At 53.6% G+C, this 125,659-nt stretch overlaps 4 protein-coding genes across 6 annotated transcripts; 1 reads left to right on the top strand and 3 right to left on the bottom strand.

The window, feature by feature from the left end:
• The first annotated feature begins 4,537 nt into the window (after positions 1-4,537).
• LOC135988880 (zinc finger protein 569-like) lies at positions 4,538-8,473 on the top strand. Its single transcript, XM_065635194.1, has 4 exons — positions 4,538-4,818; positions 5,410-5,536; positions 6,027-6,134; positions 6,315-8,473. The coding sequence occupies exons 2-4, from the start codon at positions 5,410-5,412 to the stop codon at positions 7,217-7,219; spliced, it is 1,140 nt and encodes a 379-aa protein (XP_065491266.1). The 5' UTR covers positions 4,538-4,818; the 3' UTR covers positions 7,220-8,473.
• Positions 8,474-15,071: 6,598 nt separating this feature from the next.
• On the bottom strand, positions 15,072-19,124 carry LOC135988851 (gastrula zinc finger protein XlCGF64.1-like). 2 transcript variants are annotated; one of them, XM_065635128.1, is made up of 5 exons: positions 18,503-19,124; positions 18,241-18,391; positions 17,508-17,634; positions 16,719-16,826; positions 15,072-16,542 (listed from the first exon to the last, which is right to left on the bottom strand). In XM_065635128.1, the coding sequence occupies exons 3-5, from the start codon at positions 17,632-17,634 to the stop codon at positions 15,566-15,568; spliced, it is 1,212 nt and encodes a 403-aa protein (XP_065491200.1). In that variant the 5' UTR covers positions 18,241-18,391; positions 18,503-19,124; the 3' UTR covers positions 15,072-15,565. The 2 variants fall into 2 exon arrangements, with proteins under 2 accessions (XP_065491200.1, XP_065491210.1); XM_065635138.1 differs by having other exon boundaries at positions 15,072-16,362.
• Positions 19,125-28,424: 9,300 nt separating this feature from the next.
• Positions 28,425-34,013, bottom strand: PHOX2A (paired like homeobox 2A). Of its 2 annotated transcripts, none has more exons than XM_065658303.1 (3): positions 33,794-34,013; positions 31,306-31,493; positions 28,425-28,859 (listed from the first exon to the last, which is right to left on the bottom strand). In XM_065658303.1, exons 1-3 carry the CDS (start codon positions 34,011-34,013, stop codon positions 28,425-28,427), a joined length of 843 nt encoding a protein of 280 aa, XP_065514375.1. The 2 variants fall into 2 exon arrangements, with proteins under 2 accessions (XP_065514375.1, XP_065514374.1); XM_065658302.1 differs by having other exon boundaries at positions 31,264-31,493; positions 33,794-34,004.
• Positions 34,014-41,132: 7,119 nt separating this feature from the next.
• On the bottom strand, positions 41,133-122,615 carry CLPB (ClpB family mitochondrial disaggregase). The gene is made up of 16 exons (XM_065658552.1): positions 121,961-122,615; positions 117,982-118,033; positions 107,515-107,601; positions 98,541-98,644; positions 93,886-94,014; positions 75,821-75,918; positions 69,284-69,398; positions 58,672-58,749; positions 56,695-56,750; positions 54,455-54,499; positions 50,692-50,853; positions 47,557-47,713; positions 43,912-43,985; positions 43,119-43,238; positions 42,604-42,708; positions 41,133-41,441 (listed from the first exon to the last, which is right to left on the bottom strand). Exons 1-16 carry the CDS (start codon positions 122,556-122,558, stop codon positions 41,190-41,192), a joined length of 2,232 nt encoding a protein of 743 aa, XP_065514624.1. The 5' UTR covers positions 122,559-122,615; the 3' UTR covers positions 41,133-41,189.
• Between the last annotated feature and the right edge of the window lie 3,044 nt (positions 122,616-125,659).

Raw genomic sequence — 125,659 nt, 5'->3', positions numbered from 1 at the left:
TTTTTGTTGATGGGTCAGGAAAGTCTCATAAAGCTGTAGTGGTCTGGCATGAAGATAACGATTGGAATCATTCTGTTCAAATTATTGATGGCTCAACCCAATTAGTAGAACTTGGCGCAGCTTTACACTCCTTAGAGCTTTATAAGGAGGAACCTCTAAATTTGGTTGGTGATTCTGAGTACGTAGTCAAGGTCCTACAGTGCATCCCTTCTGCGTTTCTTAAAGAAATCTCGCAACCGCAGCTCTTTGAAATGCTTGTATCATTGCAGACTGCATTACAGCGTTGCAGACACCCACTGTTTGTTACTCATATACACTCTCATACAATTTTACCAGGTCCCGTAGCAGAAGGAAGTGCAGATGCCGACTCTTACACTGTAGCTACAGTCTGCTATCAGTCTGCCAGAGCTTCACAGGCTTTTTTCTATCAAAATGCTGCTGCTTTAGAAAAAATGTTTGATCTCACACTTGAACCATAGTTCACTCTTGCCTGGAATGTCAAGACATTATTACAAATTCACTCGCCCTTGGAGTTAACCCTCGCGGGCTCACAGCTAATGCCATTCAACAGACTGACGTTACACGTCTCATCTTTTGGCTGTTTGAAATATGTACACGTTTCTATAGATACTTTTTCGGGTATGCTTTGTGCATCTGTTTATACTAGTGACAAAAGCCAGGATGTTCAGTGCCACTGGACCTGCTGCTTCACTATGCTGGGTGTGCCACAACAGATTAAAACTGACAACGGTCCTGGCTAAACTGCTAGATCCACGCAATATTTTTTATAGCAACGGGTTGTTTCACATGTCACAAGTATTTCACATTCTCCCACTGGACATGCTATTATTGAACGGGCAATTCCACACTGAAACAAACATAGTTAAAACAAAAAAGGGGGAATATGATGCCTCAGGAACAATTAGACAATGCAACATATACTTTAAAGTTTTTGAATTGTGCTATGCCTCCCTCCTCTCTCATAGCAGTGGAAAAACACTTCTGTGCTCCAGATTCACTGTCTCAGAGACCAAAGCTTTTGTATCGGGATCCCCTGCGCAACAGTCAAGGGCCTGTAGAGTTAATAACCTGGGGAAGGGGATATGCTTGTGTTCTTCTTCCAACAGGACCAAAGTGGCTTCCTGCGAAATACGATAAACCTTTCTATGAGTTGGACAAACAAGGCACAGGACCCAGTGCCAGAGATGCAATGTCAGTCCCTGCAGCAGAGGGCAATGAAGAAACAGAAGAGACCAAAGGAAGAGGCCAGTGATGTTACTTGGGGGCAGCTGAAGAAGTTACAACAAAACGCAAGTACTATGATGGCAGCCCCAGGCGCCCCCTCATTCCAGTTAGCACCTTCTTAGCCTATTTGGCTATCATCTCCTGCAACAATGCAGTAAGGTTTTGTTTCGTGATGATCAGTTTTGGCGTGATTCCAACCGTAGAGGGAGAGCATGTATATTGGGCTTACATCGTGGATCCACCTCTTTTCAGACCTCTAACATGATGGGATCCTGAAGTTCCTGTCTCCAACAATGACACACACCGGATAGATGGTGCTCGGATACCACCAGCAGGTCGGTTGCTGGAAAACAAGGATTGCATTACATTTAATCAAACGCAACAGTATTTTGTTGAGACCCCTCCTGTATGTGTTTCTAACAAGCCAATTAACAATTGTTTAATGATGTCAGAGAAGTTTCACTTGTTTTATCAACAATGAGAGGATAGAGGGGTAGTTCAAGTTCAAGTAGTTCAAGGCAATTTAACTTTTATTTCCATTCTGGATCTAACTCTGCTCTGAAACCCCCTGCTGACATTCCCACATGCAAGGTATCTAAAGTAACCATGGGAGGCGTTTTGAGTTTGTACCGGGCCCCCTGTAAATTAGAGGCACCAGCATATCAGAATGGGACAGATTCACATTATTGGAACTGGGGACTAACTGGTGAAAACACTTTCATTGCATTTGTTTTCCTTATCAGAATGGCTAACCAGCCTCCTCCAGTATTTGATAATAACTGTAATTGTTGTAATTTGTACTATTCTATTCTATTGTTTATTAGTAGGTTGATTTGTAATGATAATGTATAACAGGAAAATGACACATAAGGTATGATGATCCACAGTGGGCATTACAATTCACCAGCAGATTGCCCCCTTTTGACTTTGGAGACAAGAGGTGACTGCACCACCACTCCAAAGTAGCCTGTCAGGTGGCTGTGGTCACGGGGTGGATTGCGTGACAGTTGCACATTCCCCTGAGATCTGGAGCCCTCAGTGGGGCAGCTGATGGCTCTTTAACACCTTTTGTGCCCCACGGTGCCTGTCCCCACATACACACCAGGGTGGTACCAAGGTACTGACAGTCACATCCTCCTCTGCCCCGGGCAGGGTGACTTCACCTCCCCCAGCTGGGGGGGCAGGAGGGGTGGGACCCTCGGTCAATCGACAGGGTCCTCAACAAAGGAGGTGCCCAGAGTAGCTGCAAAGCTTCTGGACCATGTTGTAATGCCCACAGCCACATCTGACCAGGCTATAAAACAGGGTCCCCACCGAAGACACCCTTTGAGTGGTCTTCTCGAAGCAGCGGGTCTGTGAACTGGAGCCCTTTCCTTAGACTGGAACACCACCTAAGGAGACTTCCCAGGATTGAGAGCACCTCACCTCTTTGTTCGGGTGAGTGGTTATTTACCGGATATACCCTTGAATGAGCCCTTGCCTAACCCAGGCGAGTGATTATTTCTTGTGAGTACCCTGAAGTGAGAGGCCTCTGGTTTTGTTTCTTGTGAGTGACTACCTGCACGTTGCGGATCCTCATTATTCTTATGTTGTTGTACCCCAATAATTTTCTCAACTGATATCTGAACCTGTATTTTATGTTGGTGGAGTGCTAAATAACTGTATAAACCCTGTTTCTAGTTGGTTTATTGGCTACACTTTTCCGGCTAGAATAAATTCTGGTTTAGAACTTGTTGTCCACCTAAACCTGACTTTGGGTGCCTCCGTGACACAGATAAAGAAGGAGTCAAAGTTCTTTCTGTAAAGACAGTCTCAGATGAGACTGGAGAGCAGTCATCTAAGGGGAAGAATAAAACGTGACAACTCTTCACACCTCTGCGATAAGTATATGTGAAGCAGCCCTGTTGCGGATAGGAGATGGACAGAACACTCTGGCTACCAGAATAAAACTGCACTGCGATTGGGAATATACTCAAAAGAATTTATGTGTAACACGGTTGAAATGGAATTATAATGTTTATGAGCAGACTCAAGTGAAACAACACGCCCAGAGAGCATTCTCAGCTAATGTGCAAGGCCTGGTTCAGGATTTAGCCAGTGCCCTGCAAAAACAACTGCATGATTTGCAAGAATTAACACTGCAAGACCTAATGGATGACATTTTCTAATAGCGTAAAGTGGTTAGACCCAAAAAGATGGTCTTCAGGCCTCAATCTGCACATGTGGGTTTTTGTGGGAACTGGATGTGCTTGTGCAAGATTTTTTCTTGTAGTTCTCTGAATCATCCGGAGAATGATACAGAATGTAAAGAAGAATGAAGCCAAGGTCCTTGCTGCGCTCATTGTGAACCCAATGTTCAAAACCAAAAAAGAGGCAGATGTGGGAACGGTAGGACGTGCGGTATGGAGGCCAATAGTTAAAACATAAGCATGGAGAAGCTTCCTAGCTTTATTATAATACACTTTGACAAACCTGCCAAGGTAAGTGCTGTATAGTATTGGTAGAAGTAGCACATCAATATTATTTTGTTATTAAACTGTGTTTATCTCAATCCATGAGTTTCTCCCTTCGCTTTCAATTCTCTGCCCTATTTGGAGGTGCGAGGGCGGGTGCATGAGCAGCTATCGTGGTTTTGAATTGCCGGCTCGGGTTAAACTGCAACAGTACCTTACAGAGCAAAACAGAATCCAAATAACACCTTCGAAGCCAACACGAAGAGGCTACGGACTAACAACAGAATCCTGGGGCCATAAACTGCTGTGATCCCTTCCCTGTTTTCCCTTCACCCTCAATGTCTGTTGGAGACGAACCGTTGATCAAGTCTGGGTCTGTTTGGCACCAGCAGCACCTGGACTCCTCTCTCAGAAGGAGTTTAGAGAGTGAGGGGTTCCATTCGGGGCCTGGTGACTCAACGGGAGGGGCTCCCTCTGCCCTTGCACACCTCCTGTCCCTCTATAAATCACTCTAAACAGCCCTCACCCGATTCTCCTTGGCCTGTTTCCCCCGTGCAGGAAGCACTAGGGTGAACGTTGCCATCCAGCTCTGTAAAGCGATCTCAACGCCGCCGGGCGACAGCAGGGCCCTGAGCCACCGGCGGACCCGACCCAGCAGCGCAGCGCCAGCGCGGCGCCCCGGCTGCCCCCGCGCGCCCCGCCCCGCGCGTCCCGCCGTGTGCCGGGACCCCGGTGCCGGGACTCCATTTCCCGGCATGCCCGGCGCCACCCCCCTCCCCCGCCGGGCGCTCCCCCGGGTCCCCCCGCCCGGTGACCCGCCGCCCGCAGGGCCCCCTCGTTCCGGGCCCGCCCGACCCCCCCGGCCTGCTGGGACCCGGCAGCGGCGCCGCGGCCCCGCAGCTCCGGGCAGGTGAGCGAACTTGTGCCCCTGATTTCTTCATGAAAATGTTGTGCTTGCCGGAACCATCTGTCCTGGCTGCGCCGGTGCGGCTGGTGACGGGCCAGGCATCTCCTGTGGAATCCGGAGCATCCCGCCTCCCTCTTCCCGGATCAATACCTGCACGGGCTCCATCTCCCGCCGAGAGCAGCGACGCGCCGGGCTCCAGGCTGCTGCGGCAAGGTGGGGTCAGGCACGGCCCCGGCCCGTCGGACTGGCCGAGTTGCGGGTCCGGTTGGTGCGGGGCGGTGCGGGAGAGCAGTGGTTTGAGACCCGGTGCGGTGCAGGGTGCTCCCGTTCCTGCCCGCTGAGCCGCAGCACGGGCAGGGGCAGGCAGGAGCGTGCCTGCTGCCAGGCCTCGGGCCAGGCCTTGTGTCACGGTGCTGTGCCCGGGCCTGGGGGGTGATCTGGTTTGTAATATGGGTGGGGGACACGGCATAGTCTCGGCTGCTCTGGCATGGGTCCCCAATCTGGCACGAGCAGGGGAAACCTGCCTCTAAACCTGCCAGCCCTGCCACTGTCTTGGCACAGGTGGTGGGCTGAGCAAGACCCTTGTGCCCCGGTGGCCCTGCTGTGCGACACGGCTGTGCCAAAACTGCTCCTCTGCCCTCGTCCTTCCCTGGCACAGGATGCTCCAAGATCTCCCAGCGCTACACTCAGGATGCCAGACTCCGTGGTGCCAGTGGGTCCCTGCCCGGCAGCAGCAGGATTTCAGCAGAGGTGTTTAGCAAACGTGCGGTGGGGCGTGCTGAGCCGGGTTGCTTCTTGCTGCAGATGTCGGTGACGTTTGAGGACGTGGCCCTCTACTTCTCCCCCGAGGAGTGGGCAAAGCTGTCGGGCTGGCAGCGGCAGCTCTACCAGGAGGTGATGCTGGAGAACTACCAGACGGTCGCCTCGCTGGGTGAGGACTCTCTCTGGTGATGTTGGGCTGGGGTCAAGCTGGAATTCACCTGTTTAACTGAGCTGGAGTTCTTGAACGGGAAAATCCAGCTGGTCTCCCCTGCTGCCAGAGTGGTTCCGACTGCAGGTTTGACCCTGCCAGGCAGCCTCCTGTGGAGAGCGGTCCTGGAAGAGAGGATGGGATGGGATGGGCTGGGATGGGATGAAACTTGTTCTGGGGGTTTGACCAACCTCCCAGTACTGAAATGCTTCCTCACGTCCAGTGTAAACCTCCCTGGTGGAGCTTTGAGCTGTTCCCAGGTATCATGTCTGCAGGAGAGTGGCTGAGGTGATGAGGGCGAGGCAAGAGGGGCTGCAGGTGCAGGGACGGGGGGGCTGAAGCCACAGCCTGGAAGGGGCAGGAGAAAGGAATGGAGTGGTGGGGAGTGTGGGGACCGGTGCTGCTGTCCCGGCAGTGCGGGAGAGGGGGCTTCTGTCTGTGCCCCGGACAGGCTGGGCCAAGGTTAAGCCAGAGGTCATCTGCAAGATAGAGCGAGAAGAGGCGCCGTGTCTGCCAGACCCCCCTGGGGAGCAGCAGAGGCACCAGACCCCTGTGCCAGGTGGGTACCAGGGTTCTGGCAAGAGGGGTGGGTGATTCAAGGAGCACCGTCCCCTTGCTGCAAGTTCTTCATGCACCTGAGAGGGTGGGGGACTGGCTGGGTGCTCATGCCACTCCCCATGGGGATGGGTGCCACTTGCCCTGGTCCCTGGCAGTGACCGCATTCTCTCCTCCCCAGCAGCCGTCTGCCCCGAGATGCAGAGGGAGGCCGAGGGGGTCCCCAAGGGCCTACCGGCACCCAGTGCCCTGCTCCTGGGGGTGCCAAGCCCTGGCGGTAGATGCCAAGAGGGCTCGGCCTGCAGCCCCCCAGGTGGGAGCCAGGGGACCCGGTTGGGGCTTCCCTGTCTCTCGTCCCTCCCAGTACCACAGCCATTAAAGGAGAGCCCTCCCACATGCTCTGAGTGCGACAGGAGCTTCAAGAGCCAGACAGCACTGGATGTCCACGTGCAGAGCCACATGCGGAGCAACATGCGTGAGCGTCCCTTCCACTGCACTGACTGTGGCAAAAGCTACATCTACAAGCAGAACCTGCTGAATCACCAGTGTGTGCACTGCAGTAGGAAGACCATTGCCTGTGGCGACTGCAGCAAGAGCTTCATGAAGAAGTCGACCCTCATCATCCACCAGCGCATCCATGCCGGGGAGAAGCCCTTTGCCTGTACCGACTGTGGCAAGAGCTTCAGGGAGAAGAGGAAGCTCATCATCCACCAGCGCATCCACAGTGGGGAGAAGCCCTTTGCCTGCACCAACTGTGGCAAGAGCTTCATGGAGAAGAGGAAGCTCATCGTCCACCAGCGCATCCACACTGGGGAGAGGCCCTTTGCATGCACCAACTGCAGCAAGAGCTTCAGGAAGAAGAAAGACCTAAAGAGACACCAGCAGGTGCACCAGCGCCTGACGGTTGTGCCCGAGGGTGGTGGGCAGGAGAGTCGGGGTCCGTCCCCAGCAGGGGGGCAGTCAGAGGCCAAGCCCTTCCAGTGCGGTGTCTGCGAGAAGCGGTTTTGCAAGGAGAGGCTCATGCTGGCTCACCAGCGCACCCACGGCACCCCCAGCCTGCAGCCGCCTCCGCAGCCCAGCACCCCCTGAATCTGCTGCTGAGGGGCCCGTGGGGCTCTGGGGGCTCCTGTGGGGTGGCTGTGGGGGGATGACTTAATTTTGTTTCGGAATAGAGTAAATTTTCTTCCTAGTAGCTGGTTTAGTACTGTGTTTTGGTTCTAGAATGAGAAGAATGTTTCTAACATACGGGTGTTTTGTTTGATGCTGAGCTGTCAAGGATTTTTCAGCTTGTCATGCCCTGCCAGCTGGGAGGGGGCACAGCCAGGACAGCTGCCCCAAAGTGGCCAAAGGGCTATTCCTTACCATCTGACATCATGCTCGGTATAGAAACTGGGGGGAGTCGGAAGGGGACACCACATCTCAGGTAGGGGCTGGACATGGGTGAGCAGATGGGGAGCAGTTGTGTTGTGCATCGCTTGTTTTGTATATTCTTACGTCACCATCATCATCATCATTATTCCCTTCCCTTTCTACTAAATCGTCGTCATCTCAACCCACTAGTTTTACACACATCACTGGATGACATCAACTGAACTTTTGTATCTATCATTTAGCTTTTAGAAATATGTTTTAAATAGAATGCTAAATAAGTGAGCTGTATGGCAATGGTTTTACTACTCACAGGTCTGTGGATGAGCTGAATTCAAGTTCAGTATTAATCATTTAGCTTAAGTAATTACACCCTAAATGTAATGCATTATTGAGAGATATAAGGTTTTATGATTTTTAATGTACTCTTTGCTACATGTTACTTGGTAAGCTGGATTTGCTAAAATTTTAAGCTGTAAAGTTCTCATATTTACCAAAAGTGACTACAAACTACACTGAACGCTTGCAAGATAAGGTCTAGCATTTTGCTGGGAAAAACAACGATCCAAGGCTAATGCAGAGACATTACAGACATCTGCAAAACGGGGCCTATTTCACACTTTGCTGAGAAGAAAGGATTTATTCAGACAAAACAGTACCTGCAAGGCTATGGATCATAAACAATGTCTACAGCTGAACAAAACAAGGTCCCACGTGGAGTCAGAGAAGAAGATTCAATGGGAAGCAAGAAGACCTCAAAGTGAAACATTTCTATTGTACTGAATCATGGTATGAATGGTTTGTAAAGATGTAAAGGTCTATGGTTTTCTATGCTCGGTTGGACCTCTGCGCAGGTACCCGGCTTGAGCCAGCCCTCCTGCTATTCTACTCCATTAAATTTTTTTTCCCAAGAACTTTGTTTCCTGAAAGTCTGTTTTGCATACGGTTATTAGGCCTCGCCTGAAATTTTGCCTCTGGAGCTTTCAGCACAGACCCCAGAGCAAACGGCTATCAGGAGGGAATGCCTGAAAGTTCGCTTTTGCGAACAGTACAGGCCTCCCATGAAAGTCTGCCTTTGGAGCTTTAAAATACAGACTCTGGAGCGAATGATTATCAGGGAGAGAAGAATCCTGAAAGTTTGCACCGCGACGGATACAGGCCTCGCCTGAGGGTTTGTGGAGCTCCAAGACACAGACTCCAGAGTGAACGGTTATCAGGGAGGGAAGGCACCTGAAGGTTTGCTTCATGAACTGATACAGGCTCCTGAGAAAAGGTAAGAAGCGTTTGGCTTGGCGTATTTCCCCATGCGGTAAATAACAGAGTGAACCTGCCACTGAACTCTTTCAAGTCACATTTCTCTTTAAGAAATCTAAACGTTCTGCAGTGAGCAGAACCCTAAATTACTCCCCTGTGACATCACCTGATTCTTTGTATCGCTTGGCTAGGATTTCAAAGTTTCATCATCCTGCATCTCATCCACTTTACTGAGGCGCGGAAATGACTTTGCAACCTGTAAGATTGTAAAGCAGGTATGTTTATTTCAGCGCTGGACACACGGGGGAATAATTTCCACCTAAGACGTGTGCAAATTTCCAGTAGCTGTGAGCTTAGTTAAATGCTGTAAAGTGTTACATATTCATGAAAGTTCTAGGAACGCCTATACACATTCATAACCTGTCCCCGAGAAGGCGGTTCTTATTACAATGAGTTCTGGGAAATCATTTTCACAGTCTCCACCTTCGGCCCCTCCTGGTTGCGCCTGCGCAGTGACTGTGAACTGGGGTCGTCTTCTCTGTACACGTTCACCTCTGGCCTGGTGTGCTGAGTTGGCTGGGACTCAGACTGCTGAGTTGGTTAGAACTGGCGTATCTCCTGTGCTGTGCCCAAGTTTCGGTTATCTAATTCACCCAAGGATGCACCCAAGATTTTGTCTCTCTGCAATGCCTGTAAAGTCCTCAGTGAACTTTTGTTTTTCTTACAAGAAGTTGCACAAAGCCAAGCAAAGATAGGCAATTGTAATGTGGGTTAAGGGTGTGGGTTAACGGTTTGCTCTCTAAGTGTTAGCTCTTAAAGTGTTAGTTCTCTAAGTATTAATTAGTTAAGTGTTAATTAGTTAATTCCCTGTATCATTACCTCCCCTCAAGGGGCCTGGTGCCAGGTCACTCCAAAGCCTGGATCCCAAGTCTCTTGAATCCAACTCTCAGGCACTGAAGCTCATAGAAATCAACAATTGAATGGAGTGGTCCAGCAGCAGGGTTGGCTCGAGCTGGGTGCCTTCACAGAGCTGCCAAGCCCAGCATAGAATTCTCTGGGTAATTACACCCTGACAGACTATTTACCTGCCTCTCATGTGATGATTCAATCCAATAGTTATGTTTGAGTCGGGTCTTCTTGTTTCTCATTGGATCCTTTCACTGTCTTCAGGCAGACCCTTATTTTCTTTTGCTGCAGACTTTGTTGGTAGTCCGTAGCTGCTTCATGCTGGCCTTGAAGCTGTTATTTGGCTCAAGTGGATCCTGTTTTGCTTTATATGGTACAATTCAGGCCTTATCGTGCAGGTTGACCTTTTGTAGCTGCTTTGTTTTGCTCAGGTAGACACAAGTTTGATGAATATGAGCAGAACTTTACAACATACAGTTGAAGATTTCAGCAAATATAGAATCATAGAATCATTTTGGTTGGAAGAGACACTTAAGATCATGGAATCCAAACATAACCTAAATGTAGCACTAAACCATGTCCCTAAGAGTCTCATCTATATGTCTGTTAAACACCTCCAGGAACGGCGACTCCACCACTTCTCTGAACTCGCTCCAGCAACTCAAGGTCTTTCTTGTAGTCAGGGGCCCAAAACTGAACACAGGATTCAAGGTCAGGCCACCAGTGCCCAGTCCAGGGGGATGATCACTTCCCTAGTCCTGCTGGCCACACCATTCTTGATGCACCCCAGGATGCTGTTAGCCGTTTTGGCCACCTGGGCACACTGCTGGCTCATGTAGCTACTGCATGCTGGTTCATATAGATACTAGTTAACACGAAGCGGACAGTATATGAAAAATCACATGACCTTATAATTCTAAGCGATTCATTCTATTTAAAATGTCCTTATTTAATCTAAATGATTAACATGAAATTAAATTGGGTTCATCCAGTAATCTGTGTAAAACTCGTGCACTGAAATGAAGACAGTTTAATGGGATAGAGGAGGAAAAGAATATACATGGAGGGTATCGTTGTCAGGTGGCAAGCAAATACTACTCAGTGAAAAAGAAGCCGAGAGATATTGGGAACCGGGGGTGTTCTTAGCTATGGGTGACCACTGTGCCCCTTGGTTCCTAACCCAAAGAACAGTTTATTGCGCAGGAGGTCTTAATCCTTTGGAATGGGGAAACCCTCTCACCATAACAGGGTCAATGGACCAATTGCTGGAAAATGTCCAAAAAGCAGCGTGTCTGCAAATGATGCATGATTGGGAGCCTAAAGTCAGGCAAGAGTCTCCTGTGATGATGCCTGTTGGCCCTGAACGGATAACCCCCTTGATAAGAGGTCTTCCTGAATCTCTAGAACCTACTGGCATACAACTACAAAGCACTATCAAGGCGGTACCTCTGATACCTAAAGTGACGCTTCAGGAGATGATGGATGGGTTACCACTCCCAACCTGGAAGTCCTGGTGAGAGGCTGGGCCAAAATACTGACGGCATGGAAAAAAAAATAAAACAGAAGACAAGGTGGACCTTAGGAGGGTGGAAGAAAATAGGAGGATAAAAGCTACACTCTTGCACAATCTTCAACCCTCTCTGGTGAGGCCGGCGCAACCTCCTGATAATAAAAGGTCTACAGGATGGACAGGGGTATCTCTTTTGTATGGTGACGGCTTCTATTTGCAGGCCCCAATTGATATATTGTCACCATGTTTTCTGAAACTTCATACTTAGCTGTACATGGACTTTTTTTGTTGGTGTTAATATTTTTAGGATGTTGTCCCATCCCAACAGATGGGATGAGGGATGAGTTAACTCAGAACGCGACACGCGCCCTGCCTCACCAGGTGACATCAGGTGTGAGTCAACTCTGAGTATTTCTGCACAGTAATGCGAAGTGAATGACAGACAAGCACTCCAGAGGTCCAATTCAGTTGTGAACTTACTAAAAACATATGTTGGAATACAAATTGCAGCAATTAGTGACTTGGAAAAGGTATGTTATAATATCACAAAACTTATCAATACATTGACAGAAAAACCCTTCTAAAAATGGTGGATTGGCAACAATTAGTAACTATAATGCAAAACTTAACAAGATGTTAGCAGCAGAACTTACAGTGATAGTGCTTTTATACGTTCAAAAAAAAGGAAGAGAGAGCAAGAGAAGGAAAACTAAGATACCAGAGAGAGACAGAGACAGTAAGATATCACCACTCCACAGGGCAATGGATCCCACAGCGTCCCTGGATGGAGGGTGGACACGTTGAAGATTTTGGTATATGCCTCCACCTCATCTACATGCAAGATAGGAGATGGCAGTTCATCTCCTCCCTCTGTTTGCTCTTCATGCTAATTAGGAAGACTCTTCTGGAAATGGGTCTGGGGTCTTCAAACTAGGGGAAAGTTCACAGTATTGACCAGAAGCGAGTTGTTTGGCCCGTCAGGGGTAGCTGTTTGTTTATGGTGTCTTCTGGTAATTGGTTGTCCGACAGATGGTTCATCTCTATCATCCCAATTAGGCCATGAGGCCTTCACAGCAGCACTGTTAATTGCCTATATATTACAAGGTATCTGCCTCCAGGGCCATCTATCTTTTCTGTCCAAAGTAGTAATCACAAAGCTTTGGGAAAGACAAGACGAGGTGTCTGCCTCCACAGCCATCTATCTTTTCCTCCCAAAGTAACAAAAACCAGATGTTTAATGCATAACATAGCCCTTTGTTCTGCTGAGGATGGGGGGAGTGCTTCAAGGTTGTCACAGATGTATAATGTAGTATCGCAGACGCTGCTTTGGGCGACCATTCTCTTTGCCCTTAATACCTCAGGAGACTCTCAGCTTGCCATCTCAGGTACTGGTATGATACAAGTGGAAACATAAAACGCTTTACACATTTTTTTGCCTTTCACAAATGTCACAACTAATGATGACTGGGGATGGCCTGGATACAGCTGCACGTGGAGTAACCAAGTTGGGGCCTGGAATTGTACCTACGGGGTAAAAAACTGTGCAGCAACAACAACAACACTAATGGCAGGAGCATTTGGAACCCGGTCAACCACCTATCATGAGAGCCCCAAAGGAGGTAAATGGAGTCCCTTTTCAAATGGTGCCTGCACCCTACAAGGCCATTATTGGATTTATGGGCAGTATGCCTACAGAAAATTGCTCCCCTATTGGACTGGAATATGTTATGCAGGATATATTAGGCCCTTTTTATTTTTCTCTTACCCCAAATTCAAGGAAATATGTTAGGCATTAGAGTATATGATCATCTAGTAAGAGAAAAACAATTGATTGATACCTCCCTTACTGGTGGAAGGACTCAAAAGTGGGTAAAATATCAATGGCCACCAGAACGAGTTATACAGCATTATGGGCCAGCCATTTCAAGCCTGAATGAATGGATCAATGGTGCTCAAGAACCTATCGATAACTTAAACCATATCACCCGCTAACAAGCGACCCTAGAAATTCTTACCAATGAGACCACCCATGCTCTTGATCTGTTCGCACATCAAGCCACACAGAGGCAAGCAGCGATTTTCCAACATTGTGTGGTTCTTGATTACTTGTTAGCCCAAGAAAAGTGATTCTGTGGTAAACTAAATGATTCTAATTGTTGTTTAAAGATGGATGACAATGGTCAAGTTGTTAAGCAAATCACCATGGGAATACGAAAGCTAGCCCATGTTCCTGTCCAAATCTGGAAGAATTGGGAAGTCGAACCCTCCTCTTGGCTTCCAGGTGCCCCATGGGTTAAATGCATTCTCTTTCATATGCAGTAGCGCTTGCAAACTGGAGACCCCCACCACGGACAGGTATTACGTGTGTAACTCTCAGGGATGTAAGGGGGGGTCATTTTGTGAGTGATGAACGAGCTGCCTTCCTGAGACACACCGCCCCACCTACTAGAGAGAAAACCCCGCTGGATCGATCCATGGTGGTAAGTGTCTCTTGCAAATCTATCCCCGCTGCTCACTAGGTTTCCTCCTTTCTCGTCTCCTCTCTGTCCTGTCGCTGTTTTCTTACCGTAACACACGGAAATCCATTTACAGAAGTATTTAATAAAGTTCCTCAATTAAGCAGCATTTGCCCTCATTTGCGTGTTAATCTCACTCTGGGTATAAGAATTTCTCCAGCTCAGGGCTTCCCTGACTGGGCTGTTACAGGATTACATGGCCAGAGATTATATGTGCACACTGTATGCGGGAATAGCGGAACACCGGCAAGGAGGTTGGTTAATTGTAAATACGCTCAAGCGGCTGCAGCTCTGGTGTAGAAAAAGCACATACATCACACTAATTGTTTTACTGACCTTGTGTGCTTGACAAGTAGAACCTCTCTGCTATATAACATAGGCCTGTGAGAAACTCTCAGGCACCTTATCAGTGTGCCTGAGATTCCTGCTTTGTTGTGAGAAAGAGCGCGAGGCTGTGCCTGCTTCAAGCCCTGAAATGTAGGTAAGCGCAGGCAGCCCAGTGATCTTCTACCAGGGCTGAACTCCGCAGCGCCTGTGTCCCCGCTTGTGTCACCTCTGCATGGGAGCTTAGGTGCTACTTCGGAGATCCCCCAGTAGAGAGGTAACTAAAATAAAACTTGCTCTTTGCAATGCATTTGTGGCCTCTGGCTCTTCTTGCGATGTGCCTGCGTTGGTTCAGACACACACACAATTCTTTACATTGCTTGATGTGCTGGCTTGACTGAAGTGAGTTCATTTTCTTCATGCAGCAAGAAACCTTTCTTTTTCGCAGCTAGCATGGTCATTACTTGCATTTTGTTTGAGAATGAGAAGATAGCACCCCAGGACAGAATTAGTGTTCTTAATTGCTGTTGTCTGAGAGCCAAGGTCTCTGAGCTCTGTACCCACAGGTGTGAGGCAGCTGGGAAGGGGCGTATAGATGGGACAGAGCTTGACTGACATCCAGACTGACCAATATGAATATTCCATGCCATTAGTGTCATGCTTCATACTTAAGGAGAGTTGTGATCTGGCAGCTGGCAACAGAGTCAGGACGTAGTTGGGGCAGAGTCGGGACACACAGGGATGGAGACTCATTCTGCTTCTGCTCCATTGCGGGGAAGTTCTGTTTGAGAGTTGCATCAGTTCAGCCCTTTGCCATCCTGCCGTGTTGCAGTGACCTCTGGACGTTTCTGCCTTTTGTGCATGTTGATGGGTTGTAGCTGCTTCATTTTGCTGCAGTAGACACAACTTCGGTGAATATGAGCATAACTTTACAAGACACAGTTTAAGATTTCAGCAAATTTAGCTACTAAGTAATGCAAAGTGGACAGTATACTAAAAATCACAAAATCTTATATTTCTAAGTGATACGTTCTATTTAAAATGTATTTATTTAAGCTCCAAATCTGATACAAGTCTTAAATTGGGCTGATCCAGTGTTTTGTGTAAAACAGGATAGAAGAGGAAAGGAATAATGACAATGATGATGATGATGTAAGAATATACAAAACAAGTGATGCACAACACAAACACTCACCACACGCTGACCCATGTCCAGCCCGTCCCTGAGGCGCGGTGCCCCCATTCCCTTCCCCCCACTTTCTAAACTGAGCACGACATCATACGGTAAGGAATAGCCCTTTGGCCACTTTGGGGCAGCTGTCCTGGCTGTGCCCCCTCCCAGCTGGCAGGGCATGACAAGCTGAAAAATCCTTGACTGCTCAGAAACAATTAACACATCCATGTATTACGAACATTGTTCTCACTCTCAACCCAAAACACAGCACTATACCAGCTACTAGGAAGAAAATGTACTCCAACCCAAACAAAACCAGGACATCCCCCCACAGCCACCCACACAGCAGCCCCCAGAGCCCCACGGGCCCCTCAGCAGCAGATTCAGGGGGTGCTGGGCTGTGGAGGCGGCTGCAGGCTGGGGGTGCCGTGGGTGCGCTGGTGAGCCAGCATGAGCCTCTCTTTCCAAAACCGCTTCTCGCAGACACCGCACTGGAAGGGCTTGGCCTCTGCCTGCCCCCCTGCTGGGGCCAGAACCCCCGTCTCCTGCTGGACACCCTCCAGCACAAGCTCCAGGCCCTGGTGAACACACTGGTGTCTCTTCAGGTGCTTCTTATACCTAAAGCTCTTGCCACAGTCTTTGCAGGTGAAGGGCTTCTCCCCAGTGTGGATGCGCTGGTGGATGATGAGTTGCTTCTTCTCCCTGAAGCTCTTGCCACAGTCGGTGCAGGTGAAGGGCTTCTCCCCTGTATGGATGCGCTGGTGGATCAGCAGGCTGTCCCTGCGGACAAAACTCTTGCCACAGTCAGTGCAGGCAAATGGCTTCTCCCCAGTGTGGATGCGTTGGTGGATGATGAGCTTCCTCTTTTCCCTGAAGCTCTTGCCACAGTCGGTGCAGGTGAAGGGCTTCTCCCCTGTATGGATGCGCTGGTGGACGATGAGGTTTGACTTCGTTGTAAAGCTCTTGCTGCAGTCACCACAGGCAAAGGGCTTCCCACCACTGTGCACACGCTGGTGATTCAGCAGGTTCTGCTTGTACATGAAGTTCTTTCCACAGTCAGTGCAGTGGAAGGGACGCTCACACGTGTGTTTCCACACATGGACATCCAGTAACAACTGGTTCTTGAAGCTCTTGTCACACTCAGGGCACGTGGGATGGCTCTTCTTTAATGGCTGGGGGTCTGGAAGGGAGGAGAGAGGGGGGACTCCCAACCTGACCCCCTGGCTCCCGCCTGGCTGGCTGCAGGCTGAGCCCCCCTGACACCTCGTGCCAGGGTTTGGCATCCCCGGGAGCAGGGCGGTGGGTTCTGGCAGCCCCTCTGGGACCCGCTCGGTCTCCCTCTGCGTCCCAGGGCTGACGGCTGCTGGGGAGGAGAGACCACGGTCAGGGACAGGATGGTCAGCTGGGACCCCTCCCCATGGGGAGCAGCATGGGCACCCTGCCAGCCCCACACTCTTCCTGGTGCATGGGGCAACTGCAGCAAGAGGACGGTGCAAATTGAACCCCCCACCAGCCCCACGACCCCCCAGTACCCACCTGGCACAGGGCTCTGGTGCCTATGCTGCTCACCAGGGGCATCTGGCACACACGGTGTCTCTTCCTGCTCTATCTTGCAGATGATCTCTGGCTTGTCAGTGGCCCAGCCTGTCCAGGGCACAGACAGAAGCCCCCTCTCCTGCACTGCCGGGACAGCAGCACCGGCCCCCGCACCCACAGCCCCAGCATCCCCCCCACCCCGCTCCTCTCTCCTGCCCCTGCCAGGCTGCGGCTTCAGCCCCCCCGTCCCTGCACCTGCAGCCCCTCTCGCCTCGCCCTCGTCACCTCGGCCACTCTCCTGCAGACGGGACCCCTGGGAACAGCTCCAAGCTGCATCAGCGAGGTTTAGACTGGACATGAGGAAGCATTACTGTACCGAGAGGGTGGTCAAACCCTGGAACAGGCTTCCTGGAGAGGCAGTCGATGCCCCAAGCCTGTTCCTATTTGAGAGACATTTGGAAAACACCCATAACAACATGCTGCAATTTGTGCTCAGCTCTGAAGTGGTCGTGCAGTTGGACTAGATAGATATTGAAGGTCCCTTCCAACTGAAATGGGCAGTTCCATCCCTTTCCTTCCCACCCCATCCCTTCCCACCCCACCTCATCCCAACCCATCCCATCTTCTCTCCCCCAGGACCGCTCTCCACAGGAGGCTGCCTGGCAAGGTAAAACCTGCAATTGCAACCGCTACGTCAGCGCTTGGGCAGCCCTTTCAACGGCTCCAGCTCAGTTAAAGAGGTGAATTCCAGCTCAACCCCAGCCCAACATCACCAGAGAGAGTCCTCACCCAGCGAGGCGACCATCTGGTAGTTCTCCAGCATCACCTCCCGGTAGAGCTGCCGCTGCCAGCCCGACAGCTTTGCCCACTCCTCGGGGGAGAAGTAGAGGGCCACGTCCTCAAACGTCACCGACATCTGCAGCAAGAAGCAACCCGGCTCAGCACGCCCCACTACACGTTTGCTGAACACCTCTGCTGAAATCCTGCTGCTGCCGGGCAGGGACCCACTGGTACCGGCGGCTCTGGCATCCTAAGGGCAGTGCCAGGAGAGTTCGGAGCGTGCCAAGAAAGGGAAGGGCAAAGGCAGAGTGGCAGTCTTGCCACAGCCGTGTGGCACAGCAGGGTCTCCGGGGGGCTTGCTCGGTATGTCCCTGGGCAGGGGGACACTCCACCAGCTGTGCTGGAAGAAGACAGGGCTGGCAGGCTTAGAGGCAGGTGTCCCCTGCTCATGCCAGATTAGGAACCCATGCTACAGCACGGGGGACTCTGCCCTGTCCCCCACCCATGCCACAGGCCAGATCACCCCCCAGGCCCGGGCACAGCACCGTGACACAAGGCCTGGCCCGAGGCCTGGCAGCAGGCACGCTCCTGCCTGCCCCTGCCCGTGCTGCGGCTCAGCAGGCAGGAACGGGAGCACCCTGCACCGCACCGGGTCTCAAACCACTGCTCTCCCGCACCGCCCCGCACCAACCGGACCCGCAACTCGGCCAGTCCGACGGGCCGGGGCCGTGCCTGACCCCACCTTGCCGCAGCAGCCTGGAGCCCGGCGCGTCGCTGCTCTCGGCGGGAGATGGAGCCCGTGCAGGTATTGATCCGGGAAGAGGGAGGCGGGATGCTCCGGATTCCACAGGAGATGCCTGGCCCGTCACCAGCACAGCCAGGAGAGATGGTCCCTGCCAAGCACAACAATTTCATTAAGAGATCAGGGGCACAAGTTCACTCCACTGCCCACAGCTGCCTTCCCTGCACCCCGAGCCTGCACAGCTACTGGGAAAAGGACCCACCAAAGAGCGTCACGCAACAACCCTTCCAGCTCCAGGAAAGGACGAGAAAGAGGCACGAAGAGTTTTGGAGGCTCCCGAGTGGCCGAACCTTCCTCCCCTGCCCCCCAGCGGCAGCAGGCAGATGTGCAGGGGTGTCCCGGGGCTCTGAGCAGCCGGCCCGGCCCCAGCCCAGCCCTTCCCAGCGCCGGTGCCGCCAGGGCCGGATCCAGGGGGGCCCGGGCGGGTGGGCCACGGAGCAGCGTGTCCGCGTTGCACGGGGGCCACGGGGCGAGGCGGGGAAAGGCCGGAGCGCCGGGGGGAGCCGGGCCCTAAGGGGAGTCCGGGGGGGGCCGGCAGGGCTGGGGGGCGGCCGGCGGAGGGGAGAGCACGGGAGAGGCCGTCGGGGCCGGGGTCCCCTCCCGGGGCCGCCCGGCGGGGGATGCCCGCGGCCGGGGAGCGCCGGGACCCCGCGGGGGGGCAGCGCCCATCCCCGTGCCGCGGGCCCGCCGCCCGCCGCCCCTACCTGCGCCGGGGCCGCGCCGCCAGCCCGGCACGGACAAAGGCGGCGCCGGGAGCCGCCGGCAGCGTCAGCCCGGGAGGGCCGCCCGCCGCCGCTGCAGCACGGGAGCTGGAGTCCTGCCGCTCCGCCCCGCCCCGCCCCGCTCCGCTCGGCTCGGGGGGGCGGGCACCGGGGAGCACCGCTGTGGCCTGGTGGCCCCTGGCCCTGCCCCGCAGCCCTGGCCCCGCGGGGCCCCTGGCAGGGAGTCCCGGCACCGGGGGCACCGGCACACGGCGGGACGCGCGGGGGGCAGTCGGGGCGCTGCGGTGTCGCTGGGGTGCAGGTTCGGGTCCCCAGGAGGTCTCAGGATGGGGGGTCTGTGCTCCGCGATCAGCTGGGTCCGGGCGGTGGGTCGGGTACTGGTGCTCCGAACAGCACAAGTGCCCAACACACGGCCCTGCCCTCGGGGAGGGGACAGGGGACCCGGTCCCCACTGTGCTGGGACCAGCACTGGCAGCCCGGAGGGCTCTGGACCTCGCTGGGACACGGTTCATTGTTTTGATTCCTCCTCCCACCCCTTCCTACGGTTCCGCCAGGAACGCCCCCTCTCCCCTTCACATGATGAGATGTTTACAATGACCATTCCATTAAACTTTAAACAAACAGTTCGTGATTTCACAAAAAAACACCAAAACGCAGGGCAGAACATTACAGCATATTTCAGTAGGATTAAGTGCACACCAAAAACCCCATTACCTAATGGGGTAGAGGTTGCGGGGGGCTGCCTGGGGTTGTCCTGCCCGTCCTTCGTCTCAGCTGGAGCCGCAGCTATGAGGCCCAGACAGGGGGATTAGAGAGCACTGGGGGTGCAAAGATTTGGGCTGGGGGTGGGTGTCATTCCCCCATCACCAATGGTCATGGCCCACAGGGATGGAGAGAGCCTGGGGGGTTCAATCCAGTGTGGATCTGGTGAATTGCACGGCTGGGAGACCCCCACCCTGGACACCCCTCACCATGGGGACCCCCCTGGAGGTGAGCGGGTGGGGGCCTCCCATCCCATCCTGTCCCACCCCACATCCCACCTGCCGGGGGCCACTGGTGCTCCCCAGCCTCACCGAGCCCTGTCCCCTGTCCTTGGCATAGTCCTGGTTGGCTCTGGCAATGAACTCGGAGCAGCCATCCTCATTTATCCACTGGAACGCCTCCCCTTTCCGGACAGACGGGACCAGTTACCTTCTGGCCTGTATTAATTTTTTTGATTCATGCCCTGCAATTCCTCTCCAAGGAGGAGAAAAGGGTTAATGCTCCTTTCTTGCGCAGGCACCAGAGGAGTTGAAACACACTCCTCCCTTTCATCACAGAATCTCAGAGTCGCAGAATGGTTAGGGTTGGAAGGGACCTCTGGAGATCATCTTGTCCAGCCCACCACTAAAGCAGGTTCAGTCTGTGCCCGTTGCCCCTCACCCTGTTGTCGGGCATCACTGAAAAGAGTCTAGTCCCATCCTCCCGACATACTTGTAAGCATTGATGAGATCCCCTCTCAGCCTTCTCTTCTCCAGGCTGAACAGACCCATCTCTCCCAGTCTCTTCTCATAAGGAGGATGTTCTGGACCCCTAATCATCTTTGTAACCCACTGCTGGACTCCCTCCAGTTGTTCCTTATCCTTCTTAAACTGGGGAGCCCAGAACTGGACACAGTACTGCAGATGCAGCCTCACCAGAGCAGAGTAGAGAGAGAGGAACAACCTCCCTCGACCTGCTGGTCACACTCTTCTTAATGCACCCCAGGACACTGTTGGCCTTCTTGGCCACAAGGGCACATTGTTGACTCATGGTCAACCTGTTTTCATCCAGAACTCCCAAGTCCTTCTCCGCAACACTGCTTTCCAGCAGGTCAACTCCAACTTGTATTGGTGCCTGGGGTTGTTCCTTCCCAGGTGCAGGACCCTACACTTGCCCTTGTTGAACTTCATCAAGTTCTTCTCTGCCCAGTCCAGCCTGTCCAGGTCTTGCTGGATGGCAGCACAGCCTCTGGTGTGTCATCCCATCCTCACAGTTAGCGTCATCAGCAAACTTGCTGAGGGTGCATTCAGTCTGTTCATCCAGGTCACTGATGTCCAGGCTGAACAGAACTGGACCTAATGCTGACTCCTGGGGGACGACCTGGGAAACTACAGGCCAGTCAACCTCACCTCCATCCCTGGAAAGGTGATGGAACAGCTCATTCTGGACATCATCTCCAAGCATGTGGAGGAAAAGAAGGTTATCAGGAGTAGTTAGAATGGATTAATCAAAGGGAATAATGTTTGACCAACCTGATAGCTTTCTATGATGGTATGACTGGCTGGGTAGACAAGGGAAGAACATTGGATGTCTACCTTGACTTCAGCAAGGCTTTTGACACCATCCCTCACAACATCCTCATAGGCAAGCTCAGGAAGTGCAGGCTGGATGAATGCACAGAGAGATAGATCATGAACTGGCGGGATGGCAGAGCTGAGAGGGCTGTGATCGACAGTGCAAAGTCCGGTTGGAGGACTGCAGTTAGTGTCTCTAAGAACCTGGTCTAATTGCCTTTTAAACACCTTCAGGGATGGTGACTCCACCACTTCCCTGGGCAGCCTGTTCTTATGCCTGAACAACCCTTTCCATGAAGAATTTTTTCCTAATATCCAAACTAAACCTGCTCTGGAACAACTTGAGGCTATTTCCTCTTGTCCTACCACTCGCTACTTGGGAGAAGAGACCAACGCCCTCCATGCTCCAACCTCCTTTCGGGCAGTTGCAGAGAGTGAGAAGGTCTCCCCCTAGCCTCCTTTTCTCAAGGCTAATCAATCCCAGTCCCCTCAATCGCTCCTCCTAAGACTTGTGCTCCAGGCCCCTCATCAGCTATGTCACCCTCCTCTGCACTCTCTCTAGTATCTCAATGTCCTTCTTATGATGAGGGACCTAAAACTGAATGCAGAATTCAAGCTGTGGCCTCACCAGTGCCAAGTATAGTGGCACAATCACTTCCCGAGTCCTGCTGGCCACACTATTCCTGATGCAAGCCAAGACACTGTTGGCCTTTTTGGCCACCTGGGCACACACTGGCTCCTGTTCAGCCACTGTTGATCAACACCGCCAGATCCCTTTCTGCCAGGCAGCTTTCCAGCCGCTCTTCCCCGAGCCTGGAGCGCTGCCTGGGGTTGGTGTGACCCCAGTGCAGGACCCGGCACTTGGCCTTGTTGAACCTCAGACAATTGGCCTCAGCCCATCGATCCAGCCAGTCCAGATCCCTCTGTATGGCCTCCCACCCTCCAGCACATCAATACTCTGACCCAGTTTGGTGTAATCTGCAAATTTACTAAGGGTGCACTCAATCCCCTCATCCAGATCATTAATAAAGAGATTAAACAGAACTGGCCTCAACACGGAGCGCTGGGGACACCACTCGTGACCGGCCACCAACCGGATTTGGCTCCGTTCACCACAACTCTCTGGCCTGGCCCTCCAGCCAGTTCTTTACCCATCGCAGATACACCATCCAGGCCACGAGCTGCAGCTTCTCCAGGAGATGCTGTGGGATACGGTGTCAAAGGCTTTACTGAAGTCTAAGTACACAACACCCACAGCCTTTCCCTCATCTACTAGTTGGGTCACCTTCCCATAGAATGAGATCAGGCTGGTCAAACAGGACCTGCCTTTCATAAACCCATGCTGACTGGGCCTGATCACAAGGTTCTCTTGTAAGTGCTGTGTGATGTTACTCAAGATCATCTGCTCCATGACCTTCCCTGGCACCGAGGTTGGACTGACAGGTCTGTAGTTCCCCGGATCCTCCTTCTGGCCCTTCTTGTAGATGGGTATCATGTTTGCCAACTACCAGTCAACAGGGACCTCCCCAGTTAGCCAGAATTGCTGGTAGATAATGGAAAGTGGCTCAGTGATCACCTCTGTCAGCTCCCTCAGCACCCTTGGGTGTATCCCATCTGGCCCCGTAAACTTGTGGGTGTCCAAGTGGTGTAGCAGGTCACCAACCATTTTCCCTTGGATTATTGGGGCTTCATTCTGTTCCCCACCCCTGTCTTCTGGCTGAGGGGGCTGGGTACCTGGAGCACAACTGTTCTGACTATTAAAGACTGAGGCAAAGAAGGCCATTTAGTACCTCAGCCTTTCCCTCATCTTCTGTCCCTCTGTTTCCCTCGGCATCCGTCAGGGGATGTAGCTTCTCCTTAGCCTTTCTATTGTTGCTGATACATTTACAGAAACATTTCTTGTTGCCTTTCACAGCAGTAGCTTGGCTCAGATCTGGTTGGGCTGTGTCTGCTTAGGCAAAACAAAGCAGCTGCAAACCATCAACCTGCACGATAAGGCCTGTTTTGTACTGTGTAGAGCAAAACAGTATTGGCTTGAGCCAAATAATGTCTTCAAGGCCAGCATGAAGTGGCTATGGACTATCAACATCATCTGCAGCTAAACAAGATAAGGGTCTGTCTGACGACAGTGAAAGGACCAATGAGAAACAAGAAGACCCCAGACTCAAACATTACTATTGGATTGAATCATCACATGAGAGGCAGGTAAATAGTCTGTCAGGGTGTAGTTACCCGGAGAATTCTATGCTGGGCTCGGCAGCTCTGCGCAGGCACCCAGCTTGAGCCAACCCTGCTGCTGGACCACTCCATTAAGTTATTTATTTCTATGAGCTTTGATGTCTGAGAGTTTGTTTGAAGAGACCTGGGATCCAGGCTTTGTAGCAACCTGGCACCAGGCCCTGGAGGGGAGGTAAGCAGGCTGAGATGCAGAATGATGCAACTTTGAAACTCGAGGCAAGCGATATAGACAATCAGGTGAGCACATACAATCCTTTGGCTGTAAATTCATAGAATCCCTTACCCGTTTTCCCTTACCTTCTACATCTTCTAGACATGAACCGCTGATCAAATATGGGTCTGAGTTTGGATCCAGCCTCACCTGGACTCCTCTATGAGAAGGAGTTTAGAGGGCAACCTGGTGACCCAACAGGAGGGCCTCCCTCTACCCTTTCACATCTCTTGTCCCTCTATAAATCACTCTAGAACAACTCTCACCTGATTCTCCTTGGCATATTTCCCCCATGCAGGAAGCACTAGAGTGAACCTTGCCATCGAACTCTGTTAAGTCGCACTTTGCTTTAGGTGATCCAAACACCGCTCTGCAAAAGCAGGACCCTAAATCACTGCTTTGTGACAAATCGGCGTAGTTGACAGGATGGCAGGTGATATCACTGATTAGAGAGGTATGGGGTGACTCTGAGTCCCAAATTCTCAGAAGAATGGGCTCATGATATTAATAACTGGCACAACTGGGAAGCTGTAGAAGAAGAGCTAAAAGTTGCCAGGGGCTGTACAAAGGATGGAAAGGGAAATGAAATTATTTGCAGAATGTTAGGCACCTGCCCACAAGCACTTGTGAGGAGAGGAAGATCTTAAACAGAGAAAAACGAGATGTGAGAAAGCAAATAGGAGGTAGAAAAGCTGCTGAGTGAGTATTGTCCTTGGAGACTGAGCAGCTGCAGAAACAGTTACAGGAAGAAAAGGAGAAGAAACAGAAAATGGATGAAAAGACTGAAATGATACTTATAAGGGTTCCTCTTCCCCCTGACATTCTATAGATTTGGAAACTAATTGTGTCCCCTGAAGAATGGATAGAAATATGTGGGGTGACCCTGATGACAGTGAACTGGAGGAGGATGATTCTTTGTCTTTCTCAGAACCCCTCACATATGAAGCCAGACCTATCATTAGGACAGTCTCAAGGACCTCGGCATGCAGCTCCGTGCTATCATTTGCTAATCACTCCCTGGCATCCAGTACAATTGGCAAATTTACAATTAAAATATGGCAGAAAAGCAGGTGAAGCTGAAACAGAATATTTGTAGTGAGTCTGCCCAAGGGGCAGTGACCAAATACCACTGAATGGAAATGAAACAAATGGCTTTTGGGGTCCAGGAGTTTTCTTAAATTTAGGACCAGACCCAGCCAATGAATACCATTCTATCACCAGCCCAGTAGCTTATTGGGCTGGCAGAGCAGATGTTATGGCACGAGGTGAACCCTCCGTGATCCCCATAAGATCACTCGATGAGCTCCCTACAGCTGTGACAGAAGCTGCCTGCACACAAGCCATGCATCAAAGAGGAGCCACTGACACCCGCCACAATTGATTATGTGATTGGAAAACCACTAATAAGAGGAGCCCTGGCAATACTTAAACCCCGCCTAGTTGCAAAAGGGGATGAAAGTACAAGAGACACAGAGCATCATAATGGATTATGACCCAATGCTCCCCACATCCCAGTCCCTACCTGGGCAGACTTAACGCGCGACACTCTATATCATGCCTGTGAAATGGGATGGGAAGATTTGGTAACTGGAAAATTGGACCCAAAACCCACTCATAGAGTAAGGCAAAAAAAAAGAAACACCCCACAGGCGATAGAAACTAAACCAAGGGGAAATACACCTGAAGACCCTCAAGTAAGATCCCAGGAGTAGAGAAATGAACTGTGGAAAAGGGCACCAGCCATTCCCAGAGCCACAATTCAGAAGCAGCCTATCAGCTTTATTGTGAGTCTCATTGGAGCATTTCTGAAACGAGATACTGATGAAAGGGAGGAGCGTATTTCAACTCTTCCGGTGCCTGCTCAAGGAAGGAGCGTTAACCCTTTTCTCCTCCCTAGGGAGGAATTGCAGGGCATGAATCCAAAAAATTAATACAGGCCAGAAAGTAACTGGTCCCATCTGTCCGGAAAGGGGAGGCGTTCCAGTGGATAAATGAGGATGGCTGCTCCGAGTTCATTGCCAGAGCCAACCAGGACTATGCCAAGGACAGGGGACAGGGCTCGGTGAGGCTGGGGAGCACCAGTGGCCCCCGGCAGGTGGGATGTGGGGTGGGACAGGATGGGATGGGAGGCCCCCACCCCCTCACCTCCAGGGGGGTCCCCATGGTGAGGGGTGTCCAGGGTGGGGGTCTCCCAGCCGTGCATTTCACCAGATCCGCACTGGATTGAACCCCCCAGGCTCTCTCCATCCCTGTGGGCCATGCCCATTGGTGATGGGGGAATGACACCCACCCCCAGCCCAAATCTTTGCACCCCCAGTGCTCCCGAATCCCCCTGTCTGGGCCTCACAGCTGTGGCTCCAGCTGAGATGAAGGACAGGCAGGACAACCCCAGGCGACCCCCCGCAATCTCCATGCCGTTAGCTAAGGGGGCCTTTGGTGTGAATTTAATCCTACTAAAAATGCCATTGTGTTGTGCCCCGTGTTTTGGTGGTTTTTTGTGAAATCACAAACTGTTTGTTTAAAGTTTAATGGAATGGTCATAGTAAACATCTCATCATGTGAAGGGGAGCAAGGATGTTCCTAGTAGGATCACGGAAATGGATGGGAGGATAAACCGAAACGAGGAATGGAGTCCCAGCATGATCCAGGACCCTTCAGGCTGTCCATATTGGTCCCAGTAGAGTGGGGACCAGGTCCCCTGTCCCCTCCCTGAGGACGGGGCCATGCATGGGCCACTTCTGCTGCCCCATTTAGAAGGCACATCCCCAACTCACCCCCCAGGCCCCATCTGTCCCCGGAGCACAGACACCCCCCATCCCTGAGACCTCCTGCGGGCCCAATCCAGCACTCCAGTGACACCTCAGCACCCTGCCTGCCACCCCCCGCGCATCCTGGGAGGGGCCCAGGGCCCCCCAGTGCCCCCTTCCCCCAGACCACCCCCCTGCACCGCATGGTATCTCAAGGTGCCCTTCACCACCATGGCCACCAGGTACCCCAGGGGACCTTCTCTATCACCACCACCCCACAGATCCCCGACGGGGCTGGACGGTGCGTGGGGCACCCCTCTCCTTGCCCCCACCTCAGGGGCTGCCCATGTGGTGCCACCCCAAATCTCTGCAGCTGCTCAGGGTTTTTGCTGGGGAGGGGAGGGACCTATAACATCCCTGGGCTTGAGTTTGAGGGTCTACTGCATCCTTGGTGTCGTCCGGGGGTCCCCAGCTGGCACAGGGGGGTCTCAGGAGGCTCAGGGGAGTAAGGGAAGTGGCAGTGTAGACCCCCACCACCTGCAGCCTGGGCAGGGGGGTGCTGCAGTGGTGGTAGGGGACTGGCAACGTCTTCAATAAATTAAGTTTTATTTGGATTAGTGTCATTTGCAAACGGGGTCAATAAATTACAGAATGGTTTAAAAAAAAAAAAAAAAGAACAAAAAACTGGTGAAACCCAGACCCACCTCAGCCAAGACGGGGCAAGGGGGGGGCCCTCAGCAGGGAAGGGACGAGGGTGGGGACAGGGGGGCCAGCCGCTGCACAGACACATGGACAGGGATGCTGGCACGACCATGTGGATGCTCGCTGCGCTGTAAAGCCCTGGCATGTGCAGCGCTGGCGTCATGGGTGCAAGGGGGCCAAGCTGCACCCCAGGCCCCGCCAGGATGCTCCGCAAGGTCACCACAGAGCGCTGATGTGCCGGGTGGTCCCGGCTGCTGCCACACCAGCCCCGGTGGGAGCACCCGTCCCACTCCCAGCACAGCGGTGACGGCCGGTGAGGGATCGTAGCTCCTCCAAGGGGTCCCACCATTTTCTCTGGGGTGGGGGTCCATCCCACGCCAGCCTGTTTTCAGGGCAGCTGCGGCATCACTGGGGCAGCTCAGCCCCAGCATAGCAGGATGGTGACAGTTTCCAGCACCACGTCTTCATTGGCAGCATCCATGGCGTTGCCGGCGATCACAAAGCCCCGGTCCTGTCTTAGTCCCCCAGAATCCCATTGCTTGGGGGGAGGATCTCCTCCCCTCTAATCCTGCTAGGCTGCAGTTTTGCTGGGGGGAGGCGGGAAATCCATGTCCACAGGCAGGATTTGGGGAGCATCACCCCCTCCCTGTACCAAGGAACCTGTTGCTGCCAAATTCCCCAGCACTGCTCACCCCACAGCCCCCAGAAACCCCAATCCTAAAGTGCTTCCTGCCCCCAGCCCAGCAGCATGGCCCATGGCGGGAGGGATCTTCTTGGGGAGAGTGTTGTGATGCTGGAGCCCCATGGCTGCCCTCACCCCTGGGGTACACTGGGAACCCCGCTAAAAGCATGCTGGAGCGATGGCTATGCCCGCGGCATGCCGGCTGGGCTGGGGGCTGCTGCGCCCCGCTTTGCACCCCCGTGATCTTGCACCACTCTGGGTCTGTCCCATTGCCATGGGGTATGGGAGAGGGCGGGGGTCCTGCGGCCCCCCCCGGGGAGCAGCCTCGGATGCAGGTGGCCAGGCAGGAGCGGCAGCCTCCCCGGTCCATCTCCCCACCAGCAGCTGTTTGCCGGAGCATCATCGCTGGGTCTGCGGTGGGAGTGTCGGCACGGCGGCTGGGGGGGCATGGGGCAGCGGTGGGGGTCCAGGGGGGGTTTGGGGCAGCCGGATCTGTCGACCGGCACATCAGAAGAGGTTTGTCTTGAGGGCGTTGGGCTTCCGATGGAAGGAGGAGAGGACGCCGGAGAAAGGTCCCGGCACGGCTTCGGTGGGCTGCCAGGCCTTCAGTAGGTCAGCGGCGTTGGTGGCACCACTGCTGGTGCTGACGCCGGGCCAGATGGGTGCCTTGAGGGGCTGGGGAGGGTGGCCGGGTCCCATGGGTGGCCCCGCGCCGGGGCTGGGGCTCAGGCTGCTGCCGGGGCTGCCGAGGCTGCTGGCGGCGGGCAGGGATGCCGTGCTGTCCGGCGTCGGGCTGCAGTTGGACTCCTTGGACTCGTCGTCTTCCGAGGAAGAGCGCGGCTCAGATTTCTTGCTGGTGGTACCAGCGGTACCGCCGGCGCCCTTGGCGTTGGCCGCTCGCTCCTGCTTGCGGAATTTGGCTCGACGGTTCTGGAACCAAACCTGGAGGGGACGAGAAGGGATGGGAGGGGACGGGAGGACCCCGCGCTGCTGTCCCCAGGGATCTGGGGAACCCATAGGGTACAGACAGCTCCGCAGTCTCCCCGTGCTGGGGTGCTCGCCATGGGGTGCCCCTTGCAGCACCCCCACTCCCATGGGTGAAGCGTTTTCCACTGCACCAGGGGAGGGAGTCAATGTATCTAAAACCAGCTACGGGCTTTGCGTTGTTGATGCTGGTGACCCCAAAGGTGGGACATCCCTCCTCAGCAAGGACATGGTAGCACATGGTCCTTGGAGGGGCCAGCAGGATGGGGACACTGCTCTGCACCAGACAGGGAGCCAGCTCAGCCCCCCCAGCTGCCACCGGCACTGTCCCTGCTCACGGGACCCCCAGGATGCTCCATGGGCGCCATCGTTGCCAGTGGTTTTCCCCCAGGACTAGCCTGGTCCATCCCATCCCATCCCATCCCATAGCAGTGCCGTGTCCCTACAGTCAGATGGGGATGTCACTGGCCTCCCCTGGAAATGACCAGACCTGGAAATGCCATCCTTGAGAATCAAGACCCCGCAGCCCCATGGATCCTCCATCCTTGGGGACAAAGACCTCGCAGCCCTGTGGATCTCCCATCCTTGGGGACCAGGACCCTGCAGATCCCCCATCCTTGGGGACCAGCACCCTGCAGTCCCATGGATCCCCCATCCTTGGGGACAAGGACCCCACAGCCCTGTGGATCCCCCATCCTTGGGGACCAAGACACCACAGCCCCATGGATTCCCCCATCCTTGGGGACCAGGACCTGCAGCCTCATCAGTCTCCCATCCTTGGGGACCAGGACCCCTCAGCCCTGTGGGGCTGCAGCATCCGTCCTGCCTGCGGGATGATGAAGGCCAAGGGCAGGTCGTGCTGCTGCTGCCCTGGTGAGCCACAGCCGCCAGCCCTGCCGTACGCCCCGGCTGCTCCACAGCACCGGAGGATGCTATGGGGGGACAGGGGTCCCATGGGGCCCTTCACCTGCAGAGCATCCCTGGTGCTTGGTGCAAGGACATGTTGTAGGGGGGATGGCCCAGGGACCCAGAAGATCCCTGGGGTGTCGGGGACAGGGGCGCTGGCTCTGCTGTGCCAGCATCTCCCGCTGCTGCCCCGATCGCAGCGCTGCTGGAGAAGGATCTCACTGCTGGGAATCTCCATCCAGGGGGGGTCAGGGCTGGGGGGCAGCGGGACCCACCAAGGGCACCCAGAGTGACCCCTCCTGAGCTGTCCCCATGTCACCAACCTGTGGGTCACCACGGCTTGGGGTTCAGTGGGCAAACCCAGCTCCCTGAGAGCAAACCTGGAGTGGTCCCACACCCTTCCCCGTGCTGTGTGCGTTGTGTTGGTCCCACCAGCCCCTCTCATCCCTGCATAGCCCCGCCATAGCCCAGCACAGCCCTGTCCCCCCCAGCACGACCCCACCAAGTACATTCTCTTCACACTTGGGAATGGGGAGCCTTTTTTCCCCCAATGTGCTGATAAAGTGAGCTGCCCCAAACCACCGGTTTTTCACCCAAAACCAGAGGGGAGCTGCGGCTGAGGCTGGATGGGGACCCCCACCCCAAACCCCACGCACCCCACGGCTGGGCTGGGAACCAACAGATGGGTCCCCTCCCACTGTGGGATGTCACCCTCCTCATTGACGACCCCCCACCCCCATTGTCCCCCTCTCCGCAGGGGTCCCACTACCCCCGGAGACCCTCAGCCCGCTGCTCCAAGGGACATTGTCCCACTCGGAGCCAGTCCCTGCAGCAAGACTGGACAACCTGTGGGGACAGAGGTGCCGACAAAGTGGGGTCTGCACTGACAACGCAAGGTCTAAACTGATAATGGGGGGTCTGCACTGACAAAAGAGGGGTCTGCACCGCCGGAGGGTTCTTACACTAACAAAAGGGGCTGGTCTCCGTCTCCACAGCCTCTCACCAAATCCACCCAACTTCAATGCATTTGTACTGTGACAAATCATTGCTGACAGGGACCAGCACAAGGGTGATGCAGCATGAACCTTGGGTTCCTGCCCCCATCTCTACCGGGAGCTGGGCTGGGCCCTGGAGGGTTCCTCCCAGCCCCCCGACAGAGCAGAATGTCCCCGCAGCCTGTTTGCCTCCCATCCCTTTGCCGCTGCAATAAAGGGGCTGGGTCCTGGTCCCCATTCCAGCCGATCCCCAGGGACCTGCCTGGGAAATGCTCCAGTCCCAGCACCAGGAAAACACATGGATGCATTAAATTCACGGGGCGGGGGGTGTGGTTCCCACGCTGGAACCCTGCAATGGGTCCCCATTGCCCCCCCAACACGAGCAGAGCAGCAGGTTCCCAAGGTCGGGGCGCAGCCGCCTTCATCCCAACTTCCAGTCTGGTGGGACAGACCCCCCCCACCTCCATCTCCAGGCCCCAGACTGTGCCCCCCCAGCAGCTCACCTGCACCCGGGCTTCGGTGAGGTCGATCTTGAGGGCCAGCTCCTCGCGGGTGTAGATGTCGGGGTAGTGGGTCTCGGCGAAGACCCTCTCCAGCTCCTTCAGCTGGGAGCTGGTGAACGTCGTCCGGATCCGCCGCTGCTTCCGCTTCTCGTTGATCCCCGATGGGTCCGAGAAGAATTTGTAGGGAACTGGGGAAGGAGAGGAAGGTGTGAGCAGAACCGGCACAGCGGGCAGGGCCACAGCAGGAGGGGAGAGCAGAGGTGTACCGGGCAGGAATGTACTGGGCAGGATGCACTGGGCAGGATGCACCAGGCAGGATGAATTGGGCAGGATGAACCGGGCAGGGATGTACTGGGCAGGATGAACCGGCCAGGGATGTACGGGGCAGGGATGAACCGGGCAGGATGAATCAGGCAGGGATGAACGGAGCAGGGACACACCAGGTACAATGCACTGGGCAGAATGAATTGGGCAGGATGTACCAGGCAGGGATGGACCGAGCAGGGATGCACCAGGCAGGGATATGCTGGGCAGAATGCACCAGGCAGGATGAATCGGGCAGGGATGAATCAGTCAGGGGCTCACCAGGCAGAAAGCACCAGGCAGGGATGAACTGGGTGGGGACGCACCAGGCAGAATGCACTGGGCAGAATGAATCGGGCAGAATGCGCCAGGCAGGATGTACCAGGAGGGATGCACCGGGCAGGGATGAGCCGGGCAAGATGACTCAGGCAGGGATGAACCAGGCAGGGATGAACCAGGCAGGGACGTACCAGGCAGAATGCATCAGGCAGGATGAATTGGGCAGGATGTACCAGGCAGGGATGGACTAAACAGGGATGTATGGGGCAGGGGTGTACTGGGCAGGGATGTACAGGGCAGGGATGCACCGGGCAGGGATGCACCGGGCAGGGCTGTACGGAGCAGGGATGAGCCGGGCAGGATGAACCAGACAGGTACAAACCAGTCAGGGATGAACCAGGCAGAATGCATCAGGCAGGATGAATCGGGCAGGGATGAACTGGGTGGGGACGCACCAGGCAGAATGCACTGGGCAGAATGAATCAGGCAGGATGTACCAAGCAGGGATGGACTGAGCAGGGATGTACGGGGCACGGGTGTACTGGACAGGGATGAACAGGACAGGGATGCACCAGGCAGGGATAGGCTGGGCAGGGATGAACCAGGCAGATGAATTGCGCAGGGATGAACCAGGCAGGGATGTACCGGGCAGGAGGCACCGGGCAGGGATGATCTGGGCAGGATGAATTGTGCAAGATGGATCGGGCAGGGTGAATCAGGCAGGATGATGTATGAGGCAGGATGAACCGGGCAGGGATGCACCGGGCAGGATGAACCGGTCAGAACAAACCGGGAGGGGATGCACCAGGCAAAGCAGGGGAAACGGGCAGAGTGAACCAGTCGGGGATGCACCAGGCAGGACAAACCGGGCACGGATGCCCCGGGCAGGGTTGGACCAGGCAGGAATGCAGCGGCAAGGGCAGGCAGGGCGGCCGCCAGCTCGGGCGCTGCTTCCCTGCGTCCCCGGTCCCGTTTATTCGTTGCCGCCGCCGCTCCCTCGGCGGGACGCGGGGCCCCGGGCGGCGGGAGCGGGGCCGGTGGGGCGGGGGGGGCGCGGTGCGGAGCCGGGGCCGGTGCTGGGGCTGAGGTCGGGGCGCGGGGACCGACCGGTGCCGTCCGGCGGCTCTTTCGTTGTCGGCGCATCTGCGGGTAGCGCGTCCGCGGCGGCAACGAAAGCGGAGCGGGGAGGGGGGCCCGGCGGCGGCGACCCCCGGCCAGCCCCGCTCCGGAGCCGCCGCAGCCCCGGGGACCTCGGGGGCTCCGCGACCGCGTACGGGGAGCCCGCCCGGTACCGGGAACGGGAGCGGCGGGGGTCGACCTCCCGAGCGGCCGTGCCGGGGCTGCGGGCAGCGGCGGCACCAAGTGCCGGTGGTACCGGGAACAGGTGGTACCGGGAACCGACGGCAGCGAGCACCGGTGGTACCGGGTGTTGACGGTACAGGGAATCGATGGCACCGAGCACCGACTGTACCGGGAACAGACGGCAGCTGTCGCCGCCGGCACCGGGCACCGCCTGCAGCTGGTACCGACGGTACCGACGGCTGACAGCAGCGGTTACCGACGGCATCGAGCCCCGAAAGTACCGAGCACCGGCGGCAACGAACACCGACGGTACCGGGCACCGACGGCACTGGCGGCAACCGTCAGGGACAGCAACGAGTACCGGCTGTGTCGGGCACCGACGGCAACGGGAACCGACGGTACCGGACACCGGCAGCGTGCGCCGACGGTACCGAGCACCGACAGCACCGGCGGTACCAGGAACCGACGGCACCGAGGTCTGGCGGTACCGGCCACCAACAGCATCGAGCCCCGGGAACCGACGGGCACCGACGGTCAGGGGATGCTCGGGGAGGGAGCGGCGTCCCGGGGGTCCTGGGAGTCCCGGGGGTCCCGTGTCCGTTACCTGCCGAGTAGGGCGAGGGCTGGTGGTCGCGCAGCGCGCCCAGGGCGCAGTTGGCGGAGGCGAGGGGGGGGCAGGCGGGTCCGGGACCGAACCCCCCCCGCATGGGGCTGTACTGGAAGGAGCCGGCCTGGCTGCAGGGACTGAACTCGTAGGCGGACGCTTCCATGGCGGCCACGCAGGAATCGTAGGAGTTGAGGTAGGAGTAGTCCATGGCGAACATGGAGCAGGGCCCGGCTCGGCGCCCACCCGTTACCGCCACCGCCTGCCCGCCGGCCCCCGGCCCGCCCCCGCCATCCGCCGCCCCAGCCCGCCCCGGGCCGCCGCACCCCGTAAATATACCGGCGGGGGGAGCGGCGGACAAAAGGCTGCGCTCGCCGGGGGCTTTTGCATGACAATATCTCCCGGGGACGGCGGGCGCAGCAGGAGCGGGCGGAGCCGCCAGCCCCCCACACCCCCCTCCCCACAACCCCCCGCCGCCCCCCGCCCTTAACCCTTCGTGGGCGCCCGCCGAGCTCCGCGCCCCCCACGGATCCTCCCCCGCTCCGGCCCCCGCAGCCGCGCACGTCGGGGCGGGCGGTCCCGCTGCCCCTCCCGGTGCCCCGGCCCTCCCCGGGAAGCAGCGGCACCGGTCCCGCTCCCATCCCCAGCCCCGCTCCCGTCTCCCCCGTGTCCCCGTCCCTCCGCAGTGTCCCTGTCCCCAGTTCCATCCCTCTACCTGCTTCCCAGGCTCATCCCGTCTCCATCTCCATCCTCATCCCACTGCGCCCCCCAAGCCCCACTGACCCATCCCCACCCGACCCCCAGGCACCTCCACCCCACGGTAGCACAAGGGGGGACCCCAGGGCACCCCACGTTCAGCCCAGCCCCGCCACCCGCCCACCCGTGGGGTGAACCCCCCACACGCCCTGTGCGGGGGTCCCATGGGGACGGAGAGTGGGTCTGGGGGCTCCATCGTGCCCCATGGCTCTGACAATGCCCCTGCTGTCCCCAGCCGTCCCTGGGGGTCACGGGATGATCCCAGGGTGGGGGGGGACAGCCTGGGCACCCCAATCCCCGCAGACCCCCACGGGGGTGGTCGCCTCCATCTCGCACCCAGGGGACCCCCGGCCTTGGGGGGAGACGCCTCCTCGGGGGGTCCGGCAACGGATTTGCCGGCCAAGGGTACGAGATGCTCCGCCAGCACCGGGGATCAAGGGTCCGCAGCCCCCCCCGCTGTGGGGGACACGGGCAGCAGATTGTCCCTGTCCCCGAGCAGTCACCCCCCTCCTGGCACCTCCATCCATCCACCCTGACCCCAGCGGTCACTCCCATGTCCCCTGGGCCACCCTCGCAGGTGACATCCCTGGAAAATTCCGCGTGCTGCGGGACGGGCCTGGCGGCCCCTGGGACCAGTGTCTGGGGTAGGGGGGGACACTGGGGTCCCCTTCAGCGGGGGGGGCTCCGGGGATGAGTATCCCAGCATTAGGGGAGCAGCAGGGGAACCACCCATGGGTGCATGGGGGGTGCAGGGGGCTGGGGGGCTCAGCCCCTCTCCTCTCCCCCCACCTCCCCAATTCTCCCAATTTTCAGCCCGGCTGCATTTCAAAGCGCTTCATCCCCCGCCCCGCTGAGGCCAAGGTAAAAGCTTTGCCCCTTTTTTCAGATGTAAGGGGGGCGGGGGGGATTTGGGACATTTTCAAGACAAACACTTTCACTAAAGAGGATTTAAAAGTCTAATTACGGCCGGCTAAGGGCTTTGTGCCCCAGGCCCGGGGGGGAGGGGGCTCGCTGCCCCCGCAGTGGGCACCAGCCGCGGGGGGAGGCTGGACGCTCGCCCAGGTCCTGTGGATCAGCTCTGGCCATGGGGCGCAGGGCTGGGGCTGGGGGCTGTCCCGGGGGGCGTTCAGGACCTGTCCTGCCCCACGTCCTGTCTCATGGCCTGTGTCCTGCCCCACGTCCTTCCCCACATCCCACTGCATGTCCTGCCCTCTGTCCTTCTCCATGCCCTGCCCCATCTCCTGCCCCACGTCCTGCCCCATTCCCTGTCTTGTGTCGTGTCCTGTGTCCTGCCCCAAATGCTGCTCTGCATCTCGCCCCATCTCCTGCCGAGTGCCCCATCCCACCTCCTGCCCCTGCATCTTGCTCCACGCTCTGCCCCATGTCTTGTCGTGCATCCTGCCCCATCTTCTGCCCCATCATGTCCTGCCCCACGTTATCCTTCCCCATGCCCTGCCCTGCATCTTGCTCCATGTCCTGTCCTGCCTCCTTCCCTCTGTCCTCTCCCACGTCCTGCCCCAAATCTTGCCCCACGTCCCCCAGGACAGAGCCAGTGTCCCCACTCCCGGCTGGGGTCCCCTCGCTGGCCGGCCACCCCCGGTGCCACCCAAACGGGCCAAATCCGGGTCCGCTCCCTCGCGTGGGACCCCCGGGACACCCGTGGGCGCGGGGGCCGGTGGGTGCTCCCCACCCCAGCCCACCCCAGCTGCGCCGGCCGAGCGGGCAGGTTGCTAAACAAGTTAATTAGATCACGGAGCTGGAGGCTGGCGGCTGAGCGAGAGCCCCGACTGTCAGGCTGCTGGAGTTGTGAAAAAGTTAATTCGATTAAGTTTTCCCTCTAAACTAATTAGGCAGCAATCTGCCACGCAAGGAGCTGCTGCTATTGCTACCCAGAGCCAGGGGCAGAACGGGGTGGGGGGGTGAGGAGGACGAGGGGGGAGAGAAGAGGAGGGGGACAAGGGGGGGCTGGGATGGGATTGGGGCTGAGCTGGGATGTCCCGTCGGGGTTGGGGGGCAGCGCTGGGGAGACTCCGGCGCCCCTGGGGCTCCCACGGGAGCTGGGGTGCAGATGTGGGTGACACCTCCTGATTTTGGGGGGTGAAGGAAGGTGGGTGCTGGTAGCTGTGGCACTCAGTTGTCCCCAGCATCACTCGATGGGGCAGGGATGTGGGCTGACCCCCCCACCATGAAACAGGTGGCAGTGGCAGCGGGGAGGGCCGGGCATGGCGGAGGAGATGGGGACAGGGACCCCCATCCCTCCATCCTCAAAGAACTGGGGACAGGGACCCCAATCCCTCCATCCTCAAGGAGCTGGGGATGGGGACCACCTGTCCCTTCATCCTTGAGGAGCTGGGGACAGGGACCTCCCGTCCCTCCGTCCTTAAAGAACTGGGGACAGGGACCCGTGTCCCTCCATCCTCAAGAAACTGGGGACAGGGACCCCCCATCCCTCCATCCTCAAGAAATTGGGGACAGGGACCTTCTGTCCTTTCATCCTTGAGGAGCTGGGGACAGGGATCCTCCATCCCTTCACCTTCAAGGAACTGGGGACAGGGACTCCCGTCCCTCCACCCTGAAGGAACTGGGGACAAGGACCTCCTGTCCCTCCATCCTTGAGGAACTGGGGACAGGGACTCCCGTCCCTCCATCCTCAAGAAAATGGGGACAGGAACCTTCTGTCCCTCCATGCTTAAAGAGCTGGGGACAGGGACCTGTGTCCCTCCATCCTGCTGGGCTCTGGGTGCCACCAGTGACCCAAGGGCCACATCCGTGTGCCCAGGGGGGTTGGGGTCCCTCTGCAGCCAGAGGGGCTGGCGGGACCCCCGCTCTGACGGGACCCTCTTTGTGCACAACCCGGGTCCCTCGCACAGCTCAAGTCCCAGCCTTGTCGGGGTCCTTGACCACGCGCAGCATCTCCAGCCCCATCCGGGCCGTGTCACCCCATGGGGACCCCCGGTTTTTGCACCGGGGGGTCCCACTGGGTCCCACACCAGCACGACCCACCGGTGCCAGAGGCCTCCGGCCGCCACCGCCGCTTTGTTCCCCATGACAAAGCCCCGAGCCGGGGCTGCACCGAGGCCCCTGCGCTCGCTGGAGCTCGCCTGCCCCTAATCGAATTAGGAGCCCGGCACGGGGCTGAGGGCTGGCGGTAATTGAATTTCCCCCGTCACAGCCTGATGTTTCTCCCCTCCGGATCCTGCCTCCCGTTTATTGTTCCCGGCCCGGCTGTGGTGGCACATTTATTTGATCTGTCAGAGGGAGCCCTTTCACCCGCTGCTGTTTGCTCAGAGGACGCCGGCGTCGCGCCTCCAGCACCATTAAAAACAAATAAAATGATCGAGGAGGGACCCGTGTGCCCACCCCGGCTGGTGGGACCCTTGTGGCTGCGTTCCCGGGGGGGCTGGCACAGCACGGCATCGAATCAGAGAATCACAGGAGGGTTTGGGGTGAAGGCACCTTAAAGCTCCCCCAGTGCCCCCCCTGCCATGAGCAGGGACATCTGCACCAGCTCAGGTTGCTCAGAGCCCCGTCCAGCCTGGCCTGGGATGTCTCCAGGGATGGTTCAGCCACCACCTCTCTGGCCAACCTGGGCCAGGCTCTCACCACCCTCAGGGCAACAATTTCTTCCTCATGTCCGGCCTGAATCTCCTTCCTTTAGTTTAAAACCACCACCCCTTGTCCTAGCGCAACAGGCCCTGCTCAGATGTCTGTCCCCATCTTTCTTCTCGGCCCCTTTCAAGCGCGGAAAGGCCGCGCTAAGGTGTCACACCACGGCACAACGTGTCACGTCACCCTGGCCGTGGGGTCCCCGGTCTCCCTGTGTCCCACCCAGCGGCTCCGGGAGCCCCGAGCCCGGCGGTGCTGGTTTGGGGGGGCTGGTGTCGCGGTCCCCCCTGGGGCAGCCTCGGCATCCTGCAGCACCGCCCTGCACACCCGTGCACACACCCACGTACATACCTGTGCACACACGTGCACAGCTGTGCACACAGCCCTGCACATCTGTGCACACACCCCTGCACATCTGTGCACAGCCACGCATGCACATGCGGTCCTATGCACGGCCACGCACGCCTGCACACACCCACACAGACATGCACAACCGTGCACACACTCCCATACACACCCCAGTGCACAACCATGCACACCCATACACACCTGTGCACGCCCTCGTGCGCTCCCATGCACACAGTCATGAACACCCATACACAGACCCACGCGCGTACTTGTGCACACCCGTGCGTGCCCTTACACACTTGCGCACGCACTCACGCACTCTCATTCAAGCCCGTGCACACACCAGTGCACAACCCTGCACACCCGTGCACAAACTCATGCACAGTCATGCATGGCCATGCACACTCATGTGCTCCCATACACACCTGTGCACACATCATTGCACAACCATGCACACTCATGCACACCTGTGTACACACTCGTACTCCCATGCACACCTGTTTACACCTTCACACGCTACCGCACACACACTAATGCACAACTATGCACTCCCCTGTGCACACCCATGCACAGACATGCACACACACTCTCATGCACATCCATACACACCTGTGCACACGCTCATGCACATACTCGTGCACACCCATACACGCTTGTGCACACACTCGTGCACTCCCATGCACACCCCCGCACGCTCAGCCCTGTCCCCCCGTCCCCACCGCTGCAGCACCCACCACTTCCAGCCCAGTTTCTCCCCGAACCCCCTGGTTTTGGGACCCCGGCGCTGCCCATCCCGAGCCCCCGTGTCCCTGCAGAACACACGTTCTCCAGCATCTCACAGCTGCAGGAGGTGACAGCAGATTTGGGGATGTCACTTGCCATCCTATGAGGCACCCCGGTGTTTTCGGGGACCCCCTCCCCAAACCTTGGCTCCCCCCGCACCCCTGGGGGAGGACGCGGAGGTGCTGGCGATGCCGTGGATCCATCAAACTCCCGATGGAGTCACCATCCCCATGGTGGCGGCTCAATCTCCTCCTGGTCCTCCCCGGGGGGGCAAACCCCAATTTGGGAGGGTCCCAAAAAACCCAGTGAAGCTCCAAAACCTTTTCGGGGGGACAAACCCGCGCTGGGTGTCCTGCTGTCCTGTCATCGCACACCCGAGCGGCTCGGAAAGGCCAAATCTGCTGCTGGACACCCCTGTCCCCATCCAGCGCCCCCCGTGGTCCCCATGTCCCCTCTGCCTCTGTCACCAGCACCAAAATGGGGGTTCAGGGGACAGGACACCCCCGAACCACCAGCACAAGCTCTTCCCCCACTGTGTTCGCAGCCCCGGCCAAACGCAGCTCTGAGGGGGCTCGATGTCCCCGCCCCTGTCACTGAATAAAGCCCCAGGACAGGTAAAGGTGACAGGGGTGGAAAGGGGGTTCAGGGCAGCCCCCCCTAAATCTTGCATCCCACGGAATGTGAGTTTCAGCCCCAGCAGGGACGTTCGGGGACTTTGCAGTGTCAGACGGGAAGCCACCTCCGATCTGTCCCCATCCTCGAGGGACCGTGACTTACGGTTTATTAATTCGGGAGGGTTATTTGGTTTGATTTCCTTCTGTATTTAATTTCCTGCTCTTCACAATCCGCCCCCGTGACATGTCACCGACCGGAGGAGCCAGAGCTGTGCCGGGAAAGTGTCACCGTCTTGGTGTGGTGACCGAGCACCACGAACACACCATGGGACACACTGTCCCCAGGGAAATGTCACCAGCCAGGGAGGGGACACACATGCCCAGGACCCCGCACCCCTGGCAGAGCTGGATGTTTGGGGAAAGTTGGGAGAAAATGGGATTTTCCCCCAAAACCCCTCATCTGCCCTTCGGCGCAGGAGCCCTCAAGACGCACCCCAAAACCGTGCAGAGGGGACGGCCTCACCCCCGGGTCCCCCCGTCCCTGTCCCAGCACTGGCAGGTCCCCAGAGGTTCCATCTCTTTGGGTCGGGGGCTTTTTCTCCAGCTCTGACACCAGGGACAACTTGAGCAGGTGGGTTAAACCCCAAATATTCCGTGTTTCCTGGGGATGGGACAGAAGAAAAGCAGCGGGAGGAGGATCCAGGGAGGGATGTCACCTGTCTGGGATGGGGGGACATTCCGGTGCTGGTCACAGCTCCCGGTGACGAGCAGGAGATGCAGGAGCCCCCCGAGATGTGTTCTGTCCACTCGTGCTCCCCACACCAGACACGGAAGGTTGTCTGTGCTGCGTTTATTGCAATAAATTAAGAGAAGTGGGCAAAATATGGAGTGTCTGGTGGCTTTTAAAATGAAGCTGTTGCACCCTCAGTCCCTGTCCCTGTCCCCTCCAGTCACAGTCCTACCCAGCAAACCCGGCCACCTCTTTGGGGAATGACAAATCCTCCCCGGCCAGTTTGAAATCTGCTTTTCCCCCACGTTAAAAAAGCTCCGTCACCTTTTCTTGCGCCAAGTGAAACCCCAGAACCCTCCACCAAACGTGGCCCTCAAAGCCAGAGCCGCACCTCGCGACCCACAGCTCTGAACGCAGTGTGGGGACATGGGGCAGCCCCTGCCTGTCCCTGTCCCTGTCCCTGTCCCTGTCTCTGCCCCACTACCTCTCTGACGATGTCACATTTCAAAACCAAGGTCTCGGCGTCTTTATTGTCAGGGCAGAGCGTGCTCGTCGCTGTCTATAAGAAATAAGCGATATTTTCTGGGTTCAGAGGCGCCTGGATGTCCAGTTTTCGGGATTTGCTGTCTTTTTCCACGATTTCCAGCCGCAGGGTGGGGATCTTGGTTTTCTCCGCCCCGGGGGAAGAGCCGTCTTTGGTTTTCAGCAGCTGCTTGTCCGAATCCTCCACCGCGATCCTCAAGGTGCAGCCCCTGGGCAGCAGGTCCTGCTCATAGGCGGCTGCCAGCTGGTTCACGACACGTCGCTCCACCTGAAGAATCAGAGAATCACAGGAGGGTTTGGGGTGAAGGCACCTTAAAGCTCCCCCAGTGCCCCCCCTGCCATGAGCAGGGACATCTGCACCAGCTCAGGTTGCTCAGAGCCCCGTCCAGCCTGGCCTGGGATGTCTCCAGGGATGGTTCAGCCACCACCTCTCTGGCCAACCTGGGCCAGGCTCTCACCACCCTCAGGGGCAGCAACTTCTCCCTCATGTCTGGTTTGATGAAAAAAACAGTTTCCATCAGAAAATCTCTGCCAGCAGCCTCCTTCCCACCCTCGGGCAGTGCAGGATCCCAGAACATCCTGCTCATCTTACTTATTCTGTTTCTTTCCTCCCACAGACCATGAACATCTCCCTCTGGAGCCATGGGGACCTCCTCTGGGGGACAGACCCAAACATGAACCCCCCGCCAGCCCTCCCCATGTGCAGCTGGGCTGGGGGAGATACCAGGGGCTTCATCTGTGTTCCATCCTTGGCTTTAGAGCCATAGAATCATTTGGGTTGGAAAAGCCCCTCAAGATCATCAAGTCCAACCGTTCCCCCAGCCCTGGCACTGCCCCATGTCCTGAGAACCTCATCTCTGTCTGTCCAACCCCTCCAGGGATGGTGACTCCAGCACTGCCCTGGGCAGCCTGTTCCAATGCCCCACAGCCCTTTGGGGAAGAAATTGTTCCCCACATCCAACCTCAACCTCCCCTGGCGCAACTTGAGGCCATTTCCTCTGGTCCTGGCGCTTGTTCCTGGGGAGCAGAGCCCGACCCCCCTGGCTCCAAGCTCCTTTCAGGCAGGTCAGAGATCAGAAGGTCTCCCCTCAGCTCCTGTTCTCCAGCTGAACCCCCAGCTCCCTCAGCCGCTCCCATCACACTTGTGCTCCAGCCCCTCACCAGCTCAGTTCCCTTCTCTCAACTCGCTCCAGCACCTCAAGGGCTTTCATGGCATGAAGGGCCCAGAACCGCCCCCAGGGTTCGCGGTTTGGCCTCCCCAGTGCCCAGCACAGGACGGTCACTGCCCTGGGCCTGCTGGCCACACCAGTGCTGGTCCCAGCCGGGATGCTGGTGGCCCTTTGTCCAGATCCCTCTGCAGAACCTTCCGACCCTCCAGCAGATCAACACTCCCACCCAACTCGGTGTCGTCTGCAAACAAACGTCTTCACCTCGTGTTTGATGGAGCGGGCACCGTAGTGCAGGTTGTAGCCATCAGCCAGCACGTCCATGACCTCCCTGTCCCAGAGCAGGGTGATGTTGTGCCTCGCCTTGGCCTGAGGGGTGAGGAAGAGGAGGAGGAAGAGTTACCGGTACCTTCCGGCAGCCCTGGTGGCCCATTCCTTGGGTAGTGGGGACACCACAAGGTGTGGGTGTCCCTGGGACGAGGACAAAAGGCCACTGAGGGCTCCACTGAGCGGGTGGTCCCCTAATTCCTCTTTAGCCCCCACAACGAGCTCGGATGTGCAAAGGTTAATTAATTAATGTGTCTGAATGTGGCCTGAAGCTCATCCCTGCCCCAACAACTGTCGCAAGAAGTCCCTACCCCCCCAAACAGGGTCCCCTTACTTTGAGGAGTGGGTAAGACTATGGTAAGATGCAGCGGGATGAAGGCTCGGGCAGGGGTTTCCTCCCACTCATGTATCACTTGCGAAGTCGCCTCAAAAGCCCACGAGTGGTTTTTTACCTTCTTGGCCCAAAAATTCAGCTCCTTGTTGACAAGTTGGATGAGCTCCGAGTGGCAAAAAGGGAGAAAATAGACAATTTCGTTGATCCGCCCCAGGAACTCGTCTCGTCTGAAGTGAGCCTGCAGGGACAAAGGGGACGGGTTTGGTGACCCAGGTGGGGACAGCAGTGACGGTCCCCAGGGGTCACCCACACCTCCTGCAGTATCCATGGAGCGAGGAACCGGCCCATCGCACCCCACGGAGCTGGAAATCGGGTCACCACCTCTCAGCAATAATTAATTAACTGCCCCCTCTCAGCAGGGGCAATTAATTTTTCTGGAGGTGACAAGAGGAACTAGAAATGACTCGCTCAAATCCTTGGGCTCCGCAGGAGGGCGAGCAGAGCCCTGAAGGCATTCAGAAACGTCTTAAAGAAACTTCACGTCACCAAGATGTCACCGTCGTGTTTTCTGGCCCCTCTGCAGCTGATGGTGACCCCAGGAGAGCAGAGAACCCCCAAAATCCCACAGCAACACTTCCCACCCCACATTCCCCTTCTTGTCTCGCATCGTTGCTCTAAATACAAGAGCATAGAGATGAAGAAGAAACGGTGATTTATTTATTTTGGCTGGGCTCTGACCTTACGCAAAGGTGCCTTCCAAACCATTCTATGATTCTTAGAGAGTGACAATTAAAAATCGATGTCACGTCACTTATCTCACAGCGGGGGGAGGAACAGTGGGGATATTACATCAAATGACCAAGTGGCCAAAGCTCAGGACACCTGGGATGGTGAAAAAAAATCATCTGTACCTTCAAGATGGGGCGAATGACCTTTTCCTTGAACTGCTTGGAGATGGTGATCTTCTCGGTCGCCTGGACATCCTCTGAAAGAGAGGAGAGGGGTGTTGGTGGGGACGGGGGGACATGGTCCAGAGGGAACCTCAGGTGCCAACTGGGACCTTCGTGTGTCTCCACTCTCTGCCCTGCACCCCAAGAGCTGCTCCTGGGGATTTTGGGGAGGAGGAGCCTTCGCTCGGACCCCGCAAATCTCAGCTCTGGGAGCCGGTGCCCATTACATGATGAACATCATCACCCGGGGCTGCTCCGTGGAGGATCCCACAGCTCTGCCCAGCAAGGAACCACCTGCACTGGGCACTGGGGAGGCCAAACCTCAATCCTGGGGGCAGTTTTGGGCCCCTCACACCAAGAAAGGCCCTGAGGTGCTGGAGTGAGTTGAGAGAAGGGAACGGAGCTGGTGAGGGGCTGGAGCACAAGTGTGATGGGAGCGGCTGAGGGAGCTGGGGGTTCAGCTGGAGAACAGGAGCTGAGGGGAGACCTTCTGATCTCTGACCTGCCTGAAAGGAGCTTGGAGCCAGGGGGGGTCGGGCTCTGCTCCCCAGGAACAAGCGCCAGGAGCAGAGGAAATGGCCTCGAGTTGCGCCAGGGGAGGTTGAGGTTGGATGTGGGGAACAATTTCTTCCCCAAAGGGCTGTGGGGCATTGGAACAGGCTGCCCAGGGCAGTGCTGGAGTCACCATCCCTGGAGGGGTTGGACAGACAGAGATGAGGTTCTCAGGACATGGGGCAGTGCCAGGGCTGGGGGAACGGACTTGATGACTTTGAGGTTCTTTTCGGACCAAAATGCTTCTATGATTCATGACCGTCGGTCCCTTCAGCAAACAGCAAACCCCACGTTTCAGACTGTTTGCAGCAAAGCTCCGTCCAGAATCTACTTCCCCGCGCTGACTGCAGATGGAGCCAGGCTCTGGCCGGCTCCCAACTCCCCGCTCCGAACCACAACAGCTCAAAACGCAGGATTTACGCCTCTGCTGCCCAAATCCTCTTTGTCTTTACTGCCCATTTCTTGCTACATCTTCATGCGTTTAACTCCAGGGGCTATTTAACGCGAGGATGATCACAGGGAGATCCCTCACATCTTGGATGGGACCCAGACACGCAACAAAGTCCTCTGGAATCGCCTTTTCTCCGTCCCCCCACAGCAAACACGAGCACGTTCGTGGTCCCTGGGTGGGGAGATGCACAGAGCAGTTTGTCTGTGGGTCTGGATGCAGTTGGGGGTCTTTGGTTATGAGGATTTGGGGTAATGTCCCTTTTCTGTTTTCTGCTAAAAGGGGGGTTTTTCAGTACGTAACGGGAATTTGCTGTGGCGTTCTGGAGGAGGAGAGCTGGAAAAGACAGAAGGGACGGAGCTGCCCCCAGAATTCGCATTCGCTGCTTCCACGGACAGACGGACAGACGCTGTGGCAGCAGCTCCTTTGCTCTTATCATCCCATTTATCTGCCCGCCCAGGCGCTGGCGCTGAACCGGCCGCTGTTTCAGGAGGATTTCCGAGCCAAAGAGCTCGTGGAAATGGTGAGGAGCTCCACAAAACTCAATTGAGGGCAAGGCTCTGGAGCCGAAATGCATTTTCCAGCTGCACCGGCTCGCTGCAGCTGTCTGCCGTACGGTTGGAGAAATTAAAATTCAATGCTTTCCTCATTTAGCAGAAAAGCGTTTGGCATTTGAAAATGTTATTCTCCAAAGTTCAGCGGCAGGCATACTTTGTCCTTTACCTGGCGTGATTGAAGTCTAAAGATTCTGAATTACGTCACTTTGGGCACCCACGTCTCCAAATAAAAAGAAGAGACATGAAAAAGAAGCTGGAAAATAGATTTGAGGCCAAAATCAGTGTTTTCTCGTGCTCCCATGGATGTGATGCTGTGGCTGTTTACTGGGCACAGCCACCGCTGTCTGTCCGTCTGTCTGTCCGTCCTTGGCAAAGCAGAGACCGTCCAGTCACTGGTGCCACTGGAATTGTCACCAACCAGCCACTGAAGGTGGTGGGGGGGTCGCAAATAAATTGGGATTCTTTGCTGCCTTCGGCAGTTGTTTCGTTCAGATCTTAGCAGCTGCCCAATTCTTCTTTTATTACCCTAATTCACCTTTTTGGAAAATTCTCTACAGGGTTTTGGGTTCAGGGCACCCATTCTAAGGTGGATTAAAATTGATTAAGCTCAGTTCTTTTTTTGGAAGGACTGTGAGGAAACAAAACTCTTCCTCTTTAATGTGAGCACCTGTACCAGCCCCAGGCTTTTCTAGGAAGGGTCCTGGGAGGATGAAAAGGGTGAGGACACAACGGGAAGAGAGCACAGGATGAGGAAAGCTGGGAGGTGGGATAAAAACCCTTTTCCAAAGATGTGCTCTCCCTCTGAAGGATGAGATCTCAAATCATAGAATCATTTTGGTTGGAAGAGATGCCCGAGATCATCAGGTCCAACCGTTAACCCACCCCTGGCACTATCCCATGTCCCTGAGAACCTCATCTCTGTCTGTTCAACCCCTCCAGGGATGGTGACTCCACCACTTCCATAAGGAGGATTTCAGAACAAGGGAAGCCCAAAGCAGAGGGAGACGGGTCGAAATTGGGGATGTGGGACTTCTGAGCAACAAATCATCCCGGGAGGCAACAGCTTGCCTTCCCAGAGACAAGTGGAGAAGATCACAGAATCACAGCATCGCAGGATGGCTGGGGTTGAAGTGACCTCTGGAGATCCCCCAGCGCAACCCCGCTGCTAATGCAGGGTCACCAGAGCAGATCACACAGGATCCCAGGCGGGTTTGAATGTCTCAGAGCAGGAGACTCCACAGCCGCTCTGGGCAGCCTGGTCCAGGCTCTGGCACCTCCCAGCAAAGAAGTTTCTCCTCATGTTCACATGGACCCTCCTGTGTTTCAGTCTGTGCCCGTTGCCCCTCACCCTGGCGTTGGGCACCACTGAACAGAGTCTGCTCTGACACCCACCCTGAGATATTGAGCCCATTGATCAGATCCCTCTCAGCTTCTCTTCTCCAGCTCAACAGCCCCAGCTCTCTCAGCCTTTCCTCAGCACAAAGATGCTCCAGACCCCTCAGCATCTTTGTGTCCCTCCCTGGACTCTCCCCAGTGATTCCTGGTCCTTCTTAAACTGGAGAGCCCAGAACTGGCCCCAGTTCTGCAGATGGGGTCTCACCAGGATAGAGCAGAGGGGGAGGATAAAAGATCAGGCAGGTGCCCACCCTTCTGGCAGAGGAACATCTCCCCAGCTTGTCCCAGAGCTGCGGGGCCTGCAGGACATGTTGGTGGAGACTGGCTGCAGGGACGAGGAGTGGGGATACAGCCCAGGGGTCTGGGGGCTCCTCCCGGCAGAGGGATGGATGAGCCGGAGTGGTGAGAGCCTGTCCCAGGTTGGCCAGAGAGGTGGTGGATGAACCATCCCTGGAGACATCCCAGGCCAGGCTGGACGGGGCTCTGAGCAACCTGAGCTGGTGCAGATGTCCCTGCTCATGGCAGGGGGGGCACTGGGGAAGCTTTGAAGGTTCCTTCCCACCCAAACTATTCTGTGATTCTATGAGTCTAAAGAAAGTGAGGAAGGAGGCGGATTTTTTAGGGATTTGGGGCAGTACGTGGAAAGACCGGTACCTAAGTTCTCTGCGATCCTTTTCCTGCTCATCTGCACGGCCTCCTGCCGCAGCTGCAGCGCGTGCTGGGCGATCTCATCGCTCGCCACGTTGGAGGTCATGATGAAGATGGCATCCTTGCAGTCGATGGTTTTCCCCTTCCCGTCCGTGAGTCTGCCCTGCAACAACACCCAGCGACACCAGCAGCGTGAGCGGGTGGCACGGGACATCGCCAAAACACGAGGCAAAAAGGAGACGGGTCCCTGGGCAGCCTGTTCCAATGCCCCACAGCCCTTTGGGGAAGAAATTGTTCCCCACATCCAACCTCAACCTCCCCTGGCGCAGCTTGAGGCCGTTTCCTCTGGTCCTGGCGCTTGTTCCTGGGGAGCAGAGCCCGACCCCCCTGGCTCCAAGCTCCTTTCAGGCAGGTCAGAGATCAGAAGGTCTCCCCTCAGCTCCTGTTCTCCAGCTGAACCCCCAGCTCCCTCAGCCGCTCCCATCACACTTGTGCTCCAGCCCCTTCCCCAGCTCCGTTCCCTTCTCCCAACTCGCTCCAGCACCTCAAGGCCTTTCTTGGTGTGAGGGGCCCAGAACTGCCCCCAGGATTCAAAGATGCTCAAAGCCAGGCTCCAAGGGAGCGGGATCGAGCACCAGAGCAGCAGTGACAGCAAAAGGCAACAGAGAACATCCCTCCTGTCCGTAGGATTGCCCCGTAAACCCGGCTGCTGCAGCCTCTGCAACCCTCCTCCTGTCAAACCAGAGCAGGAACCCTGCAAAAGTACCTGTTCTCTCGATTAATAAAATAAAGAGAGAAAAATAAGGAAAAAAACAAGCAGCTCCCCAGGTCGTTTCTTTCCTCGATATGTCTCCAGCAGCAGATATCCAGCACAATGAGACAAATCCTTGTTGGGTGCTTGAGATTAACATTTGGGTTATTGCCCTGTCAAGTGTGTGGTACAGGAATTGATTTCACATTTAGCTGCTGCTGCCGTGATCTATGCAAGAAAAAATTGTGTTATTAATCCTTAAAATAAAAACCAAACAAACAAAACCTCGCAGCATGTTGCTCTGGAGTTTGGTTGCCTCTGAGGACAGAGCAGGACTGTAAAAATAAACCGAGGGGCTTGCACGTGAGGGGATGAGGAGATGCAGAGCCTGGAGACACGAGGTTGTCCCTGGGACAGCAAACAGCTACAAAATCGAAGACTTTGTGCTGCCTCCCTCAGACAGCGAGTACAGAATCATAGAATCATAAAATCACAGGATGGTTTGTGTTGAAGTACCTCCCCAGGTCCCCCAGTGCCCCCCCTGCCATGAGCAGGGACATCTGCACCAGCTCAGGTTGCTCAGAGCCCCGTCCAGCCTGGCCTGGGATGTCTCCAGGGATGGTTCAGCCACCACCTCTCTGGCCAACCTGGGCCAGGCTCTCACCACCCTCAGGGCCAACAATTTCTCCCTTATGTCCGGCCTGAATCTCCCTCCTTTAGTTTAAAACCATCACCCCTTGTCCTATCACAACAGGCCCTGCTCAAAAGTCTATCCCCATCTTTCTTCTCGGCCCCTTTTAAGTCCAGAAAGGCCGCACTAAGGTCTCCCCGGAGCTTCTCTTCTCCAGCTGAACAGCCCAGCTCTCTCAGCCTGTCCTCCCAGCAGAGCTGTTCCAGCCTCGGGTCATTTCTGGGGCTCCTCTGGCCCCTCTCCAGCAGCTCCATGTGTGTCCTGTGCTGAGGACCCAGAGCTGGCCCAGCACTGCAGGGGGGTCTCCCCAGAGCGGAGCAGAGGGGCAGAATCCCCTCCCTCCACCTGCTGCTCACGCTGCTGGGGATGCAGCCCAGGACACGGGTGGATTTCTGGGCTGCAAGCGCACGTTGCGGCTCATGGCCAATCTTTCTTCCAGCAGTACCAGCTCTCCTTGTCACTGCCAGCAGGATTGGGTGGTGTCTGCTGTGGAGATGCTTGGGAGGAGTGTCGCGCATGGACCTGCCTTCAGCATCGGCAAAACTCCTTGGGTAGATACCCTGGAGGAGTTTGGAGCTGGTATTAGAGACTGCAGAGGAGGCCAAGACACTCCTGGAGATGTTTGGGAGTTTTCCCAGAGACCTACAGGGCATGCAGAAGGAAACGGAGCTGGGGAAGGGGCTGGAGCACAAGTGTGACGGGAGTGGCTGAGGGAGCTGGGGGTTCAGCTGGAGAACAGGAGCTGAGGGGAGACCTTCTGATCTCTGACCTGCCTGAAAGGAGCTTGGAGCCAGGGGGGTCGGGCTCTGCTCCCCAGGAACAAGCGCCAGGACCAGAGGAAACGGCCTCAGGTTGCGCCAGGGGAGGTTGAGGTTGGATCTGGGGAACAATTTCTTCCCCAAAGGGCTGTGGGGCATTGGAACAGGCTGCCCAGGGCAGTGCTGGAGTCACCATCCCTGGAGGGGTTGGACAGACGGACATGAGGTTCTCAGGACATGGGGCAGTGCCAGGGCAGGGGAACGGTTGGACTCCATGAGCTTGAGGGGCTTTTCCCACTAAAACGATTCTGTGATTCTATTCCATGATTCTCTGGACCTTCTCCCACCACACCCAAGGCTTTGGGGAGCCCCAGAGTATCCACCCAGGCAGTTTTGTGTGTGTTCAGGCAGGTCCACGCCGGCAGCTCTTCAGGATTCCTCCCAGGCATCTCCAAGAGTGTTCTGGCTTCCTCTGGAGACAGCGAAGCCCTGGGAAGCAGCCCCAGACTCTTCTTAGGGAGTTACCTGAAGAGTTTTGTCCTCGGCAGGGACAAAAGGGATCTTTAAGTTCCCTTCCAACCCAAACCATTCCATGATTCTGTGATTCCAAGATTGTATGATTCATGATTTTATGATTCTGTAGTTCCATGATTCTATGATTCCATGATTCTACGATTCCATCATTCTGTGATTCTACGATGCTATTTTTGGGGGAGGAAAGGTGTGAGACAAATCATGTGACACCTGAAAAATGAAAAACTCATGAAGCTGAACTGAAAAACTAGTAATTAATGAGATGTCCTCTGTTTGGAAGGGACTATTGACCTGGAGCATTCCAGCTCCACTCCAGGACATTTCCCACCGCCGTCGTCCCTCACACCGCTCAGTGTCACCTCCCGAATGGCCCCTGTGCAAACCCTGACCCTGAAACACGGATTTACCTCATCAAAGAGCTGCAGCATGATGGTGAGGACATCGGGATGGGCTTTGTCAACCTCGTCAAAGAGCACCACGGCGTTCGGGCACTGCCTCAGCTTGGTGGTGAGCTGCCCACCCTCTTCGTGGCCCACGTAGCCCGGCGGGGAGCCGATAAACTTGGCGACCTGGAAGGAAGCAACAAGACACAAAAAAAGTTGATTGGAGATGCCAGGAACAGAGTCTTGGTAGCTCAACAGGCAGCCACCACTCTTCGCTCCAACATATCAAGTTCGATATTCTTTGTGACACCTGTTGCAGTCCAGATATCCCAAAATCAGCTCAATAGGCAACAACTGGGCAAAACGCACATTGGTGGCTGCTGAGGAATTACCTCGCCCAGAGCTTTAAGCAGCAGAATCTGCAGGAGCTGCCATGGGCAGGAGAACAGACACCACCTCTGCTTGTCTAACCAGTGCCCGAATGACCCATCCCAGCTGTCCAAGACCCATTTTCATCTCCTTTAGCCTTTTTAAGAGCAAGAATTCAAAGGATTGTGAGTCACGGGGGGCTCTGGTGGGGAATCACAGAGGCCACAAGGAAAACAGTTTGCCTGTCTCCATAACTGACTTCAGTACTTACCATCAAGATTTTTTAAATTAGTTTTAAAAATTTAGAAGCTATTTAGAAGAATATTTTTGACAAGAGAAATGTTTTGGTAAAAACAACAAGTGATTTTTGCCATACAGCTCAGAGCATTTTCATCGAATCAGAGAATCATTTTGGTTGGAAAAGATTCTCAAGATCATCAAGTCCAACCACTAACCCAACACTGTCAATAAACTATGTCCCTAAGTATCTCATCTCTGCATCTTCTTAAGCAGTCGGGGTCTGTGGGTGCGTGTTTAGGTGTGGAAAAGTTGAAAAGGATAAAAGCTTGTTAATTCTGCGTGGTTCTCCAGGATGCTGGACATGCAGAGGTCGGCTGGTTGTATGGGAAGCAGAAGGAGTTTGTGGAGCAAAACCCCAAAGCCTCAGAAAACAAAGAAATTTCCTTTCCTTAATGCCAGACGAGGAGGCAGCACAGCTGAAGGGTGAGTCTGTTGTGGTCCCGGTGCTGGTGAATGACAAAAGCCACGTGTGCTGTGGCACGTCCATGTTGGTGTGCCGTTTTTGGTGAGCCTGGTTCTGCGGGGCTGGCAGAGGAGCCACCGGAGCTTCTCCAGCCGGTACCGAACTGGTACAGGAGGGACATGGACCCACTGGAGAGGGGCCAGAGGAGCCCCAGAAATGACCCGAGGCTGGAACAGCTCTGCTGTGGGACAGGCTGAGAGAGTTGGGGGGTTCAGCTGGAGAAGAGAAGCTCCGGGGAGACCTTAGTGCGGCCTTTCCGGACTTAAAAGGGGCCGAGAAGAAAGATGGGGAAAGACTTTTGAGCAGGGCCTGTTGCGATAGGACAAGGGGTGATGGTTTTAAACTAAAGGAGGGAGATTCAGGCTGGACATGAGGAAGGAATTGTTGCCCTGAGGGTGGTGAGAGCCTGGCCCAGGTTGGCCAGAGAGGTGGTGGCTGAACCATCCCTGGAGACATCCCAGGCCAGGCTGGACGGGGCTCTGAGCAACCTGAGCTGGTGCAGATGTCCCTGCTCATGGCAGGGGGCACTGGGGGAGCTGGGAAGGGCCCTCCAACCCAAACTATTCTGTGATTTGTACCAGGATCATATATTCTATGATCCATTTGAGGAAAGGCTGAGAGAACTGGGCTTGTTCAGCCTTAGAGGAGAAGGCTCAGGGGAGACCTCATCACCATGATCAGTATTTCAAGGGTGGCTACAAAGACGATGGACAGTCCCTTTGTACAAGGAGTCCCATGGAAAAGACAACGGGCAATGGGTACAAGTTACTCCTGGGGAGATTCTGGTGGGACACAAGAGGGAAATGTTTCCCAATGAGAACAATCGGCCATTGGAATCATCTCCCCAGGGAAGCGGTGGGTTCCCCAACATTGGAGATGTTTAAGATTCAGCTGGACAAGGGGCTGGGCCAGCTCATCCAGACCAGGCTTGTGCCAAGAAACGTTGGACTAAGGATCCTTGTGGTCCCTTCAACCTGGTGTTCGATGATTCTTTGATTGTCCCACTCAAGTGGCTCCTTTTTGCTGAGTGATACGAGGCGTTTGCCCGGGCAGAGCTGCGACCCCCTCCCCGAGCATCACCCCTTCCAGGTCCCATGGCGAGGGGGGTCCCGCTGCTTCCATTAGCTGACGGCAGCTAATTAGCTAATTCCTTACATTTGTTTTGTGGTGCCCGGGGCTACGTAAGGCTCCTTCCAAGGCCGCTGTCTCCTGGGTTGACCTGATCCTTGTTTGCTTGAAAAATTTATATTGCTCTGGTCACAGTTCTCTGCTTTATTCCTTCCCGTCGCTCTGCCTCTTGTCTTCGTCAGGGCACAGTATTTTATATCTCAGTGCTACTGCTCTTTTATATCTCACGCTGCTACTCCTGACTCCTCTTTCTTTGTACTGAATGATCAACACGGCTGTATTTTTGTCTTTCAGTTCTACAGCGCAGGACCCCACCGTAACCCATTTATCAGGCCAGCTGTGAGCGCGCCTTTATTTTCTCTTCCCACACCCCTTCGCTGCTCTGGATAAAATAACGAATTTTCTGGACCTTTTCTAGCCCTGGCCGTTTGAGGGTCCTGCGGTTCCTGATGACGGTGCTGAGGGTCCCAGGTTGAAACTCAGATCAGCCCTTGTCACAGCCCTTGTCACAGCCCAGCATGCCGAGCATGAGAGTCCCGGTCCCGAGTCTTCCTCTTGTCTCCATAAAACAACGCAGCAGCTCTGATGTTTATGAGGGTGATCCTCAGATTCCTCATGAGATGTTCCTCATCCCGTGTTTTCGGGACTTGGGTGCACCTCACCAACAGTATCAATAAAAAACACAAGGCCTCTACACAGCCATCAAAAGAAAAATGTTATGAACCAGATTTCTCCTGTCTCAGCTATGACCTTGTTGCTTTTTGGGGAGAAAAAAGATCTTCAAAGGAATTTAGGGCCCTCCCAGCTCTGGGGGTGACATGTCCCACCAGAATTAGGGAGCAGGTGTGATGGGAGGGGTGGACTCTGCACCATGGTCCTGGTTTTGGCTGGATTCTCCCTTTTTTCCCCATGGGAGACACACGGAGGTGGGGATCCCACGCTGGACTTGGCAATGTGTAAGAGTAAGGAGGGGAATGGGGCTTTGGGCTGAGCTCAGCCTGCCTAGGCCCGGGTCTACAGACAGCCCCGGCACCGGTGGGCGATCTACAGCACGCGGCTTTGCCCAGGCTGCAGATTTTCATGGACAACATCACCTCTTTTCGGCTGCTCTTCCCCCAAGGGTCGACACCACGTACAGAAGCTACAGCATCGGACACAAATTGTTCAAGATTTTCTTGCTCCTTGGTCTCTGCTCCTGATTTCCCTGAGTTAAAGTTGCTTTTTGGCTGGTATTTCCCGTACTGCAATTCAATGTACAACCCGGAGCAACGGCTGTTGCTCTGCCATGCACCCCCTTTGACTCTCCAAACATTTTCTGGAGGATGTGGAAGGAATTTGGGAAGGTCCTGGATGCTCCTGCCAGGGCGAGACAGAAGTTTGTCACATTTGGTGGCAGCGGGGAGATGCTCAGCACCACCAGGACAGGGACCAAACACAGGGGAATGAGGGCATTGACAGGATTTGTTTAAATTAACAATTAAACTTGACGCTACACCCACTGGAAGCAGAGACGGCCCATTTACCAACCTCGTGCCTCTCCTGGAACTCCGACATGTCCAGTCTGATGAAACCCTGCAAGAGAGAGAAAGACAAAACATGATACTTGATGGATGTGCTCCAAGATTCATTACATGTAGAAGATCTGCCACAAAATGCCGAGGGTTATTCTGAGGAAGATGATGGCAGTTTCTCCAAGGGAAACAGGACCATTTCCCGCTGCCGGCTCAGAGCCCCCGGCCAAGATTCCCTCCAGACGTTCTGCTCGTTGCTAGAGCCGGAGCGATACAGGTGGGACTGAAACAGCAGCTTGCCATTTGCTAAATAAAATGGATATTATTGTGGTTCAGCTTTTTAGAAATAAATCACAGGAAGAACGCAATGCCTCGCTGTAAAAATACAACCAACATTATAAAACTGAAGCAAATAGGTTAATGGGTGATCACCTTAAACAGACAATAGTCAGAGAATTTACAGTTACTACCCGAGCTCCCTTCTTTGAATTTGAAAAGCTAATGATCCACTGTAGACACTGAATTTCCTGGGCTTGCAGCTCTAGTCCAGTTCCTAGAGGTTTGAGGAGAGAGGAGAGGAGAGGAGAGGAGAGGAGAGGAGGGGAGAGGAGAGGAGAGGAGAGGAGAGGAGAGGAGAGGAGAGGAGAAGAGAAGAGAAGAGAAGAGAAGAGAGAAGAGGAGGATCATTTTGGTTGGAAAAGTCCCTCAAGATAATAGAGTTCAACCGTTCCCCCACTATCTCAGAACAATTTCTTGCCCAAAGGGCTGTGGGGCATTGGAACAGGCTGCCCAGGGCGGTGCTGGAGTCACCATCCCTGGAGGGGTTGGACAGACGGACATGAGGTTCTCAGGACATGGGGCAGTGCCAGGGGTGGGGGAACAGTTGGACTCGATGAGCTTGAGGGGCTTTTCCAACCAATATGGTTCTATGATTTTGTGATATTATCTCGCAAAATATTAAAATACGAACAAACTGCCCAAAGCAGAGCAAGGTCTACCAAAGTGAGGTCCAATCCTGGCAAGGTGCACACCAAGGAACGTCCCACCAGCTGGCACAGGCTCCGCAGGAGCTTCCGTCCGATCCTGCTCCCAACCTCCCTGCTCTGTCCACACCACGGGCTGGGTAAGGACATCAGCACCTTCCAACCTCTCTAGCAGCACAAAAATGCGAATATACCGGGTCCTCCGTTCTTAACGCATCAGTTCCTATGAATTTCTGCAGCCCCACAACCGCCCGCTGGTTGGTGACCCACCTCGCGCTGCTCGCTACGGCACCGCCGGCCGAGCCGATTCATTACCAATAAAACTCTGATTTGTACTCGCTATCGAATTAATGCAACATTTGGTGTTTAACTGTTTTTTTCCGTTTGATGTTTGGCCGGGCATTGAGCAGTTCCAGCTGCGGGAGTCGAGGACGGAGGTGCTTGGATTGGGAGCTGGGATTTATCGCTTGGGGAAGGCAATTATCGAAGGATGAGGGAAAGAAACCAGAAGAGCCCTTTTTATAGCGTCGTTCGCTTTTGATCTTCTTCCTAAATGTGTCATTTTACCTGGTGGCCGTTCTCTGCTGGAGGATGTGGGGGAGAGGAATTAATCTCACGTTTCCTCCTTTTCCCCGGCTCCAGCCTCGTGTGAATTGAGGAGCTCGGCTTTAAATATTCACTGGTTTAAAATCTCAGACATCCCTGAACTATCCCCCTCCTAAGCCACCACCGCCTAGAAATAATTCTAACCCAGCGCCACTAAAAATTGTGAAGTGGAAAACAAACTTCAACGGCACAAAAAGCTTCTGCTGTTTGGATGCCAAATATTTCAGCGCTAAGAGCTCGAGGACAAAATCGATGCTCCATCGTCTGTACCGGTACAATGTGACAAGTGGTGCAGCCAGGGACACCTAAAGGGGATTTTCAGTATTTTATCCTTCTAATAATTTACAGTGTTATTAGTAACAGAGGTAAAAAAAAAAAAGTTCACAACACAGGATGTCAAAATGGCAGCAAACTCAAACGGGGGACACAGGAGATTGTCAAATCCGTTTAGATTTCTACAATTTAAATATAGGGGTAATGTATGGGTTTGTTTTACCTCCTGTTTCTCTTCCATGGATGAATTAAGGGCGCTGCCACATAGCCGGGCTGACCGCTAAGCTGGACTCCCAGCCTAGTAAAGCCAGACAACAAACCTCACCAAGCAACCAAACCCACCCCCTTACCAAAAACCACCTGGACAGCAAAAAGCGAAGGGATATGGCGTTACCTTTTTGACATCCTTATGGATGTACTTGGCTGTCTGCTTGGCCAGCTCGGTTTTACCTGCGCCAAAAAAGAAAAAAACATGTTAAACCAGGTTTATCCCACGTCCGTCTGTCCGTCAGCTGTGCTAAAACCAGGGTCAGCATCCCCTGTAACAAATATATGTGGTTTTTTGGGAAGAGGGTATCGCTGTTGGACACGGGGATAACACCCTGCCAAAGGCTGGACACCGATGAGCAGAGCGGCATCACTGGCTGTTTCATTTTTAATAGTCGATTCTTACACGGTGGGCAGAAAGATCTTCATTTTTTTTCCACAAAAAGGTGTGGTTAGGTCGGATTTTTTGCCACGTTTACCCTCAATATTCTTGGCGTCGTGTGCCATGTCTTTTAGTCTCTAGATAAAGAACATCAGGGAAATGGGATAATCTTTCTTTCTTTGATTTATATAAGGTGATTGTCATAAAATTGTAGGGTTAGGAACAATAAGTAAAGGAGAAAATGCGCATGGATAAGGACGAGCACCCACACCAGCTCACGGAAAGCCAGATCCTGTTCTCCCAACACACCCATTTAGGGAAAAATTAATTAAACAGGCAAGATCTACCCCGTGTGGCAATATACTCGGCTCTGCCAGCAAACCCGTTTCCCTCTGCCACATAGATATCCAAATAAATATTCAAAATTTTAAAAAATGTGCCTTAAAACCCCCAAATAAAAAAAATACACATCTGGCCCAGCCCCGCCCTGCCACAGCTGTATTTTGCTGACGATGGATCGGTCGGATCCGCAGGATCATTTAATTTGATCATCACAGGAAGGGCTGCAAAACGGGGAATCCGCCTGCTCTGGCAGGGGAAATCTCTGCCAAAATTCAGCACTTCAGTGCAGTTCCAGCTTTGTTGACTTCGTACGTTGCTGTATTGTAGGTCCTAACGTGTATGTATATATGTATATATGTGTATTTACACATATTGTGTGCATATATCTATATGAATGGATCTTTAAATGCTTAAATGCGGTGAGAATCCACTGAAATGTGAAGACACATCAGATATCTTATCTTGCACATATTTGAGCTTTCAGATTGCGGTTATATCAAGACCTGTATAAAACATCCATTTGATACAATAAAACTCTCAGATCCTTTGCTTTCTTTTTTTTTTTCAATATTCATTTTTACAGTCGTAAAAGAATAATAATAATAAAAAAAACAACCCCGGGAAACAGATGGGAATTGGAGACGTGACAATTGGCATTCCCGAGCCTTCGAACCTGCTCTAAGCGCTGCAATGAAGTCTCAAAAACATTTCGGACTGTTTTTATACAGCTTTAGAGCGACTCGTTTTGAGCTGATACCTGGATCTGCTCAGGCAGAAATCGCTGCGTGTGTCCCGTGACATTAACCCCTCTGGCACCGGGAGGCAGCGGATGCAGGAGAAGCACCCGAGTTGTTTCAAATGTCACCGTTTGGTTACTTTAAATATGGTTTTTGCGTGTGTTTTTTTTTTTAATTTCCCTGGGTAAAAGTCATTTTGTCCATCCCACGAACTGATCGGCTGTCATGTTGCGTTTTATTGCGCTCGAGGACAAATATTATCGCCGTCAATAAAACCCCGTCATTACAAAGCAATCCAGAGGAGTGAGGCAAGCAGAAATTTGGTTTGCAAGCAGGAAATTTTAGTATTTCCCCACCCAAGGAGGAGGAATTCCCACTGGAAAGCTGTGAAAAATAACGTTTTTCTTGTGAAAATTGCCCCTTTTTGAGCCTCAGAGGGCAGATGGTCCCCTGGGGTAATTCAGCATTTGTATCCGAATGTGCTGGAGTCTGGAGGTGGTTGCCCTGTGGGACGATGAACCGGGTGACCAGTTGGAGGGATAACGGCGTTTTTAACTGGTATTTATGTGAAAAAGACACGTGGTGGTCCCCGGCGCAGCCCCCTCGGGGCTCTCGGTCCCTCTCACCGCAACCCAAACGTTACCTATTCCGGATGATCCCAAGAAAAGGAAAACCAGCGGGTGCTCCTCGTCGTACCAGCCATTTTCCTTCCTCCGAATCGCTGCGTTTCGAGACGAGGAAAACAAAAGCAGGGTGGAAAAAAAAAAAAAGAAAAAAAAAAGGCGTATAAATCAATGCCAAAAAAGCAAGTGTAATTATCACTAAGTACACACTCTGTTTTACTGCTCTCTGCCCACTCAAAGTCCTCGCTGCCATTAGTGCTCTCTAATTTGATTAGGCAGCCAAGGCCCCAGAGACACCTAATCAGGTTAGCATGGATTTGGAAAGCTGCCCAGAGCAGATTTCGGATAAAGTTTTTTTCCAGGATGTGCACTCAGCGTTGCCAGGGAGACGGTGGGGAGGGGGGGACGGGGACGGACGGACGGATGGAGGGACGGATGGACGGAGCAAGGATGGGGCTGGCGAGGGGAGGACGAAGCGCGTTGTGTCGCCCGCTCGCAAATGCAAAAAAAGAGCAGGTTTAAAGGGGTTTCTGCATTATTTCCCGGGGAAGAGGGAGGTGATTGAAGGTCTGAATTGGTACAAGGCAAGAAGGACTGGGAAAGGAGAGCTGGTATCTCCGCGCCTCTCTGGACAGCAGTGTCCAAGGGCATCCTGGTTAGATACCGATGGAAAAATTTGCAAAATATAAGGAGGATTTGGAAACTGAAATACCTGATTACCTCCCAAATTCCTAGTCCTACCAGCACAGCCCTTTTCCAGGACAGGGCTGGGGATGCCTCTGACCCCCTAGGCATCCAAAGCCACCCAAGGTGAGATTCAGCCCATCTGAAAAGCCTCCGAACCAGTAACATCACTGCACTGGGCTTAGCCGGGAGATAAGAGCAGCTTCGGAGGACAAGAGGATCAAATGTAGTGACCGGCAGGGTGGATCGGGGCTGCGGAGCACAAAAGTGACGGCCCTGGTACAGCACAAGGGTTTGTAGCTGCTCCTTTTGGTTAAGGAAATAATTCATAGAATCACAGAATCATTTTGGTTGGAAAAGACCTTTAATATCATGGAGTCCAACCGTTCCCCAGCCCTGGCACTGCCCCATGTCCTGAGAACCTCATGTCCGTCTGTCCAACCCCTCCAGGGATGGTGACTCCAGCACTGCCCTGGGCAGCCTGTTCCAATGCCCCACAGCCCTTTGGGGAAGAAATTGTTCCCCACATCCAACCTCAACCTCCCCTGGCGCAACTTGAGGCCGTTTCCTCTGGTCCTGGCGCTTGTTCCTGGGGAGCAGAGGCCATTTCATTAGGTTCTTCGACAAAGAGTGTCCCTGTGTCCCATTGACACACATCCTTATAAACATCCTGAAATAAGAGGCTGGTTCCTCCCTTAGAAGATCAGGGTGAGATCTGAAGCTCCTGCAAATCAAAATTCAGAGCAGGGCCCACAAAATGCCCCCTCTTCGCCCTGCCCCCCTTCGCCACTGCCTGAACCGAAGCAGATTAACTCCCGTACCTGCTGGCACCAGTATTTCACCTTTATTGCTGTTCACTTCAGAATATTTCAGGCTGGAAATGCTGTGGGAGTCTGTTTGCCATGCGCTCTGCTCTGCACGGGTTTGCTCAGATCTCTGTGGCCTTTGCCGGGACTCGGGGGGAGACTGGGCAGGTTCTTGGAGGTGAGACCAGGGAGGGTCCAACACCACGTTGGTCCAAGAGGATCATAGAATCGCAGGATGGTTTGGGTTGGAAGGGACCTTCCCAGCTCCCCCAGTGCCACCCCTGCCATGAGCAGGGACATCTGCACCAGCCCAGGCTGCTCAGACATCTGCAATATGTTGAATTTCCAGCTCCTGCTTCACAGGGAGAGGGACAGACTCGCAGCTCCGTCTCCGTGATTTATCTGCATTATTGAAACACGGCCTCTATTACAGCTCTTAGAAAGAGTTATTCTTGCCGTACGGATCGGTGCATGTTGTAAAGCGGTTTTGTGATATTTTATAAGAAGCGACATAAACCCAAACTCTGCGGTGTTATAAATGAGGGGGAGGCTCTGAGGAACAAGGAGCTTTTCCATCAGCACACGGCAGCTGCCAGATGTCAGCTGGACCAAAGATGGGACACGTTATGTTTGATAAAAGCAGGGCCTAAAATGGGCAAGACGCCCAAGAATAATAATCTGTGTTATTTTTCAGGTAGCAGAGGAAAACAGCAGCGTTAGAGATCTGAGCATCACTCAGAGATCTGCAGCTCGACCGTGCCTTAAAATAAAGCTCTTGAAATGCCGCTGCACGGCAAAGCTCAGCGTTTGCTGCCTGTCAGTGGCACCCAGAGCAAAAACAGGAATAAAACCACATCTCTCTTTGCGATTGTCATCCCCAAAACGCAGCCTGGGACCGAGTCGCTGTCCTGGTCCCCCAGCCCTGGGGTCACCGCTGCCCGTGTGTCCCCAGAACCGGCACCGGGGGAAGCAGCGGGTTTGGTTTTTCCTTTAAAATTGGGGAATTATGAAGTCAAATCTCAAAAAGAAAGTCAGTCCTCAAAACCCTCTGCTTGATGGGGCATGGGACATTAAAAGATTCCTAAGAAAAGGCATCCTGGATATGTGTGGCACAGGAAGAGCTCTTCCTGCAGGAACAGGGAGAGTAAATCAACAGGGGAAATATTCAGTAAATATTTCCATTTTGCACATAAAAAGATTGGCGTGCAAAAATATTTAGCAAATATTTCCATTTTGCAGGTACAAAGAAGCTGAATATCGTTGGCCACAGACTGAGGGTGAAAAGCCGCCTCTGCCAGCAGGAGACACGGTGGGAGGATGTTAACCAGCAGCAGCTCAAGCGCAATATTCCTGCGGCCGATGGTGCGGCCGCCCTGAGGAACCTCACGTGGATTTGCCACGATGCTTTTGGAGCTGCTGCTGTTTGTGGGCAGACCTGGACACACCAAGATCTTCTGAGCCCGCGTCTGGATTTGGGGTAAGGTGGAAGGTGACAAATCTGCTCAGGATTAGGAAAACAAGCGCAAAGCCTCGAGCGAGCCTGAAAACTGCAAGAAAATAAAAATCAATGTACTGAGGTTAACGCCGAGAGGTTTGAGGATTGACTTGGCCACGGTCTCTAAATGCACGAGACTTGCTTGTCTAGCAGAGAAAATTAACACGCTGCAGGGGCTGGGGGTGGGTGAATCCAGATTAGAAATAAGGCAGAATGTTTTTTAATTGTGCGGGTGATTAACCATTGGAGTGACTTGCAAAGAGGAGCGGGACTGAACCCCTAATCCCTGCGGAGTCTGTGGGGAAAGAGGGGGGGTTCCTCTGGACAAGGGGTGGGAGCTCCGGCTGAAGGTACAATCATGGAATCGTTTTGGTTGGAAAAGAACCTCAAGCTCATTAAATCCACCCGTTCCCCCAGCCCTGGCACTGCCCCATGTCCTGAGAACCTCATGTCCGTCTGTCCAACCCCTCCAGGGATGGTGACTCCAGCACTGCCCTGGGCAGCCTGTTCCAATGCCCCACAGCCCTTTGGGGAAGGTTTCCTCACTGTGCTACACACGGGCTCAGCCCAAACAGCCAAAAAAGCCCAATTTAAACTTAATGTCCAGGGCACATCTGCCCAGTGAGGGACTGGGAAATTAATGGGAACTGCAGCCCCCGCACCGCGAGAGATGCTGGTTTGTGCCCGGACGCAATCGAGATTTGTCAGCCAGTGCTAATAAGTCCTGACTCCTCTCAGGGCTTAATTAGCTCAGGCTCAGAGCCAGGCTGCAGGACTGGGCCCAGTTCTGGGCTCCCCAGTTTAAGAAGGACAAGGCATTGCTGGAGAGGGTCCAGCGGAGGGACACGAAGATGCTGAGGGGTCTGGAGCATCTTTGTGCCTCTCTGGGCAACCTGGGCCAGGCTCTCACCACCCTCAGGGCAACAATTCCTTCCTCATGTCCAGCCTGAATCTCCCTCCTTTAGTTTAAAACCATCAGCCCTTGTCCTATCGCAACAGGCCCTGCTCAGAAGTCTGTCCCCATCTTTCTTCTCGGCCCCTTTCAAGTCCGGAAAGGCCGCACTAAGGTCTCCCCGGAGCTTCTCTTCTCCAGCTGAACAGCCCAGCTCTGTCAGTCTGTCCCCACAGCAGATCTACATCCCACCGCGTGTCCTCCCCGCAGCTGCACGTGCTCCTTCCCTGTCCTTTATCGCAGCAAATGTGAGGCCAAATACCCAGGATGGATATACTTTTTTTTTTTTTTTTTTTTTTTAAATTTATGGGGAATAACGTGACCGCCGACAATTTCTGCAGTTCTCTCGGCCAAGATAATAAAGGTAATAAACTTTGGCTTCAGGGCACGGAGTGACCACTTGCAGGGGTCAGCACGTTCAGTGTCTGAAGGCAGTGAGGTTAAGTACGGTCTTTTTTCACTCTCCTCTGCAGCAGGATACCAGATTTTACGGGGAAATGCTTGTCTCACTTATAGTAACCCCAGGGATATAAACCACTCCATAAAAGACTACCATCAAGTTAGCGCTTGTGATTCTGTGCGAGATCCTGGCAGGAAGATGTGCCAGGGAGGGTCAGTTGGACATGAGGAAAAGGTTCTTCACCCAGAGGTGCTGGACACTGGAACAGGCTCCCCAGGGAGGTGTCCCGGCCCCAACCTGACAGTGTTCAAGAAGAGACTGGACAACGTCCTCAGACACACGGGGTGACCTGTGGGGTGTCCTGTGCAGGGACAGGAGTTGGGCTCCATGATCCTGTGGGTCCTTGCAGCTCAGGACATTCTGTGATTCTATAATGATTCTATGACCATCATTAGTTGGTGGGTTGGTTAGATCAACCTACAGCCTTAAAATGATGAGATATTGGAATCACAGAAGCATTTGGTTTGGAAAAGACCCTCAAGATCATGGAATCTGATCATAATCCAGCCCTGGCACTGCCCCATGTCCTGAGAACCTCATGTCCGTCTGTCCAACCTCTCCAGGGATGGTGACTCCAGCACTGCCCTGGGCAGCCTGTTCCAATGCCCCACAGCCCTTTGGGGAAGAAATTGTTCCCCAGATCCAACCTCAACCTCCCCTGGCGCAACTTGAGGCCGTTTCCTCTCGTCCCGTGAGATATTTGCGCACCTCAGTGCTCCTGAGGTCTGGAAAAGCTGAGAAATCCTGGTTTTCAACCAAGAGGGGCCACCACACCCCTGGGTCTGGCAGGCACTTCTCCCAGTTTGCCCACAACCCGTTCCAGCTTCAGCAAGAGGGACAACGATGCCGTCCCAGGACACAGCGGGACATCAGCTCTGGTTTGAAGGGTGGAAAGCTCAGGTAGGAAAACCCGCAGGAACGCTCCTCTCCGTTGGTTCGAACCCCCAAAGCAGCTGCCGGCCACGTCGACTTCCCTGTCCTCACCCTAATCATAGAATCATGGAATCCCAGGTTGGAAGGGACCTCAAGGACCATCTGGTCCAACCTCTCTTGATAAACTCTGTTCTTCTTTTCCACACAATCAATTATTATAAAAATTCCACGCTATCAGTTATTCAGGGCAAGAGAATCAAAGACTGACTCCAAAGGTGAGATTAATTTGTCGAAAGACAGATTTCTATCACGAATTCATATTGGAGCTTGGGGTCCTAACACTAACTCTAAAGCTAAGCCTAACCCTAGACATATTCTGAGTCTCAGCCCAGCACCCCTAGTCCCGGCCCAGATTAAACAGTTATCAGAGAAAATACTTTGTGCAACCTATACCCTCTTTCGGCAGACTTATTCCAACTCTACTCCAAATAGTAAGCTCGGCTTTAACTCCTACTCTGTACTCCTACTGTAAGCCTAGTCCTAACTTAAATCTTTATATGGGCTGAAAACGAAAAATACAGTCCCAGGCCTATCCCAGCTGAAAAATTTATCATGGGATGATTTTATTTTGTAGCCTATCCCTTCCTTTGGGAGCCCCTTCGCAGCCCCCAACTCGAACCTTAAAGCTAAGGATCATTTTCTTGGGCTAAATCTCAGCAAAGCGTGAGTTTTTAGGGCCAAAGATAAATCACTGAGTTTCTGTCACGTATGTACACGTACTTTAAACATGTATATGCAGATACAGCGGCAGGGGAGGTTGGAACTGGATGATCTTTAAGGTTCCTTCCGACCCAAACTGTTCTATGAGTCTGTGACCGCTCTTCGTTGACGGCCAGGCAAGAAATCGGCGCTATGCCTCTTGGCAAGCTGTCCCCGTCCTCCTGGAACTCCGCGGATGGCAGAAATAAATAAAAAAGAGGAGGTAAGTCGTGCCGCTTCACTGAAATTTCATTAAGACGTCCAGACCCAATGTCCAAGCGAAGAGGCTGATGATGACGCCCGGGCCTTCTTCTTCGGAGCCATTTCCAGCGTCGCCGCAGCGCTCTCACTTTATTTTGTACATCTGTAACGGCGTAAGGGTAGCGCGGTGTCTCCGAGAGGCCCTTCAGCTCGCTATTGAACTGATAAATTCACTGTATTACTTTACACAAATCAATACTCCAGCAGTTATCAGGGGTTGATGTGACCGAAATTGGTTTCAGCCAATTTGTGAGTGTAATAAATGTCCATTTATCAAATCAATTCATTCGAGCGGCGCTTCTCAGACCGCCCGGGCTCGGGGTACCGCGGGGTGATGTCTCCAGGTCCGGACCCGCCGTGGGATCGTTCTCGTCCATCCCGGCTCTGCCATGTCCTCCAGGAAGGTGCCAGCGGGCGCAGGATCGTTCTGGGATGGGGAAGAAGATGAATGTCCAACTAGACCCAAGCTCTTTCCTCGCAAAGCCTGACCCGACTTGTAGAAAACAAGTGCGACACGCACTGAAATATAGAACTTGTAAAGGATCCGATCTTGCCCAAAATAAACCCAGTTTCCTGCGGACCAGGGTAGGGTGATGTTCCTGCTCACCCATTTTCCTTCAGCTTTGCAACGACAACTGATTTCAACATCGTAACTGCTCAGCGTGTCGGAAATTGGTCACTTTCTAATTAAAAAGTAGATTTTCTGCGCTACCTTTATCCAAAATCTCTGCACTAGAAATAGACAAAACTTTGCCTTCCTCCCTCCTTATTCAACTCCAGGAAGAGTCGGAACAAATAACTTCAACCCAAAAAGGGTTTAGAAAACCAGCACTGGAAGGTGGTGGGTTTTGAACCCCTCGCCTCTTAAGTGACCACTACGGTGAACACTATGTCTCTATATACAAGAGATATTATTTCTCTGGCCTAATATTTAGCATATGAGGTCACAAACCAAAAATATACCCTTTGGAAAAACGCCCTCCTTTGGTTTATAACCCCGACCTTTCCGTCGATCCCTGGAAGCAGGCGTTGCTTCGCCCTGCGCCTCTGCACCTCCGAGCGAAGCGGCAAACGAGACCTAACGAGATTCCGAGCGCACTAATTTCTGAGAGCGCCCTGGAAACGCAATCACGAGCCTTTTAGCCGTTCATTTGCGCGAACCGGTTGCGGCATCCCGGCTGCCATTAGTTCCTGGGATCGCAGGAATGACCCGCCTGTGTCTTTCTGACGTGTTACGAGCTGGAATATTTCATGTGGATTTTGTTAAAATAAAATAAACATCTACAGAGGGAGAGCGTCGTCCAGGCGTCGTCCTCCTGCTGGGAGGAATCCTGCACCCTGTTACAATCAATTAATCGCCGTCCCACAGCGTCTGTGTAGCAGAAAATTGAGCAGCAGGGCTCGGAGACGTCCCGTGGAAACGGGCGAGGAGGTTTTGTCTTTTGTCCCTCTGCGGTAGAGATGCCGCAGTGTTGGTGCTGTGACACCAGCCAGTCCCCTAAACGTCCCCGCCACCCCGGACCTACGCCGCAAACCCCCGAGAGCACGTTCCCTTTGTATTCTGGGCTCGAGCCCCTCTGGAGAGTGCTTGGATCATGCACCGAGTGACGGATTAAATCAGATTATTCAATTAAGGCAGCGGTTATAAATTAAACATAGCGGGTAAGCCGGGTAAAGCTGGCGACGCGGTGTGCGGTGAGGCTCCCGGCCAGCAAACCGCGAAACGGGCGGCACGTGGAGTCCACAAAGTAGCTGCAAAACCAGCCGGGAATCAAATAAATAACAAAAATAGAGAGGAAGCTCTTGAGAGAAGAAGAAAAAAAAGTCATGTGTCTAAATTCACCCTTCCTGATAGAAAACAACAACAACAGGGCAGAGGGAAGAGGGGGAGGAGGGGACAGAGACTCTCCCGCTACCTTTTGGTCTGATATCCCGAGGCTGCGGGGGTATCAAGCGCATTCCCTCTAATTCAATAAGAGAAACCTCCATAAAGGCAGCGACTTTAATGTGCAGAACCACCACCTGTGTCAGGAACAGGCACTGCCCATTAATCACAGCTTCCCAATTAGCGGGGCCGGCTGCCCCCAGGCACAGCCGCTCAACAAACACAGAGGGGCTGGTGTGTTTGCAGGGCTGGCGGGGAGCTGGAGCTTCCACATCGCACAGGACTCGTCTTTGTTAACTAAACCGTGATGGGTTTTGTATTTATGACAGCGTGTCGCTCGCAGTTTTGCCTTGGTTTGCTCTTACCTCCCCGTCCCATTTTCAGGCACTAAACTGGGACGCAGGAACGGTTTGAGGAATTATTAATGGGACAGTATGAGAGGAAACGGCCTCAAGTTGCGCTGGGGAGGTTGAAGTTGGATGTGGGGAACAATTTCTTCCCCAAAGGGCTGTGGGGCATTGGAACAGGCTGCCCAGGGCAGTGCTGGAGTCACCATCCCTGGAGGGGTTGGACAGACAGAGATGAGGTTCTCAGGACATGGGGCAGTGCCAGGGGTGGGGGAACGGGTGGACTCGATGATCTTGAGGGGCTTTTCCAATCAAAATGATTTGATGATTCAATGATCCAGCAGCTTTCAGGCTTTAGCTGGACAAATCCACCCCAGCCCAGCTTGCAGGAGCCTTGATTTCCTTCCAGACATTTAGCATCCAGCGTGAAATAAGGTGCTCCCGAGTTTTGCGAGGCTGCCCCAAGCTCGTGGCACCAACTAAACCACCTCGCGCAACCCACTGGGACCCCTCGTTTCTTTTCTTTTCCCCACAGATGCTTCGGCCGGGGCCACGTGCTCCATCACATACGAGGATGGAGCTTGGCCGGTGCCTCTGGTGAGGGACAAATCACAGAATGGTTTGGGTTGAAGGGACCTTCAAAGCTCATCCAGTCCAAGCCCTGCCATGAGATTCTTAAGACATCTTCACCCAGATCAGCGAAACGCAGATATTGCTCCTTAGGAGGGACAGGGGTGGTTGAGCCGGGCTTTGGGCAGGACCAGCCTGACCCCCAGGCTCAGGCTTTGCAAAGCTGCCAGAGCCAGGGTGGCATAAGCAAAAAAAAAAAAGAAGGTTTTCAGCGTGAGATAATAACATTTCCAGGCAGAAATCATCCCCCTCTGCTCCACAGATGCCCAACACCCTTTGGATTCAAAGTGCCTAATTGATTAACATAACGAAGTTACGCTCGGAGCGACTGTCTGTGGTCATCTGAAATGTGTGGCTGCTGTTTGGGCTCCGTGTGCCTAAAAGCTGATGTGTTTTTTTCCCCCCCAGTTCCATCCCGCAGTCCGACAAAAACCACTCAAACCTCGCTGGGCGCTTGTACGGTTCCATCCCAGCCACAAGAGGCCAGACTCCTCATTTATTCCCTGTGCTTATTTCATTAATTTATTTTTTTTAAGCGGTGAAAAACTTATAATCTGATGTGCAGGAAAAAAAAATCCTCCAGAGAAAGGCTCCAGAACCCTCGTTTGAACACGGGGTTTTGGCAGACCCAGAAAAGTTTTCATTTATATTAACTAACAAAACACTCCAGACTTGCAATTTTTGCAATGGATGCGCAGACATAACCAAATCTATCAAATTTTACCCAATCTAGAGCACAGACAAATAAGGCAGATTTCCAGAAAGAAAATAACAGAAGCAACGTGCTCTGAAGCGCAGGCTCTTGAGGAGGTTAACAGTTGCACTCGATGATCTTGAGGGTCTTTTCCAACCAAAATGATCCTGTGATGCTATAAACTGCAGCTGCCACAGCAGCAAACGCTTCGTTTGACACAAGAACCAGAGGGCACCGGGCAGAACTATCGGGAGGCGGATTTTAAATTAATAAAAGGGTCTATTTCTTCACTAACTAGGCAGCTCCTGGCAAAGGGCGATGCAGAGTCTGGACGTTTACAGGAGAACCAAGGGAAACGTGGACAAATTCGTGGAAGAAAAATCTCCTGAGGACTGATGTGCAACGCAGCCAGGAGAGTGGGGCTGAAGTCGCTGCTTGTGTTTTATGTGGAATGAAGCCCCAAATCCATAAGGGATCATAGAGTCATGGAATAGTTTGGGTTGGAGGGACCTTAAAGCTCCCCCAGTGCCCCCCCTGCCATGAGCAGGGACGTCGGCACCAGCTCAGGTTGCTCAGAGCCCCGTCCAGCCTGGCCTGGGATGTCTCCAGGGATGGTTCGTCCACTCTGGGATACAGAACAAACCCCCAAAGCAGCCCATGCGCGAGGCGCTTCTGTGCAGAAAGCCGCGCAAAGACGGCTCGTGAATTATTAATGAGCGATATTCTTAAGACAAACGAGTTTGTAATGAGGAAGCAGAAGACGTAGGAGGGCACAGCGGGTCCTACCTGCTCCCACCGTGGCGATCGCGCTCTCCTGGCCGATGATGTGCTCCCTGAGCCGTTGTTCCAGGGGAAATCTCCGGCGTTCCTCCACCTCCCTCCTGCGCTGCTCCTCCTGGAACTGTGGGACGGAAGAAAACGTTGGGAACAGAGGTTCTGAAAAATAAAGCCTCGCCTATTTGGTCTGGATTTGTCTTCCCACCCTCCGCACGTCTCAAAGACTCCAACAAGATGCCGCAGGGATGGACGAGCACAGGGGAGGTCAAGTAGCGTCGCTTTGCAGACAAACCCGCAGCAGCAGGTGGGATGGCGCTGGGAAAAAGCTCTTTACTCCTTTAAATATTACATTGCATGTAGCCAATTTAGAATGCCTGGATGAGTTAGTTGCAAATGTGCTTCACGTTTAGAGGAAGGTGGAATCTGAACTACGAGCTTACTTTGGCTTTCAACAGCTTTATTGCACTAGAATGAAAAGCTATAAGGGTTTTTAAAACATCAAACTGATGTCTGCAAGATGTCCGATATGGCACCAACCACAGAAGGAACTTTTTTCTAAAATACCTTACCTAACAAAAACCCCTGAAGACATTATTTAAAAAAAAATCAAAATGGGTACAAAGGAACACAAAAAAGTATTGGAAAGTATGACATTTCAGAAAGATATCGAAGATTTGATTTAAGGATGCTATTTAAACGTAAAAAGAAATCAGTCAGTACTTGTTCACCCTGAATGTTCTGAAAAGTCTGCTGGCCAGAGATCCATCTCACAGGGCCATGATTTTCTAGTCACAAAGAAACACTATGATCGTCTACTTTATGCAGGACATGCGCTCTCTTCAACCTCCGGCTCCCGAGGAAGCAGGGCCTTTGAGAGCCAGCGACTGACGCATCGTTTCCACTCAGATTATTTAGTGCCAGGGTTGGGTTAACACTTGGACTCGATGATCTTGAGGGTCTTTTCCAACCAAGATGATCCTGTGATTCTATGATTTGTGGGAGCTGAAGGCTGAGACAGGGCACAGAGCGGTTTGCAGAGACACCTGCCACAAGCACATCTCTGAGATGCTCCAGGATGGGATACAGGCAGAACCTCAAAGTGGGAGCAGGTCTTACAGCGCAGGGACCTTCTGGAGGAAAGAGGATCAATCCAGCCCCTGCTCATCTTCAGAAAATGCCACAAAACTTTCTGCTGAGCACCCTTCCCCAGCGCTCAGCACAGGACACACATGGAGCTGCTGGAGAGGGGCCAGAGGAGCCCCAGAAATGACCCGAGGCTGGAACAGCTCTGCTGGGAGGACAGGCTGAGAGAGTTGGGGGGTTCAGCTGGAGAAGAGAAGCTCCGCGGAGACCTTAGTGCGGCCTTTCTGGACTTGAAAAGGGCTGATGAGAAAGATGGGGACAGACTTTTGAGCAGGGCCTGTTGTGATAGGACAAGGGGTGATGGTTTTAAACTAAAGGAGGGAGATTCAGGCCGGACATGAGGAAGGAATTGTTGCCCTGAGGGTGGTGAGAGCCTGGCCCAGGTACCCAGAGAGGTGGTGGCTGAACCATCCCTGGAGACATCCCAGGCCAGGCTGGACGGGGCTCTGAGCAACCTGAGCTGGTGCAGATGTCCCTGCTCATGGCAGGGGGGCACTGGGGGAGCTGGGAAGGTCCTTCAACCCAAACCAGCCTGTGATCTCAAGCAGAGGTTGGCCATCTCACCAGTGAAACCAGCACTCTGGAAACAACCATCCCACAAAGCCAGACTTAGCTAAGGACGGACCATAAGGAGCCCACAGGGTGTGCAGAGTGAGTAATTTAACACCCATAATTGGTCCTTCATCATTCAATCCACCTTCCCGAGGCAGAAACACCTCTACCAACACCAGAAAGCATTCGCAGAAGCTGCTGCAGGATCCTGGATAAAACCCCCCCAGCCCAGTCGCCCGTGCTTCCTGGGCTGGTACTGACTCTGACAGAAATTAAAAAAAAAATTAATAGCAAGCAATCCAATTTTGGCTGGTGCTACGAGTCTCGTGTGTAATGGCGAGATGCCGTCAGCCCTCACGTGGAGCAATAACCTCCCTGGGGATACCAGCGGAACGGCCCCGCGGGACGGACACCGGCACGTCCGTGTACACTCGGGCACTGCTCTCACCATATATCCGCATCTTTCTTTATATCTCGACAAATCTTTTCTTCTCCTCTCATCTTTTGCCTTTCTTAAGGTGCAAGGAATGCAATCGGTGCTGTCAGGACACCGAAAAATTCGTGTGGGTTTATGTAGAGGACGTGCACGAGGAGCAGGAGGAGCCTCTCCCTTCTTCCTTGGAAAACCAACATGGTAAAAAGTCCCTGGGGAGGAAGAAAGTCCCTTTCATGGGGAAAATCTGCAGCAGTTACGGTGCTTTTTCGAAGTTCTCCCTATAAAGCTTTCAGCTCAGGGTCTGTTCTGGACAGACCCGTCCTCCCACATGCCATCTCACCAGCCCCGAGCAACCCACACTGAGCAGGAGACACCGGAACGAGGAAAATCCACCCAGAAAAACAGGTTTCAGATCAGTCTGGGATATGACCTCCAGAAAAAGTATTTCGAGGGAGGCTACAAAGAGTACGGACAGTCCCTTTGCACAAGGAGTCTGTGGAAAAGCTGAGGGGCAACAGGCACAAGTTACTCCTGGGGAGATTCTGGTGGGACACGAGAGGGAAATGTTTCCCGATGAGAACAATCAGCCATTGGAATCATCTCCCCAGGGAAGTGGTGGGTTCCTCAACATTGGAGACACTTAAGATTCAGCTGGACAAGGGGCTGGGCCAGCTCATCCAGACCGGGCTTGTGCCAAGAAACGTTGGACTAAGGATCCTTGTGGTCCCTTCAACCTGGTGTTCGATGATTTTGTGGTTCTGTGATTACAGAATCATAGGTCTAGAGAATCATTTTGGTTGGAAAAGACCTTCAAGCCCATCAAGTCGAACCGTTCCCCAGCCCTGGCACTGCCCCATGTCCTGAGAACCTCATGTCCGTCTGTCCAACCCCTCCAGGGATGGTGACTCCAGCACTGCCCTGGGCAGCCTGTTCCAATGCCCCACAGCCCTTTGGGGAAGAAATTGTTCCCCACATCCAACCTCAACCTCCCCTGGCGCAACTTGAGGCCGTTTCCTCTGGTCCTGGCGCTTGTTCCTGGGGAGCAGAGCCCGACCCCCCCTGGCTCCAAGCTCCTTTCAGGCAGTTCAGAGATCAGAAGGTCTCCCCTCAGCTCCTGTTCTCCAGATGATCTGGTGAGCGGCTCTTCCATGGGCAAACACCATCTTGATGTGATTCTTGTGGGTCTACAGAAAGCACGAAATCATCTTTCACTGCAAGGCTGCTCTGACCCAACTCTACGTACAGGGTTGTGTGTGACTTAACAAACGGACGCTTTGTAAACAACCAAACCAGACATTTTTCTCATAAAAGATGCTTCATCCAACAACCTGAGGATGTTCTGGATGGAAAAAAAAGGCTACGCTTGAGCCACAGTTGGATGATAGAATCACAGGATGGTTTGGGTTGAAGGACCTTCCCAGCTCCCCCAGTGCCCCCCCTGCCATGAGCAGGGACATCTGCACCAGCTCAGGTTGCTCAGAGCCCCGTCCAGCCTGGCCTGGGATGTCTCCAGGGATGGTTCAGCCACCACCTCTCTGGCCAACCTGGGCCAGGCTCTCACCACCCTAAGCGCCAACAATTTCTTTCTTGTGTCCACGATGTTTGTTTTCTTCAGAAGGTCCACCAAAGGTGATTCAATATGATGATGGGGACCTGAGCTCCGGTCCAGGGGGTCCTCACTCCGCTGCTCACCAGAGGAAAACCTGGGGAAAGGGCAATCGCGAGCTCGTCCTGGCTGAAACGCTCCTTAAAAATCCTTTGGCAGCCACTGACGGAGACAGGAGAGACCAGTGGATGGATCTGACTGGGCCCAGTACACAGGGGGAAACAGGATTTGAACAGCAAAGAAAGACCTGGAAGAGCTGAGATTAGTCCTGGGGCTGCCTGCCCTCCAGTTACAGACCTAAGACACCAGTTTCCAGGGTTTCTCCCTTCCTTCCAGGCCTGGATACACAACAGCCTATTTAAATTTCACCAGAGTGTTCAGCGACGTGAACTAGCCCAGAAGTCCTAAACACCAGGCAAGTGCAGTCTAATGCAGGGAAAGCACACACAGAATTATGGGGTTTTTTTCAAAAGAATAAAGGAAATCAAAATAAATTAAAAATACATATGAAAACTCCTTGTTATTCTGTCACAAGGATATGTAAATAAAATCTATGGGATGTGCCCATCCAGTAATAGTCCTGCCAATTCATTCTCCGGCAGTGATTAAAATGAGCAATAAATTCTCAAAGACTCTCGGTGGAACGCGGATCCTGGGGTGGATGTTACCCCGGGAGCGCCGCGTGCCCCCCGGCTGAATATTCATCACGAGCTGCCTCGACGGCCTGATGTTTTATATACAAGTACAATCATTTTCATCAGGAACATCTCCTCAGATATATTTCCTTTCTCTCCTCCGTCTATTAGTTAAGCAGAAAAACCAACGCAGCTTTTTCCGCCGGTTCGAGGCAGGTTTCCTCGCCAAGGATGGACTCCAGAGACCATTTACCCGGAGGATAATTCCCCCTCACCTCCTTCCTGTAAAGATTTTAAGTATTTTATTATCAACTTTTCTTCTTTAAATCCTGCTTTGGGAGCTGTCGGGTGGGAGTGTTGATGTTCTGGAGGGTGGGAGGCCATACAGAGGGGTCTGGACCGGCTGGATCGATGGGCTGAGGCCAATTGTCTGAGGGCCAACAAGGGCAAGTGCTGGGTCCTGCACTTGGGCCACAACAACCCCACGAATGCTACAGGCTCAGGGAAGAGCGGCTGGAAAAGGAGCTGGGGGTGTTGGTGCCAGCGGCTGAACACGAGCCACCGTGTGCCCAGGTGGCCAAGAGGCCACAGGATCCTGGCTGGGACCAGCACTGGTGTGGCCAGCAGGCCCAGGGCAGTGACCGGCCTGTGCTGGGAATGGGGAGGCCAAACCGCGAACCCTGGGGGTGGTTCTGGGCCCCTTGCGGCAAGAAAGGCCTTGAGGTGCTGGAGCGAGTTGAGAGAAGGGAACGGAGCTGGTGAGGGGCTGGAGCACAAGTGTGATGGGAGCGGCTGAGGGAGCTGGGGGTTCAGCTGGAGAACAGGAGCTGAGGGGAGACCTTCTGATCTCTGACCTGCCTGAAAGGAGCTTGGAGCCAGGGGGGGTCGGGCTCTGCTCCCCAGGAACAAGCGCCAGGACCAGAGGAAACGGCCTCAAGCTGCGCCAGGGGAGGTTGAGGTTGGATGTGGGGAACAATTTCTTCCCCAAAGGGCTGTGGGGCATTGGAACAGGCTGCCCAGGGCAGTGCTGGAGTCACCATCCCTGGAGGGGTTGGACAGACGGACATGAGGTTCTCAGGACATGGGGCAGTGCCAGGGCTGGGGGAACGGTTGGACTCCACAAGCTTGAGGGGCTTTTCCAACCCGAACGACTCTGTGATTCTACAATTCTATGACCGAGCAGAGCTCCTGGCTACACAAGAAGCCATTGGCTCTGCAGGGTTTCCTTCACCATGATGGAGCACAGAGAGCCCAAGAGGAAAGATCAGCGTCTCCCTGCTCAGGACAGAGGTTTAGCATTTGGGGAACACAGAATCACAGCATCCTTCGGGTTGGAAGGGAGCTCCACTGGGTTTGGAACTTCTGCTCGAGCAAGGATTTTCCCAGGTGAGCACAGACAGCACAGCACTTTTGACTGCCTGGTGGGTTTCATTCACAGCAATATCTACTAAATGCAGCAATTGTCACAGTTTTAATATGAGGAATTTCTTAACCATAGGTTTTCCAGCATCTTGCATCATTGCTGTGATGGGCCCTCAATAATTAGTCGCTCCTACTTGAGTAAGGCTTCATAGTCAGAAATATTAAGTACTTGACATCAGGCTGCAGATCCCTCCCTAATAACCTACATCTCTGTAACCTACTCCTGGGGTTTTTCTTGGAGCTTCTACGGCAAATGTGGGTCTTTTCCCTCTTCGAAATACCTTAAAACATTGATTCACGAGCGGGACACGGTGCAGTGCAGCCCACGCAAGGAGACAGTGAGGCTGAAGGGATGAGATTTCACAAGCAGGCGGCAGAAATCGGTGTATTTTGCCTTAAATTGGTGTTGGTGAACACATGGATTCCAAGCACACAGCTTGATTTTCACACCTGGTTCTTCTGCAGAAAATATGGCAAAAACTACGCCCTGATTTTAGTGTATTTTTGCCAAGGGGTTACAGAACGATATTACAGGTTCTGTGTAAGTCACTGAGAGGAAGGAATGTGAATGTGCTAAAAAGACTTCAGAAGTGTTTTTTTTCCCCTTATACATCCCGTCATTAATTTTTTTTTAAAAGCACGGAGGTGTGGGTGGGCTAACGCACTCCTGCACCGCGCACACCGGCTTTTCTTTAAAACTGATCTTGTAGTGGGAAAAAAACCCCACAAAATCACCAGAATCTCATGCTCACCTTCGCCTCCGACGCTCTCAGAAGTTTCATGACCTCTCCGTCGCGGGCGTAATCCAGGGGTGTGTGTCCCATTTCGTTCTTCTGCAGGGGGTTGGCACCTGATGGAGGGAGAAATTAATAAGATCAGGGGGGCGAGGGTGCAGTTTTGGGGCAGAATGAGCAGGACACACATCTTGTGCCTCTTGTCCAAGCGCGTGTCCCCTCCTAACCTTTGCTCTGAGGGGTGTCAGGGTGACAAAGGGACAATGTACAACCAGCGGTCCCACGCGCGGGTGGCCAGGGAGGAAGAAAAGGGATTGTCACCGCTGACAAACGGCTTGGCAGGGAAGAGCTGCTGCGGGGGGGATGAGAGCACATGGTCACAAGGAGAAAATAAAGTTTCACAAAGGCAACCGCTCCACATCCTCACGTGGGATTGTTATGGGTTCAATTGGACACGCTGCCCGTCCTCTCTGTCCGTCCGCGCTGGAGATCGAGGGGGCTGTAGCCTCCTAAACAGCTGCCACACTAAGGCACAGGAGGGAAATCACATCCTTCTTTAGAATTTAACTAAAAAATAAAAAGTCGAACAACACCAAAGACTGAACTGGAGGAAGGTGAGGACCCTCAGAAACAAATTCACATGGAGATCAAGAGAGGGGGGTACTGAGGAACAGCCAGTGAAGCAGACAGGGTCTCAGGATGAATCTCAGCATGAATCTCTGGCTCTCGGCATCTCAGGGGATTGATCTCCAAGCAGAGAGACTCAGCACTAACGCTGGTGCTCGGTGACTCCACGACAGCTTGCTGTCACCAACCAGGCACCGAGAGCTATGAGGGTGAACCTGCAAACCGGCCTCAAACCATTGGTGCTTGAATCACAAAATCACAGAATCATTTTGGATGGAAAAGCCCCTCAAGATCATCGAGTCCACCCGTTCCCCCACCCTGGCACTGCCCCATGTCCTGAGAACCTCATCTCCGTCTGTCCAACCCCTCCAGGGATGGTGACTCCAGCACTGCCCTGGGCAGCCTGTTCCAATGCCCCACAGCCCTTTGGGGAAGAAATTGTTCCCCACATCCAACCTCAACCTCCCCTGGCGCAACTTGAGGCCATTTCACAGAATCACAGAATCCCAGAATGTCAGGGGTTGGAAGGGACCTCGGAAGCTCATCCAGTGCAATCCCCCTGCCGGAGCAGGAACACCCAGATGAGGTTACACAGGAAGGTGTCCAGGCGGGTTGGAATGTCTGCAGAGAAGGAGACTCCACAACCTCCCTGGGCAGCCTGGGCCAGGCTCTGGCACCCTCACCAGGAAGAAGTTTCTTCTCATATTTAAGTGGAACCTCCTGTGTTCCAGTTTGTACCCATTGCCCCTTGTCCTATCACTGGTTGTCACCCAGAAGAGCCTGGCTCCATCCTCCTGACACTCCCCCTTTCCATATTGATCCCCATGAATGAGTCACCCCTCAGTCTCCTCTTCTCCAGCTCCAGAGCCCCAGCTCCTCAGCCTTTCCTCACACGGGAGATGCTCCACTCCCTTCAGCATCTTTGTGACTCCTCTCGTCCTGGCACTTGTTCCTTGGGAGAAGAGACTGACCCCTGCTCGCTCCAATCTCCCAGCGTCAGACTAGATATAAGGAGAAATTGTTGCCCTGAGGGTGGTGAGAGCCTGGCCCAGGTACCCAGAGAGGTGGTGGATGAACCATCCCTGGAGACATCCCAGGCCAGGCTGGACGGGGCTCTGAGCAATCTGAGCTGGTGCAGATGTCCCTGCTCATGGCAGGGGGGGCACTGGGGGAGCTGGGAAGGTCCTTCAACCCAAACCATCCCGCGGTTCCATGACCTTCCAGCCCACTGGAAAGGCGGCAGCACAGCAGGTACCTGGGCACCCACAAACGAGGCCGTGGCTTCGGCTTCTCCAGCGCAGAGCACCCCGAGAGCTCAATAGAAATGAGCAGCAATCATATGGAAAAAAAAAAAGTGCAAGGCTCCGTGCGAGCGGAGCCGGCGAGATGAGCCATTTCTAAGCATTGGCATCGGGGATCTATATTTGCTTACAGAATGAAAAATGTGCTCCATAAACATCCGACACAGAGTAATTTCTGTTGCGAGCCTTGTCATTGCAAATAAAGAATATGATCGAGACAGGTGAGATTATATAGTGCCGAGACCGGCCACTCAATATCTTTTAAAGAGACAGTGCTCCCATGTCATCTCCCCCCCCAAAAAAAAAACCCAAGGGGGGGACAAGTTTTCTGCCTCCTCCAAATGATGAGATCCTCGAGGCAAGGCCTGCTCTCATTTCAGATGAAGGCTGAGGGTTGGTTCGTTTGGTTTTTTTCCCCTGGATCTATCAATAATGGCTCTCCAATATTGGCCTAATCCCCCTGTTAATGGCTTTGACGACTTGACTAATTGCTGCAATAATTGATAGAACCCGACTCCCTCCGACTGGTCGATTCCAACCTCGGCAATAAAATATTACGCCGCAATAAATAACAGTGTCACTTTACTCGTTAAGAGAAGGTAAAAGCGGCGAGAGGTTCGTTCCGCGCTCCGGCCTGACCCCCCCTTCCCCATCCCCTGCCCTCTCCCACCCCGGCAGCTGGTTCTGCCGAGGGGACACCAACCTTGGGAGACTTAATAGAAGGCCATTTGTCACCTCCCACTCGCTGTCTGTAGCCGGAGATGGACACCTGGGCGACACCTCGGGCTGTGCGGGTCCGTCGCCTCCTCCCCTGCTCATATTAGGAGGCCCCGGCTTATGATATTTGATAAATAGCGGGTTGGTTCAGTCCCAGCATCCGCGCGGCGTCGCGGCGCCGGAGCAGCTGCAGAAGGTCACTCATTGGGGAAATATGTTTCTGTCAGCGGTATCGAAAAAAGTTTAGGAGAGTGACAGGCCTCAATTTTTCAAATTTTATTAACTCCATCCTCTTAACAATTTGTCTTGAGATTCCTTCGGATTCGGGATAAGCTGTCAATAGAGCCGCGCGACGCGGCGGGTGCTGGTACCCGGGTCCTCCGCGGCTGGCGTGGGGGAGATGGGGATGGAGGAGGAGGGGAGATGGCACATGGGGGAGATGGCAGGAGGAGGATGATGGCAGGAGGGAGAGGAGGGTGCCAGGGGCTCACAGAGAATGTTGGGGGATCGCAGGGGATGCCAGGGGCTCCCAGGACCTCCGTCCTCCGCCATGGCCCGTGCTGAAGCGCAGAGGAGCAGGGGTCTGGCTCACGTAGCGAAATATGGAGAGGGGCCAGAGGAGCCCCAGAAATGACCCGAGGCTGGAACAGCTCTGCTGGGAGGACAGGCTGAGAGAGTTGGGCTGTTCAGCTGGAGAAGAGAAGCTCCGCGGAGACCTTAGTGCGGCCTTTCCAGATTGAAAAGGGGCCGAGAAGAAAGATGGGGACAGACTTTTGAGCAGGGCCTATTGTGATAGGACAAGGGGTGATGGTTTTAAACTAAAGGAGGGAGATTCAGGCCGGACATGAGGAAGGAATTGTTGCCCTGAGGGTGGTGAGAGCCTGGCCCAGGTTCCCAGAGAGGTGGTGGCTGAACCATCCCTGGAGACATCCCAGGCCAGGCTGGACGGGGCTCTGAGCAACCTGAGCTGGTGCAGATGTCCCTGCTCATGGTGGGGGTGGCTGGGAAGGTCCCTTCCAACCCAAACCATCCTGTGATTCTATGTCCCTGTCGAAACAAGAACAAGCCTCACAGACAGACAGACAGAACAGGGCTCACAGTGACCTGGATGGACAGCCAGAGAGCTCCAGTTCTCGAGAGACTGGCCACAGAGAGGTTTGGGAAAGCCTTGGGCACTGAGACAAGGAAAGGAGCAAAGTGTGAGGACCTCATTTCATAGAGCAAACAGATGCTGCGGAAGCTTCTGCATGGACTGCTGCTCTCAGGCATCCTTGAACGTAACTTTCAGCTGAGCCTTTCTTCACTTGGGCAAATCTCCGGTGCAGAAGACAGCACAGCTTCAGTCCCAGAAATCCATTCATCCCAATATAAAGCCATTTCCAGTCTCCCAGAAGCAGAGCTGGTAATGTCACACATCAGGTTGTCAGCCTGAGGCCGATCTTGCCAACGTGTGGCTACAGCAGTTGTCATCATGAGGTCACTTCAGCGAGGGTTCCTCGAGAATTCATTCCTCATAGAATCACAGAAACATTTTGGTTGGAAAAGCCCCTCAAGATCATCGAGTCCAACCGTTCCCCCAGCCCCGGCACTACCCCCTGTCCCTGAGAACCTCATGTCCGTCTGTCCAACCCCTCCAGGGATGGTGACTCCAGCACTGCCCTGGGCAGCCTGTTCCAATGCCCCACAGCCCTTTGGGCAAGAAATTGTTCCCCACATCCAACCTCAACCTCCCCTGGCGCAACTTGAGGCCGTTTCCTCTGGTCCTGGCGCTTGTTCCTGGGGAGCAGAGCCCGACCCCCCCTGGCTCCAAGCTCCTTTCAGGCAGGTCAGAGATCAGAAGGTCTCCCCTCAGCTCCTGTTCTAAATCCCTGGAAGAAGAGCCTGGAAATCCCCAAAGCTACAGTAGGTTTGCTGACGAGGGTGCTGGGGATGGGCATAGAGAGCAGCTGTTGTCCCGAACCAGACAGACAAGCACAAATTGCACTTAAATGCAATTTTCCATAGCAATTCCACCTCCCCGTGGCCTGTTCAAACACCAGGATGGGATTCGCCAGGAGGACGCAGCCCGTACCACCTGCTGGGGATGACACGACGTCATCAGCCATCAGCTTTGACAAGGAATGACATTATTATTGCTCCACATGGCTAGTTAAAGTAATATAAAAAGACTTCTGTCCTCCGGAGTCTTCGATGATTGAATTAGTATGATCACCCCTTTTTCCAGGAACGTAAACCTGCTTTTAAATCGATAAAACACGTATTTCACAAGCAGCTTTTAGCATGCGACGTTAATAGGCAAGTAGGCACCCCTGCAGGTGATCCCACCACCCTTCTGCTGTCTGATGTTTCGATAAATATTAATATAAAAGCCAGACGGCAGGACACTGCTCCACTTGCTGGGCAACGACCTCCAGCCCTGGCTGAGGACCCGTCTCTGCTGCTGCATCCAGTGGGGCTTTGGAAGGGCCCAGATTTCAACATGAACACGCGATCCGCCGGGAATATCCTCTAATCTTATCAAGGGAAGAGCCAGAGCAAAATTTTCAAAGACAAAACCGTGGGCGCTCTTGAGGACAACACTCGGGATGGTTCAGCATCCTGCCCCTCCTCTCTTATTTGGTGGCATTTGCTAATTACCCTAATTACCCTGGCTATGAGTATAGGAGATTAAACCAGCTCAGTGTAACGACACAAGCTGAGGGTCATTCTGCCTTTGGTGTCTCCAGTGAAACATCCGTCTCCATGGGAGTAGATTCTTGAGGGCAACGTACAGCTCAAAGATCACAGAAGGGTTTGGGTTGAAGGACCTTCCCAGCTCCCCCAGTGCCCCCCTGCCATGAGCAGGGACATCTGCACCAGCTCAGGTTGCTCAGAGCCCCGTCCAGCCTGGCCTGGGATGTCTCCAGGGATGGTTCAGCCACCACCTCTCTGGCCAACCTGGGACAGGCTCTCACCACTCTCAGGGCAACAATTTCTTCCTCGTGTCTGGCCTGAATCTCCCTCCTTTAGTTTGAAACCATCACCCCTTGTCCTGTCGCAACAGGCCCTGCTCAAGTCTGTCCTCATCTTTCTTATGGGCCCCTTTGAATCACAGAATCACAGGATGTCAGGGGTTGGAAGGGACCTCGAAAGCTCACCCAGTGCAATCCCCCCGCCGGAGCAGGAACACCCAGATGAGGTTACACAGGAAGGTGTCCAGGCGGGTTGGAATGTCTGCAGAGAAGGAGACTCCACAACCTCCCTGGGCAGCCTGGGCCAGGCTCTGGCACCCTCACCATGAAGAAGTTTCTCCTCAAATTTAAGGGGAACCTCCTGTGTTCCAGTTTGAACCCACTGCCCCTTGTCCTATCACTGGTTGTCACCCAGAAGAGCCTGGCTGCATCCTCCTGACACTCGCCCTTTCCATATTGATCCCCGTGAATGAGTCACCCCTCCGTCTCCTCTTCTCCAGCTCCAGAGCCCCAGCTCCTCAGCCTTTCCTCACACGGGAGATGCTCCACTCCCTGCAGCATCTTCGTGGCTGCGCTGGACTCTCTCCAGCAGTTCCCTGTCCTTCTGGAACTGAGGGGCCCAAAGTCCAGAAAGGCTGCACTAAGGTCTCCCCGGAGCTTCTGTTCTCCAGCTGAACCCCCCAGCTCTCTCAGCCTGTCCTCCCAGCAGAGCTGTTCCAGCCTCGGGTCATTTCTGGGGCTCCTCTGGCCCCTCTCCAGCAGCTCCATGTCCTGTGCTGAGGACCCAGAGCTGGCCCAGCACTGCAGGGGGGTCTCCCCAGAGCAGAGCAGAGGGGCAGAATCCCCTCCCTCCACCTGCTGCTCACGCTGCTGGGGATGCAGCCCAGGACACGGGTGGATTTCTGGGCTGCAAGCGCACGTTGCCGGCTCATGGCCAATCTTTCACCCCCAGCACCCCCAAGTCCTTCTCCTGGGGGCTGCTCTCCATCCCTCCATCCCCAGCCTAGATTGATACTGGGGGCCGCCCTGACCCAGGTGCAGGACCTTGCACTTGGCCTTGTGGAACCTCATGAGGTTCTCATGGTCCCACCTCTCCAGCCTGTCCAGGTCCCTCTGGATGGGTCCCTCAGGCGTGTCAACCTCAACACACAGCTTGGGGTGATTGGCAAACGTGTTGAGAGTGCCCTCAATCCCGCTGCCCATGTAGCCAATAAAGATGTTAAACAGCTCCAGTCCCCATACCGACTCCTGAGGAACGCCACTTGTCACTGGTCTCCACTGGTACATCAAGCCGTTGACCGCAACTCTTTGAGTGCAACCATCCAGCCAATCCCTTATCCACCAAGTGTCCATCTGTCAAATCCATGGATCCATTAGACTGAAAGATCTAATAATTCTTCTGGGCCACTCTTGGTTGTACCATCTTGGCCAACAATGCGGGCTTGAGAATGAAACGCGGGGCAAGTCCCCACCGCAGGAGCAGCTGAAAGCTTCTCCCATACCCACACACATCTACACACAAGTCCACATGTGGTCCCTCTTTGAGGTGACTCCAAACACCGCTGGGATGATCCCTGTGGGTCCCTTCAAACGCAGGACGTTCTACAAGAAGGTGACTGCAGATACGTTTCACCCAACGATGAGAACCACTCATGAGTAACTCATAACATCCTCACGACAAATCTAAGTCGTGTACAACCACAACTAACCACAAGGTGCAAAAGAGGTTTAGAAAATGATTCCCACACGTGCTGCTATGCCCGAACGTGGCGACATCACTCCATTGAGCGGGATTTTCAACATTTACTTCTACACAGTTTGCTTCTGTCACCAAACGAAGCATCACTTTAACGAGAACCCGCATTTTTGCCCCTGAGGGTGGTGAGAGCCTGGCCCAGGTTGGCCAGAGAGGTGGTGGCTGAACCATCCCTGGAGACATCCCAGGCCAGGCTGGACGGGGCTCTGAGCAACCTGAGCTGGTGCAGATGTCCCTGCTCATGGCAGGGGGGGCACTGGGGGAGCTGGGGAGGGCCCTTCAACCCAAAATGTCCTGTGATTCTACAAAAGAACTTTCCTCAGCCCATGAACTCCATCAGGAGAAGCAGAGCTGCAGATGAAGATGGTTATGAAACACCATTCCCCCTATTTCTTCCCAAAAAGAAGACTCTCCAGCATGAGTTTTCCAGCATCAGTTCTTGTCCTTCCTCTCCTTCTTGAAATCCCTCTCGCCCTCTGCCTGCGCCCCCGTTACTCCAGCCCAGAACCGGCTCATTTTGGTGTTTCTCAGCTCTCGGTTGTTCCTCCTGCTCAGAACCTCCGCTCTCCAAGGCTCAACGCCGCCCCGTGCTCCTCTCCCAACCTGCACAACTTTGCACCTGACACCATTAAAAACACATTTTTTTCCAACTGACCACACGAGCAACTCGTCCATCTCTTGAGGGTTTGTTCTCAATGTATTTACTTAGTCGTTACTACGGCTGTGAACAGTTTGTAATGAATTTTAACACATATACAACCAGAGAGACGGCGCCTCTGATTTTCTGTGCTAAAAGTTGAGAAACTGTGTTTAAACAGCCAGTAGCTCGGAACCAAGACCTCAAAGTAACTGCGAATATTGCAAATAGTGAATAATATCATAGCGGTGTAATTATAATGTGATGCTCATTCCTTTTAAGAGCGTCTCTGTGTTAGCCTGAGGCTGTGATCAGAGCGGCTCGTTTTGCAGCCGCCGCGTCATCAGGAGCTTCTAACGCGATGTTTACAACAAAAGGAAACGTAACCATGAAACAAGCTGGCAATTATCGCATGTGCTAATTTTTGCCTTCCATTTACAGCAGACCGACTGCAGTAAATGATCTTAGCATTTGTTTTGGGCTCAGTTTTGCCTTTTTTTTGCCCTCAAGGCCGTTTGTATGAATGACAGTGCAGCCAAAGCAGGATTGAGAGGCCTGTGAGGAGAAATGCCGTAAATCGCATGGCCTGGTGGCTTTTTATCCAGCCGAAGGACTGAAAATACGGTTGTTTTGCAGCACACTAAGCTTTATTTTTCATTATACCAACCGCTGCCCAGTCACATCTCAAAGATGTGTCTGAATCATGGAATGTGTGAGTTGAAGCTCCTGTTTCTGGAGTAGAGTCTACAGAGGGAGATCTTCTAAACCAGAAATATCCAGAGATGAAGGTCAGACGCTGCCAAGGGCAGGAGAGAAAGGGCAAGGAGAGGCAAAAAGAGGCTCCCAAACCTCACTGAGAATCAATCTGTGTGTGATTCTGTCAGACGGCAGCGGCCAAGTCCAAAATTGGGATGTGCAAGATGGAAGGGAGGTGTCAGAGGAGACTGATAATCATAGAAACATAGAATCAGAGAATCATTTTGGTTGGAAAAGACCTTCAAGATCAAGTCCAACCGTTCCCCCAGCCCTGGCACTGCCCCATGTCCCGAGAACCTCATGTCCGTCTGTCCAACCCCTCCAGGGATGGTGACTCCAGCACTGCCCTGGGCAGCCTGTTCCAATGCCCCACAGCCCTTTGGGGAAGAAATTGTTCCCCACATCCAACCTCAACCTCCCCTGGCGCAGCTTGAGGCCGTTTCCTCTGGTCCTGGCGCTTGTCCCTTGGGAGAAGAGTCCTAACAACTTATAATCCCCCAAATCAGCTCCTGTGGTGGATAAACCAATTTTAGATCATGGCTCTTTACAGAGAGACCACCCTCTACAAACCAAAACAATCCTGCAACCTACTGCAAAGCAAAGCAAGGCACATTTATTTCCTACCTAATGTAAGAAAAAGGGTTGTGAGAGATGCAGAAAACCAGCACCGCACGTACTGCTCCCGTGCAGATGCGATGATGAGGTTGAAGAAGAGGAGCCAACACTGCGAGTTCTTGCGCTCCGTGCACAAGACACAACATTTCTGGGGAAATAAAGGTTTCCCTTGAGATGTGACTCGTATTAGCTAAATCTGAGCTCAAACGGCGTTCAGCTTGCAGAGGTGGTTCAATTCAAACCGCTTTCAAACAGCATCTTCGATGACCCTCGTGGGTCCCTTCCAACTGAGAACATTCTGTGATTCTACGATCTCCAGCGGAAGGACCAGAGCTTGGAAAGGCCTGGGCAATTTCGACTCCATTTTTGGGCTCAGAAACACCTTTTTTCTTTACTGCGCCCTTTAAAACAGGTTGACCTACCTGCTCCTTTCCATCTTGCTTTACAGTAACCTGAGCGCAACTTGTTTTACGCCCGCTCGACACCTGGGAGGGAAAGCAATCCTTATTCTCATTTTTAAGGTAACAGTATGCGAAGGGAAACTAAAGAATCCTCATCTCTGTATATCTACACGTGTGCAGAGCTATTAAATTCATGACAAGCATTATGTCGCCACGGAGTTTTGTACCCAGAAACACTTAAAAAGGGATCTGTTTGCTCCCCTGCCCTGTGGGGAAAACTATTCTTAAGCACTTTGACACGGACATAAATGCGCTTGCACTTACACGCTTATTGCCCTCGCCACGCGGGGATGTCAGATGCTGCGGTATGATGGGTTTTAAATCCCGGTCTCCCAGGGTTTTAATTACTGGTCTGGCGCGGCTGGGAGTGGAACTTGCTGCCGTCGGACCGAGGGGGTCGATACGCCGGCCCAGAACATATTGAGCCCCGGCGCTCACAGACTCTATTGCGCTATTTAATCATCTTTTGCAAAATTTACAGTGCAGCAGAAGGGATCGATACTGAATTTATCACGTTGCTTTGTAAATATGAGCACGGAGAGGCAGAGAGGGTTGCAGGCTGGGCTGGGCTGGATGCGCTGGAGCAAAACTCTAGGATGAATGACGCCCCGCTCCGCCCCGAAAACACCGACCCCGACACCCTCAGGGTGCGGACGGGCTCGGTGTCCCCCGAGGCGCTGGAGGAGCTCGGGTGGGGCGCAGTGTGTTCCCCTCGAAATCATGACCTGGTCAAAAAGGCAGCAGGGATGTTCCCCGGGCATCAACATTGACCACGCTGCCACGGTTTAACCTCAGCCAGTGATCGCAGCCACCACAGATGCTGGATCACTGTCCTCCCACCCCAAAATAGGGGAGGGAATCGAAAGGGAAGGGACGAATTTGTGGATTGAGATGAAGACAGTTCAATAAAATAACAAAATAATATTAATATACTGCTAGTACTATATATGAAATGGAAATAGAATATAAAATAAAAGATACTCCATGCAATTCTTCACGAGCTCCGTCCGCACCGAGCAGCCGGTCCCAGGAAGCAGCACCTGGTCCCAAACAGCCCATAATGGGGAAAAGAGAGAAAACGGCAGAAAAGCCCAGAGGCCTCAGCAAAATGGCAGGATGGCAAAAGGCCAAACTAAAGAAAGTTCGGAACAGAACTCCCCCAAAACAGAACAGAACTGAACAGGTCTCCATCTCCCCAGACGGAAAATCCGACTCTCATTAAATACAACGCATGATGGCACAGAATATTCTTATTGATCAGTCTGATGTCAGGTAAGGTCTGTCCCCTCCGTGTCCCCTTTCCCAGCTGCCCCACACCTGTGGGGAGAGAGCTCAGAACATCCTTATCTCCCAAAAAACAACGAAGATAACAGTAAGTTCTTAACATTCTCTTTGTTCCAAATCAACCACACTGGAAAGTTACTTGGAGAAAAACATTAACTCTGCCCCGGGGTGTTATCTTCTGATTCTCAAACTAAATCCAAACAACAACTGTGCTAGCTGAAAAAAAAAACAACCCAAAATTCCTAACTGCATGAAGAAAATTTCCTCAATTTCAGTCCAATCAGCACACACGTACCTGCCTGCAGGACCCCAGGCACCAAAGGTAGAATTATTATTTTCCACTGGCCTGGTTTTGCTCAGGAGGACTGACCTACAGAGTTGTTCTTCCCATGATGAACAGTTCCTAAATCTAGTGAATGTGAGGCAAAACCCCAGTGAAGACAGAGCAGCCTGTGGTTTTCATTTCCCCAAACTGAGTTGCAACAACACCAGCTTTGAAGACACACACACACACACACGTTCTCCAATAGAATCATAGAACAGTTTGGGTTGAAGGACCTTCCCAGCTCCCCCAGTGCCCCCCTGCCATGAGCAGGGACATCTGCACCAGCTCAGGTTGCTCAGAGCCCCGTCCAGCCTGGCCTGGGATGTCTCCAGGGATGGTTCAGCCACCACCTCTCTGGCCAACCTGGGCCAGGCTCTCACCACCCTCAGGGCAACAATTTCTTCCTCATGTCCGGCCTGAATCTCCCTCCTTTAGTTTAAAACCATCACCCCTTGTCCTATCACAACAGGCCCTGCTCAAAAGTCTGTCCCCATCTTTCTTCTCGGCCCCTTTTCAGTCCGGAAAGGCCGCACTAAGGTCTCCCCAGAGCTTCTCTTCTCCAGCTGAACCCCCCAGCTCTCTCAGCCTGTCCTCCCAGCAGAGCTGTTCCAGCCTCGGGTCATTTCTGGGGCTCCTCTGGCCCCTCTCCAGCGGGTCCATGACTTTCCCTGGAGATAAGTTAAAGAACAGAACGGTGTCCAACAGAAAAATATTTTGGCCCTTACCAAGAACTTCTTTTCTCCAGCTTTTCAACCTGATCAATCTCCAGGGCTCAATGAAGGACGCAGCAAAGCACAAACATTCTGTAGGTTTAAACTCACTGTACAGTTGCACCAGAACCTTGGTTGGCCATTTTTGGGGAGCCACCATTAGAAAACACTTGCTCAGAGACCGCCAGCCCAGCAGGCCCTTGGCAGCTTGACTTCCCCACTTGCTCATGTCGTTTCTCCAGCTTTGCTCTTGTTGGTGACTCCGGTGAGGGAAATGGAATGACACTGTCACCTTCGGAGGTGTGACCAGGCCACAGGTGTCTCCTCAGTGTCACCACGCGCTGGCTGCTGGGGACCTGGGAGGCCACAGATATCCAGAGATGTCCCTCATCCTCTGTAAGAATGGAGCCCTTTCCATCTGGGATGCCACCGACAACGCTCCAAGGCATATCATGCAGGATTCAAACACAAAAAGGCAGCTATAATTATAACCCGTTTTTTCCTGAGAACACCACAAGCAGTGATGTCAAAAGACCATCCCTTGTTATGCCGGCTCTGTAATTCATGCTATTCAAAATAATGGCAATTATATTGTATCGAACAGGTGAGTGTGGAGGACGACCAACAAAACACAAAATGGCGGCCTCAGGGGCACCAGAATCACCTCAGGGCTCAAAATGGTGGCCAGAGGGGTGGTGGGATCACCTCACACCAAGAAAGGCCTTGAGGTGCTGGAGCGAGTTGAGAGAAGGGAACGGAGCTGGTGAGGGGCTGGAGCACAAGTGTGATGGGAGCGGCTGAGGGAGCTGGGGGTTCAGCTGGAGAACAGGAGCTGAGGGGAGACCTTCTGATCTCTGACCTGCCTGAAAGGAGCTTGGAGCCAGGGGGGGTCGGGCTCTGCTCCCCAGGAACAAGCGCCAGGACCAGAGGAAACGGCCTCAAGTTGCGCCAGGGGAGGTTGAGGTTGGATGTGGGGAACAATTTCTTCCCCAAAGGGCTGTGGGGCATTGGAACAGGCTGCCCAGGGCAGTGCTGGAGTCACCATCCCTGGAGGGGCTGGACAGACGGACATGAGGTTCTCAGGACATGGGGCAGTGCCAGGGCTGGAGAACGGTTGGACTCCATGAGCTTGAGGTTCTCTCCCAACCCAAACGATTCTATGGTTCTATAATTCCATGATTCTCATGTCGCAGATTTAAATACTGACATAACAAAAGCTCCCCTTAAAACGAAGAGGCTTCCATCGCCAACGAGCTGCAGACCCCGCCGTCCTTCCTCCAGGCCAAGCACAAAGCCCTCGGCATCGATCGCGCCGGCGGCAGCACCCGGTGCGGGGTGGGCGTCAGCTCCTTCCCACAAACACCCGCATTGACGGTGTCAGCTCAGGTCAGGAGACTGTGAAATGTCACCAACAACTGCCTGGCAAGGACAAGAGAGCAGAGACTCGGTCTCGCGGTCTGCTGGGCACACACATGCTGACCACGGGGCGATAAAGGTCCCGGAGGGGTCAAGCGAGTCACTGAATGGGTCACAAAAGGCCAGGGACGGGGGGTGAGGGGCAAGCGGCCGGGGCCGCCCTTCAAAAACAAACCCGGCCGCGCAACGGGGAGGTCGTTTTAGCAGAGAGGGGCCGTGGTGGTTAATGGCTTTGGCCCTGAGGGCAGGGCAGCGAGAGGAGGAAGTGTTTTGGGGAGAGTAAATGGAGAGTTAGTAAAAAGGCAGGTGTAGGGAAGGGCAAAGGGAGGGAGCGAGGGGAGCCTGTTCCACGTCAGCAAACAGGAGACGCGGGGGGAAATTGTCTTCACAAAGGGCCCCCGGGGGCAGGAACACTTTGAAAGGTGTTCGATCTCCACTTCTGAGACCTTCGGCCGTGTATTCATGGCAGATTATACGAACGAGGATGCGGGGAGCGACGCTTTGTTATCGCGGGGAACCGGGAGGAGGGGAACACCCCGGTCGATGTGATGAAAAACCCCATATCGGGCGCCGGTCCTGAAATCGAGCCCTGGCTGGAAAACTCGCGGGAAGGGAAGGGAAGGGAAGGGAAGGGAAGGGAAGGGAAGGGAAGGGAAGGGAAGGGAAGGGAAGGCTCTGCTGGGACACCACCAGCTCCCCAGAGTTCACCTGGCAAAGGGGGGAGACATATTTAGCCAGTAAATCGCCATAAATTTTCATCCTAAGTGCGACCGCAGAGGGCAAGTGGATGTTGCGGATGGGCTGGCGAATATGGGTTAATCTGAAGAACATTATAACTCAGTCTCAGGATCCTACAAGGACTTTCACACCACACACCAAGCGGAGATTCACACTGGGGACGGCTGTTCGGTGATTCTCCCTTGGAAACGCATTCTTGAATCTGTGTCCAGAACGATTTCCATGGGGCTGGCTTAAGGACAGAACGCTGACGAGCGATGGTCACATTTTAGCACAGACTAAATTCAGAATTTTGGTACACAACCCCTTCAATCACACTCAAACAAACACAGTCCTACAGACTGATATACGCTCTTCTTTTTCTGAGATCCAAGTGAGTTCTTCCAAGGTAACGAACAAAGAACTCTCCATGGGCATCGAGCAGAAGTGGCCGCTCACAACAATGGTGGCGGCTCCGGCACAGATAAAGAAACAGCTCTTGAACAAAAAGATCGTTTTTCTCTATTAAAAGAGGCCTGTGTTGTAGCAGCACTCAGAGAGCTGAGCAGGGGACAGATTTAGAAATGAGCTGGACTTGCTATTTACAATTATTTATTCAGTATATCCCCAATACCAGGGCAAACTTCACTTATTTGCACCCATATTTTACCTGTATGTACGATAACCAAGCAGCTGCCTCGGTACTTTCAGTCACCTGATAACACACGCGTCTTGCACAGACACTTTCAAAGGCAGAAAGAAGCAGCGCGTATCTTTGGGAAAAATGTTATTCCAGCTTTTCCCCAGAGGGTATGGGGAAGAAAAGATTTTTTTCCCCTGAGGGTGGTGAGAGCCTGGCCCAGGTTCCCAGAGAGGTGGTGGCTGAACCATCCCTGGAGACATCCCAGGCCAGGCTGGACGGGGCTCTGAGCAACCTGAGCTGGTGCAGATGTCCCTGCTCATGGCAGGGGGGCACTGGGGGAGCTGGGAAGGGCCCTCCAACCCAAACTATTCTCTGATTCTAAGGTTTGTTGAGGACAAACTCCCAACCTCTTGCTGGCAGCTCTGCCATCGCCGTCCCAATGCCCACGACACACCTGCTGTGCCCATGGCTTCTCCATCTCTGTATTTTTGGTGGTTTTAGAGATAAAACACTGCTGTGGAGGTTCACATCACCCCACAGGTGAAATACCCCCCAAGCCCCAAGGGCCACGGCCTCACCCAGCTCAGATCTGCTCACAGCCCTGCGGTGATGGGGACGTTTCCACAGCAGCGCTTCGACTGGAACACCAGAGCCCGTCACTCTTGCCATCCCGCTCTGTGTGTCCATAACACATCGCTCATGAGGGGGAATTATTGAATCATGGAATCATTTGGGTTGGAAGAGACCCTCAAGATCATGGAGTCCAACCGTTCCCCCAGCCCTGGCACTGCCCCATGTCCTGAGAACCTCATGTCCGTCTGTCCAACCCCTCCAGGGATGGTGACTCCAGCACTGCCCTGGGCAGCCTGTTCCAATGCCCCACAGCCCTTTGGGGAAGAAATTGTTCCCCAGATCCAACCTCAACCTCCCCTGGTGCAACTTGAGGCCGTTTCCTCATTGCAACAGGTTTTCTCTCACTGTCTCCTTTTTTTAGGGTTAATTTATGGCCAACACACAGGGTTCTGGTACCTGACAGGCTCCGCGAGAGAAACCCTGACCTAGAGTTAACTGTGAAATTCCACGGCATTGAATCTCAACCTTTCACTCTTATTTTTCCATTTGTGAAAGACAACGAGCATACGCTATAGATGAGTATCAAGGTTCAATGTTCCTACAATTATTTTTCTTTATCCCTTGTGGGGATGCTCAGCCTTCACAGACGCTACTCTCCATTATCTTTTTAGTTGTTTTCTTAAGGAATGAGCCTCATATGAGCCTGACGTAGAATGATTTGTCCGCTTGCTTCCCTACAATGAGCTCCTGAGACACCCACAACACGAAGATTATGGCATTCCTAAAATTGTTACAAAAAATCAGCATCTGGCTGGCGCTAGAGGGTCTTCAGGCTGCAGGGACAGGCTGGCAGCGTCCAGCTGCGATACGCAGGAGGTTTTTGGCGAGCACACACCTGAAAGCATGCAAAGAATTGCTGCTTTTTGCTCATTCAAAGGTGCCCCAGGTGACCCCGCGGGGAGGAGTTGGAATTTTTGGCGTGGGAGGAGCACGAGCGACAAACGGCACAAATCCGGAGGGAAGCAGAACTCCAGCGACCAGCTCTGCGGGATGATTTAGCGGCACCATCACGTTCAGCAGACTGTGGTTCTGGGTTGGACCATAACACAGATGCAAATGTTATCCTGGTGAAGATCAGCAGGAGGGTAAATATAAAAACCTGTTGTCATGGTAGCACATCTCTATTCTGTCAGCTAAAGGCATCTTCTCTTCCTCCCCTCGTGCTGTTGAGCTTTTTGCCCATGAAGACAATCCAGCGTTGCAAATGGTTGCCCAGAGAGGTTGGGCAGTGGCCACCCTTGGATGTTTTCAGGTTCCAGGTGGCTAAAGCCCAAGTTAATCTAGTCTGGCCTCACAGCTGGTCCTGCTTGGAATAGGAGGTTGGTCTAGAGACCTCCTGACATCTCTTCCAACCCAAAGTATGGATGTAAATCCTACAAATTTTTTACACAGAATTATTTTACGCTGAGGGTGGTGAGAGCCTGGCCCAGGTTCCCAGAGAGGTGGTGGCTGAACCATCCCTGGAGACATCCCAGGCCAGGCTGGACGGGGCTCTGAGCAACCTGAGCTGGTGCAGATGTCCCTGCTCATGGCAGGGGGGGCACTGGGGGAGCTGGGAAGGTCCTTCAACCCAAACCATCCTGTGATTTTATGAATTTTCATCTCTTCAGTATCACAGAATCATTTAGGTTGGAAAAACTCCTTAAGATCACCAAGTGCAACCTCAAGTATCCCTATGGATGTGTAATCCAGAGTGGTGAGTATGATGGTAATGTAGGATCCATGAGAAGATGGGCTCTGTCATCTTCTCCCAAGTAACAAGTGATAGGACAACAGGAAATGGCCTCAAGTTGCGCCAGGGGAGGTTGAGGTTGGATCTGGGGAACAATTTCTTCCCCAAAGGGCTGTGGGGCATTGGAACAGGCTGCCCAGGGCAGTGCTGGAGTCACCATCCCTGGAGGGGTTGGACAGACGGACATGAGGTTTTCAGGACATGGGGCAGTGCCAGGGCTGGGGGAACGGTTGGACTCCACGAGCTTGAGGGGCTTTTCCAACCAAAGTGATTCTATGATCTAATCGGGAGGACTGGTAACTGCACAAGCTGATTTCTAGAAATTTTCCCAAGAGCTGCACTGTCAAGGTACCAACAGTGGTTGAGCCTCAGCCCATGCACGTGGGTACCAGCTCCTCTCCGTTACTTTGCCTACAGAGCACATCCATTCCCAGCAGAGCAGGGGCTCTTCAATTCCACCTCGCACAGGTACAAATGGGATATGACAGAGGAGCAGAGCGCAAATTCTGAGAGGGAAATGTTCAAAATACTGAACAGAGAAACCAAGGGATGCATCTCCACTGAACAGCAGGAAGAAAGGGAAGATTCAGTGATTAAGATGAGAATAGCCACCAGAAGTACATGAGAAAAACCACTGGAGATTAATAGGAACACAGATACATAAAGAAAAGATTAAAGCAAACAGTAAATTACATCTAATCCTGACAATGACAGAATGTGGTCCTTGTTTGAGTCTGACAGGTTAGGACTGCTCAGAAAAAGCGCTCCTGGTGCGAGAGGCGGTTGGAGCTACAGAACTCACCTCCATCCAGCAGCAGTTTGACCGTCACATAGTCGTCAGCCAGTACCGCGTAGTGCAGAGCCGTGCAGCCCTTGAAGTTGGCTCGGATGTTCAAGCGGTTGTTGAAGTCATCCTCCCGGGTTACGAGCACTGCGGGGGAAGAAGAACGAAAGCTCAGCACACAAAGAACTGTTTGTCTGGATGTGCACCGGCAGCACGGACCATCACCACGGGTCTGGAAGTTGTTAAGGGCCCGGTGGCCACTTCCAGAAGAGCATCAGGACCTCGGTGGGGGGGTCTGGTGGCTCTTGTCCCCACTCCACCGATCAGCAGCGGAGATGAAGATGCCCAAGGAACAAGCGCCAGGACCAGAGGAAACGGCCTCAAGTTGAGCCAGGGGAGGTTGAGGTTGGATCTGGGGAACAATTTCTTCCCCAAAGGGCTGTGGGGCATTGGAACAGGCTGCCCAGGGCAGTGCTGGAGTCACCATCCCTGGAGGGGTTGGACAGACGGAGATGAGGTTCTCAGGGACACGGGGCAGTGCCAGGGGTAGGTTAACGGTTGGACTCGATGATCTTGAGGGGCTTTTCCAACCTAAATGATTCTGTGGTTCTAACACGGTTGCACAAACCCCCGTGTCACCCTTTGCAGGGAGGAGGTGGTTGGATAAAGCCCAAGGAGAGGACTCTGCGCCTTGGTCCAACCACAACCTCCTCACACCATCAAAATAAAAACAGGACCCAGCACAAGCAGGGAACACAGAGATTTCTGCCTTTATTTTTTTCACTCTCTTTTACTGTCACAGAATCATAGAAAAAAAAAAATCACATCAACAATTAATGGCCTGAGTTGCACTTCAAACCTGACTGTGTATCTCTGGTTCTGCAAGTGGAGCTGTGTCACCCATTCCATCTCTTAAGGCCACAGGAATTCCACTTTTAAACAAAGATTGAAAAACATATGCTATAAATTGCAAAAACATTGTTTTTAATTAATCCAGGCCCAAAGGGATACCAGTGTTGGTCAATATCTTAAAGATTGACTACAAATTAATTCATTGTAGTAAAACGGCTCACTTCACTTTTTAAACTTATCACATTACATGGAAACTTAAACAGGTCGTACAACCATGTATATATGTTTATTTTTCACATTATGCACCTTTCACATTTAGTAATGTGAGCAGAATGCTGCTTAATTGCTCTGTTAAAATCCAAGTACTTTCTCTGACAAATCTACTGTATACAAGATGAAAAATACAGGTAGTGAAGGGAATTGATTTGGCTTTTTTTGTTGTTTCTCTAGTGATCGATATGATCAGAAGATTCCTTCACTCGCTTTTCTCTTTCATTACTTAGGAGATGACTGAAGTCACGATGACCCCAGAGGGAGCTGAAGTGGCTCCTACTGCCCACGTGCTCATCCCACCGGGAGCTGCCTCCTCTACCCCATGCAGGAACGGCGAGAAGTCGCCATTTAAAAGCGGGAATTCTTCTTAAAATACTACATAGAATCACAGGATGGTTTGGGTTGGAGGGCCCTTCCCAGCTCCCCCAGCGCCCCCCTGCCATGAGCAGGGACATCTGCACCAGCTCAGGTTGCTCAGAGCCCCGTCCAGCCTGGCCTGGGATGTCTCCAGGGATGGTTCAGCCACCACCTCTCTGGGAACCTGGGCCAGGCTCTCACCACCCTCAGGGCAACAATTCCTTCCTCATGTCCGGCCTGAATCTCCCTCCTTTAGTTTAAAACCATCACCCCTTGTCCTATCGCAACAGGCCCTGCCCAAAAGTCTGTCCCCATCTGTCCCCTTTGAAGTCCGGAAAGGCCACAATAAGGTTTGTCCGTATCTAACTGCTTCCCGTCTTTGGTTTCACGTTGAAAATGGCTGTTCTTTGGGACTTTTGAGTTTTTACCCCATGTTTGCTCAGCTGCTGGTACAGTCTGCTCCGTGAGGTGTGTTCCTTGATGCGACCAGGGTGGGACTAATTCATTAGAGAGTTAATGGCTATGAAGTTGATGAAGGTTTGGAGGGGAAGCCGTACGAGGAGCGGCTGAAGTCACTGGGTTTGTCCAGCTTGGAGAAGAGCCTGAGAGGAGACCTTATAGCGGTTACAGCTTCCTCGCAAGGGAAGGAGGAAGGGGAGGTGCCAAACTCTTCTCTTTAGTGATCGATGACAGAACCCAGGGAATGGCAGGAAGATGTGCCAAGAAGGGTCAGTCGGACATGAGGAAAAGGTTCTTCACCCAGAGGTGCTGGACACTGGAACAGGCTCCCCAGGGAGGTGTCCCGGCCCCAACCTGACAGTGTTCAAGAAGAGACTGGACAACGTCCTCAGACACACGGGGTGACCTGTGGGGTGTCCTGTGCAGGGACAGGAGTTGGGCTCCATGATCCTGGTGGGTCCCTTCCAGCTCAGGACATTCTGTGATTTCCAGCGGATTCGCAAAGTTCAGAAGAGAAAAAACCACTGCAACAAACGCCCGATGCCGTCCTCGCCCAGCTAACAAACCGCAGAACCTCCAGGAAGATCAATTAATGCCCTGGCTCCTCTCCTTTCCTGGGTCTTTTCTCCAAGCATCCAGGGTGAGTATGTATATTTATTTATTTGTCGTCATTTCCTACCCAGGGAGGAGCAGGATAATGAACTGCGTGCGTCAGGGAAGATGAATCTGAGATACTAGGGAGCAGTGCAGTAAAGAGATTAAAGTGTTATTATTGTTGGGTTTTTTCCCCCATGGTCCGTTGTGACAGCTCGGCCGTCATCTGTAAAAAATGTCTCAGAGAGAGATAATCATCGGAAACTCAATAAAGCGTCAGGGGAAGCCTCGTCTACCATCAATCACCGGGTGCCTGGAAATTTTCAGCCCTCTGTCTCCCTTCCTGCCATCCATATAAATGTCTGTAATATATTTTGCACGGTGTTTGTGGAGCGTACCCTCTCGATTTGGATGTTTTTATGAAAAAATATTTATACATGAAACATGTAAATGGGTGAGAAAAAAAAAAGTCAAAAACAAAGGCAGTTTTCGCCCTCTCCCTCTCTTTTTAAAAATGCAACTGAATTTATTCTTTTTAATAAAACATGTCAACCAAAGAATTAATGCAACTTCTTACTGAGTGGCCTTATCTTTTCTTCACCCCAAAAATATATAACATTACAGAGGGATGAATGCAGACAAAAACAATTAACTTCATTGGTTGATATACTTTGTCTTAAATAAAGTCTCTGTACATGCATTATGTATTGGCATTCCATTGTTCATTTTTTTAATGTTGTTTCATACATTTTGCATTCTCCGCTCCAGCCAGCTGATATATTCGCGTTCTTGCTCCCGCCGAGGAGCAGGTCTGTCGCGCAGGTGGGTTACAGTGAGGGATGAGAGCGCAGAGCTTTTAAAAATAAAATAACGCCCTGTCAAAACCGTCCCCTCACTGATTCATCTTCTTAACTCAACCTGGGTTTGATGAAAGGTTCAAATATCGCACCTGCGTTAGATTTTCTACAGCTTTCAGCTCTTGGCGGTGAGGCAAAAAGCACAGAAAGTCCCACGGATAATGTCACCGTGGGACTGTTGGCTCTGCAGATGGTGCAGGGCAAGGAGAGGTTCTGCACAACAGGGGGTTTCCGCCAATTTTCTCCTTGCAGCACGTAAGAAAAGGGTTAACGCCAAAGAACAGAAATGCAGGAGGTCCCGGGAACGCTGAGCTGTGGGTGACAGGGACACCTGGAACATGTTGGATGGGGAAGAGGCTCCTGGAACGGGGACATTTTTCTGGGGTCATGTCCCACCAGCGTTCCTGAGCCTGGGACCAGAAGCATCCTTGAAACACAGAATCGTTTTGGTTGGAAAAGCCCCTCAAGATCATCGAGTCCAACCGTTCCCCAGCCCTGGCACTGCCCCATGTCCTGAGAACCTCATGTCCGTCTGTCCAACCCCTCCAGGGATGGTGACTCCACCACTGCCCTGGGCAGCCTGTTCCAATGCCCCACAGCCCTTTGGGGAAGAAATTGTTCCCCAGATCCAAGACATGCAACCGGCCTCTTTGGGCATCGAGAACCCAGACAATCCCCCCTGAGATTCCATCGCTAATCACAAAAGGAAGAAAATTGAACCATCGTTTATCATCATCAAAAGTGGAAACAGTCTGGGGAATTTAAAATGCTCTGAAACAACAGAGCAGGGCTCTGAGCAACCTGAGCTGGTGCAGATGTCCCTGCTCATGGCAGGGGTGGCACTGGGGGAGCTGGGAAGGTCCCTTCAACACAAACCATCTGTGATTCTATGAATATATGTACTTATAAGATCTAGACTAAGACTATTGGTGGAACAAGCTGCCTTGAATCCCCCTCCTCCCCCAGCAAGTGCCTGCACATGGGTCAATGGCATGATGCTCCTATGATGACTTTGTGTTACTTTTTTTGTTACATAAAATGAAGTTCTCTCTAGAATGTTGAAGGATTGCTTGCCATAAACATCTACATAATGTTTTCTCATCTTCAGACACACACTCACCCACGTACCACCAGCTACTGTGCATTTAGATGGAAGCTGAAGCTAACTCTAAAAAAAAAAAAAAAATTAAAAAACGAGGTCAAATTTCCATTTCAAACCCAGGAAAGAAAATGTTGGGACCTGAAAAGCAAACGCTGGTGGGTGCACATAAGCCATCTTACCTTCTAAAGAATGGAGGCCTTTCTCCTTGGCGGTCTCATACACGCTGCTGAAATCGTCTCCAAGGTTTGGATCTGCGTTCGCTGCGAGCAGGATCTTCACCACACTGTCACAGATCAGAAGGAAAACAAGGCAGAGGTAACTAATGAGTAATTAAAATCCTCTGGAGATTGAGAAGGGAGATGGTGCGCAGCAAGGCCTCCTCAAACATTCCCAGCTAGAGAAGGAAAGTCAAACCAACAACAATAATTGAATATTTCAACGAAAACAATGGGACCGACGTATTCTGAAACCAATTGGATGTGGGAGGTGCTTGGGACAGGGGTGACGCTGCAGGGACAGATCCTGGCAGATCGGGGCTCCAAGGCCACCCTGACTCAGCGAAAAGGATAATCCGTAGAATAGAATCGCAGAATCTTTTTGGTTGGAAAAGACCTTTAACATCACGGAGTCCAACCGTTCCCCAGCCCTGGCACTGCCCCATGTCCTGAGAACCTCATCTCCGTCTGTCCAACCCCTCCAGGGATGGTGACTCCAGCACTGCCCTGGGCAGCCTGTTCCAATGCCCCACAGCCCTTCCGAAGGGTCCCGGCTTGCAGAAGTTACGCCAAGCAAACAGACTCACGCTAAGTGAATTCTATCTAAGCAGTTTCTAACCATGTTCTACAAGCAGGACACCAAATAACTTACAGAATCACAGAACGGTTGGGGTTGCAGGGCCCTCTGGGGATCCCCCAGCCCAACCCACCTGCTAGCGCAGGGTCACAGAGCAGATCACACAGGCCGGTCCAGGGGGTTTGAATGTCTCAGAGGAGGAGACTCCACACCCGCTCTGGGCAGCCTGGGCCAGGCTCTGGCACCTCCCAGCAAAGAAGTTTCTCCCCATGTTCACATGGACCCTCCTGTGTTCCAGTCTGTGCCCGTTGCCCCTCACCCTGGCGTTGGGCACCACTGAACAGAGTCTGCTCCATCCTCTGACACCCACCCTGAGATATTGATCCCATCGATCAGATCCCTCTCAGCTTCTCTTCTCCAGCTCAACAGCCCCAGCTCTCTCAGTGTCTCCTCATCACAAAGATGCTCCAGATCCCCCATCCAGCTCAGGTCGTGTGTTCCCTGACACCAGCAACACGAGCACAACATCCCACACGACAACTCTCCCATGTGCTGGGACGAGGTTTTTGGTCTCCAGACCTGTGAAGTTCCCAACACACTGCAGCAGGACAGACCGGCACGCGGTTTTGTGTGGAAATCCTCCATCTCCGCCGCCGACACCCAAACACTCATCAGGCCGGAATTAGATTTCGAAGCTCCAAAAGCGGCTTGAAGCCACTTGATTCTTAATTTTTTTCTTTTTTCCAGGGTTGAAGCTTTCCATGAGAACTAGACAGTAACTCGTTCGTTAGCATTCATCAGCGGTGACACGGCTCACGGGCTGACAGCCACGTGCGCCGCAGCCTGACGGACACGTATCTGCAGGCTGTGTCTTGTCAAGTCGCATTTAGAACTTCACTGAAGCTCCTCTCCCATTTACTCCATAAACGCATTAGCGGGATAAAAGGTGGTTATTTTATGCTTTGACCAGGGGCCAGCTCCTTACCGGCACGGGGACGCTCCTCACCATGCACAAAGTGACTTGGAGCGAGCAAAGCACCGGGCTGGGAGCCAGGAGACCCTCTTGCCATCTCCTGTGTGAGCCAAGAGTTCATTTACAGCTGTATTTTAATATTCTAAAATATTTCGGTTGAGATGCGATGGATCTCATTTGTCAAACAGCAATGACCGCCTACGACCTTCCAGACCTTCAGCGTAGTCAGGAGCACGTTACACTGAATCATAGAATCACAGAATCCTTTTGGTTGGAAAAGCCCCTCAAGATCATCAAGTCCAACCGTTCCCCAGCCCTGGCACTGCCCCATGTCCTGAGAACCTCATGTCTGTCTGTCCAACCCCTCCAGGGATGGTGACTCCAGCGCTGCCCTGGGCAGCCTGTTCCAATGCCCCACAGCCCTTTGGGGAAGAAATTGTTCCCCAGATCCAACCTCAACCTCCCCTGGCGCAACTTGAGGCCGTTTCTGATTCTCTCGAACAGTTTGAGTTGCACACTCATGGTCAAGTCAGATATCAGATGGGTTAGGCCTGGTACTAAGGAGCGGGGATCATCTCACCTAATGTCCGACACCAGCAATGAGGGACGGGAAGCCCTAAGAAGCTTCTCATCACAGATGAGCTCGTTCTCTACCACTCAAACCTCTCCAACCAGCCTGAATTTTCAGAAACCTTCAGACTTTTTCTCTGGGCAACATCTTTTCACTAGAAGTTTAGCTGAGGACCACAAATGCTGGATGCAAGGTGGCCTAAGAGTGAAAGACGGAGATGACGCCAGAACCGCTCTGCTCCATTAATGACCCTCCCCACCATTTCCCCCCAGCGATAAGAAACATTCCCTTAGCTCCCCACATAGCTGGGAGGCTCAGCTTTAATACGCTCAGATATCATCTCTTACTGGGAAATGTGGTGTTCCCAAAGCCCGGCCCCGTTTCGGGCTGCGATCCAGCTCTGTAGGAAGCACTCCCTGGTTTGAGAACAAGGCGTTGCACGTTCAGCCTCCCACTCCCAGCATCTTTCAACCTCACCTCCCGCTTTTGGGATGTGTTGTCCCCTCCGGGCACTTCTGCACCAGCCAGACGTTCCGGAATCACAATCATCGATCGTACCCAGCCAATTTGCAGGTAATGGGACACTGAAGCAAATTAGCCTTTAGGAGAGCGAACAGCACCATCAAAACACAGAGTAACTGCTCGTCAGCATCCAGCATGTGTATGTCATTGGAATGAGTGAGCGAGGGACTTGGAAAATCAGATGACAGTTGCAAAGTGTGGTCCAGTAATCACAGAACCATGGAATCACAGAACAGTTTGGGTTGAAGGACCTTCCCAGCTCCCCCAGTGCCCCCCCGCCATGAGCAGGGACATCTGCACCAGCTCAGGTTGCTCAGAGCCCCGTCCAGCCTGGCCTGGGATGTCTCCAGGGATGGTTCAGCCACCACCTCTCTGGCCAACCTGGGCCAGGCTCTCACCACCCTCAGGGCAACAATTCCTTCCTCATGTCTGGCCTGAATCTCCCTCCTTTAGTTTAAAACCATCACCCCTTGTCCTGTCACAACAGGCCCTGCTCAAAAGTCTGTCCCCATCTTTCTTCTCGGCCCCTTTTCAGTCTGGAAAGGCCGCACTAAGGTCTCCCCGGAGCTTCTCTTCTCCAGCTGAACAGCCCAGCTCTCTCAGCCTGTCCTCCCAGCAGAGCTGTTCCAGCCTCAGGTCATTTCTGGGGCTCCTCTGGCCCCTCTCCAGCAGCTCCATGTGTGTCCTGTGCTGGGGACCCCAGATACCGAGAGGGACACGATGGAAAGCTTGAGCAGGTCCAGAAGGCAGGTTTCCCCCCATAACTCACCTGTGCTCAACAGCCTCAACAAGCTGAGTTTTAATTTGCTGCTCAAGTTTTCATTAGATTAGAGGCAGAGCCTGTTCATCAGCATGAATATAAATCTAAATTGACCCTGGTGATGACTCAGAGGGCAACGCTTAACTGAAGTTCGCCAGGTAGTTCGATCGGTTGGAAAAAGCGCTTTCTGCTTTTAATGGCTGGACCAACATATCATTAAATAAATAAATACCTCTGTACTATCCAAGGGGTGGGGAAATCAATGACAAGGTGGCTGGACGTGACTGGGGCCGTGTCAGGAGAGGTGCTGGGCCCACACACCGGCAGCTGGGGCAGATGAACCAAGAAGTCTGGCGAGCCCCACGACAGGGAGTTATCAGCAAAATGCAAAAACCTCTAAGTCTTTCTATACATGGCTGCCCCGAGCTCAGGCAGAAGCCGCAGGTCCTGCCTGGACAGAAAGGAGATCTTAGGGACATGGGTTAGTGCTGCGTTTAGGTTATGGTTGGACTTGAGGGCTCTTCCAACCAAAATGACTCTATGAGATCTCCCGGGTGGTTATATCCTAACTCTCTGTACAAGTCCGCAGGAGCGGGAGGGCTGCGGAGAGCTGCTGCGGACACTCCAGCCCTTGTTCTTTTTTATTTCTCAGATGATGCGCCTTCCCAGGAGTATGTTTAGAACTGCCCTGTAATCAGGGACTTTAGCCTCCGATTCCTCTCAGCTCTTCCCCACGTCACCTCCTCTTCTTCATTTTCTATTTGCGGCTCTGATGTCTTGCACACCCTTTCTCCTTCCTCCTCCATCTTCAGGTCTGGATCTCTTTGCCTTTCCTCACCTCCGCGTCCCAAAACCTTCCTTCTGGGAATGACCGATGACAAGTGACTCCTCCCTCGACTTTTCCTTCTCTCTCTCTCTGTAGGTGGGAAGAGCTGTGGGTCAGAGGGTCTCGTGTGGCACCAGAACCGGCAGAGCTTGGCCCAGCATGGTCCTGTCGAGAAGCATCTCGCTCTCTGCCCCGGTGCGGATTGCTGCGACTTGCGCCTTTTCCACGCCAGCCCCGACTTTGTGCATCGAAGCTGCTGTGCAGATGGTTTATACTGGTAATAACGCCACGCACAGCCATAGTCTGGTGGGCGCATTCTGAGACTTACAGCAAACGGTGACCTGTTTTCTGTCTATAGGCAATGACGTGATTAACTCGTGCCATCTAGTTACCTATATTAGGTACACAGATCTGTTCTGTGGGACTTTTTTCACAGAATCGCAGGCTGGTTGGGGTTGCAGGGCCCTCTGTAGATCCCCCAGCCCAACCCACCTGCTAGCGCAGGGTCACAGAGCAGATCACACAGGATCCCAGGCGGGTTTGAATGTCTCAGAGCAGGAGACTCCACAGCCGCTCTGGGCAGCCTGGTCCAGGCTCTGGCACCTCCCAGCAAAGAAGTTTCTCCTCATGTTCACATGGACCCTCCTGTATTCCAGTCTGTGCCCGTTGCCCCTCACCCTGGCGTTGGGCACCACTGAACAGAGTCTGCTCCATCCTCTGACACCCACCCTGAGATATTGATCCCATTGATCAGATCCCTCTCAGCTTCTCTCCTCCAGCTCAACAGCCCCAGCTCTCTCAGCCTTTCCTCGGCACAAAGATGCTCCAGACCCCTCAGCATCTCTGTGTCCGTCCCTGGACTCTCTCCAGTGATTCCTGGTCCTTCTCGAACTGGGGAGCCCAGCACTGGCCCCAGTTCTGCAGACGGGGCCTCCCCAGGGCAGAGCAGAGGGGGAGGAACAACCTCCCTGCCCTGCTGCCCACACTCTTCCTCACACAGCCCAGGTACCGTTGGCCTCTTGGCCTCTTTCACTCCTTGCACTTCAGGCAGCTTGTTCTGAGTTCTCTGCAGCAGAGCTGGAGATACCTGGATCCCTTTGGAAGCACTTGTGGCCCGTGGTGCTTGTTGTCAAAGAGCTGAGGAGTCGAACGGGGCTTTCAGCTGCGCTGGCAGCACATTTTGAGGGCTCCATCTGACAAACTGAGGCTTCTTCAACGCTCCTTTGCTGATGGCTGGGACGTGGGGAGGTTAAGGTTGGATTTGGGGAACAATTTCTTGCCCAAAGGGCTGTGGGGCATTGGAACAGGCTGCCCAGGGCAGCGCTGGAGTCACCATCCCTGGAGGGGTTGGACAGACGGACATGAGGTTCTCAGGGACATGGGGCAGTGCCAGGGCTGGGGGAACGGGTGGACTCGATCTTAAAGGGTCTCTTCCAACCTAAAAGATTCCATGGTTCTCTAACCTCTCTCAGATCATCCCTGAGCACAGCGGCTGCTCCTCCCTCCCCCTGAGCCATGTGCAGAACTTTGGAAACCCTAAAATCCTGCCCTGACCGCCCCCCCAGCAGCTGCATCACAGCAGCAGAACACGGTGCTGGTGTTTTCTACCTGCCCACACTCATCCCGCCGCATTCTGAGTTTCCCTGCTGCTCCGTGCCTCCCGCACAATCACTTCTCCACCCCGTAAGGGGCCGAGAGGATGACTTGGTATCTCCCCGTCACTTTATTTCTGCTGAAACGATGGAAATCAGAGGAGCTGTAGGCAGAAAAGGTCGCCATACTATAAACGCAGAGATGCTGAGCCTGCTCAGGTCCCAGCCGCTTTGGGTTTTAATTTGTGATGGCTTTGTAGCTGATTTTAACAATGGTACTAAACCCACAAAGTTCTCGGTGAGCATTTAATTAAAGCTTAATTACTATAAATACGGTAAATGTGCAAAGGCAGCAGGTGCAGCCAAGGGAAAGAAGCCCCTAGCAGTGTTTCTTCACACAGACCATAAATCCTCCCTTTTAAAACCAGTGTCTTTCCAGGAGAACTACGAAACCGCTTTAAAATAAGCCTTGAAATCCAGGAGAGCAACAGGTTTTCCCAAAGAGTGAAAAGAAAATGGAATCGGAGTCACTCCAAGTGAAAAACGTAACGTGGAAGGTGCGTTACGGCATAAAACCTTCCTCTGCGCGGCTGATCCGTCTTCATCCCACAACGCGGTTACAACCTGGATTATCACAGAGCTGAGGAATTGGGACCTGGATTCCCTCTCACGTATAAAAAACAACGATAAAAAAACCCATTGCTGCTTCAGGGAGAGTCTGAAAGAAGGTAATAAGCTAATTAAAAGGAACACAATATTTTTATATCATCTAAATTACCTTAATTAAGTGGTTTTAAAACACAAACACCCAAATTAGCGACTGGACTGAAGTATTTGCCCACTTCCCTTTCTTCTATCACCATCAGGACATTTTCAAGGGGAAGAGAATGTTGTTTTGTTGTAAAAAGTAAAGACAGACCCTGAATGTCCCTGACGGCACGCGGGATTTCATCCCATAGCTGGTGGCAACTGCCAAACGGCATTAATGCGGCACCTCTGGAAGTTAATTAAACATATGGACTGGAGGTGTCGAATTGGCTAAGCGAGGGCTGTGAAAATTGCGAAACATGACAAAGCTAAAAGACAGGGCACAGAAATCTGTGAGAGCACAGCAGAGACTGAAAATATAGTTATTCTCTAAAAAAATTACTTTGGGCAGCCTGTTCCAATGCCCGACAGCCCTTTGGGGAAGAAATTGTTCCCCAGATCCAACCTCAACCTCCTCTGGTGCAACTTGAGGCCGTTTCCTCTGGTCCTGGCGCTTGTTCCTTGGGAGAAGAGTCCTAACAACTTATAATCCCCCAAATCAGCTCCTGTGGTTGGATAAACCAATTTTAGAACACCGCTCTTTACAGAGGGACCACACTCTAAAAAAAATTAAATGATCCTGCATCCTACTGCAAAGCAAAGTCACATTTATTTCCTACATAACGTAAGTAAAACGATTGTGAGAGATGCAGAAAACCAGCAGGTGCTCTGTGTTTGGAAGGGAAAAGCTAAGAAATATTTGAAATTTTAAATTCTCAACGCCGTCAGCCTCTCGGGCTCTGCCCTCTCCCCATCCCTGCCGACCGCACACGCGACAGCCGGTTCTGCCGGGTTCAGGTTAAAAAGGTCAAATCGTGGAATATTTCCATGAGCGAATGATTTGTAGGGATTTCGAACACTTGGTGCCATCGAGTTCCAGCTCAAAATGTTCCCCCGCCAGCAGGGGGGACGTGACAAAGGTAGAAAATGTAGAAAAAGGCACAAAAACCGCACCGCGCGCAACCCTGGCGCTATCAACAGAGTTGTGCCACCAGGAGTAAGTCTGGCTTGAATTTACCTTCACCTCCATGAAATATCTAATTACTCCTCCACTAGATTGTTGGAGACAAGTCCTACCGAGCTTTGGATACTCAAGGGCTTCTTAATTTTCAATTAAAAGCCAGTATGCATCCAAAATGTGGGAAAAATAAACACCGTTTGCCCAACACACCCAAAAGCCTTGTTGTTTTGCCAGGCACCCAAATAAGACACGCAGGCGTTATCGCTCTGCTGGTCCCTAACAAGGGTGCTGAACGCCTGTTAGCGTCTAGATGTTTTAATTAGCGTTTCTACCTGATTTTAGGCCTGATTTTAGGTAATTATTGCAGCACGAACAACTTTTCTCCCCCCCGTCTCCTCCTCGCCTTTTGCGAGTGCCCCGTTCTGCTCCGCCGGTCGCTCGGAATGGTCACCAGTCGTCACACTCCATCGCTGACCATTGTCCGCGGGGAAAGGTGGGAGGTTCCGCAGCCCGTCCCTCGGCCGAGGGACAAACAACCGGGGGCCCGTCGCTGCTGGGGACATCAAAGTTCAACAAACAGACCCGAACCCCCCGCTTTAAGGAGCTCCCCGAGGAGGTCGGGACTTTCAGCTTGTCACCGCCGCACATCAAAGTTGGCACCACACACGAACTCGGCACACGGAGCCGAAGCGTCGTCGCCCGAGAGCGGATATTCGGCCTTTGTGCGCCCCTTTAATCCTGTGTTTTCCCAAGTCATTAGGCTTTTTTGCTTATGAACTTGTGACTAAGTAAAGCGTCCCCGAGAGGTTGTAACATCAAAGCTCATTCTCCCGCCTGTCCCGCGTTTCCCAAAATTGGATTTCTTTTTCTCTTTTCTCCTCAACTCAAAAACTAATTGAATTTAGTTGTAGACTGAATATATTTAAGAGTGTCTTTAAAAGGTTACAAGAAGCCGCAGCGATCATCATGGGAACTAAGGCGGGAGGGCACAGCAATTCAGCCTTTTTGCTTCAGAAAGGCCAAGCATGAAAGAGCCAGCAATGGCCCCACGGGGTCGGAGGGACGCGGCAGCGATTTCTGATGGCGGGGGTGACAAACTGCCGACCCGCAGTGACACCTCAAGGTTAGGGGACACAGCAGAGGCCACAATCTGCCGTGGAACGGCACCATCACCTCGCCGGGATGGCAGAACCCACCTCCATCTGTCACAGGGAAACGGTCCCTCGGGTTAGCCCGAGGACGCATCCCAAAACAGCCCCAAAATTTATGGAAATTCTCCGTGTGACTTTAGGAGAACGTGGGGTGGTTGCAACGTGACTTATTGATGGGGAACGCTGAGACAAACGCACCTGGAGTTTCTGCTGATCGCTGCCACCATGAGAGCCGTCCAGCCGAGCTTGTGCCGGGCGTTGACGTCTGCGCCTTCCTCCAAGAGCCTGGAGAGACAAGAGACACGTTCAGGGAGGAAGCGCGGAGAAAATACATAAAATCACAGAATTATACAATCCGGAATCGTAGTACCCCGAGCAGGCTGGAGCTATGGGTGGAAAACGGAAATTTCATTTCACAGGCTGCCCAGAAGATCCAAAACAAAAAGCTGAATCGAGCCAGTTTCTCATCGGCTCCCAAACTGGAACGAACTGGTGGGTGATAACAAGCAAATGCTGCAATGCCAACCACCTTGTTTTCTTTATTTTTTATTTATTCTACTCAGTCTAACACCCGAAGGACCAACCAGCAGCGCGATGGAGAGCAAAGCTGATGAACCTACGATCTGGTGACAGGTTTGGATCTTCAGCGCGACCCTCGGGGTTTCAGAACGAGCTCAAAGTCCCTGGCAACACGAGATATTTTGCAGTTTTCTCGCACAACATGAGAACAAACCCCAAAAATATACAGCAACAAACTACCATTGGTGCTTTTTCTGCAAAATTTTCTCGGCCTTTGCACTTTTCTTTAATCCCTCGCTGGCACCTTTTAGCAATTTGGCTCCCCCATGGCTCCCCCATGGCTTTTATAATATTTATAGTCTTCAAACTCTAAAGCACCAAAAGGTTTCTCTACCCTTCCTGCGTCCTCAGATCCTGCAGAAACACTATGACCCTTAGCACCAGATTACAAGCAGCATCGATGACCAGTGAATTTTCATACAAATTTACCTGATTCTTCTGTCTTTGATGGTCAACCATGGGATCCAAATAAACTCCTCTCAACAAAGCCCAAAACCTCCCTGGGCAACCTGGGCCAGGCTCTCACCACCCTCAGGGCAACAATTCCTTCCTCATGTCCAGCATGAATCTCCCTCCTTTAGTTTAAACCCATCGCCCCTTGTCCTATCGCAACAGGCCCTGCTCAAATGTCTGTCCCCATCTTTCTTCTCGGCCCCTTTCAAGCACTGAAAGGAGAGGTAAGGTGTCTGAATTTGGCCCTTTTCAAATTAATTCCCCTCAGCCAGCTGTGCTGGTAACTCTCAGATGATTAATAAAGAACGCGGGGATGGAATGAGTGATGAATCTGCTCTTCCCGCAGATGGAACAAACACGGAGGAACACCCACAGCTGTACACAAGGTCTCTGCAAACCTTCCTCCGATGGTCAAAAACCCTCACACTGTTTCACTAAAAATTTACCCCGAGGAACAAATACAGCGCTATAATCCTGAAGTTATTTCCAACCAGCAATACCAACGCCTAAGGGCTGGCGTGTGTTGTGAACGTTTCTCTGCGCTGACCTGAGAAACCAGCCACGGAACTGTCATCCCAGTTAGATCCTAAAATAATCCATATTCCCCCCTAGATAAACTTTTTTCCCCATAACAGGTGGGCGACTTCAGTCAAGCTCTACACAGAAGAATGCTGGACGCGAGTGGATGTGCGATATGGAATCATAGAATCATTCCGGTTGGAAGAGACCCTCAAGATCATCGAGTCCAACCATAACCCAACTCTGGCACTAACCCATGTCCCATATGTGGGTAATGGGTGATTTAATCATCTTTTTTTGACCGGAGTATTGGATGATGCTCTGAACTGCTCAACAGGCACTTGGACTGAGATCCAGTAGCTACAAAAAATAGAATAGCAACTTGTAGACTTTATTTGTAGCTCCCAACTGTGGTTCAGGAGGCCACCATCTCTGTCAATGATCAACAGCACCAACAGATTTATGTTCTCTTTACCAGGGTTACAATGAAAAGTTTAATGGTAACGAGCAACAATAGGTCCCTGCTCCAAAAAAAGTTTGACACTTGATACTACAAAGTAGCAGAACAACAGATATTTGTGCAGAATGTGTACCAGAGCCGTGCTGGGCACATTTGCACATCACTAATCGGGGCAGGTCGTGGCCCCCGTGTCACCAAATGCTTCTAAAAAGTCCAGATCAGGGGCTCCCATGGATTCATCATTATGCTTCATCCTTCCACCACCTCAGCCCTGCAAGCCAACGGTTGAACGTGTGCCCAGGTGGCCAAGAGGCCACAGGATCCTGGCTGGGACCAGCACTGGTGTGGCCAGCAGGCCCAGGGCAGTGACCGGCCTGTGCTGGGAATGGGGAGGCCAAACCGCGAATCCTGGGGGCGGTTCTGGGCCCCTCAGCTCAGGGCTCAAAATGGCGGCCCCAGGAGAACCAAAATCACCTCAGAACACAAAATGGCGGCCTCAGGGGCACCAGAATCACCTCAAAACACAAAATGGCGGCCTCAGGGGCACCAAAATCACCTCAGGGCTCAAAACGGTGGCCAGAGGGGTGGTGGGATCACCTCACACCAAGAAAGGCCTTGAGGGGCTGGAGCGAGTTGGGAGAAGGGAACGGAGCTGGTGAGGGGCTGGAGCACAAGTGTGACGGGAGCGGCTGAGGGAGCTGGGGGTTCAGCTGGAGAACAGGAGCTGAGGGGAGACCTTCTGATCTCTGACCTGCCTGAAAGGAGCTTGGAGCCAGGGGGGGTCGGGCTCTGCTCCCCAGGAACAAGCGCCAGGACCAGAGGAAACGGCCTCAAGTTGCGCCAGGGGAGGTTGAGGTTGGATGTGGGGAACAATTTCTTGCCCAAAGGGCTGTGGGGCATTGGAACAGGCTGCCCAGGGCAGTGCTGGAGTCACCATCCCTGGAGGGGTTGGACAGACGGACATGAGGTTCTCAGGACATGGGGCAGTGCCAGGGGTGGGGAACGGTTGGACTCCATGATATTAAAGATCTTTTCCAACCAAAATGATTCTGCGGTTCTACGATAAGCACGAGCTGCCAGACAGCACATTGCTCAAAGCAGAAACATCCCCTGAACGCTCCGGTCCCCGCGTCGCATCCGGGGACAGCCGGACACACGGACAGCAGATTGCTATCTCCCCGGATCGCAGCTGTGCGTGCAGGGGCTGTTTGCACTCACAACACACAGGTAATTCAGTCGGACTCGATCCGCGGCCGCTCACGGCGATTCTCTTGCTCGGAGGAGAAATCCACACCACGGCTCCATCTGTGAGGAACCTGCTCCTTCCCACCGAAAAACACCCGCCTGCTGCCACCGCAGGGACCAGCCCCAGCTCCCCCAAAACCACAGCGGATCCCCTAAGATCCCCCGCCATCTCCCTGTGTCCCCTCCATCCCACCCCTTTGAAAAATCCTTCCACACCTGTCGCGACGCCCGGTCACCTTCTGCTCCTCTCTTAGAGTGCACAAGTTATTTCTTAATTTTGTTTTTATCTACTTGGCCATTTGAAAGTACTTTGAATGCAGTAACTTGCATCTACAGCGTGTCAATTTTATGCATAAATCCACCCTAATCCAGCAAATAAAAGGAAAATATGATAGCGACGAAGAGGAAGACAGACACGAAACCTCCCGAAGTACGAAGGCAACCACGTCCTCCCACTTGTTAACATCTTTAACGGGGGTTAATTAATGCCATTCACTAAGCATTAGCCCCATTTGCACTTGATCACAGCATTAAGATGATCTAACACTAAAGGTGCAAACGCCTTTCACCACCCCCTGGGTCGCCCCGCTGCAAAAATTTGGCTTTATTTCCACGTATTGTGAATTTTAAGATTGTTTTTCTCAGGAATGGGAACTGCGGCTGAACACTTGAGCATCTCACGAGCCAGAGGAAAGGACTGCGACCTTCACTTAAAGCACTCTACAGCCACTAAAAACTACTTTTTAGCTCGCTGCAAGGCTTTTTTTTTTTCTCTCTGCAGAGAAAGGGCATATTGAACAATGAATTACCTTCGTTCTTAGATAAAAAAAATAATGAAATAAGATCGCAGTCCGGCAGCCCAACCTGTTAAAACGTAGCGCATCCAACAGGAAGGATGCCGGAGCCTCTGCCGCGGGATTTGATTACGGGCTCGGAATGAAGAAATTAGAATCAATCAAGTAGTTTTCCATTCAGAAATCTAGATAATCGTCGGCATCTGGAATGCCACACGACAGAGCCCAGCGAGAGAATTACCAGCATCACGTCACCCACCATAATACGCATTGACATTTCATTTAGAAACTGGATTTTTTTTTTTCTTTTAAACCATCACAAGACACTCAGCAACTTAACAGATTTTTCTAGACAACTGAACTTTACGTTCGGGGTCTTCAAGCCTATCATTAATTTTTTCCCCCGCCTGATTTAATGCTATGTCAATCGATAAAGCGACGACCACTGCTCAGATCCTAGACGGCCAAATGTATTTACCAGGAGGAGTATTTTTTTTTTAATTAAATAAAAGCCTCTGATCAATGTTTCGGATGTTTATCCACAGTTTAACCAAAGAAGGTCCAGGACACTCACTCTTATCTCCTGAGCAGTTTCATATACCTCTATTAGCACTGTTTTTGGTGTTTCTCACAAGAATCGGGGCTGGGCTGCCACCAACTCCCGGTCGGCTAGAAAAAGCCTGAAAAGCGCTTTTTCTGCTTGCTGGTGTGTTTGTATTTTAAAGTTTTTGGAAATAAACCTCTCTTTTTCTTAGGGTTTTAGGGCAGAAAGCTCGTCCATTCCTCCAGAATGATTCTCCCAGCAGGTTTCTCAAGGTTACAGAGCCTGCAAGCGCCAAGCGACGGCTCCCAGTCCCCGTCTTTGACGGGGGCAGAAATGGGGACATTTTGCAGAATGCAAGACTTCTCCGGAAAAAAGCTGAGGCACGAAGCATCCCCAGGGTCTGGCCGCAACACCCCCGGCTGCTCCGGCATCTGCACCCAACCGCTTTGTGCGTACGTCCTATTTTACCTCGAGACAGCACAGCTCCAAATCTCCAGCGCTTTGATCCACCCAAAAGAGATAAAAACCTCCCGAGTCGGCCGCGGCGATGAGCCCTTTTCCCCCCGGACAGATGTGCCTCCTATTCACCCCGCCGCCGGGGTTCTGGGTGACTGAGTCGGTGACACGGGGCTGGCAGCCGAGCCCAGAGGGCATGTTTGAGTTTGTGCTCAGCGCCCGACGCTCCCTCCTGACAGGTGGAGGAAGAGGAAGCTGGAAACTTGAACTTTTACAACAACAATAGCTTCTGTTTCGCTCACGGACGCTTCGATGTGTCCCTCCCCAGCCTGTCCGCAATATGTCACTGTTTAACGGCAGGGGTGACACCCGCAGATGCGCTCACCCTCTCGGGATGTGCTTCGCTGAGGAGGGAGGGATGAAAAACATCCAAACCAAATAATATCTCCAAATAACGAAAGCGCAATCCCTGCTAGGGGCCAGGGAAAGGATCTGCCTGCTCAGGAGAACACGGCAAGATGTGAAAAAGGCTTCGATCTTGCTGCCGTCTTTGCAGAGATCGCTCAGGTCTCCTTTTTAACTCCTCGTGACCATCTCAGGGCTTCACGAAACACACGAACCCGCATGATGTTGGGCAGAGGCTCAGGGAGGGACAGACTTTTGGGCAGGGCCTGTTGCCATAGGACAAGGGGTGGTGGTTTTAAACTAAAGGAGGGAGATTCAGGCCGGACATGAGGAAGGAATTGTTGGCCCTGAGGGTGGTGAGAGCCTGGCCCAGGTTGGCCGGAGAGGTGGTGGCTGAACCATCCCTGGAGACATCCCAGGCCAGGCTGGACGGGGCTCTGAGCAACCTGAGCTGGTGCAGATGTCCCTGCTCATGGCAGGGGGGCACTGGGGGAGCTGGGAAGGGCGCTTAACCCCAAACCATTCCATGATTTTATGGTTCTGTGATTCTTAAGTCCTTAAAGAACAACAAGGGAGAAGAGACCGACACAGCCTGGGATGAGGCAGCACAACGATGAGTCAGAGACAACAAGATGAGCGATTCTTGGTTGCTTGACCAAAAAGGAGAAATCACTGTTCGGGGTGATCAAGCCTGACTTGGCTCTTTCTGCACCTAAAAATCAGTCTGGAGACAGCAGAACCAGCCGCAGCGACCGACACGGAGCATCCTGCCCCACCACCACGTCTGGCTGGATCCCTGCGAGAGCAGGAGAGCGCCTGGTCTGCTCCAAACCTCATTAACACACAATTTTGGGTGGCTGCCCGCTGGTACAAACGAGCCTGATACCAGCCGGCTGACAAACGCACCGTGTTTCCATGAGTCACAGCCGTCCGGCGCTTAGGAAAATACTGCTTCATCATATTTATGTGGCGAGGAAACTCTGCTGTAAGCCGGCGCTTTCGTGGGTGGCTTATTAAGAAACAAAGCAGGAACACAGAGAATCAATATTAATACAGAATATAAACACAAGAGGGATTGAGGCGGTAAATCTTCACGGCTTTGCGTCTTGCTTTCCCTCCAAACGCGCGGAACAACTGAGGCTGAGGGAAATTAAACTATCCACGTTAATTAGGTGTTATCTTCTGCACTGGCTAACACCGTGAAGGGATGAGCTGCTTGGGCAGACGCTCCCAAAGGGAACGGCCACGGAAAATAACACGTTCCTGGGTCTCGATGAAGAATTCAGCCCGGTTTCTCGCATTAAGGAAGTTGGTAAAGATGAGAACACCTGTCTGGGAGCTGAGAGGAGACGGGGGGAAGAGCAGAGGCTGTGGGGCTGGATCCAGCCTCTGGACGTGCGATCCTTTCCGTAATAATACCAAAGTCTGCGCTAACGTGAGCTCTGCCGGGATGTCTGAAGGTCTGTTCAACCCCATGAATGCTGCAGGTTCCGGGAAGAGCGGCTGGAAAGTGCCCGGCAGAAAAGGAGCTGGGGGTGTTGGTGCCAGCGGCTGAACATGAGCCAGCGTGTGCCCAGGTGGCCAAGAGGCCACCAGCATCCTGGCTGGGACCAGCACTGGTGTGGCCAGCAGGCCCAGGGCAGTGACCGGCCTGTGCTGGGCACTGGGGAGGCCAAACCGCGAACCCTGGGGGCGGTTCTGGGCCCCTCACGCCAAGAAAGGCCTTGAGGTGCTGGAGCGAGTTGAGAGAAGGGAACGGAGCTGGGGAAGGTGCTGGAGCACAAGTGTGATGGGAGCGGCTGAGGGAGCTGGGGGTTCAGCCTGGATTTTGGAACAATTTCTTCCCCAAAGGGCTGTGGAGCATTGGAACAGGCTGCCCAGGGCAGTGCTGGAGTCACCATCCCTGGAGGGGTTGGACAGACAGACACGAGGTTCTCAGGACATGGGGCAGTGCCAGGGCTGGGGAATGGTTCAACTCGATGATCTTGAGGGTCTTTCCAACCAAAATGATTCTATGATTCTAGGTCCCCATCACACTTTTCAGGAACACAACGTCAAACCAGGCAGCAGATTCTGGACACACACACACACCAGGGCTCCTACACCTCCCGTTTGATGACTAAACTCATTGTAGGAACCAAATACCAGTTATCTTTGCTGGCACTCGAATCCTCTGTGGGGTTTTCCACATTCCTTAGCCCCATCATCCTGTCAGGGTGATGGGCTCACTCTCTTCCAAGGACAAACTCTTTCATTCCAAAGGACAAAAGGGACACAGTTATCCTAAAACCCCTTCAGTTCTCTGCTCACAGCCCAGCCGCTGCCCCAACCTGCCTCGGATCCTCTCTCTGCCCTGTTTTCCCTCTGCACTTCAGCACAGCTATGACTTAACTCTCCTCACACATCAATTTTCTGCACTTCAGACCCAAAGATCGCGTTTCCTGATCACCGTTCGACGACGTTTTAATGCGTAAAGCACCAGGACAAGCCGTGACCTGAACAAGACACTTGAGAAAGGCCAGTTCCCCTGTTTGTGCGGCAAGAAGAAACAAGCCCCCGGCAGCGGATGAAGAGAGTGCGGAGCAGAGAACGCGGTACAGCGAATTATAAACATCTGGCTGCTTTTTGTAACAGTCTTTTGATCCGAAAGGACGGAAAACTGCGCACTATCAGTGACTGCACGAGCAGCACCACGTCTCTGCTCAGCTTTTCCTGGCACGGCCTCGCGAGACGGGTTTGCCGAACAGTAGAGAACACGCGTCTGGAACCGCTGTGCGAACTCAGCCCTACAAACCACCAGCTTTTCGCTGCCTTTAAGTTATTATAACATGATGTTAGGCCACGGGAGAGAGTTTTAATGAGTCTAAAGCGATATTAGAAAACTCCGCCTCGCTCCTGGGCTGTGGAAGCTGGTTGTAAAGCAAAAAAGAGTCAGTAGTTGTCACAGCGACAGGTGGGAGCTGCAAATACGGGGGTTTTAGCAGGGAAAGCAGCTCCCGGGGAGCGGGACTGGAAGGAAAGAGGCCAGAAATGAAAGGAGAGGCTGCGGGCGTGCGGTGAAGCCACCAGCCCTTCCCGAATCCGGCGGAGCATCCCTCCCTCTGCTGCTCACAAATCACCCAGACGGCCCTTAAGCAGCAGCTTCCTGCAATTACGAGCAGCAGAACACATGTGCCAATTAGCTGCACGCCAATATCCCCTTCGGTCCTTGATCTAGGCCAGATCTCAGGCCCCGGGGGTGCGGCAGAATCCGGCTGCTTCCTCCGAGCATCCCCTCTCCTCCCGGCTCCCCGCACTGGGTGGGAAGCCTCAGCGGGCAGAAAAATCAGGTGTGGTGAACACAGGAGAGCAGCAACGCCTGCTCCTGGCCCACGCAAGCTGCCAGGCCGTGCAAAAAACCTGAATTCTGTGCTGGGTGGGGAATGGGAGAGCTCATCCGCACAGGGTTACTGGGACACAGCAGGCAGGACGGCCGGGATCTGCTGGACAAGCTTCTCACGCTCTTCTTGGTGTTTTCAGGAGGGTTCTCAACCACTTCTCGGTGTTTTCAGGAGGGTTATTAAACTCTTCTTGGTGTTTTCAGGAGGGTTCTCAGCCGCTTCTCAGTGTTTTCAGGAGGATTCTCAACCACTTCTCGGTGTTTTCAGGAGGGTTCTTAACCACTTCTCGGTGTTTTCAGGAGGGTTCTCAACCACTTCTCGGTGTTTTCAGGAGGGTTCTCAACCACTTCTCGGTGTTTTCAGGAGGGTTCTCAACCACTAATCGGTGTTTTTAGGTTTGTTTCCCCCACACAGCTCCAGACTGAGTCCCCAGCACTCGTCGCAGATGAGCTCAGATGTGTCCTGCCTGCAGATGTATTTTGTTAATCAGAGAATCACAGGAGGGTTTGGGGTGAAGGCACCTCAAAGCTCCCCCAGTGCCCCCCCGCCATGAGCAGGGACATCTGCACCAGCTCAGGTTGCTCAGAGCCCCGTCCAGCCCGGCCTGGGGTGTCTCCAGGGACAAATATATTTGTATCTGAAGTAGTAGAACCTGTACTCCAATAAATGAAGGGGAAAGAACTTTGCAAAGATAAACTTCGCAAAATGAATTGTGATACTGGTGTAATCCAAGCACTGCAATCAAAAGGAGGAGGATGGGTTGGAGGGAGAAAGAGGAGGAATCAACATATGTCAATTTGTTTGACTTCCTAAGAGACAAGTTGCACTTGTATTTAAACAGACATGAGCAGAAAGCAAAAAGCGTAAGCGATGGCTTTAAAAAGTTACCCTGATTTGAAAAAAGAGCGATGAAGAGAGGAAACCTTTCCATCATAGCACTGACATCAAGCATTTGCCACATCCCTGAATTTACCCTGGGAGGCTCCTGCTGTGTCCATGGGACACGGTGACACATCGTTCCTCAAGGACCCTCCTCAGCCTGAGACATTTTCACAACTGCTTGAGGTTCTTCTTCTTGAGGCTCAGACACGGTGTATGACACATATTCAAGGCTGGCACCTCTGCCTCCAGCACAAACGATCCTGGCCTGGGTGGGGTGTCACAGAGGCACCCCAAAAATCAGTTTAGGCAGATGATAAGCCCCAAACAGATTTCATTCCAGCCAGAACTGTTAATGTTTCATTAATGCAGCACTGCTGCTCACGAACCATCGTGGGACCGCTCGAACGAATTCAGGTCCCTCCCCAGAGCGACAATCGCAGGAGGACGGGGTGGGCAGGGAGCAAACATGTCTCTTGGGGAACAGTGACACGCTGGGCCTGAGAAACACGCTGGTTTGTTCACAGCACGCGAATTTAACGTGGCTAGACGAGTCCTGAACGATGCCAACAACTCCAAGAGACACAGACAACGGCGACAAGCCCGCTGTCCCTGGGTCAGCTCTGGAAATGCTGCACAGCTTCAGGCAGCCCCGAGCTCTCTCCTGCGCTCCTGGTGGGACACAAGCCCCTTTCTGTCCAGGGACAGACCCCACAAATGAGGTTCTGCCGCTTCAGGAGGGGAAAATCCACAACCCACCTTCCAATTCACCGATGAGCACTCAATGCGCCTTTGACCCGCTCCAGAGGTGAGAGGGCGAGGGGAGCACCACAAGGGATGCGTGAACGAGCCCCGAGTCACGGCGGGTAAGGAGGACGAGCCCGCCCTTCCCCAAGTGCTTCCCACCCCGTGGCAGCGCTGTTCTCTCACCCCTCTGCACATCCTGCTCACCTGTTCACTTCCGAAACGTTGTTGACCTTCGCAGCTTCCAGCAGAGCATCTTCTGAAAAAAGAGAGAGAAGGGAAAGCGAGTTAGCAGCGAAACACACACCCGGACATCATAACCTAGAGGCGGCAGAGGCGCCTGCAGCAGGGCCTGTGCTCACAGCTCTTATCATAGAATCACAGAATCGTTTGGGTTGGAAAAGACCTTTAAGGCCATCAAGTCCAACCGTTCCCCCAGCCCTGGCACTGCCCCATGTCCTGAGAACCTCATGTCCGTCTGTCCAACCCCTCCAGGGATGGTGACTCCAGCACTGCCCTGGGCAGCCTGTTCCAATGCCCCACAGCCCTTTGGGGAAGAAATTGTTCCCCAGATCCAACCTCAACCTCCCCTGGCGCAACTTGAGGCCGTTTCCTCTGCTCCTGGCGCTTGTTCCTGGGGAGCAGAGCCCGACCCCCCCTGGCTCCAAGCTCCTTTCAGGCAGGTCAGAGATCAGAAGGTCTCCCCTCAGCTCCTGTTCTCCAGCTGAACCCCCAGCTCCCTCAGCCGCTCCCATCACACTTGTGCTCCAGCCCCTTCCCCAGCTCCGTTCCCTTCTCTCAACTCACTCCAGCACCTCAAGGCCTTTCTTGGTGTGAGGGGCCCAAAACTGCCCCCAGGATTGGGATGGACCCGGCAAAGGCTGGAGCAGAAGGGAAAGGTCCTGCTGAGGCACTCTGCGCTGGGGATGAGCCAAGGAACCAACTGGAGAAATGACAACTTCTCCTGTGTTTGTAAAGCAAACTCTGCATCACGCGAGCTCCAGGGTGCCGCAGGTTTTACAGGGCAGCTGGTTCTGTCACAGCCTCAGCCAGAGGTTTCCAGACATAAGGGCAGCAAGTCCCTGAGACAGGCTCAGAATGACACCTCCTGGCTGGAGAGAGAAAGGACAGAGCCCGGCCCTGACTGAGATGCACAGATCACAGAATCATTTGGGGTGGAAAAGACCCTCAAGATCGAGTCCAACCGTTCCCCCAGCCCTGGCACTGCCCCATGTCCTGAGAACCTCACCTGCGTCTGTCCAACCCCTCCAGGGATGGTGACTCCAGCACTGCCCTGGGCAGCCTGTTCAATGCCCCACAGCCCTTTGGGGAAGAAATTGTTCCCCAGATCCAACCTCGACCTCCCCTGGCGCAACTTGAGGCCATTTCCTCTGGTCCTGGCGCTTGTTCCTGGGGAGCAGAGCCCGACCCCCCCTGACTCCAAGCTCCTTTCAGGCAGTTCAGAGATCAGAAGGTCTCCCCTGCAGCTCTACCGGCACATTTGGGGACAATTCTCCCCAGTTCTCACCAGCCTTCAGGTCCTTCCTGCTCTCTCCCCAACATTTTCTGCCTCTTTTCTCTTCTCCAAGTTATCCGTACCCATTGCTCACCCTTCTGCCTCGTGTCTTTAACCTCTCATCCCACAGATCAGCTCTGTCCCCTGCGCCCTGTCCGTTCTCCTGGGCGAGTGTCCCTTGCTTGGGGACACAGACACACAGTCACAACGGGACAGAGATCACAACCAGGGCTCGCCCCAGCAGCTGACGTTCTGCAGAGCTTCAAGCTGCACCGCAAACCTCAACGTTTCCTCTGTTGCCCTGGAAGCAGCAGCACTGAGAGCTGCAGGGAGTTATTTTGGCTGACGGATGTCACCGCTGCGGCCAAATCAAGAGCTTTCCAGCACAAATTGCTCGTGGAAAAGCCGAGACCGGCGTGCGCGCTGTGGATTTACCCAGGCACTGCGCTGTCTCAAGGACAAGTCACCAGGCTGAGCGTGCCGGAGGGGAGCAGGGGGCACGTTTCTGAGTTCACGTTTCCAGCTTTGAAGACACACACACACGTTCTACCATGGAATCATAGGACATTTGGGGTTGAAGGGCCCTCCCCAGCTCCCCCAGTGCCCCCCCTGCCATGAGCAGGGACATCTGCACCAGCTCAGGTTGCTCAGAGCCCCGTCCAGCCTGGCCTGGGATGTCTCCAGGGATGGTTCAGCCACCACCTCTCTGGCCAACCTGGGCCAGGCTCTCACCACCCTCAGGGCCAACAATTCCTTCCTCATGTCCGGCCTGAATCTCCTTCCTTTAGTTTAAAACCAACACCCCTTGTCCTGTCACAACAGGCCCTGCTAAAAAGTCTGTCCCCATCTTTCTCATTGGCCCCTTTAAAGTCCGGAAAGGCCGCACTAAGGTCTCCCCGGAGCTTCTCTTCTCCAGCTGAACACCCCAGCTCTCTCAGCCTGTCCTCCCAGCAGAGCTGTTCCAGCCTCGGGTCATTTCTGGGGCTCCTCTGGCCCCTCTCCAGCAGCTCCATGTGTGTCCTGTGCTGAGGACCCAGAGCTGGACGCAGCACCTGGTCAAGCACAACATGGGGTTTGTCCCAACCCACTCACTAAGCAGGAACAAGGGGCAGGTCACCCTCTGTGGGGACCCCCGAGTTCCCCGGGCCTGACCTCCTGCAGCCCAGAGAGGTGGTGGATGAAGCATCCCTGGAGACATCCCAGGCCAGGCTGGACGGGGCTCTGAGCAACCTGAGCTGGTGCAGATGTCCCTGCTCATGGCAGGGGGGGCACTGGGGGAGCTGGGAAGGTCCTTCAAGCCAAACCATCCTGTGATTCTCTGATCCTCACCCTCTCTGGAAAAGCCTCCTGCCTGCTCCTCGCACCCTCCCTGCCCTCGGGATTTGGGGCACTCGTGGCTCTGTCCCCTCCACCTGCAGCCACCGCCACGTGGCTGCCACAGTCTAAACCGCAACCAGTTCACAAACCGGCTCCTGCACCAAAGCCAGGCCTGAATCTCACAGACCTTTCCTAAGCGCTAATTACACAAGATTCCTCATAACATCAGTGAAATCTCCCGGGTAACCAACTTGGCAGCATGTTACTCACAGGGAAACCGACCTCTGATGTGCGACCTGCTGTGGCACAAAGCTACACTTACACATGGACCTAAAAGTGTACAACAGGTCACAGGGACCGTCCCCTGCGCTTCAGCTCACCCGCGTCAACCTTTCTAGACCCAAACAGAGGTTTGTGGCCACCCAACTGCTCCCTTCCGACCGCGGGGTGGACATAAACTGCTGTGGGAAAAACCTTGGGATTACCAGAGTAGGAACTCATAGAATCACAGAATCATCTTGGTTGGAAAAGCTCCTCACGATCATCAAGTCCAACCATTCCCCCAGCCCTGGCACTGCCCCATGTCCTGAGAACCTCATGTCCGTCTGTCCAACCCCTCCAGGGATGGTGACTCCAGCACTGCCCTGGGCAGCCTGTTCCAATGCCCCACAGCCCTTTGGGGAAGAAATTCTTCCCCAGGTCCAATCTGAACTCAAGCCCTATTCCAGCTCCCAAACCTTTGTACTTGCCCAAAATCTCCTCTGCCCAAAGCAGAGGGCTGGGAAGAACATTCACCCCAAGAGCTCAAACTCTCCCCCGGCAGCTCTGCTCACTGGGATCTGCCCCAGAACCCAACATAAAACACAAAATCACAGAATGTCCTGAGCTGGAGGGACCCACAGGATCATGAAGCCCAACTCCTGTCCCTGCACAGGACACCCCACAGGTCACCCTGTGTGTCTGAGGACGTTGTCCAGTCTCTTCTTGAACACTGTCAGGTTGGGGCCGGGACACCTCCCTGGGGAGCCTGTTCCAGTGTCCAGCACCTCTGGGGGAAGAACCTTTTCCTCATGTCCAACTGACCCTCCCTGGCACATCTTCCTGCCGTTCCCTGGGTTCTGTCGCTGGTCCCACCACAGAGACGGGCGAGGGTACAGCTGATAATGGCGCTGGCTGGTTTATCTCGGTGGCAAACGCGAAGCTCGTTATCTTCACTCAATAATTACCGTACCCACCGCAGACCAGCGCACCCCCGGGTTAGTGATCAACACCAACCCTGCCGGCCGGGCTCCATCCCCCCAGAGGGACCCCAACCCCGCTCCCCACGTATCACCGGCCCCCAGCGATAGTCACCCTTGGAGCGCTGGTCCCGCAGGTAGCAATAGGCCAGGGCAGCCAGCCCGGCGGGCAGCGCCGCAGCCGGGGGGCCGCTCCAGCGCCCGCCGGGGTCTCCTCCGCGATGGCAGCACCGCTGCCGCGGTCCCGGTTCTCCGGGGGACGCGGCCGGGCCAGGCGGCCCCGGGATGGGAGAGAGAAGCCGGGGAGGCCGTAACCGGGCCAGGCTGGGGATTTGGAGGTTCGAGTCCCGCTTGCGGCATGGCCCCGCGACCGTGGGGGTGCACCCCGGGGCTGGCCCTGTTACAACGGGGGAGCCCCCCGGGCCTGGCCCCGTTAGCAGGGGTGTCCCCCCCGGGCCCGGCCCCGTTCCCAGGGGTGCCCCCCGCAGCCCCCGGGCCGGGGCCCCCCCCGGCAGCTCCGCGCTCATTGGCTGCGGCGCGGGCTCGCGGCGCCCCCTGGCGGCCAAACCCAGCAGCCGCCGCCTGGCGCTCCCGGCCCCCTCCGCTACCGCCGGAGCCCCGTAGCGTCCCCGGGACGGCGAGAGCCACGGCTGCGCCCGGAGGAGCCGCGCCAGCCCCGGCGGCGGCGGGCGGGCCGCCAGGGAAGCCAACATCACCGCTGCGCTCCCCGCTGCGCCGCTCGGGCCTTCCCCCCCCACCGCCTCAGCGGAGGCCGGGGAATCAAGATGGCGGCCGCCGGCAACCCGGCGCGGGCAGTGCGGCGGCGCGGGGGGTGCGCGCAAGGGCTGCTGGGAGATGTAGTCCTCGCGGAGCGCCTCGCCGCGCTGCTGCCGCCGCCCTGGACTACAACTCCCAGGAGGCGCCGCGGAACGGCGGCGCCGCGCGGGGCATGGCGGGGCAGCGTGGGGTTGGCGGCGGGGAAGAGGCGGGGCCGCGGGTTCGAGACCCGCGTGGGCCTCAATGCGCGTGCGCACATAGGCGTGCAAACAGACTCGCGCAAACACACTCGTGCAAACACGCTCGTGCACACGCACTCGTGCAAACACGCTCGTGCAAACACGCTCGTGCACACGCACTCGTGCAAACACGCTCGTGCAAACACGCTCGTGCACATGCGCTCGTGCAAACACACTCGTGCACCCGCATACGTGCATGGACACAGAGTGCAGACATGTGTGCGCGAACACACACATGTGTGTTCCCCAACCGTGAGGGATTTGCACACTAACCAGGGGGATCTGCACAACAATACAGGGGGATTTGCACACTAACCAGGGGGATTTGCACAGCAATAAAGTGGGATTTGCACAGCAACAAGGGGGATTTGCACAGTAACCAGGCCCCACAACACAACAACAAGGGGGATTTGCACATCGACAAGGAGGATTTGCATACCAAGAAGGTGAATTTGCACAGTAACCAGGGGGATTTGCACAGCAATAAAGGGAGATTTGCACAGCAATAAAGGGAGATTTGCACACTAACCAGGGGGATTTGCAGATCAACAAGGGGGATTTGCACAACAGCCAGGAAGATTTGCACACCAACAAGGGGGATTTGCACACCAAGAAGGTGAATTTGCACAGCAATAAAGGGGGATTTGCACACTAACCAGGGCGATTTGCACAGCAACAAGGGGGATTTGCACAGTATCCAGGTGGATTTGTACAGCAACCAGGGGGATTTGCACACCAACAAGGGGGATTTGCACAGTATCCAAGTGGATTTGCATGCCCAGGTGCGTTCTGTGTTGCCGATATGGGATTTGGGACAGATCCACCTCAGATCTCCACCCTTGGACACCTCCATCCCCCCAAAAAAGCATCAAAATACCCCAAAAAGGCCCCCGGGCCCCTCCCCAGCGCCACACAAGCAGTAAATCACTGCCCTACGCAAGAAAAGCTCCTCGGTAGATGATAAAAATACACATAACCGGACGCTTGAGAGAAAAAAACATAACGTAGAATTGTGTATTTTAGGGATAAAACGAAAGGCAAACGGCGCGTGGGGAGAAGGGCTCACCGCAAAGGCAAAGAAATGCTCGTTTAAATGATGGCGCAGTGGCCAGAAATGCTTTTTGCGCTCGATTTGGCACCTCCAGGAGCGCTGCTGCTCGCTGCCTGCGTCTCCCATTTCTTCCAGCTCCATCAATATTTCAGAGCCGGAGGAATTCTCCCCCCGTCTCTCACATGTATTTAGAGCCGCATGAGGAAAACAGGCGTTTCTGCTTCGTTATTTGGTGAAGAAAATTATATTAAACGGCGCCGCGTGCAGGGGGAAGCTGCCCAGAGGCCTTTTTCACTCCAATTTCTTAATTATTGCAGCGGCCGTTTGCACGGTTCGATGTTCTGCGCCATCACTTGGGCGCTTTAATTGGCCCCAACAGCGCCCGGGGTGTTGAAACTGGGTCGCTAATAAGTTGCGTTTTAGCAAGAAAAAGAAATATAAGCGAGGAGTTGGTAAAAAAAAAAATAAAATCGGGTTTATTGAGAAATAAATTGGGGGGGGCAGGGGGTGATAGACGGGAGAAGGGACAGGGTTTTGGGGTGAATGGGGAGTTTATGGCCGTGGGGAGGAGGGGGGCTGGTCCCCTGGTTCCCCTCCCAGTTACCACTGGCCGGTACTGGGAGCAGCCAGAAATGGGGGTTTCTGCCCCCAGTGCCCAGTTTGGGCTGGTTGGGGTTGGGACGCGGGAGCTGCCAGTGGTACGAGCAGCCCAGTTCTTCCAGTTCCCTCCTCAGCCCAGTTCTCCCAATTCCCCCACTCCATCAGCCCAGTTCCCCCAGTTCTCCAGCTCCCCCAGCCCAGTTCCCCCCAGTCCATCAGCCCAGTTCCCCACCTCCATCCACCCAGTTCCCCCAGTTCCCCCACTCCAACAGCCCAGTTCCCCAGTTCCCCCAGTTCTCCAGCTCCCCAGGCCCAGTTCCCCCCAGTCCATCAGCCCAGTTCTCCCAGTTCCATCAGCTCCCCCAGCCCAGTTCCCCAGTTGCCCCATCCCAGTTCTCCCAGCCCAGCTCCCCAGTTCCCTCAGCCCAGTTCCTGCAGCTCCCCCAGTTCCCCAATCCCAGTTCCCCAGCCCAGTTCCCCCAGTCCAGCTCCCCAGTTCCCCCTTCTCACCCATCCCACCTCCCCCAGTTCCCCCAGTTCCCGAGCTCCTCCAGCCCAGTTCCCCAGCCCAGCTTTCCCAGCTCCCCCAGTTTCCCAGCCCAGCTGCCCTGGCTCTCCCAGCTTGCACACCACAGTTCCCCCAGCTCATCTCCCCAGTTCTCCCACTTCCCCCAGCTCATCTCCCCAGTTCCCCCATTTCCCCCAGCCCAGCTCTGCAGTTCCCCATCCCACTTCCCCATCCCAGTTCCTACAGCTCCCCAGTTCCCCACTCCCAGTTGCTCCAGCCCAATTCCCCCAGACCAGCTCCCCAGTTCTCCCAGCTCATCTCCTCAGTTCCCCCAGTTCCCCCAGTTCATCTCCCCAGTTCCCCAGCCCAGCTCCCCAGTTCCCCCATCCCAGTTCTCCCAGCTCATCTCCCCAGTTCCCCCAGTTCCCCAGCCCAGCTCCCCAGTTCCCCAGCCCAGCTCTCCCAGCTCCCCCAGCTCATCTCCCCAGTTGCCCCAGTTCCCCCAGTTCCCCAGCAGGGTTTCTGTGCCCGCAGATCCACCTGCCCAATTTTGGGTGCTGCACCCACGCTGGGCCCTGCCTGGGGACCTGGGTGTCTGCCCAGGGCAGGAAAGGCTGGGGGTGCTGGGACCTGGGGACA

This window comes from Caloenas nicobarica, chromosome 1, assembly GCF_036013445.1.
Source record: "Caloenas nicobarica isolate bCalNic1 chromosome 1, bCalNic1.hap1, whole genome shotgun sequence".
Taxonomy (NCBI): domain Eukaryota; kingdom Metazoa; phylum Chordata; class Aves; order Columbiformes; family Columbidae; genus Caloenas; species Caloenas nicobarica.
This window is presented reverse-complemented; position numbering and strand designations above follow the sequence as displayed.

What these genes read in the sequence shown, in the direction of transcription:
- PHOX2A (XM_065658302.1), bottom strand. Translation starts at nt 34,004, where the DNA reads ATGGACTACTCCTACCTCAACTCCTACGATTCCTGCGTGGCCGCCATG. An exon ending in GCCCTCGCCCTACTCGGCAG is followed by an intron (nt 31,494 to 33,793) that starts GTAACGGACACG and finishes CTCCTTCCCCAG; the next exon opens with TTCCCTACAAATTCTTCTCG. An exon ending in TCTGGGGCCTGGAGATGGAG is followed by an intron (nt 28,860 to 31,263) that starts GTGGGGGGGGTC and finishes CGTCCCCTCCAG; the next exon opens with GTTTGGTTCCAGAACCGTCG.
- CLPB (XM_065658552.1), bottom strand. Translation starts at nt 122,558, where the DNA reads ATGTTGGCTTCCCTGGCGGCCCGCCCGCCGCCGCCGGGGCTGGCGCGG. An exon ending in AACGTTTCGGAAGTGAACAG is followed by an intron (nt 107,602 to 117,981) that starts GTGAGCAGGATG and finishes TTGTCTCTCCAG; the next exon opens with GCTCTTGGAGGAAGGCGCAG. An exon ending in CAAACTGCTGCTGGATGGAG is followed by an intron (nt 75,919 to 93,885) that starts GTGAGTTCTGTA and finishes TCCCTCCATCAG; the next exon opens with GTGCCAACCCCCTGCAGAAG.
- LOC135988880 (XM_065635194.1), top strand. Translation starts at nt 5,410, where the DNA reads ATGTCGGTGACGTTTGAGGACGTGGCCCTCTACTTCTCCCCCGAGGAG. An exon ending in CCAGACGGTCGCCTCGCTGG is followed by an intron (nt 5,537 to 6,026) that starts GTGAGGACTCTC and finishes TGCCCCGGACAG; the next exon opens with GCTGGGCCAAGGTTAAGCCA. An exon ending in GCACCAGACCCCTGTGCCAG is followed by an intron (nt 6,135 to 6,314) that starts GTGGGTACCAGG and finishes CCTCCCCAGCAG; the next exon opens with CCGTCTGCCCCGAGATGCAG.
- LOC135988851 (XM_065635128.1), bottom strand. Translation starts at nt 17,634, where the DNA reads ATGTCGGTGACGTTTGAGGACGTGGCCCTCTACTTCTCCCCCGAGGAG. An exon ending in CCAGATGGTCGCCTCGCTGG is followed by an intron (nt 16,827 to 17,507) that starts GTGAGGACTCTC and finishes TGCCCTGGACAG; the next exon opens with GCTGGGCCACTGACAAGCCA. An exon ending in GCACCAGAGCCCTGTGCCAG is followed by an intron (nt 16,543 to 16,718) that starts GTGGGTACTGGG and finishes CCTCCCCAGCAG; the next exon opens with CCGTCAGCCCTGGGACGCAG.